The sequence below is a fragment of the Lontra canadensis genome, unplaced genomic scaffold, assembly GCF_010015895.1.
Source record: "Lontra canadensis isolate GAN:19392208 unplaced genomic scaffold, GSC_riverotter_1.0 scaffold1, whole genome shotgun sequence".
Lineage (NCBI taxonomy): Eukaryota > Metazoa > Chordata > Mammalia > Carnivora > Mustelidae > Lontra > Lontra canadensis.
Window position 1 is genome coordinate 6,441,916 of NW_022630995.1, and position 141,383 is coordinate 6,583,298.

The 141,383-nt window shown below is 43.5% G+C and overlaps 2 protein-coding genes across 3 annotated transcripts; both read left to right on the forward strand.

Annotated features, from left to right (window-relative positions):
• Positions 1–14,397: 14,397 nt before the first annotated feature.
• SCARB2 (scavenger receptor class B member 2) lies at positions 14,398–84,405 on the forward strand. Its single transcript, XM_032837136.1, has 12 exons — positions 14,398–14,620; positions 34,478–34,635; positions 47,849–47,996; positions 49,122–49,310; positions 55,140–55,231; positions 61,293–61,412; positions 64,239–64,408; positions 75,068–75,186; positions 76,698–76,771; positions 78,921–78,972; positions 81,932–82,090; positions 83,459–84,405. Exons 1-12 carry the CDS (start codon positions 14,504–14,506, stop codon positions 83,495–83,497), a joined length of 1,437 nt encoding a protein of 478 aa, XP_032693027.1. The 5' UTR covers positions 14,398–14,503; the 3' UTR covers positions 83,498–84,405.
• A 5,113-nt stretch (positions 84,406–89,518) lies between these two features.
• On the forward strand, positions 89,519–125,068 carry NUP54 (nucleoporin 54). 2 transcript variants are annotated; one of them, XM_032837244.1, is made up of 13 exons: positions 89,590–89,656; positions 90,301–90,462; positions 93,190–93,273; positions 93,366–93,512; positions 98,830–99,056; positions 101,321–101,508; positions 102,880–103,076; positions 104,395–104,449; positions 104,882–104,975; positions 117,318–117,425; positions 121,253–121,372; positions 121,847–121,957; positions 124,144–125,068. In XM_032837244.1, exons 1-13 carry the CDS (start codon positions 89,590–89,592, stop codon positions 124,270–124,272), a joined length of 1,689 nt encoding a protein of 562 aa, XP_032693135.1. In that variant the 3' UTR covers positions 124,273–125,068. The 2 variants fall into 2 exon arrangements, with proteins under 2 accessions (XP_032693209.1, XP_032693135.1); XM_032837318.1 differs by lacking the exon at positions 90,301–90,462 and having other exon boundaries at positions 89,519–89,656; positions 124,144–124,272.
• Positions 125,069–141,383: the final 16,315 nt, after the last annotated feature.

Below are 141,383 nucleotides of genomic sequence, written 5' to 3' on the forward strand. Positions count from 1 at the left end.
GTGATGACTTGGTAATAAGAGCATGAAAACCAGTTTCTTTCCTCTTGGTTGGTTGACAATCTCTCTTGAGCCCTTAACTGGGAATCCGTATCTGGCTTCGGGATCTCGGACAAGTTATTTCAAGTGTAAAATGGGGATATGATCCCTCCCTCACAAGCTTCGTGTAAAGAAAGGAAAATAGGAGGTGCCCACCGCTGTCCCTGGCATATGACAGACGCTTCCCTCGTTCTAATGTCCACCTGAAGTTTGCCAAGAACAAATAGTTTGAAATTTTATTTTAAAAAGTATTTCTGAGGCGCACCTGGGTGGCTCAGTTGGTTAAGCGACTGCCTTCGGCTCGGTCCAGATCCCAGAGTCCCGGGATCGATTCTCCGCATCCAGCTCCCTGCTCAGCAGGGAGTCGGCTCCTCCCCTGACCCTCTCCCCTCCCGTGCTCTCTCTCTCTCTCAATAAATAAATAAAATCTTAAAACAACAACAAAACAAAAAAACGATTTCTTTGACAGGTGCAGTGCCTTTAGAGAAGTCCCAGCATAGCGGGGGACGGTCACCTTCCGCTTTTGCACCAACCTCAAGATTGGCCTTCAGGCTCCGAGCGGTCCAGGCTCCCGGGTCCCCGGATCTTCACCTGCGTCCGCGCGGGCTCTTCGGTCAAGAAAGCCCAGAAGGCGGTTTTGAATGAAGGGGACTTTGTTCTTTGCTCAGGAAATCCGCCTTCCTAGAAGACACGAGGTAGCAGGCTCACAGAGATTACTGCTACTTCCACAAACGGAGAGTAAACCTGTAGGTGAAAGCGAGGGAGAGGCACGTCGATGCAAGCGCCTGAGGCCGCTTCCACACGGAGCCTTGGCCTGCTCCCGCGGAAGCCCCGGCCCAGCCTCCACAGGCCTGGGGCCGCCCGGTGCACCACCCGAGGCGGATTCTCTTGGGACTTGCCCGGGCGTCCGCAGAAGAATATTTTCCCTCATGGGAACGGCTTCTTTTAGGAAGAGCGGCATATCCTATCCGTGTGGAAAGTGAAAACAATCTTGGAGCGCTGAAAAAATAAAATTAAATTAAACGAACAAGAAAAGAAAGCAGAAAATACCATTCCAAATGCGGCACAGGGTAACTTCCTCGCATGCTCTTTCAGAAAAAAGAAACCCTGTTTAGCGCAGCTATTCAAGAATGCGCAGGTCATCTCAGGAGCTTCCGTAACAGAACACGTTCGTATTGTCCCATTACCTCGTTGTCATTGTCATTACCTCAGTGACAGTGAAGACAGGACAATCTGCTGACAAGTCTCTGAACCTGCTACTACTTCAAGGTCATGAATTAGCTTTCCACAAACCCATGGAAGTATTAAGACCTAATGCTGAAAGGTGGACTATTTAGTAAATATGCCGCTAGAAAGAGGAAGAAAGAAAGAAAGAAAGAAAGAAAGAAAGAAAGAAGCTATTTCCTTAAAATGAAATTAACTTTAATTTTACTATTTAAATCAGCCACAAGACAATTTTAAAGAAAGACTAACATCCCCCCAAATGAAATAATGATGGGATATCATTTAAAACTATTCATTTAAACAAATCCCAGTGGTCCATTGTATATAAATGAAACATACATACATATATATATACATATATGTGTATAACTACATATATATGTATATATACACATAAAGATTTTAAACTAACTGAATTTATAATTTAGTATTTTATTTTATTTTTAATATTTTATTTATTTATTTGACAGACAGAGATCACAAGTAGGCAGAGAGACAGGCAGGGAGAGAGGAGGAAGCAGGCTCCCTGCCGAGCAGAGAGCCCGATGCGGGGCTCGATCCCAGGACCCTGAGATCATGACCTGAGCCAAAGGCAGAGGCTTTAACCCACTGAGCCACCCAGGCACCCCCTATAATTTAGTATTTTAAAAGAAAGATTCTAAGCTATTTCATTTTGTACATATTAAGCATTTCTGCTTGTCAGCTTTTTAGGGAGGCATAAAAACGACTTGTCTTATCTGAGTGGGACTCCTCGCCTGTTGTAAAGTCTGTTACGAGAGCGCTAGCAAGTTTTGTCCCTCCTTGGACACCTAATTCCCGTTCCACACGGGACACTTCAGAACGGTAACGACATTTTCAGAGCATGTCCTGTGGCACATCACACACTCATTTCATCCGGAAAACAGCTCCGTGAGGTGAGTCCTGTTTATTACATCCATTCTACAGATGAACAAACTGAGGCACACAGAGGTTAAATAATTGGCCTAAGGTCGTATGGGTAATGAGTAAGGGAAGCAGGATTCGAAGAGGAGTGCACCGACAATATTGAACTTCACCTGAGCCCCCTGCTCCCAGAAAGTAGCTGAGGTACCTCCGACCTTCCTGTGCTCCAGCTAACCTCAAAGGACCCCCTGCCCAGCAGAGGGAGGACCTGTCCTCACCTTCCCTCACCTTCTCCTTTACCTGCCTTGACAAAACCCCAGACCCTCTTTTTTCCTTTGAGACATTCATTCCTCCCTGACAAGAGTGCATTTTCCCCCTTGCAGTAATTGGAATAAAATCATCTCTTTAATTGTCCTGTGCATTTTTACACCAGAAACTCACCCATATTGCCGATTCCTGAGAAAATAAAATCCAATTCAGAGATGCCTAAACCATGGTCAGGCAATGCGTCTTTTGGTGGAGTGGCCCACATACGTGTCACCCATCCTCTCATAAGCATTTCAGGAATTTGGAGCACAGGGAGAGAAGGCAGATCCCTGGGAAGATATGAGGTATGGTCAGTTCACGGAAAACTCAAGACTATTTTTTTAAAGATTTTATTTATTTATTTATTTATTTATTTGAGAGAGAGCAAAAACAAGAGAGATCTCAGAGGCAGAGAGAGAAGCAGACTCACTGCTGAGCGGAAAGTCTCAACGCTGGGCTCGATCCCAGGACCCCAAGATCTTGACCTGAGCCAAAGGCAGATGCTTCACTGACTGAGCCATATGGACACCCTGAAAACTAAGACTATTAAAATTGATGTGACAGATTTGCAGATTTGAAAATAGAACTTCTTTCCTCAAATCAATCAATTTCTTTCCCAACCTGCCCCTTGCCACTCTCTGCCTCCTTCTCTCCATCTCTTGCAATGTCATCAAATAGGAACACTCTCAGGGCACCTGGGTGGCTCAGTGGGTTAAAGCCTCTGCCTTCAGCTCAGGTCATGATCTCAGGGTCCTGGGATCGAGCCCCACATCGGGCTCTCTGCTCAGCAGGAAGCCTTCTTCCCTTTCTCTCTCTCTCTGCCTGCCTCTCTGTCTACTTGTGAGCTCTCTGTGTCAAATAAATAAATAAATAATCTGAAAAAAAAAATGTTAACTTTGAGGATCCCATGAGTTCTCTCAACTTGGCCTGATGATAGTTTACTGGGCGATAGTTTACTCTACCCAAGGGCTCTCTGTGTGGGATTGCTTATTGAAAGCACATTGGATGAGGACTGCTGGATAGAAAGTGCCCTCGAACACTGACATCAAGTACAGAGATGATCATGACAAAAAAGCTTCCTCCTCCCTTAACCAGCACCCCTAAATTCCTCCCACCTTAGTCAAAGTCTTGACATTTAGTTTTCAACAAATATTTGAACCTGGTATGTTCTGGGAACTCCTCTAAGCACTGCAGAGATAATCTCATGGTTGAGTCTCTCTGTGCCTCGGTTTCTCCATTCTTATACAGTAACAGGAGTAAGGCACAGAAGTAGAAAGTTCCCTACCTTCTTCTGCATAACACCTGCTTTCAACTTCAGGACATATAGTAAGGAGTTCCATCTTGTTCTTGTCATAAGTTCACGTGTCTGATACTGTTGGTATCCAAGTCTTCCCTTCTTTTTCTCAATTACCATAGATGGCAAATAAGACATATCACTTTTACAGTGTTCTTTGGGGCAAATTTAATAAACCTTCATTAAAATTTGAGAACTATCTAGAAGAAGGGAACAAATATTGGTAAGGTCATTCATTAGAGTTGTTACGTCATCAATGAGAATTATCTAGGTTTCTGTCATTGTCTCTCCTTTATTACAGAAATCATGGCCCACTTAAAGGACACGTGTCATTTCTTAGCAAGGGCTTTACCTTCGCCCAACATTTTTATGGTCACGATCATTGTCATATTGCTTTAAAATCCTACTGAAATTACCAATGAGTTATTTTTGTCAGAAACTGTGTCTGCTTCTTACGAGGGAGTTACTGATAGAAGAGACCTGAGCTGGAGGGCTAGTGCAGACCCCTGGGACAAGGGAGCCTCATGTGTCTGGGGCTGTGCAGACCCTGCCGACTGAGCCAGCCAGGCACCCCAAGTAAATGGAGAATTTAAGAGGCTTCCAACATTAGCCAAAAAAGCACAGGTTTATATTGTAGACACCCTAGAGAATCTGGTGATTACATAGGACCTGAGAGGCCCCAACAAGACAACATTGGGGTTAGGGGCAGGGGGAGGAAAAAACTGTGATTAGAGAGACGATCCCTGCAGGGCTGCAAGGTAGATGCTGTTCAGAAGGACAGGAGACTCCATTTTTTAAAAAAGATTTTATTTATTTGACAGAGAAAGAGCATGCATTAGCGGGGGAGGGAGGAAGCAGCAGAGGGAGAGGGAGAGCAGACTCCCCGCTGAGCAGGGAGACCAATGCCCGGGGCTGAATCCCAGGAGCCTGGGATCATGACCTGAGCCAAAGGCAGATGCTTAACCCACTGAGCCCCCCAAGCCCCCCAGGAGGCTCAATGGAAAAAGTGATATTTTGCACCATCAAATAGTAAGATTTTATTTTAGGCAGAGTATTGGGCCTGCTCAGCCTCTGGAATTTCTACGTAGAACTCTGACATTATATTTGGCTGGAGCCCTCACTTATTTAAAACCCACTTTAGGGACACCCGAGTGGTTCAGTCGGTTAAGCATCTGACTTTGGGTCAGGTCACGATTTCAGGGTCTAGAGGTTGAGCCCTGCGTCAGGCTCCACAGTCAGTGGGGAGTCTGCCCATCGCCCCGCTCATGCACATGCTCTCTCTTTCTCTCAAATAAATAAATGAAACCTTTAAAAAAAAATAAAATTAAATAAAAAATAAAATAAAATGAAAACCATTTTATTGAGGTATGATTGACACTAAAAAGCTTTATCTATATAATATATACAAGTTGATGAGTTCGGGGAGAAGCATATTCCCACAATCACCATGGTCTGTGCCGGCACCACATGCCATAAACATATCCGTATCCCCCCAAAGTCTTCTTACACCCTCTTATTATTATTATCTGGTGAGAGAGAGGGAGGAAGGGAGGGAGGGTAGAATACTTAACATGAGGGACACCAGGGTGGCTCAGTTGGTTAAGCAGCTGCCTTCAGCTCAGGTCATGATCCCAGCATCAAGGGATCAAGTTCCTCATCTGGGTCCTTGCTCAGTGGGGAGCCTGCTTTTCCCTCTGCCTCTGCCTGCCACTCTGCCTACCTGTGCTCTCTCTCTCTCTCTCTCTGACAAATAAATAATAAAATAAATAAATAAAATCTTTAAAAAAAAAGAATACTTAACATAAGATCTATGCTTGTAGCAAAATTTTAAGGATGCTGTATTGTTACCTACAGGCACTATGTTATACCCTCCATCTCTACTACTTACTCACCTTGCCTAAGTGAAACTTTGTAGCCTTTGATTGATACCTCCCCTGTTGCCTGCTGTCCACAGCTCCCAGCAACCACTATTCTACTCTTTGCTTATGTGAGTTGACGATTTTAGGCTCCTCATATAAGTGGTACCACGGAGTATTTGTCCTTCCATGACTAGTGTATTTCATTTAGCATAATACCCTCCAGGTCCACCCACGTCGTCTCAAATGTCAGGATTTTTTTTCTTTCTTTCTTAAAGCTGAATAACATAATATTCATTGTGTGAATATAACACATTTCTCTATCCATTCAAGCATTGATGGATATTTCCGTTGCTTCCGTGTCTTGGCTGTTGTGAGTAATGCTGCAATGAACATGGGAGTGCGTGTATCTCTTCGAGACCCTAATTTCAATTCTTCTGAATGGGAATCCTGGACCATACAATAAGTCTTTTTTTTTTTTTTTTTTTTTTTTTTGTAATTTTTTGAGGAGCTTCCATACTGTTTTCCACACTGGCTGCACCAATTTACATTCCACTGACAGTGCACAAGGGTTCCCTTTTCTCCACATCCTCGCCAACACTTGTTTTTCTGGGGTTTTGGTGGTTTTTTTTTTTAAATTTTGGGTTTTTTTTTTTAATACTAGCCAAGGACCCTCATTCTTTTTTTTTTTTTTTTAAGATTTTATTTATTTGTCAGAGAGAGAGAGCACAAACAGGAGGAGTGGCAGGGAGAGAGAGAAGTAGGCTCCCTGCTGAGTAGGGATCCTGACGCTCGTTTCTATCTCTATGGATTTACTTATTCTGGATGCTTCACACAAATGGAATCACACAATATATGATCTTTGTGTCTCTCTTCTTCCACTTAGCACACTATTTTCTAGACCCTAGGATCAACCCCTATAAAGAGAAAAGCCCTGGAGGGGTCCCCAGGTGAACACACATTCTTGGACAGTCCTGCTCCTTACATTAATAGAGAATGTATTTATAACTGGTTATCCCTTTTATCTTCACTCTGGAGATAAAAGATTGTAGAACTTTCTAGAATTGTTTACAATTACTGGATTTTCAAAAGATCTTCTTCTAGGAGTGAGTATCCCTCAAATCATATGGTATATGAGAAAGTAAAAGGGGAAAGAAAAAAAAAACCTGCAAGTGTTTGATATCGACACATCTTTTTCTTAACTCTCCCATCTTCTTATAAAATTCCAATGTGATTTGTATTTTTTTGCCGAAGTGCAATTCACATAACATAAAACCAACCACTTCAAAGTGCACAATTCAGTGACATCAGTATAATTACATTGTTGTACAATGACCATCTCTATCTAGTTCCAAAACTCCATCGCCCCAAAAGAAAACCCTGTGCCCACCAAGCAGTCACTTCTTTTGTCTCCCTGACAGCTCCCAGTCTCGTTTCTATCTCTATGGATTTACTTATTCTGGATGCTTCACATGAATGGAATCACACAATGTATGACCTTGGTGTCTCTCTTCTTCCACTTAGCACACTATGTTCTAGACCCTTCCATGCTGTAGCATGTATCAGTACAGTGGCTGAGTAATATTTCACTGTATTTACGTAACACATCTTGTTTATCCATTCATCGGCAAAACATTCAGATTGTTTTCCCCTTGGGCTCTTGTGAATAGTATTGCTATGAATCTTTATGTACAAATATTTGAGTACCTGTTTTCAGTCCTTTTGGTATAAATTAGGAGTGGAGTTGCTGGAATATATGGTAAGGCTATATTTAACTTTTTTAAAAAGTGTGATTAGTATCCTTATCTCCTCTGGCTTGATTAGAAATGCAGGAAAACAGTACTGCTCCCCACGGATTGCAATGCAGCTGAAGCAGTCACTAGTCATGAATATTCTAAAACATCCTTCATTAAAGCTAAAAAGAGAAAATCTGGTTATTTATCAAGGAACTGGAAATGTTTCTAAACCAGTTGTAAAGTTAACTGAATAACCATCTTTCTTGGTGTTGTATTCACACAGGAGGCTTCTGGGTGATAATTTCAAAGAGGTTCAGGGGATGTGGCTCTAGGTTACAGGTGAGGGACAGGTCCTATTTTTAGACTTTCCAGAATCTAGCACCTTAACCCCTACCCGCAGCCCTTTCCACAGCCTCTTCTCCAGTCAGCCAGACATTTCCTTTCTACCACCCAGGGCTGCCAAGGACTGTCCCGATCCTCAGGCAGAGCCCTCTTCACTCCCCATTGCTCCCCCCATTCTCTCCCCACCCAGAGACAGATATTGAGTAAAACTGACTTTTTCATCTAAAACAACTTCTACCCATGGAATAAATCATAAAACAATAACCGTAAACTCTAATATTGCTTATTTAGCCCTGATTTCATAATGTGCAGGAATCAGACCTCGTATTTCATCAGGTGCCACGTGGAGCTGAGCAGTGTCCAAACACAACCCAAGGGCCACCTGGGTGGCTCAGTCAGTTGGGCGTGTGGCTCTTGGTTTCTGCTTAGGTCATGATCTCAGGGCCCTGGGAAAGAGCTCCAAGTTGGGATCTGTGCTCATCGAGGAGTCTGCTTGAGGATTTCTCCCTCTCCCTCTGCCCACCCCCCCGCCCTTCCCCTACATGCGGGCATGCTCCCTGTCTCTCTCTCAGTCAAATAAGTAAATAGATCTTTTAAAAAAGGATTAAGAAGGGATGCCTGGGTGGCTCAGTTGGTTAAGCAGCTGCCTTCGGCTCAGGTCATGATCCCAGTGACCCGGGATCAAGTCCCACATCGGGCTCCTTTGCTCGGCAGGGAGCCTGCTTCTCCCTCTGCCTCTGCCTGCCACTCTGCCTGTGCTCGCTCTCTCTCTTTCTCTGACTAATAAATAAATAAAATCTTAAAAAAAATGATTAAGAAAAACAAATGCAACTCAACTTCATTTGCTTCTAGAAAGTACCATCAAACAACCTCAAATGAGAACAGATTGTAATACTTTTCACATCCGGGCATACGTTGGAAATTTACTTGTAGCTACCCTGAGGCTGAGGGGAACCTGCAGCGCCCTTCCTGGATTGTGTTTCTCGTCCAACACCAAGTCCAGGCAGGCAGAGATGTTCTCTGTCTCAAACAGCTAATGCCAACCCCACCGCCCCTCCTGATTGCCCACATCGCTGAGAATGTTGGTACTGTCACAGCTTTTTTTTTTTTTTTTTTTTTTTTTGTTAAATCAATCGTCACTGCTGTCTTTCTCCCTCAGAAAACCCCAGACAGGAAGTTCTACCCAGGAGTTAAGTGGCAAAGAGCCGGGCTTAATGTCTGGTAGATGTGGGTTCAGCACCAGCTGTGTTTCTCACTGGCCATGTGACTTTGAACTACTTGGTCAAACTCCCTGTGCCTCAGTGTCCTCATTTTTAAAATGGAGACACCACGTCTACTTTACAGGGTATGGCCAGTGTTCAGAGAGGTAATGCAGGTCCAGTGTCTGGCACCCCGCTTGGCCGCAGATAAAAGCTATTGACATAGTAACCATTTTTGCCCACTGTTTCTTTTCACCCCCTTGCTCCTCTGTCCCGCCAAACCCACCGCCACCTCCACCACCACCACCATCACACACATTCTCTCAGAAGAGACTATGTTTGTGGCTTCAGGGGAGGGACGAGAACAAAGCAAATAGGTTGTGGCTTTCCAGTTACCATGTTTCAAAAACTCCACATCCTTGGAGGAATAAGAAAAGAAACACAGATTTGAAGGGGGGGGGTTCCTTATTTCTCCACAACCCCAAGCAGAATAAAACCAAAGCCAAAGCCAAACAAACTAGAAAAGATTGCCCTAGCTTGGGCTGCAAAGACGGTGACGGGGAAGACACAGGGTTTCGTGGCTGGAAGAGGTAGCAGACGGGACCAAGGACAGCCTCAGATTCCATCTGCTCTGCCGTGCTCAGAGTATGACCTATAAAGGACAAAAAATCTCTAGTCCAGGAGCTGTCAGTTGTGTCATAAAGGAATTCTTTAAATATTAGGAGCTTGGGGCACCTGGGTGGCTCAGTGGGTTAAAGCTTCTGCCTTCGGCTCAGGTCATGATCCCAGGGTCCTGGGATCGAGCCTGCATCGGGCTCTCTGCTCAGCGGGGAGCCTGCTTCCCCCTCTCTCTGCCTGCCTCTCTGCCTACTTGTGATCTCTGTCTGTCAAATAAATAAATAAAATCTTTAAAAATATATATATTAGGAGTTTGCAGTGACCGGTAAGAGCAGAAGGATGGAGACAGAAATTGTTCCCTTTGTCTACCATGGCCTAGCCAACTACCCCCAAACTGAGCAGCTTAACACACAGCCATTCATGCACTCACAGTGCTGCGGTTCCAGTAGGGCTCTGCAGGGACAGCCCGTCATCTCTGTTCCCATAGCGTGTGGGGGTTTGGATGGGCTATGACATCCCTGACGGCCTCTCGTTCATTCTCCAGAGTCTCGCTCCACGTGGCCTCTCATCACCCAGGGGTCTCTCCGAGCTTCTACCATGGGAGCTGGGTCTCAACGAGGTAAAGGAAGGGGCTGCCAGGCCCTTTAAGGCCTAGACTGGGAGCTGGCACACAGTCGTCAGTTCCACCACATCTGCTGGCTGGAGCAGGTCGAGGCCAGCCCGGATTTAAGGGATGGGGAGAGGCTCCACCTCGGACTGTGGGAGCGGCAGCGGCCTACAAAGGAAGAGCTGTTCACAGTCACGTTTGGAGTTTGTCTGCCCTACCTGTAAAAATTGGGTATACTTTAAATGGTTACGCTTGGGCACCCCCTGGGTGTCTCAGTACGTTCAGCGTCGGCCTTTGGCTCAGGTCATGATCCCAGGGTTCTGGGATCAAGTCCCCATGAGGCTCCCTGCTCAGCAGAGAGTCTGCGTCTCCCTCTCCCTCTGCTTCTCCCCCTGCTCATGCTTTCTTTCTCTCTCTATCTTGAGTGCTCTCTCTCTCTCCCAAGTAAATAAATGAAATCTTAAAAAAATAAAATTTTACACTTAGCACATTAATAATTTTAACATAAAAGTACACAGTGATTACCCAATAACCTCTGTGGAAGACATAAATGGTCTAGATTTCAAGGGGGGGGGGGCCAAAGAGCCCTTCTTGCTTCTCTGGTCTCAGAGTCTGCTGTCCTGGAGCCTTTCTTAGAGTTTGTGAAGGAAGTTTTTTCTCTTTCTGAGTCTTGAATGACTGTGAGTTTTGCAGAAGGCCCCAGTATGTGATCATAAGGGCCCTTGTCCTTCTCAAATTCCTGTTCTCCTGACTTTAGGTATAGAGTCGAAAATTCCTGACTGTCTCCCAGCAGGGCGTCAGCCTCCGCATCTAACGAGTAGCGAGTAGCGGCAGTGATCTCCTCCCAGGCCCTCTCCCCCTCAAGAGAGTGGTTATCAGGGGGATAGTAGCCAGTGTACCACCCCTCCTATGTAGACATGAGTCTCACCTGTAGAGGGAAATGCTTCTAGAGCACAAAAACAGACTTAATCATGCCAATTAGCAGTGGCGGGGACATGTCCCATAGATCAGAAATAAGGAGGAAGTTCTAAGGGGCTTTGGGAAGCTTGTGGAATGTGGGAGCTTGGGGGCATCGTCTCTATCTGTAGCTGCCATGGGGTGGAGAAGAAGAGAGGACTGAGCAGAAAGCCAGCCAGGCCAGGCACTAAAAAGCTGTGTCATCTCTTTATGATATGACAGCCATTACTGTGGGATTACAGACTGCTGTTTGGGAAACATGGATTTTTTTTTTTTAAGCTGTTTATATTTTCTGTAATTAGGTCCTTTTGTTAGTGTTTAGTGCATTTTTTAGATGCTAGTCTGGTCAGCTATGCTAAGAGGAACCAAGAAAGAGGTTTTTGTCCAGTCTGGACCAGAATTTTAAAGGGGAAGCAGCTTACCAGCCGCCTGACATGATGGAAACAATGGAGTGGTGTTGCCTGAGCCAGAGAGCCTCAAAGGGAAGGTAAACTGAGGGCAGCAGAGTCGGACACCCTTGTTCAGCAGCCCTCCCCACACCAAGATGTAGTTCTCACGTCTGGGCCCACCTCTCCATCCGCATGGTCTGCTATTCCCCTACTGGCCCAGACAAGAGGCCAAAAGGAACCTCAGGGACAAGGAGAAGGAAGAGTGGCCCAGCATTGGTGGCCCGGCATTGGTGGCCGAGCCCTGGAGTGGGTGTTAGCTGTGGAGTTCGCTCTCGAGAATAGAGCTAGCAAACAGAAAATCTAGTCTGAGACATGGGGGAGGAAGGGTTCAATTTGAGCATGAGCTGCTGGGAGCCAGGAGCCAAACACTCAGGAAGGAAGGTTACCGAATCTTTTTCCTAGTTTGGGAGGGAGAGGACACACACAGACTGCAGAGCCTCCAACCACTGCCCAGGCAGGGGAGGAGCAAGGGTAGGGGTGTAACGTGGTCTCTTAAGCGAAGCGGGGGACAGGGAGAGCTGAGATGGATGGCTGGAATCTACAGCAGAGATGGGGGGCAGAATAGAGCACTACCGTGGCAGGTGTTGGGGGGGAAGGCTGCTGATTGTGGGCACATGAAGACTGGGACCACTGAGGCACTGCGGCCATGAGGCTTGGAAGGGTTGAGTCACCCCAGACCTCTCCCCTTCAGCCCCCTTGGGGCACTCACTGGAGAGCTGGGCGTGGGTACCACTGTCACTGTCAATGTCCCGGTTCAGTCCTGCCCTTACGATCTGTTCTGGGTATCCAAAACCGAGTAACACACTAGGCTAAGCCTTAGCGGATTAAAATAACAGCAATCCTTTATTTTGCATTTCAGGTAAGGCAAGGCAAGAACCACTCTGCTCCATATGTCTGGGGCCCATGACTCAAATGGTTGGGGACAGCAAGGGGCTGGGGCGCATCTCTTTTCCTGCAGGCTCAGGCCATCTCCCAACGGCTTCTCCTGTGTTCTCTCCAGCATAAAGGTCTCAGGGTGGCTAGACCTACAGGTGGCTCAGGGCCTCCGAAAGCAATCGTTTCCAGGCGCCCCAGGCAGAAAGAAACTGTGAGGCATTTATGATCTGACTTCAGAAGTTCCAGAGTATGTGACTTCTCCATATTCTATTGGTTTAAGAAATCACTAAATCCAGCCCAAATTCGAAGGTACAAGGTATAGATCCCACCTCTCAACAGAAGGAGTGTCGAAGAATCTGCCACCATTTTCAATACATCTCACTGAGTCCTTAACCAAGTCCCCCTGCTGAACGGCCTGTGTGCAGATTCTCATGGACGGCAGCTGGGAGGCAGCAATGCACAGGGCAGAAAAAGCAGGGACTTTGGAGGACACTGGCCTGCCTTCCTGTCTAGACAGGATCCACCATTCAGCAACCGGTCAAGCTTGTTAGGTTACTTACCGTTCAGAGCCACGGTTTCCTCTTGTCGAACAGGAATCATACCATTATGGCGACCAGGGAAATGTACCTTTTGGATTTTCCAATGCAGAGCATAACCGACTAGTGCATCTGTCTCTGATACTCATCCCTGGCTCGGTGCAGAGGCCACCTGGCGCTGCTCCCAGCCACGACAAAGTCCAAGAGATCTACTCCTGGGAGATGCTGGACTCCTGGGATAGGCCAGTGGGGCTTGAGGACACTATGCCCCCCACCACCCGCAGCCCCTCCGAACTTTCTTAGAGCTGTCCCACCGCATGAGACGCGTCCTTCCACATAACCCTCCTTCCTCGCTTCTCTACAGAGCTCACACCTGCATCCCGGGTCGGCTTCCTGCATGTCAGTCTCTTGCAGAGTGTTCCTGTCTGGCACTGCTCTTGGGGGGGAGTGGGACAGATAGCCACCAAGTCACAATGTGGCAGTATTAAATAAATGGCTGCGTGAAAGCACCTCACCGAAGGCTGGCACGTGGTTGACATTCATCCCACGAATTCTGAGTTCGGGCTGTGCAGGCTTTAGCCTGTCTGCCTGGGACATGATGGTGAGCAAAGCCAATAGGGACAATGTCACCCCCACCTGCTTGACGCGTCTTCCTGAGCCTCACTGCTGAGGGATAACGTCCCAGCTCTTCTACGGGACACTGAGAGCCTTTCAAAGCGCATTTCAACACCGCCCCCACCTTAGATCCTGCACACCTGAGCCTCGATGGAACTTTCTCCTTTCCTCCTTCCACCTGACATCTTTTGCCCCCGGGGTCTTCGCACACGTTTTTCCTCTCCCTGAAACGGCTCTCCCTGCTTGCACACACCCCACACGGGATCAGCCCTTCACATCCTCCAGAGCTAGTCGGGTTGCGGGGTCCTCGGTCACCGGACAGAGCGGGCTTGTGCGCCCACATCTCAGCGCGCACCCCACGAAAGCGCAACCGCTGTGAGCTGTCCCTGCAGCGCCGGTCCGGAGCCGGGCACGCTGGTGCCCCCCGAATCCCCGGCGCCCGGCCCTCGGCAGGCCCGCAGCTCACATCGCCGGGAGCACAGGCCATTTTCCCGGGCGGCCGGGGCGCACGTCGCGGAGGCGGGGGCTCGGCTGGGCCGGGCTGCGGCCGGGGAGCCCCGGAGACCGCCCGCGACGCGCGCGGCGGGCGGGGGCCGAATCGCCGCGGCCGCCGCGGGGCACATGACTGCGGGCCCGGCCTCCGCCCCGCCCGCTTCCCGGCGCAGCTGCTCGCCCGCCGCCGCCTCCCCCTGCAGCGGCGAGCCGGGCCGGCCAGCGTCACCGCCCTGCGCGCTCCCTCTCTCCCTCCCGACCGCCCCGGCCGGGGAAACCGAAAGCGAAGCGGCTCGTCCCACTCGCCGGCGGCCGGCCGGGTGCACGCGAGCCGGGAGCCCAGCCCCGGAGCCGGGGGCCGCGCGCAGCGCCGGGGCCGCGGGCGCCGCAGGGTCGCGGGTGTCGAGGCCGCCGCAGCCGCGGCCCCTCCCCGGTTCCGCGCGGTCGCGGGCGGGCGGGCCCGGGAGCGGCGCGCGGGATGGGCAGGTGCTGCTTCTACACCGTCGGGACGCTGTCCCTGCTCCTGCTGGTGAGCAGCGTCACGCTGCTGGTGGCCCGGGTCTTCCAGAAGGCCGTGGACCAGACGATCGAGAAGGTGAAGCGGGCGCGCGGGCGCGTGTGTGTGCGCGGGCGTGTGTGCGCGGGCGTGTGTGCGCGCGGGCGGGCGGCTGTGCGCGCTCCCGGGTCGGGCGGGGGACGCTTCAGCCCCCCACCGCCCCACTCCCACCGCCAGTGCTGGACCTCGTGCAGGGAACCGCCCCCCCGGCAGACCCCGGGCTGCAGCCCTCCTTTATGGCTTGTGTTCTTGGGTGGATGGGAAGGGGTTAAAGAAGGATGGGGAGGAGGAGCGGGAACTGCGCATCTAGACTTTTCCGAGAGGCTTTCCCTCACCTTCTACCGCTCGCCTCCCCTCCGCGCCCTCCCTGCCCCCGCCCGTCTCTGTTCAGCCCGAACACACTCTCCTCCCACGTCTTGGGAAAACAAAACCGAGCCCGGGCGGGTCTGTCGCCGCGCGCTGCAGCCCTCGGAGCGGCGGGGCCGGGATGCGGAGCGGCGGGGCCCTGCGGTCCGCGGCGCTCGCGCCGGCCTGGGCTGGGCGGGGCTGCTGGGCGGGAGGCCGGGCCTCGGGCCGGTGACATGTCAGTCCCGCAGAGTCTGTGCTGGTTTCCCCCGACTGAGCCTGGGGCATCTCATCACGATGGCCTGGGTTGCTTTGTCTCATCACGGATTCGTGCTTTTCTTAAATAACCGTAAGCTTCAGGCAAGGACACAGTTAGATTCTTGAAAGAATCGGAGCCTGTCTCTTACCCTAGATGAGTGGGCAGGAGAGTGGTCATTTGGAAGACTTCTGAGTCATTTGACCTTCCTGGGGCTCCTTCCTGCTGCCTTTCACCCACATCCACCAGTCTGTGTGGAAAGAGGAAAGAGGAACAAGAGAGAGTTACTGGGATCACGTTTTCTTTAAAAAAAAAAAAAAAAAAAAAAAAAAAATTCATTGGAGCAGCCTTCCTGCTTAGAACCGTGGCCCCGTGCTTCATCTGTCCCACTGGTTTGCACTTGCTGTCACCTGGACTAAAAAGCCAGTTTGATCCCTGAACTCCCGGTTAGTCAAGTTGTCTTGTTCAGGTGACAACAGACATATTCCTTTAACAGAGGTTGCCAAAAGCCATCGATGACTTGGAATCTGGCAGCCGGAGGCAAATTTTAAAAGGCAAAAGTCATGGTAAAACCTAATTTAATTTTAAAGTTCATGTTATTGTGGGAAGATGAAGCTCACTGTCTGAGCTTCCCGAAGACCGCTGTTGTCCCTGAGCACCCACGGTCAAGGGGAAACCTTCTGTATTCCTGGCTACCTGCACATCCACGGCGAGATTGTTGAAGCATATAATCTCTTGCTTGGGTGACCAGAGTGAGAAGCAATCCAATTATAGTCAGTCTGTGAATCTTCTTGTGTGGCTTTAAAAGGTGGTTTCAGGGGAGCTCCGGGAGGTGAGTGGTCTCCCCCGGGCCTCAGATGTTACCAGCCCTCGGATGCTCTGTGGGTCCCCCTTTCGTGGGCACTAGGGATGTGGCTTTGAGGCAGCTTGCCTGGGCCTTGACTTTGCACTGATATTTGGTGATCGGCTTTTGTATGTGGTTTTCTCTGTAAGGAATAGACTCTGATCAGACTAATTCAGTATAGGACAGGGGACGTGGATTTTCAGAATTCCCTCACCCCGTTGTGGAACGTGGAGCAGCGTGGCATATGAAATCGAATGACAGAGCTCGTTTCAGTGGGCAGGAATATTCCAAGTCAGCCAGATGTCACGCATTACTGTCGTTACCGTTCTCCTCTCCGGGGTCACCTGTAGTATGGAAACATGGGAGAGTGGGACAGAGGGTGGGACTCTGCCGTCCACACTCCTCCACACGGACCCTGGCTCCACCAGGAACTAGCTGGGGGCCCTTGGGCCAGGTGCTTAACCTTCCTTGATTCTGGGTCTCCCGGTCTGCAAATGGGAATAATAACAACTCAGGAGAATAGAGAGGCTATAAAAATTATCAGGGGAAAATGGATAATTTTCGTGGAATATAGTTATCGCTTTGTAAAGAAGTTTTATTTTTGTTAGAAGCTGTATGAATACAGACAAAATTCATGAGATTTGAAGTCAGACACCCTGAGTTCGAATCCTGACCTTAACCATTTGCACATGCCTTGATTCTGGGCAAGTTACCTAACTTCCCCGAGCCCCGTCTCATTACTCGGGAAGGCGAGGGTGTTTGCTGTTTCAAGCTCGCTGGTGCGTTTACTGTGGATCACACTTAGCTCCCGCCGCAGGCCCTCGCATAGGCCCTTCCAACACCCTGTATCTGATTCTGTGTCCTAAAATTTTTTTTTGCTTAGAAAGGGTTCCTCATGTTGTATAAGCTTCCCATGAACCCTGGACCTGCCTGTGTGTGCCATTGGGAGACGGAGAGAGCTAATGTGGACGGCCCCCAGACGGCCCAAGCAGGGGACAGCTGGTCAGTCATGGCCGCCGCCATCTTGGCCAGAGGGGTCATTACAGAACGATTCCTTCATAACTTGACTTTAGTAGGGTTGTAACGAAGTCCACTCTGATGCTCCCAGTTCTTAGTTTTTTTGTTTTTTGTTTTGTTTTTTTTCATGTGAAGATTATCCACGGCCTGGCTTGTCTGTATCAAAAAGAGAAGAGAGGAAAAGGGTGACGTTCAAGAAAAGGAGGTTTAGCTCATTGTGAGAAGCGTGGTAACATAATTTCTATTGGAATGATTTGCGGGGAGATGTCAAGATTAAAGGGAGATTTACATTTTGGCCGGTGAATGGAGTGGAAGGACCCGAGACTGTTTGGTTCCATTCTGGGCCTCCCTTGTTTACCGACCGCCTCTATTGGGCAAGTCCTAACAATTGGTTCTGCTTCAATTTTCTCAGTTGCAAAACAGGCCGAGTAATGTCTCCCTCTATGTTTGCCCACACCCACTTCTTGAGAGATATTCTGAGCATTATCTGGATCTTCTCTGTCAAGTGTTCTTTTGGGGTTTGGGTTTTTTGTTTTTTTTTTTGGTTTTAAGTTTTTTTTTTTTTAGATTTTATTTATTTATTTGGCAGACAGATCACAAGTTGGCAGAGAGGCAGGCAGAGAGAGAGAGAGAGAAATAGGTTCCTTGCTGAGCAGAGAGCCTAATGTGGGGCTTGATCCCAGGACCCTGAGATCATGACCTGAGCTGAAGGCAGAGGCTTAACCCACTGAGCCACCCAGGCACCCCCTGTTTTAAGATTTTATTTATTTTTTTATTTGAAAGAGAGAGAGAGTGGAAGTAGGGGGAGGAGCAGAGGAAGAGGGAGCAGCAGACACCGTGCTGAGCACGGAGCCCGACACTGACACCAGGCTTGATCCCAGGACCCTGAGATCATGACCTGAGCCGAAATCAAGAGTTGGAGGCTCAGCTAACAGAGCCACCCCAGCATCCCTGAAGCATTTTGACTTCCCTGAAGACAGAGCTCTGCAGAAACCTTTCCATCTCTGTTTCCTCCCCAGAGCCAGGAAAGGCAGAATTTTATGCTCTGTCTCCCTTGCTAAGCCCACCAGCTGTCCTGGCACCTAGCACAGTTCCTGGTCCATGGTGGGTACACAATAAATGCCTGTGGCCTCCCTTTTGGTCATTAGAGTCGAAAGAACAGTGTTCTAGGAATCAGCAGACTTTGGCTAAAATTCTTTTTCTCTGTTGCTAACAAATACTGAGATTAAGCTGAGCCAGCCAAGGAGCAAATACTGAATCCCTCAAAAGCTCGGTTTCTCATGTAGAAGATGGGAGTAATAAGGACACTGGCCTTAGGCTGGTTGTGGGAATGATTGGCATAAAGCATCCAGTGCAGCAACTTGCAAAATGCCCAAATACTCATAGTTGTTATTGTTTGTAGCTCTCATTTTGTCGTCTGTGAGCTGAAGCTTATGTAGTAGATAAGTTTCCTTCTCGTTGCAAACTTCCAGGACTCTGTGACATAGGCACGTGAGCTCTGTTCCAGAGAGGCTTTGCAGCTCAGAATATTAAATTTGCCCTTAGACAAATTTAATTCACTGATGGTTTGAACATCTCTCAGAAATGGGAATGCAGAGCCAGTCAGAGTCCAGGCTGGCTGAAAAGAAAAGTTCTGGCAAGGGAACCAGTGAGAAGGAAAGAGACTGCATGTTTCCTACTCACAGGCCAAGAAAGGATGACAGCATTGGATGTCAGGGATGAGACAAATGGGACAAATATACTTTATCCTTGGCTGGGACCTGAGACTATGGGCAAGCAGGAGCAGCTGGCCTCTTTTAGGGGCCATAGAGCTTTGGAGCTATTCTGCTGAGGCCTCAAGAAAATAAAATTTAATCGTGGGTGATTTAACCAAATAACATTAATGGTGAATATGTGGGGGTCTTCTTTTTTTAAAGTCGAATTAGTTAAACATCTTCATGTCTGTTTATGTAAAAACGATCAGCTATATGTAGTCTTAAAAGACTTCTTCTTGCCTGTCTACCTCATCCCTTGAATTACCTCTTTTCAGAGTTGTGAAGACTAGAACCTTAGAGTAAGAAAAAAACCTGAAACATCACTGAATCTGTTAATTTATAGTCAAGGAAACTGAACCCCTATCAGCTTTAAAATAGATGGCGGTAGGTACCAAATTGTCTTTATATTAATGTGCTGTAGGAAAGGTAGAGAATTGACTTACCAGAGGCCAGATGGAGAGGTAGGGGTAGGGTAAGGCGTGCAAGCTGGGTCTCCTAGATCACTTTTCCCATCCCAAGGATGACCAGAGAGCCTGTTGCCAAACAATCCTGGTTTATTTACACCTGCTGTCCTAGCATCAGCACTGGCACCTTCTTTCCTCTTGAAAGATCCCTGGTTTGGACAGTCAGTTCTATCCTCAAATACCACACTGTCCTCCTCTTCTTAGTAATTAAGAAGAGCAAGGAGCTACAGCCCGTGCATCCAGCCCAGGGATCCAGAATGACTGGGATTTTTTTGGTAAAGCTGAAAGAGGAAGCTCATGGGAGAACCACAGAACAGTAGGGCCTCGTGAGAGGACAGTAGAAACTGGAAAGTCAGCAGGACCCAGGCACACTCTGCATCTCCCACTCCTTCCTCTGGTTTCCCCTCCCAGATAGTTTCCTCTGTTGACTCGTTGCGCCCAGGCTGTTTAGTCACTGGGGGCTTCCTCGGCCCCAGCCCTATGGGATGCTTCAGCTGCTGAAGCTCCCATGGACAGGCTTTATCTCGTGGTTTCTCCTTTCCAAATGTGTAACAGACTAATGTGATTGGCTCAGCGCAAGCAGAAGTCATAGACCCTTAAGCAGAGGCAGTATCCTTGCAAGATGCCTTAGCTCCTAAGCAAAATTATCTGTCTCCTCCCTGGCTTTTAGAAACGTGATCTTGTGATAGCAAAATCATACTACGTTTCTTTCAATATCTTACTAATTCTTAGCGACCATGAGTGCATTCGTTAATGTCAAGGCAATGGAGTAAACCCGTAGGTCTCAGTGTAGTCCCTAGACTCTAGGAAAGACATCAAAATCATTTAGAGAGTTTCAAAATGCAGATGCTGCCAGACCTGCTGAGCCAGAGTCCTTAGCCCTGGCCCCCACGTTAAAAAGCTAACCCTGACTGGTTTGGATGGTCCTTATGGCAGCGCACATCTTTATTCCTCGAGATAGCGGTTCCTTTTTTTTTTAACCTTTGTATTTTATTCTTTATTTTAATTTTTCTGATAAGAAATACATGCCATTCTACAAAGTCAGATACAACAAAAAATAATAAAACAAAGATAACTACTGTTGACATAGTGTTAATCATTCCACATTTGTATTTACGCATATATAGTAACAAACACACTTTACAAAAACGGGGTGCTTCTGTCCCCACTTTTATTTATTTTTAATTTCATCTGGTATAGTGGGTATATGAAAGAGATGACAATTCCAGCTGAAGATGTTACTATTTGTGGTTACTATTGTTCTTCAAGTTTACATTAAAGGAAGGATTTGGGTGGGGGGAGGGGAAGGGTGTTGCTTGTGAGAACTGTTCTTGCTTGCTTTCTTTTTTTTTTTTTTTTCTTGCTTTCTTAGTAAAGTGCAAGATTTCATTCTGTCGGGCGCAGCAAAGGGACCATCTGTTCTGCCAGACATTTGCTTGTGTCCTGGGGAAGAATCAGCAGGTGGGATTGTAAGACCATTAATGGAAACGTAGGATGCTGGCCAAGCGACTAGGCATTTATGGCCTGTGTCATCGGGAAATATTCTGTATGTACACGGTGTACTAAATGCGGGGACCATTTTTCATCAACGCTGATAACCAGTCAGAAGCAACAGAGGAAAATAAGGACACTTTTTGGTGTTGCTGTCTATATCTAAAAGTATTTTTACGTATATACTTTGGCAGTCATTCATTTATTTAGCAAATATTTACCAAGTGTGGACCATTTGTGAGGCAATGTGCTAGCAGCTGTGGATCCAAGAGTAAAGTAGACACAATATTACCCTTGCAGAATTTGTAACCTAATTCAAATTTTGGGGGTGCAGACCCCTTTACACTTAAATTGAAGACCCAAAAGGCTTGTGTTTCTGTGAGTTGTATCTATCAATATTTACAATATCAGAAATTAAAACTGATAAATTTTTATAGCACAAGAGTATCCAAGCACGTATTAGCTGTCAGAGCAATGACATTGTTACATGTCTTATGGCCTCTGGAAAACTGCTGTCTACAGTCATGAGAGAATGAGCGTGAAAAGGGCAAATAATGTCTTAATATTATTATGAAAATTGTTTTGATCTTGTGGACCCCCCGAGAGGGTCTTGGGGACCCCCAGAGGTTCTCAGACCACACTTTGAGAGCTGCTACTCTAGTTTTCATTTAATTAATTATGCTGATTTTTAGAATAACTTAAAAAATAACATAGTATCTCTGTTACATTTCTGTAAGAACAATTCAGAAACTATGTAATTAATCAAGCCACCAGGATTTTCTTTAGTGGGTTGTTCGTGCCCTCTTTCAGCCTCCACACAAGCCCATAGGTCAAGTTTGTAGCTTTGGTCCTCGGTGCTCTAGCTTCAGTGACTCTCTTGTCTTCCCCGTGTGCTAATCGAAATAGACAAGACCATGCGCATCTCTATAATTGAATTATTTGAAAAATCGCCTCTAGCCTCAGCCCTGCCTATGACGATGTCAGTCCTTATGTCAATCCGTAGGACATACTTTAGTACTGAAAGCTGGCTTGAAAGCTCCCTTTGAAGGTGGGGCCCTGTCCTGTATAGCTGTGTGTCATCTTCCCATACCATCAAGTGCAACGTCGTGCATAACAGATGTTCGTAAGTATTACTTGGTGAATGCAAGAATGAGTAAATGAAGACGTACATCCTTGGGGATGATCTTGTTTGCTTATTATGGTTCATGTTGTTTATCTTCACAGTTTTGTTATACTCTGTAGGCCAGTGGTCATTGCCTCACTATACCTTTAAAATCTCGAAACTTTGCCCAATAGTCCCGGTTTCCAGCTTCTCCTGAAGCATGTGGATGCTGTGCGTGCTAACCTTGCCACCGTCCGGTGTGACAGCTATCTGGGCAGAATGAGGCCGCCCTTCAGAGGGGACCTTCCTCCCTGTTCCCATGTCCCTCACGTTCCTGCTGGCTCCCTACCTCGGAGGCCCAGGGAAGGTGCCCTTTGTGTTATCCTGCCTGCTCTGTTGTTGTTCTTGGAGTAGAGAAATAACCTGTTTGTATCTGAATCTCTTCACCAAAAGAAGGGAAATGGAAGGGGCTGAGAGGGTGGTGTGTTTAACAAAAATGGAAGAGGGCACGGTTCTCTGAAGAAGTGAATATTATCCCCAGGGTTTGACACCAAACAGATGGGCAAACCCGCCTGGCCCCTTCAGCATCTGCTGTTACGCTCTTTCTAGAGAAGGAGCGGCAGAATGCCATCGTTAGAGCAGGGTTACCGCTCTGGCAAGTCCCACTTCAAGGGGAGTTGCTTTTGACGCCGTCCTTCTGATGATCAGCAGTAATGGAAGGTAGAGGAGACCGTGATCGTAAGAGGCGATGAAGGCATCACTTACATCGACCGAGAGATGTAATCACAGCCCAGCAGGTTGTGAAACACTAAGAGTGGCCCTGCGGGAACCCGGGCATTGTTGTCACGGGCCACTTCTTGAGTCACGTCTTAAAAATTCTCCTTCTCATCCGCTCCTTCAGCCACTCCCTTCGCACACACATCTGCACGCACATCTGTTTCTCCCGGGGTCACCCGGCCCTTGATCCAGTTTCCATGGTGGCTGCTTCCTCTCCCTTTGGGCTGGCAGTTCTCAGCCTTGGCTTCACATTTATTATCACATGGAAGCGTTTAAAAAGAGTCACCTTGGGGGGTGGACACCTGGGTGTCTGGCTCGGGTCATGCTGGGATGGAGCCCCACATCGGGCTCTCTGCTCAGAGCCGGCCTCCCCCTCTGCCTCCGCCTGCTGCTCCCCCTGCTTGTTCTCTCCCTCCCTATCTCTCTGTCAAATTAATAAATAAAACCTAAATTTAAACAAAAGTCACCTAGCGGCTGTTTCGTAGCCAGAGCTTTTGGGGACGGCTTTTGCCCGCGTTGTCCCTTCTGTCATTTATAGGCAGTGTAGCAGCTTCCGCATGAGCTAATGTGTGAACATAAACTGTCAGACCTCATTAGCTGCAATTATTACAGTTGCAGTTAAAGCAACATGGGCTCATCAACAGTGACATTAAAAAATGCCAATGCATTTGCTCCTGAGTGAAAATAAGGTCGGAGAGTTAGGGTCGAATGCGGATGGCAGCTTCTTTCTTGTCCCGCAGCAGAATTTTAAAAAAGGTAAGCGGTACAAATGACTTACATTACTACGAGAGTCTGCATTGGGTCTGCTTCGTTTCAAGGAGAAAAAAAAAAATTATTTTTAAAGATAATTATTTGCGAGAGAGAGCATGCGCATGCGCTCACCACAAGGGATGGGGGAGGGGCAGAGGAAGGAGCAGCAGGCTCCCCGCTGAGCAGGCATCCAGAGGCGGGGCTGGATCCCTCCTGACCTGAGCCCAAGGCCGGTGCTCAACCCTCTGAGCCACCCAGGTGCCCCTCAGGGAGAAATTTTAAAAAACAAAGCACACCAGCTGGCATTTTGGTATTTGGTGAGTTTTATTAACCGGGAGTCTAGTGAGGACCATTCCCACACCATTAGGCCAGGTTGTCAGGGTTGGTCTGCGTCATCTCCGGGTGAATGTAGACCGTGTAGACAGCGACGTGGATGGTCAGGTTGTGTGTAACCATTCAGTGGCTCTCTGTTGAGTTAACAGAACAACCAGCAGCGCTCTTCAATCCTGGAAGTTGCCTTAAAAGTATTCCCTATTCCCGTCTAAGCCTAATACATTGTCTTATTCTTATCTTTTTCTTATTCTTATTCTTATCATTTGCAAGTGGCTTATACCAGGACAGCTGCTTCAGCAACTCTCCTAGTGCTGCCTTCCTGAAAGATCTCTGTCGGCGCTGGCTTGGATGTGTTGTGTCTTGTGGCTGTATCATGTCAGGGCAGCTCCCACACCAAGCCGCTGATCCAGCTTCTACCCTGGGAGCAGAGGGTGGTTGAGTGTCGCTGATGCAAAAAAGTGCCTAGGAGGGAATGACAGATGATGGCAGGTGACCTCCTGTGTCCCCTGAGTGAGGCAGGGGAAGGACCTCGGGCTTTATCCTGTGAGCACTGGCGAGAGTGTCTGCTCCCATAGACACTTTTGATAGAACTTTCTGGAGGCTGAGGTGGAGAATGGATTTGAAAGGAGCCTGGAGAAGAGACTGTCTATAGTATTGCTGCCACCCAGGCCACCTCTGGGATCAGAAGTTGAGATGGAGAAGAGGAGGACAGGGTTTAGGATTAATTAGGGGAGAAAAATCGTAGGTCCATTTTTGGTCACACTGTGGGATGTCCAGATGGGGATTTTAGGATGGGTCCATACAACTGAGAGGATCTAAATAATTATTACTTTCTTTGGGCTGAATTACTGGGCCTTGCACATCAGTGTTCACTGGCTACTTCACGCATGGCAGTTTTGTGTCCTTAGCTAAATTTCTTTGTCAGAACAGGGCCCATGTCTGTTGGGCACATAGAAATCTCTCAATCTGTACATACTGGCTGATTAGCTAAAAACAAGTTTTTCGGTTTAAATGATTAATTTGGTTGTTGACACTGCAGATTTCACCACATGACTCAATAACCTTCCTAATCTCTCTTTTGGTAGTAGTACTACAGTATTACGCCTGGAAAAATCCATCCTGTTCTACTCGGGTACAATTTATAAGCAATATCCACGTCACATTGTAAAACTGATTTAGGACCCTGCCCTGAGATTTAATTTCGTGTAACTGGAAAACTGGGTTGATGACAGGGTTTGAGTGCTAACAGTCGCCACCAACCGCAGAATCCTCCGTTAAGAAAGTTAGTTATTCCCAAGCCACATTTTCATGTTTAAATTGTGCAAAAGGCTCCCTGTGGCCAAGGGAACTGGTTTGTTGTCTTGGGCAGAATTAATGACTTCTTGTGCCAGACATTTTCCGGGCTTGAGGTTATATTACTTGTTCGTTTCTGAATCCATCCTTTGTAGAGCAAGCCCCTGGAAGTGTATAGTCGAATGCTCAGAGGATCTGGGGGTAGAAATTAGAAGTTCCTGGTCAAAATGAAGCCCTCTTCTGGACCATCCTCTGACAAGTGGTTGAGATGCTTTTTTGGGGCTCATTAGCATGACGGGGCAGAGAAGCTACCGGGCTTCTCTTCCATCCGCCCCTCACTGTCTGTCCCATCCTGGGGCCATGACTCCATGGCCATGACTCCACACAGCTGCCCTGGTTTCCTTCCCTCCAGAGGTAAGGCCTGACTCCCCAGGAAGCGCTGAGTCTATGCCGGGGTTTCTGCATAGGTTTACAGTGTCCCGGGGGTGTGGGGCTGCTGGATAAAACGCAGGATGCCTAGTCACATCTGGATTCCAGATAAGCAGGGCATAGTATTTGAGTGGGTACGTCTCTTGCAAAATTTTGATTCACTTCAGTTTATTGGTGGTTATCATCTGCCATATTTACTTCATCTCTCTCCGACAGCCTTTTTCTGGAATTATTTGAGTATAAGGTGCGGATACCCAGTTTTTGGCCCTGAATCCTGCAAGCATGCATCACCTAAGAATGAAAGTACTTTGTGACACACTCCGTGCAGCATTCAGGGAGCAGTCGGAATGCTAGATCTGGCAGCTCTTCCCCTGGGGGATTTGGTCTCGGGGCATCTGCTAGAGGGGCCAAGCATGGGGTTTATGCAAACCCACAGACCTGGACTGGGTCAGATTCGATTTGACTTCCTGGCTGTGTGACCTTGGGAACACCAGCACCACCATTTCCTTATCTGAAAAAGAGGAATTTTTAGGTCCGGGTCGGGTTTGGAGATGGCCCAATGCCCTAGCCCAACCCCTGTCGCCTAGAGACTTTGGAAGAAGGAGCTGACCCTGGTAGTAAGGGTGCCCGAGGTGAATGTCCAAGGAAGGAGATAAAAATAAGGAGGTCGGGGACGCCTGGGTGGCTCAGTTGGTTAAATCCTCTGCCTTCAGCTCAGGTCATGATCTCAGGGTCCTGGGATCGAGCCCCACATCCCGGCTCTCTGCTCAGCGGGGAGCCTGTTTCCCTCTCTCTCTCTGCCTGCCTCTCTGCCTACTTGTGATCTCTGTCAAATAAATAAATAAATAAAATAATAAATAAAAATAATAAAATCTTAAAAAAACATAAGGAGGTCACTGCATTTATGAGCTTCCCTCTGTTCTTTCATTCCCTTTCTCCATCTGCACTTGCTGTGTGTACACACCCGACATGCGGTCTGCTCTGGGACTCGACAAACACTGAGCATCGTGGCATGGAGGAGAGGAGACACATTAAAGGTGCAGGAAAGGCCAACACTCGAGAGGGCAAGACTTAGATGGAAGAAGGAGTGAGACGTGTGTGGCTGTTGACTCCACTGAGAGTGGTTGCGGGGGCGGGAGGGGGGATGGCGATGGGGGTGGAGGCCGGAGGCAGATGGCGAGGAGAGCCCCAGGTTGTACCCGAACCCGTTCCCTGCGTGGTTCTGGCGGTCTGTCAAGGATCACGTCCGTCCGGCTGTGCATTTGCTCTGTTCAGTTAAGGACGCTCCATGTTCCTTTCTATCCCCAAACTGCCCTGGTCGCCTTGAGATCCAGAGGAACAAGTTCACATCAGACTTTTGTAAAACCAGACAGCTTTACCCTCCCTTCCGGGAAGATTTAGCCCTCCTTTGTGGAAACGCTTCTCCTTGTCTTTGGATGTTCGCGGCCTAAGAGCTGGACGCAAACCAGAGGAAATCACCTCGAGCCGTTAACCCATCTGTGCACTCACACTTGCTGGCTCTTTCGAGGTTCGTAATTCTGAGGCGATTTTCTTTCATTTAATAGGTAAATGAGACCGCAGGTCCTTTCTGACTCTGAAATTCTTCGCAGACTGGGATGCTTGTCCGGAGGAGTTAGCAAGGCAGGCAGCACGCTCAGTCCGCCTTCCAGGCAGTGAGGGGGGAAGAAATACTGGGGAACCGAAACCCAGGGTGGGGGATGGCGCCTCCTGGAGCTTTTGTGGGAGAGCGACCACAGCTGGCCCGCTGGCGGGGCATCAGCCTCGCCTTTGTTTTGCAAGGACAGAGGAAAAGCCCAGATGAAGTTGGTTCTCTGTGGGTCCACTCCCTCTCCTCTCCCTCAGGCCCTATTAATGACATTTTATAGAATCCGAGTTTCTGTCTTTGATTTTCACTTAAAAAAGAAAATAAGGGCATGATTATTTTTTCCAGCTCCCAGGAGAAATTCATTTCTGCTGTAAAAAAAAAAAAAAATCCTAACTATGCAGAAAACTAAGAGGGAGAATGGAAGACTCCTCCTGGTCCTGTCCCTTAGACATGCCTGTGATGAGATGGTTAGCGTAGAGGCTTAGAGGTGTTGATGGCAACTCAAACATTGACATTTTTAAATTATCGGGATTTTACCCCCCCTCCATATTTTCATGTTTGCATTTTATCTGCCAGTCTTGTGCACATGCGTACATATTCTACACGGTCTTTCTCCATTTGACATACATCATGAGCACGTTCCTTATTTCTGTGTAGCCTTTATCATTTTAATGGTTGCTTTCTCCTCCAGCCTGTGAGTTATCATATTTACTAAATCATTCTTTTCCATTTGACATTTTGGTTATTTCTGATTTTATGCTAATTCCTCATTGTCTCAACCTAAACTGAATTACAGACGGAGCTATAAGAAATGATCATGACTAAAGACTTCCTGTGTGGTTTCTTTTATCGTTTAACATTTGCTGGACTGTCTACAGTGCAAAGGACATGATTCCTTGTTTCGTTTAAACGAGAACTTTGATCCCCGCCCTGAAGGTAGCAGTAATCAAGATCACAGTTACCATTCATTGAGCGTTTTGGGTGTGGCCTGAGATAAGCACTCTGCTGAAACCTCATTTCATCCTTCCAATCTCCTAGTCAACCCCTCCTTCCCACTTGGACCCACTTAACCTTTTAAAACACCTCTCGCCTGCCTGTGTCGACTCAAAATAGGCAACGTGGCACAAAAGTTAGGAGCTTCAAGTAAAAAAATCCAACCTAGGTGAGGAGAGACCATTTGAAAGGACTAGTGCAGTAGGAAGCAAGGAACGTACAGTAGGGAGAACACTGACAGAGTGATCTGCTGGAGCCAGTTTTGCTGGCAACGAAGGAGAGTAAACAAGGCTGGGAAGGAGAGAATCTTAACCAGAGTTTGGCTAATGAGCATTTTTTTCCCCACCTTGTTGAGGTATGATTGACAAATACAAATTATACATACTTGGTGTTGAGCTGTGTAAGTTCTTTGTGTATTTTGGATAGTAACCCCCTATCAGATACATCATTTGCAAATATTTTCTCCTCTTCAAGAGGTTGCCTTTTTTTGTTTTATTGGTGGTTTCCTTCACTGTGCAGAAGCTTTTTATTTTGGTGTTGTCCCAGTAGTTTATTTTTGCTTCTGTTCCTGTTGCCCTAGGAGACTTACCGAGAAAAATGTTGCTTTGGCTAATGTCAGAGAAATTACTGCCTGTTCTCTCTTCTAGGATTTTTATGATGTTAGGTCTCACGTTTAAGGTCTTTCATCCATTTTGAGTTCACTCTCGTGTATGGTCCTGGAAAACAAAGTCAGCGAAGGGGAGTGGGAAATACAGGCTTCCTGTTATGGAATGAATAAGTCAGGAAACAAAAGGCACAAGATAGGGAATCTAGTCAATGTTATTGTACTAATACTGGAGGGTGGCAGATGGTAGCCACATTATGTGGTAGCACAGTATTATGTACAATTTACTGAATCACTATGTTGTACACCTGAAAGTAATTGTAACGTTGTATATCAACTATACTTCAATTAAAACATGTTTTTAAACTGTATACATTTAAGGTGTACAACCTGACATTTTGAATAACATCTACACTGTGGAATGATTGTTATAATCATACTAATTAACATATCCATCTCCTCCGTAGTTGCCTGTGTGTGTGTGTGTGTGTGTGTGTGTGTGTGTGTTGGGGGTGGGGGGTGAGAACACCTAAGATCTGTTCTCTCAGCAAATTTCAGGTATACCAGAAAGTTATTAACTATAGTCACCATGTTGTACATTAACAGACATCTTGTTCCCTTCGATTAGTGGGAATATATGGTTCAACTAATTAGTTAGGAGGCAAAAAAAAAAAAAAAAAAAAATGGGAGTGTGGAGGGTCTGCATCTGGCCTGGTCAGGTAAAGGAGGGATAAACAATGGGGGGAACCTTATCTCAGTTATAGGGGGAATGTTTTTTTGCAGTAAGCCATTTCCTGGAACACAGAAGGTGGGGTTCCTGAACCATTTACCGTTTTCCAGGAACGTGGGGCTCTGGTAAAATTCGGCATTGCCAGGAGCTCAGGTTTGGAGTGAGTCCTGGGTGGGAGGCTGACTGCACCTTTTTAGGCCATTCAGGGAATTACCTGGGATAAAGGGCAGTGTAGTGCCTGGTGCTTGATAAAACTCTGCAGCTCCAAAACCTCCCATGGCTCCCCACTTCCTGTCAGATGAAACTTAGGCTCCTGTGACCCGAACCTCTCTCTGTAAGTGAATGTCCCTACTTGACATGATGCGCAGTCACACCCACTGCTGTCCCATCTCTGTATGTTTTATTGTCTCCTTCTCTACACCACTATCTTTCCAATTAAGCCGAGGGTTCCGGGAGAGATGGACATGGAACAGGCAGGCAGGAAGGGCCCACTCTGCCAGGACAGAGAGGATAGTGGAACCAACCCTGGCTGTCCGTAAGGTGTCCACCCTCGTGACCTTCCTCTGTTTGCTAAATTTTTATTCATTCTCCCTGGCCCACTGTAAGGACTGCTGTTCTCCTTCTCAGTTCTTAGAGTCTCTTCTCTTAGCACTGTCGAGACCGTTTTCTGGCATCCTCATTGACCAGCTATCACATGCTACCTTATATTGCGGAATTACTTACCTGTGTGGGTCAGTATTCCCCTAAGTAGGGGGCGTGCCTTTGGAATGGGTTATATCTGATAATGCCTAGCAAGTACGCAGTGTTTTGATGATTTGCATTCATAGTTCTATATTTTGCAAGAAAACCAAGGGTATAGCACTGCTTCAGATAGTTGTTAGGAAGAGGGGTCAGGGCATGGATTTTTTTTTTCCATCCATGAAAGGAACTGCTGCTCTTAGCTCTTTAGGGTTCTGGTTTACTGATAAGATGCACAAACCGACAGGTGCTAGATTTCCCAGGTTTATGTGGTTATAATGAAGGTATTACTTTCCCGTATCTGAACGTAACTGAAATGTCCAGGGAGCAGACACCTGCTCTGGGTACACTTTGAAGCTCCCTTGGCTTTGTGGCTTGGGATCTGCTCTTGTAAGATCTGGCACTGTGACTTCTCATGTGACCATCCATGCCTTTCTTTGGCACCTCTCTGACGGCCTCCTGTCAACTACTCCTCATGGTGCCGTAGTGGCCCAGTGGTGGGAGTGGTTGCCTCTTGATTTCAGCTCATGTCATGATCTCAGGGTGGTGGGATTGGCCCCTGTGTTGGGCTCCACGCTGGGTGTAAAGCCTGGCACTCTCATGCTTGTTCTCTCTGAAAGAAAGAAAGAAAGAAAGAAAGAAAGAAAGAAAGAAAGAAAGAAAGAAAGGAAGAAAGAAAGAAAGAAAAAAGTTCTTCTTGCCTAGCATCTTGTAAGCAAAGTCGGTGGAAGCTAGTGCTTAATTATTCTCTCTCTCTCTCTCTCTCTCTTTTAACGATTTTATTTATTTATTTGTCAGAGAGCGGGAGAGGGCACAAGCAGGAGGAGGGGCAAAGGGAGACAGAGATCCAGACTCCCCGCTGAGCAGGCAGCCTGACACGGGCTCCATCCCAGGACCCAGCGATCAGGAGCTGAGCCCCCCAGGCATCCTGTGACCAAGTATTCTAGTACTCTGTTTTGTTGATTGAATAGATATTTGTCCAAGAACTGCATCGTTCTAGACACTATAGGGAAGATCAAAGAAAAAAAAAAGACCCTTTCTTTGGGTCTTTTGGGTTAGCGCCTTCTTTTTGAAAAAGCCAATGGTTAACCTCATTCAGTTCCATACTGAGTAGATGCACTGTTCTCATTTTTGGTCGCAAATTTGGGCTGCTTCATGTTGATCCCTATTAAGTTTGATTTTTAGAAGATGTTTTTGGCCCTGACCACTTTTTCCCTAAGAAATCCCAATTTAATGTGTTATTGGGTTCAAAAGAAGGCGTGATGCATCCAGTGAAAGGGGGATACCCAAGGCATTCATGGAGGAGAGGATGTCATTGCCTTGCCCTATTCTGGAAATTTATGGACAAGAAAAAGAGCTCCTTATTTTAATGAAGCCAGACAACTTAAAAAATATCTTTGGATCTTCAAAGTCCTCTAGAAGATGAATTACAATTTATGTATTATATTTCTCATAGTTAACATATCAGTTTTAGGTAGGTTAAGTTCATGTTACTAAGGTATTTCTGGAGGCTAACATGTATATACTTTGGTGGAGAAACTACCATACAACTTGTACCACTAAGATGTATAGTATAATTTAAACCATGTACCAAGTTTTTGGTCTAAATCGTGTAGGATAAATTAAACTTAAATTGCATTCTATTATGAGTATGTATTATCAGTATGAGTGCATTTCTGCAAGCATAGTTATGTTGAAATAAAGTTTTAAAAAGTAAAAAAAAAGTGCAGTATTTTTGTACCCATTTTTTAAAGCTGTTATATGCAGAAATAGGGTCAGAGGGTAGAGAAGAGCCTCACAGGATTCCAGCCCCAGTGCCGACCTTCACCCATACCCCCTTACCCTTCTGGAGCCCCGGAGTTCCATCTTGTCAACCTCAGGACCTTTGCAGTTCTGTGGTTCTCTCGCTCTCTCAGCACGACTCTCTTTCCAGCTCCTCTTCAGATAACTGAGATAGGAGATAAAAGACCACAAGCTTCTAAAAAAAAACTGCCTCGAGTTAGTGATTCAGCTGCTCAGGGGCTGGGCAGAGGAAGACCCAGGCATGCTGGGCAGTTGGGGAGGACTTCACCTGGGAAAGGCTGAGCTGAATGCAGAAAGTTGGAGGAAAGGAGTTTCATGGTTTGTCTTTAAATTTTTCTGTCTTGTCGAGCTGATCTCATCTGAGAAATCACTACTGATAGTAAAAACCAAAATATTTCAATGATGTGTTGTTTGAAGAGAAATCTGACCATTGGACATTCTGAGCAGATGCCAAACCACAAATAATCCCAGTTCTAGGGCATGGCCAACTCAGGGATGTAAGTTTACGTCCAGCCCCCCAGACCACTGGCTTGACTTCAACGAGCTTGGGTTCTCTGCATCTGCCCATCCCAGAGACACTTTGTTCTTCCCTGCAAAGATTCTCTATTTAATAATAGAGCCGTATCATTCCTTCTAATAAGTCGGAGGCCTAGACTGTTAAAATGGGATATTCTGTCCTGTGCTGTGTCACAGTACATGGTAGCATGTGGTATCAGACATGTCTCGAGGCTGGTCCCGTTGTCTGTTGTCACTCGGAGCCTCACGACTGCAGGTGACCTCAGTGCATGCTTCTCTTACCATCTAGTCTCACTGTTTCACCACTGGCCTTGCCTTGTCTGTACCAGTCAATCCCATTTTCCTCTTTTGTTTTCTTTTTAAAATTGTTTTCCTCTTTAGATTTTCTTCTGAAAATGTTTTCAATGTCTGTTTCTTCATTGGTTGTAAAAAAGTTGGAGAATACTGAAATTCACCAAGGAGGAAATAACAATGGTCCAGATTCCCAATACTCAAGAGTTAATGACTGTTCATGCTTTGGGTTGTTTATTCTCAGTCTGTCTCTATCTTTCTTGTGCACTTCAATACCCTAAAAAATGAAGATTTTTCCCCACTAACAAGCTGAGGACGGTTGGGACTACTACATAGGAAGTTTCGGTCTCTAACCTGGAGTGCTGTGTTAGTCAGGCTTCTGTTGCAACACTGCATAACACACAATCTCCAGGTCTCGGCGTCTTATAACAGTGATGTTTGTTTCGCACTCGAGGTGTGCGGGCGGCTACACATTGAGCTTGGCTGGCTCAGCTGAGCTGGGTTGACTCCAGGCTTCATGTCTGGTCCACACATCACCATTTTAGGGCCTTGGCTGAAGGATCCACAGCCACCTGAAGTGTGCTCTTCTCTTGGCGAAGGCTGATTGGTGGAAACCAGCCAGGCTTTCTAAGGCCTGAGCCCCAGATTGGGGCATTGCCATCCCACCCACATTTCATTGGTCCGATCAAGTCACTTGACCAAGCCTGAAGTCAGTAGGGTGGAGAATACTCCTCCCATGGGGGGCCAAGATGTATGGGTTTGTTAGGGCTGCGGTAACAAATACCACAGACTTGAACGAAGGAAGTTCATTGTCTCATGGTTTTGGATACTGAAAGTCTTGAGATGAGGGTTTCATCAAGGTGGATGTCTTCTGAGGCCTCTCTCCGTGGCTCGTCAGTGCTGTCTTCTTCTCGTGTCTCCACATGGTCTTTCCTTTGTGTGTATTTAGCCCTAAGCTCTCCTTCTTATAAGGACATCAGTCATACTGGATTACAGCCCACCTGAATGACCCCACTGAACCTCAGATTTCTCTTTAAAGACTCTGCCTCCAAATACGGTCACATTCTGACATACACTAGGCATTAGGATTTCAAGATATGAGTTTGGGAGGGGACCCATAACACATAGTAAAGATGGGAATTGAAGGAAGGATTGTAGATAAAGGACCCCAGGCACTTAACATCAGTAAGGCTCAGCTTCCTCATCTTTTAAAACAGGGACAGGGATTTCTACGTTATGGTTTTATTAGGGACTGAATGAAAAAATTCCTGTGAACCCCCTGCTGGTGGAGGTGGTAGGAATGGGTGTGGTTCTACCCCTCAAGGAAGGACCAAATCCAGCCATCTTGGGCCCATCACCTTGTTGTTCTACCATGCGGGCAAGCTAGGAGTATGCAGTGCTTCTCCGAATGGCCTGCTTTCCTCTGCAGCTGTACCATCCGTGGAATCTTCATGACAAAGTCAATAGGGCCTTTTGGGTGTTCAATCTATGACCTTGGTTTTGGTAACACCATTTGTACCTATGAGCTATGGCTACCATCTTTCCTTTACTACAAGTAGTTATTGAAGACCTTTTATGGCTTAATAGGGCTGTGGGCTCCCTGTTGACCTGAGGCACGGCCTTCCTCCCAAAGGACCGCAGTTGAATGCCTGTGGGAACAATAAGTGAGCCAGGAGGTCAGAGCAGGGAGTGTCCCTCTCTCTGACTCTTTGTTCAAAGCCAACTGCCTCACACAATCTCCTTTTGGTTTTCTCCCCTAGAATATTGTGTTAAGGAATGGTTCTGAGACTTTTGACTCCTGGAAGAAGCCCCCTCTGCCTGTGTATGCCCAGTTCTATTTCTTCAACGTCACCAATCCAGAGGAGATCCTCAGAGGGGAGATCCCTCGGTTAGAAGAAGTGGGTCCGTATACCTACAGGTGAGTCCTGACCACATCCCTGCCGCACCAGCCGGAAATACGGAGTGACCCCACTGGGGGTGGAGTCCACTTCTCTTCCCACGAGCGTCCTTTGTTTGCTGCATGGGGAGCACAGGTTTGGTGACATCTGTCTGAAATGTTGCTGGTGTTGGGCACATGCCTGTGACACCTTGAAAGAGAAAGGCTTTGTGAACTAGGGCCAGTCTCAACCTGTTAGATTTAGGAATGCAGCTGCCTCCTCCCGAGTTCGCTGAGAAAGTGGTTATTGAGCCATGAGGAGCTATTCCCTGCCCGCAGCCCTTTTAAGGTTACCCCTTGATTCTCTTTGATGACTTTTAAGGCCTTCCTCTCTTTCCGTCCCCCACATACCATTTTAGACCAGGTCCTGGAATTTGTTGTCTACAGACAGGCCTTTCTGTCTCCTACTCACTCCTTTCCCCACCCCTCCTGGGCATGAGAGATAACCAAGTGGCAGGGTAGATTAGAGCCTCTGGCAGGGATGACCAATCCTGAACACGGGGGAGGTAGGAGAATCACTTTAATCATTTTCTAGAAGATTAGTAGAGGGAAGTGCTGGGGGAATCTTCTGGTCAGAGAACTTTCCCGATGGTTGCCGTACCCAGCCCCCCACCCCCACCCCCAGTAACCTTTCCAACAAAATTTCTCCTTACCAAGTTTAAGAAAAATTAGAGGCAGGGAGCCTGGCTGGCTCCGTTGGAGGAAAGTGCAACTGCTGATATCAGGGTTATGAGTTCAAGCTCCAAGTTGGGTGTAGTGATTAGTTAAAAATAAATAAATAAATAAACTAAAAAAAAACAAAAACAAAAAGCCCAACAACGTTAGAAGAAGAACACAGCAAGAATTTTTTTTTGGGGGGGGGTACAGAACTGCTAAATGGCAAAAACACCTCAGAATTCTGTTATAATTTATTGCTTAATAAACAGTTGCTAACTAATGCACATTATAAATTAGCATTGTTCCCTTGCAAGAATTCAGAGATAAAAATCTTGGTCCCATGGGGCACCTGGGTGGCTCAGTCAGTTAAGCAGCCCAACTCTTGGTTTCAGCTCAGGTCATGGGCTCAGGGTGGTGAGATTTGAGCCCCGGGTCAGGGTCAGTGCTCAGCGGGAAGATCCTTTCCCTCCCCCTCTGCCTCTTCCTGCCATATATGTGTGTGCGCCCACACTCTCTCACGAATAAATACATACATAAAAAAAGGAAAGAGAATCCCTGTCCCTGCCTCAGGTGTTCACGGTCTAGCTCTGTAGTTGAATTACCTGTTTTGAATCTTACTTCAACCACGAACTATTTTTTGTGCCTCTGTTTCCTTACCTGGAGATAATAATAGGACAGGCTTGTTATAGGGATTAAATGAGCCAAAGAGTCAGTATTTAAAAAGTGCTTAGATTAATGCCTAGCACATGCTTAGTGCTAATTAAGTGTTTGGTATTATTACTCATCTTAGCGGACCGTTTTAGTCTGTATAAACCAATATCCAGATTTGTAAAGATGAACCCTGCTGCCATATAAGGGAATTTTAAATAAATACTTGGGTCTTCACTCCTAAAAGCAAAGTTCTGTATGGGTTTAATGCCTCCAGAAACTATGCACTAGGTAGACCTGGTCTGTGTTTGTGGCTGCCCTGCTGAGGGATAATTAGAAGTTGAACTAGAATTTAGGATCTGAATGTCCTGTTTATCTGTTTTCTCATTTTGCAATTTTAACCATTTTCTAGTGCAATTAAAAGAAAACAATATAAAATGCGTAACCATTTTTAAGTGTACAGGTCCGTAGTGTTAAGTATGTTTTTACATTGTTGTGCAAGAAATCTCTAGAACTTTTTTTGTCCTGCAACCTCTGAAACTGTAACCATTAAGCGACTCCCCTCCCCCGTCCCCTAGCTCCCCGTAGCCACTACTCTACTCTGTTTCTGTGCGTTGGACTGCCTTAGGTACCTTGCATGAATGGAACCGTACAATATTTGTCTTTTTGGTGTTTTTGTTTTTTCACTAAATTTTTTTGGGCAGAGGGAGACTGCCTCCATGTAATAATGAAGTCACCTGAGAACTAAGGAAAACATTTGCCCTCAGGGGCTCCTGGACCTGTTCCTATGGTCCATATCTTCATCTGAGAAAAAGAGATGTGCTTCAATCATAACCCAGAAAAATACCAATATTCCATTAAAATGTCTTCCAGGCCATTGTGTCTGCTGATTTAATGTGCTGTTGTAGATGTGGTCACGGGGAGAGATAAGTCCTAGAAGTAAAGCAGTGTCTGTTACTCAACTCCCACCATTTCCCCTTTTAGACGGGCCAAGACTTACTCCTAACAAAAGCCCGGGAACATCTTGCTAGGGGTTGTTAACTCGGGATCCACAGGTCCCTAAGGGGTCCATGGTTAGAACTGAAAGTGGTCTGTGGGGTGCGTGGGTTAAAGCCTCTGCCTTCGGCTCAGGTCATGATCTCAGGGTCCTGGGATGGAGCCTCGCATCAGGCTCTCTGCTCAGCTTCCTGCCCCCTCTCTCTGACTGCCTCTCTGCCTACTTGTGATCTCTGTCAAATAAATAAATAAAAATCTTTAAAAAAAAGGAAAGTGGTCTGTGACTTAGGTGGGGAAAAAATTATGATTTATCTTCAATAACCACTCACTAAAATTTAGAATGTCCTTTGAGTATAAATGTAGGCAGCAAACCACAATGATGTGAGCCGGACCCGTGGCTTCATCACCAGTGGAAACAGATACTGTGTGTCTCGTGATAGCTATTGCTCAAGATACTGTACATTCTCAGAAATACTTCAAAATTACAGTAATATTTAGACTTATGACTATATCTAATTTAAAGTGTCAGTACGGAAGCATGTATATCATCATATCACAGATTTTTGTAAATGATACCTGTATTTTGGTAATCGGTTTTCTTTGTAGTCCTGAGTGTTTTAGTCTCTGTATGTTAAAACTTTATCTGAGAAAGGGGACTGCCCCGGGGGTGGGGGGGGGGGGGGGGGGGGGGGGGGGCAATGGCCAGTGGCACAGATTAAAGACCTGAGAGCAGATCCAGTCCTTTGGAAAGCAGGTCAGTCCCTCAGTGATTGCCTGGTATTTCCTTCCTCTGGTTTTTCTCCCTGCCTTGGTTTCTCTTCTGTTCCGCTGCCAAAATGATTTCCCAAAGGGAGATCTGACATTTCCTTCCCTTCCCTGCTCAGGGCTCTAGTGACTCCTCCTCTGTGATATTCCAAGCCTGAGCAATCTGGCTCCTTTCCTATGTCTAGCTTCTTTGTTTTATTTTAATTTCAATTTATTTTTTTGGCACTCTCAACCTAGGCTTTTATACTCTGACCAGAGCTATCCAACAGAAATTTACTATAAGCCACATATGTAGTTGAAAATGTTCTAGGTGTCCCATTTTAAAAAGGTGAAATTAATTTTAATATTTTATTTACCCCAATACCATCCCAAAGAATGCCCTTTTGACATGTAATCAATATCCAGAATTATTAATGAAGTACTTTACATCCTTTTATTTTTTTAATACTAAGTCTTTGAAATCCATAACACATCTCGTTTTGGACCAGCCAGGTTTCAAGTGTGTGATGCAGCCACGTGGGGCGGGTGGCTGCTGTGTCGGACAGCGTAGTTCAGCTGTGTTCCCGTGGGTTGTTGGTCCTCAGACGCAGGACTCTGCCCTTACGCGCTGGTCCCTCAGTCAAGAATGAATTCACCAGGACGCCTGGGTGGCTCAGTCTGTTGTGTCTGCCTTCAGCCAGGTCTTGATGCCAGGGTTCTGGGATCGAGTCCCGCTGGCATCCGGCTCCCTGCTCAGAGGGAAGCCTACTTCCCCCTCTGCCTGCTGCTGCCCACCTTGGGCGTGCACCTGTGCTCTCTCTGACAAATAAATAAATAAAATCTTAAAAAAAAGAAAAAAAGAATGAACTCACCACTGCCTTTCTCAGCTCAAATGGTGCCTCTTCCTGAAACTTTCCCTGACTTTGGACGAGCTCTCCCTGCTATGTGTGTCTGTTACAAACAGACTAGAGGCATTTTAACCGTTGGTTATGTATCTTTCTTCCCCATCCGTGGAAAGCTCCAGGAGGGGCAGAAGTCAAGTCTTTCATCCTGGGATATCCAGTGGCTGGTAAATACTTTGAAACAAGTGAATGAAACATCCTCAGCGGTGGCTTAAATGCACAGGGACACAGGAGAAGGAGTGGTTGAAATCCACAGAATGCAGGTAGCACGGCTGGAACTACAGGACTTAGGGAAGCCCGGGGCCAAGCATGGGTTCAGGAGAGAACAGGGTCTTGGAAAATGAATGCCTTTGTTCAGAGCAGCCGCTCACATGCACGGTGTGGACCGCCCAGCGTTCCTGGCAGGGGCGAGTGGGTAGTGAGCTGGAGTTTGTAGAAAAACCTGCCTTTTTAGCAACACTTGCAGCCCTTCTAGTGAGCCCTCTGCAGTCATCTAGTGGATCTGATCTAGTGGATCACTTGTGTTTTAATTGTGCTATTGTTTCCACAATCAGAACATTCCAGTACCTCCTGCCCCGGTACTTGGGCGTTCCATGTGCTCCCTCCCAGCTGAGTCAGCCGACTTGATTGGGTCCGCAGGGGCCTGGGGCAAGGGAAGGGGAGGGCCTGCGGGCCTCCCGCTGGTCGGTGTGGGTTGGTCTTGGTGGTGGGAAATCTCTGAGAAGGGGAAAAGGCCACCCCACGCTGAGCTGCAGGGGGCCTGATTAATTTGACAAACGCTTTATCGTGGCACATTTCCTCAAACTTTCACATACTGGTAAGTTCAGGATAGTCCTGTTTTTGGAAAAAGATGATGGCAGTTCCACCCTAAAAACCAGTCAGTCCGGTTTAAGGAATGTAGGGCATTATTTACACGCGTATGGAGCTGTGGGTTGAGCAGCCCTGGACGGGCCTGTTAGCCCAAACCAAACTGGCCTCATGGTCCGGTCGCTTACTGATACATTTGCCTAAAACGTATATCCAATTTATGATATCTTCATTGTCTTCTGCGAGCTTCTTGAGATTTTTTTCATTTTGTCAGATTTTTTTTTTTCTTTTTGGGCAACTATTAGCATATCAAGAATTAAAGAGAAAAATCCATTTGTCCAAGGACTCTTTCAACTAACTGACGGTCATATTTCTAAGACATATTTGCTAAATTTACAATACCCCGTTGGAATATCTCCCATTTGAGTTTCCTAGTTTTGTGGTTTGGATTAATTTCTTTTTTAGGCTCATGTTACTGCTTTGATAGGAAAGGGAAAGACGTGAGGGACAAATATCTCATATGTGTATTTTTATTTTTCATTATTATTCATTCATTTATTATTTCATTATTCATTGACCATTAAGCAGTACTGGATTATGAAGTAACCAACATATATAATATCATGTGTAGCATTACCTTTAAAAGGTACAAACTGTATTTTATATTGTTGACCGTAAAAGTAGAACAGTCAGTTATTTTACCACAAAATGGTTTTACTCAGGAATAGCAGAGGAATTACAGTTCAGGACCTGCTAGCCGTAGGGAACCTTAGGCGAGTCTGGAGATCAGAAGAGAAGAACGTTACTTTACAGAGAAAAGGAGGAAGTTGGGAGGGGCTTTGGGAAAAATGAGAATTCAGGGTTTCTTGTTGGCTGAGTTGTGGTCCTCTAGTCATCTATCTGAGCTTGTTCCCAGGCAAGGAGAAAATGTTCTCTTTCTTACTAGCTGAGCTTGTCCCAGGGCAAGGAGAAACTGTTTGGGTTGTGGTCTGCACCTGAGGACAAGTTGGTAAGGTGTGAGAGCTCCCCCTTCTGGCCTCCTGGCTTTATTTTAAATGAGGGTTCTTTCATTGGGCTTCACATTACTCTAAAAATAACATATATAAGCAGTAAAGATAAACTTGAAAATGGAATAAAGGAAGATAAGACAAATTGCTCCTATCCATGGTTTCACTGTCTCAGAGATAACCAATGCTAACATTTTAGTGGGTATCTTCTCAGTCATTTTTCCGTGGGTGAGTTCGACTTCCATGTGGTTATCCAACTATATATCTATATATGATATGCACGTACATACACATAATATGTATATTCTGTTCACTTAGTATTACATTATAGGTGTTTCTCCATGTTACGTCTTTGTCGTGTAACTGAACCCAAGTTCATATGCCCAGCAAGCAGGAAAGCCAGTCACCCAGACAAGGAATGTGCAAGGAAAGCATTTATCGGAGAGGCATCCAAACGAAGAGACAAGGAGAGGCCCGGCCTCAAATCTGCCCCCCGAAAGGGCTTGGGTTGCACGTACTTAAGGATAAGGGGTCAGAATGTCGTGAGGTGTATACATTGAGTGGAATATGCTGATTGGATATGGGGAGAAGAGAGGTGTCCTCCTTTCTCAGCATGTGTGTGCATTCAGGAATCATGTCTCTTCTTGGGCTACATGTTCATTAAATGACAGCAGAAGCATGATAAGTGGGGCAGGGAGAGGGATCTCAGGGTGTGTCATCCCAGAGTTTACTTCGTTCACTCCCGGTCCTTTCTGCCCAGCTACAAGAATTCTTCCCCATTTGTTCCAGTCAGTCTTCACTATTCTCACTGGTAACGATTCAGCTTCTGCAAAACAACCTCCTAAATCAGTCTGGTTGACTGGCGTTTCCTTGGGGTAGAACAGTCAAGCGCGTGTTAACTCAACATGTTGGGTTCAGTCTTTATACTGATACATTTTCATGCGGATGATCTTCCGGAGCTACGGGGGATATATTATTGCACTTCACTTAACCTTTCCCTTCTTGGTCATGTAGATCAACTGTCATTTCATTGTTTGGTTACGACACAAAATGACCATTCTCCCCATTTCTGAGCTTTAAAAGTCCTATTCCCTTCAAAGATTTGAGATTCAAGTGCATTTTCTTGTAGTTCTGTTGTTTTACATTTAAGTTCTTAGGGATCTAATTATCTCCTTACAATTTAGCAAAGGTAGGAACTTTGTTTAAACTTGTGAATTCTGTCCTGTTAGCCCTTTGGTCCTTTACTCATCTCCAAGGCCAGCTGTATACACTTTTTTTTTTTTTTAATGCCAAAGAGATGATAGAAAATTTAGAAATGACATAGTTATTGCTCATTATAAGAGAATACTTATCTCTTTCTCTAAACCTGACTCAGACTCTTCTCTGATATCATATTCCCCCCTCCTCAGGATGGAAACAGAAGTGGCTTTAGATAAATTAGTTTTTGGTTTTTTTTTTTTTTAATTTTTAACTGCTTGAAAGTAAGCAAAATAGGAAGTGATGCCTCCTGCGCCCCTCCTCTTTCTTATCATGTACAAAAGGTGGTGGCCGGGTACTTGTCAGTTTTTTGAAGGCACATGGCAGTCCTGGCTGGCTTAACCTGTAGGAGACAGTTGGGTCAGGGGAACACTTCAAGGATGGGGGACCACTTCCATCTTCAGGAGTGAAGCTGTTTCTTGCACACCCCCAACAAATGCAGGCGGTGTTCTCCCTGCTGACTGCCCCCCTCCCCAGGTTTTCCTCAGCATTCTGCTTTGGGCTCTATGTTTTTCAGTCTTTCCCTTGGTTGACTGGGCAGTGATAACAGAAAGTTAAATACAGGTGCTACTCCACGTTGTTGGGGATAGGCAATATTCTTCTACCCTTCAAGGTTCTTCTAGCTGGTCTAAGAATTAAATTGACATGAGACAAAGATTAACAGGAGAAAATCAAATTTAATTATATGCCCATGAGAAATCCATGTAAGCATGAGATTCCAAAGACAGTGAGGCAAAGTGAGGTACGTATGTCTTCCTGAACTAAGAAGAGGGTGGGAGTCTGGGCCTTCCAAAGGAGGAAAACAATTCGCAGAAAGATGAAGAAGAGTGAATTTTTGGTGGAAGGTTTACACGGCCACTCAGAAAAAACGGGATATAGAAGACTTTGATCAAACAGGCCTTGCTCGATTTCTCCATGTCTGCCCTGCCTAGTTCATATTCTAGTGTGAATTTGTGGTGATGGCTGTCTTCTGGGGCAGGTCCTCTCTCTAAATTCGTTTAGGCAGTTAGCGGGAGGTCAGAGTTTCTTCCTGAGTGGGTTGGGCCTTGGTTGTTTTCAGCGCAAATAATCGATATGCCCAAGTGGCACGTCTGGAGGCAGTTCGTTCTGAACCCCTACAGCACCCCGCCTTGCCTTCGGGCCGTTTCCCTGGCTCTGCCCTCTCTTCCTTGGCATCCCGTCTACTCTGTGACTTGACTTCTTCTCTGAGGTGGCTGGTCAGCCCGGCTGGCCCGGAGCTGCAGGCTCTTCTTAAAGCTTCTCTTAAAGCGTCCTCCTCCTTAGGACCACAGTTTTCTCCCAGCTGCATGGAGGAAACACATCCTCCTTCACGCTGTGCTGCCCGCCCTCGCCCTCTCTCTGCCTCGAATTGGGAGCCCCCTCCTCTCGCACCTGGGAGAAGCCTCCCCCTTCCAGAACCTGCTCCTGCAGGATGCTGACCTCAGGACTCCCATGCCAGCGGCCATCCCTCCCTCCTCTGGGTAGCTGCCTAGCACCTGGAGTCAGCATCAGAGCACTTTCCACAGGCAAAATGGTGTTGGAATGGCTGTCCTCGCATGCTATGCTGTGGGGTTCTTGCAAACAGGAGCAAGATCTTTGCATCTCTCCATCTCGAGAGCTCTGCTCAAGCCTGCTTGCACGTGATATTGGTAACTAGCGCATCCTAGACACTTAGGATGTGCCAGACACATTCGAACTGGATTACGAACTTCCGTGGATTTCATGCTCACAGCAGCCGTCCAAGGAAGGCATGTTATCGTCTCCATTTTACAGATGAGGAAACTGAGGCACAGAATCAAGAAGTAATTTCTGAGTCACAGAGCTCGTAACTGAGGGAGCCAGGGTCAAATGCAGGCCTGGCAGGCAGCTCCCCACCCACGCCGCACCCAGCGAGCTCGTGACTTTCCACTAATTCTCAGCAGAGCGCAGACGAGTGGAGAACCTAATGGCGAAAGATGAGGGTTACGTAGTCCCGCCTGGAGCTGATTTATCCAGCACCTCAGAGGAATTAGAGATTGCTCTGATGTTCATTTTCTAGCTACTTAAAGTTATTCCTTCTGGTTTCCTTATCTCGGCTATTGTTCACCTTCCATGATGGTGATTTTGTTTAATCATTCAGGAGTTTAAAAACCTTTTTGTTTTAAAAGTTGGACTCTGTTTTGTTTTGTTTGTTTGTTTTTAAGATTTTATTTATTTACTTGGCAGAGATAGACACAGTGAGAGAGGGAACATAAGCAGGGGGAATGGGAGAGGGAGGAGCAGGCTTCCTGCTGAGCAGGGAGGCTGACGTGGGGCTTGATCCCAGGACTCTGGGATCACTACCCGAGCCAAAGGCAGACTCTTAACAACTGAGCCACCCAGGCACCCCATAAAGTAAGAACTCTGTTTTAACCAAAAATGATTTTAAATTAACTATCTCTGAAATCAGTCTCGTATCTACCTGAAGTAGTTCATGGTGTATAACTCCCTTTTATTAATGTCCAGGGCCATCACTGTGACTAAAAAACAGTAAGCCAGGGGCGCCTGAGTGGCTCAGTCCCTTAATAGTCTACCTTCCACTCAGGTCATGATCCCAGGGTCCTGGGATCGAGCCCCGCCCCACATCGGGCTCCCTGCTCATTGAGGAACCTTCTTCTCTTTCTCCCTCTGCCGCTCCTCCCTTCTTGTGCGCGCGCTCTCTCTCTCTCTCTGTCAAATAAAGAAATAAATAAAATCTTTAAAAAACAAAACAGTGAGACATAATCTGAGCCTGTGATGTCCTGGACATCAGTAAGAGATTTATTAGCATCTACTAAGTATGAGGCACTTCAAGTACAGTTCCTTAATTAATTGTGTAAGCATAAGATTTGCTTTGCCTTTTTTTTTTTTAACTCTTGTCTCTATTTCTGGAAGTTTCTTTAGTGTTCTTGGATCTGTAGAGCGGTAATCTCTCCCTTCTTGCTCTCGGTCTGCTGTTCCCCAGGAGACCACCCTGCTGGTGGCGGACTGTTGTGGAGGAGCTGTGGGCGAGAACGGGTAACCAGACTTGTTGCTAATATTGTCAAAATTCCCCTCCTTCCACGGGGGCCTCCCAAGGTGCCAGATAAGAGGCTTGGGAGGGGAAACATTTTGGATTTCCTCCACCAGTTGCTGTTCTAAGAGAGCGAGGCCCCTCACCATCCCTCGCCCGGCCTCTGCAGAGTGTGAGGCCCCTTCTGACCGCTAATGAGCACTGTCCTCTTCCAGTTACAACACAGGCCATATGTCAGTCATGCCTCAGGGAGGCTGGTGGCTGGGGAAGTCATGTGGTTCACTATGAGTGACCTGACATGGTCCCTCCATGCCTGCCAAGGGAATTAAGTATCTCTGTGGTCTGGGAACCCTTGGCTTTGACCTTTTGAAATGTATTGAGAAACCGTCAAGTTACCGAGGGCCTAAAGTGATTGGAACCTCTATGTTCAATTCCCCTTTAAAATGTTAGGTTCTGGGGTGCCTGGGTAGCTCAGTGGGTTAAGGCCTCTGCCTTCAGCTCAGGTCATGATCCCTGGGTCCTGGGATCGAGCCCCGCATCGGGCTCTCTGCTCAGCAGGGAGCCTGCTTCCCCCTCTCCCTCTGCCTGCCTCTCTGCCTACTTGTGATCTCTGTCTGTCAAATAAATAAATAAATAAAATCGTTAAAATGTTAGGTTCTTACAGAGTAAACAATAAAGAAAACATTCAAAAAGCCATCTTCAGAGTCAGTGAACATAAACAAACATCCACGAAGCAGGCTCCAGGCTTGGAATTATTCTGGCCTCTAATTTCGTGACATCTGGGTTCAGTGAAAAAAATGTTAAAAGCTTTTGCGAGATTATCAGTTTTCATCATTCATCCGAAAACTTGGCAGAGTTCGTCCCTGGGCTTCTGCGCCTCCGGGGGTCGGCTCCCGGCCCGGCTTTCTCGGAGGGCAAGCTGGTGTTCATCCTAGGGTTACTTTTCCTGTTTTCCTTAGCGGTCAGCGAGGCCACCGTGGAGTCCGGGCCGCAAGTACAAAGAACTGTCCCTAGAGAAGGCTGTCCCCCCGTCACCTCCCTGAAGGAGGCTCTGGGCCACTGGGGTTTCCATCTCGAGGCTCTGTGCTCAGAGTCGGAGGCCGAGGGAGTGGAACTGGTCGAGCTCGGGTCCCTCACCACGGCCAAGGGCAGGAGAGGAAGGAGAGCAGGGCTCTGAGCGGAAGGGAAGGAAATGAGCAGGCGTCAGCCGGCGGGTCTGCGGCTCACTGCTGACCGAGCGCACGAGGCTGGCTGCCACGTACGGCCTCTGTCAGGGTCTCTACTCTTTCCTCATACCTGCAAGGGCGTGTCATTTCTCCCGTTTGGCATTTGTTGGAGGCATTCGTGGGTTTCAGCCGGCAGACACTTACAAAGCGCCTGTTAAGGGAGGCCACATGATGTGGCAGGAAGAACCCCGCGTGTGAGTTAGAAGACTTGGGTTCAAGGTCAGACTCCCCTAATGCCTGTCTGTGCCCTGTGTCCCCGTCTGTAACAGTGGGACAAAGCCGCTTAGCTCTGTCTGGGCCACAGCCTTGTCATAAGGGCTGAATAAAATCAGATGAAATCGTGTGGTTAAACCCTTGGAGAAGCCGTGCAGGGTCCGATATTTATTTATTGTGCATAGCTTGGTGCTTTATGATAAAGAGCAAAGACATCTATTTTAATGCATATCTGTATTTACGTTGGTTATTCGCTTCTTGTCTATTTTTATCTTAAATTCTAGGAACTGAGATATACAAGGTTTGTTAGTCTACCTGAGGCATCAAGATGAGTCCCGCCACAATCTAGAGGAAGTCACTAAGCAGTTTAGTGCCAAAGGCATGGTCCCAACAGCCCCCTCCGCTCCGCAGCGTTCAGGGGTGTGGCCATGGTCAGGAAAGGCCTGGGAGGAGGTGGGGGGTAGCCTTTGTACCTTTGTCAGAATTATAAACTCTTACTGATTAGCTGTGTCCAATAGAAATATAATGTGAGCCATATACTTAATTTAAGATTTTTCCCATAGCTACATCTGAAAACAAAGCAAAAAGAAACAGGTGCAATTAATATGAATAATATATTTTTATTTTACCCACTGTGTTTAAAGGAGTATCATTTCAAAGCAGGTAATCAATATAAAACAATTCGGGAGAAATTTTACTCTCCTATTTTGGTGATGTTTTTGAAATCTGGTGTGTCTTTTACCCTCACAACACGTCTCAGTTCCGATTTGCCACAGTTCAACAGCTTAGGAGACCCGTGGCTATGGGGTCAGACAGCTCAGCCCTGATGGAACCAGAATAAGACGAGGCAAGCAGCAGAGGGAGAGAAGCAGCAGAGACTGGAATTCAGTGAGCACCGGCTGTGACCAAGCAGGGCCAGGACTAGCATTCATTCACTGGACGAACAAATTTATAGGATCCTGTTTTTATTTGGAATTTTGATATTTTGCTCATCATGAATGTTTTTGCATTAATTTGGATTTTTTAAAAAATGCATTACAATATGATTTACCTTCATATTGTAGTGTTGTGTTCTGGTGACTGTTATATTTTTCATGCAAAGCAAGTGCCACACACACACACACACACACACACATACACATATACACACCCAGCCTTAGTGAGGTGCTGGCTCCAGGCCCTTCCTGTGAACTTCCTAATACTCCATCCGGGGCATGAACTTGAACCAAACTGAGCTATTTACCAAAAGCAGGAGCCATCTCCTCTAATTTAAGTAAGCCTTGGGCATTTATTTTGTTCAATGAATTTTCAACTGAATTCAAGTTAGGAATAAAAAAATCTTTGGAAAATAATTTGAAATTCAGACTGAATCTGTGAACTGAAAATTTTGAAAATTTTTCGAGCGCAAACTATAACACAGGAGAGAGTTCATCGGCCTTGATTTCCTGGTCAAGGGGACCCTGGACCATCGCGCCCCGGCCTCCCCTCTTGTAGGGGAAAAGAATGAAAAGGACAGTGTTTTGAGAAGACTGTCAGAGGCCTCATTTCCTTCCCACATTTCCCACATTCCACTTATTCTCCAGCCTTTACGGGGTACTTATCTGCAGGCTCTCTCCGTAATGATTATAGTGGGAATGTTGTGTTGGAAAAAACTTTGATATTAAAAGAAAGGTCAAAAATTGCTTTTTACAGTGGTACCGATTTCAAACAGAATCCTCTTTCTTTTAGGGAACTTAGAAACAAAGCAGATATTCAATTTGGAGAAAATGGAACAACGATTTCTGCCGTTAGCAACAAGGCCTACGTTTTTGAACGAAATCAATCTGTTGGAGACCCTAAAGTTGACTTAATTAGAACGTTAAATATTCCCGCGGTGGTAAGTAGGCATTTTCGGTATCGTTATTGTGGCTTTGAGAAGCAAGGAAAAAGCTCAGTTAAGGCTGTTACGTTTTTACATTTAAGAGTTATGAAGTTATGTTAAAAATAAACATCTATAAAAATATAAATACATTTTTACACTTCCCTTCCTTAGAGTTCATCTGAGACTTTTTCCAGACTTTTTCAAATGGTGACATAATCTCAAAGATGTTTTCAATGCTCCAAAGACAAGATCTTTTCAAATGGTGACATAGTGCAAATTTTAGGCCTCCCCACGCCCAGTTTCTTGCTGTGTGTTCAGGATCAGCTCTTGTGCAGATGAATATGGATTTTTTAAATAGGGATTTTGGGGGGGGGCGCGGAGAGTGAATAATTTTTTAAAGATTTATGTGCCCCTTGTTTTGGTTCGGAAGGTCCAGCAACAGAATTGGCATGCCACTTCTTAGTTTAGGTTTCGATCTTAGATTTTTTAAATTCCCAAAATATATACTGACTCCCCCCCGCCCCCCGCGCGCCTTAATAAACAGCAGAGACGGGGCTGAGTGCAGCCCAGCAGGATTTCCCTGGGCTCAGTTACAAGGACCAGCCCATCTGAGAAAGATGCAGGAGACCCAGGGGACAACTTCCCCGTTCGCCTACAGCAGCCCCCTCCGAGGCTCCCACTCTGAGTCCTGGGCGGCAGCGACCCATGCCGCTGGACACTCAGGCGGACCCAGGACCCAGACAGGACCAGAGCCTGGATTTGACCTCGTCCCGCTGCCTCGGCGGCGGGGTCCGGCTCAGAGGGGCGGCGGCGCCACCTCGTGGCCGGAGATGCCAGCGCGGTTACAAGCGTCTCTCCGTCCCCGGGCGTGGGGAGGGGACCCGAGCCGCCTGCGGCCGGGCGTGCCGAGCTCACACTTACAATCCACAGGGCCCAGAAGGGCCAGGACCTGAAGGGTTTTGTTTTTGCACACGCAGCCAGGGAGGCTCTTTCTGCCTGGCTTTGCGGCTGTTGGGTCTCAGCATCGACTGTTGCGCTTCCAGCCCGCTCTGCCGGAGGGAGGGGCCGTAGCAGCGCGGGGGGAGGGGTGGAGGGGAGGGCGGGGGGGCTCTGCCCCCTGAACCTGCCTGTGCCCCTCAGACTGCGATGGAGTGGGCGCAGCTCCGCTTCCTCCGGGAGCTCATCGAGGCCCTGCTGAAGGCCTACCAGCAGACGCTCTTCGTGACCCACACCGTGCACGAGCTGCTCTGGGGCTACAAAGACGAGATCTTGTCCCTCATCAACGTCTTCAAGCCCGAGATCTCGCCCTATTTTGGCCTGTACTATGGGGTAAGTTGATGTTTCTTTTCAGAACCTCTTTATTGAGCTGGTGTGGGGGGGAGGGGCACTGCGCGCCAGATTCCGTCTTCGCTTTGGGCTTCTTCCAGAAGACCTGGCATTCTGGACGTCTTGTAGAGTTCGTGAAAAATAAGAAAGTATTTAATTTTTAGGGGGAAAAAAGTGCTTCTCCCACAATTCCAACATGCTACCAGCACCGACTCTGAACGAGAGCAGTTATGAAAAATACATAGAGTGACTGTGCCACTCATCAGGTGGGATCTTTCCAAGTGTCATAAATTTTAGTGATCAAGGCCAAGTCTCCACCGAGCCCGTGCGTCACCTGACAGGGACAAATAAACGAAACAGGCACATGTAATCCATAAGGGGTGGTGGCTCCATGCTACATTTTCAGATGTGCCATTCACCAAAGAGTCTGGATGATCTGAAACTGTGTCGCTCATCTGTGATTTCTTATGCTCGTAAGTAGAATTTTGTGTGGTTCCTGGCAGATTTTATTCACTTTGACTTGAAATAAAAAAAAAAAAAATTTCAGGTTTCAGGTAATTACTGTTCAAAGCATATGTTATTGCTGCCTGAGTTTCAAATGCATTTTAGTTCAAAGGAATTTTGAAAATCCGTCTTCCCTCCACCAAAAATAAATAAATAAATAAATAAAAATCAAAAATAAAAACCTGTGTTTTTGAAATGGATAGTGAGAGGTTGGTAATGACAAACTTAAGAAGAAAGTGTTAGATGAAGGGTGAGGTCTGAGACTGTGATGCATTTCCTCATCTTTAAGTTTGTGGTTATTCCCTGGTTCTCACTACTCAAGAACCTCACTCTTATCCTGTCATCTTCTAGCATGTTCCTCCATATCTGTGGCAAAGGCTGATAATACTGCCCCTGTGCCGTCAAGGGTATACAAACCTTGGACACCATCCAAACAAAATAGTAAAAAAGTTTTTAACATGATTTATGTAAGAGTTGGAGGTCCTGGGACTAGCGCTGGGCTGAGCCTGAATCCTTCACTCTGGGTGAGCTTGATAAATGCTCCCTAGAAGATCCCATCTGATAGGAGCCCAGCTTCCGTAAGGCCAGAGGAAGCACCAATTTCTTCTTAAACTGTGGCTGGACCTCCCTTCTTGAAAATACTTGAGGAGAACTTCCAAGGAGAGAGAAACGCAAGCAGTCTCCATGCCCAGCACAGAGCCCGACTCAGGGCTCAGAGCTCACAACCTGATATCACGACCTGACCCCAAATCAAGAGACAGGTGCTTAGCTGACTGAGCCACCCACGTGGCCCAACAAAGCTTTCCTTAAGGCCCTTCGGGTCCCAGTGACTTCTCTCCACCTGCCAGGTAGATCCTGTCCCTAAGACCTCAGTATTTTTTTTGGCAACTTTCCATTGTATAGCCGCCTTTTTTTTTGTTTTTATATCATTGACTTCATCAGACTTATAACTAAGATCCTTCTGTATCTCTTTAAAATGTAATCCATGTTTATGGACTCGTTAAGAAATTGGCATTTTTTGCTTTCCCGAGGCAAGGATGTGTTGTTTTATGTATTTCTTTCTTTCTTCCTTTCTCTGGCCTTGCCCTTTGCCACTCCTTGCAGACACCACCATATCCTCACAGGGCCCCGCTAGAGAAAAGCCCTGTCCCATTGCTCAGTAGATCATATGTGGTGTGGGTCTCCCACAGCCAGGAACAGAGCATAAGACCTGCAAACAGAGGGCCTGGATGGACGTTCTGACTTTTTCACTTCATAACTGTGGGGCTATTTCTGAATCTTGGTTTCATCATGTGTGACTTAAGGCTAAAAGTGTCCACGGTTCCAAAGCTGTTTTGCGAGGCTAAGTGAGAAGTCCATAAAAATTCTTCCAAAACTACAGATCACAGTATGCATTTCAGGAGTCGCAATCCTTTCCCCCCATGCCTGGCTCCAGAGAGGACCCTGAGTTCGTATGAGTGACTCGTGAATCTTTCCATTTGGGTTCCAGACACACTACCTGAGGTTGTGTTGGGGAAAAGGCAGTTTCTCTTACCGGTTTGTCATCTGCTCTGGTCAAATACTGATTCTTCAGCCAATAGCACAGGAGTTCACACCTGCGCCGCCATCCATCCGAAGACCGGGACAGGCTGCGTGGGGGGAGGCACACCACCCTTGGCACCCACTCTTTTGCCCCTGCCTGAGCCTGGCCGAAATCTTTTCTGACTCCTGGTGGGCTTGTGGGAGCCTTCCCCTTGGAGGTACCAGGCCATTGAGCGCTCTTCCTCCAAAGACTCTAGTGACAAGGTAGCCAGACGATTACTGGGGAGGGACCAGGTGCGAGCACAAGCAGGATAAGTGATGCAGACATTGGCACAGAGCTTCTGAGAAGGAGGACCAGGTTGAATGCCAGATGCTCACATTGCATTTTGCAGGGCCAATCAGCGTGGTTTTACCCATTGATTTTAGGGCATCTCTGGTCTTGGCATTAGAGCACACGCGCACCTCCCACTGGAGGTGGGTTCTGGGGTATATAAAATTCTAGTTGTCAGAAAGTGCCTTTGAGAGGTCAGCCCATCCTTCGGGGGTAGGGGTGGGGGTCAAGCTTCCGTTACGGTCGTGGTAGGACTGTGGTGGTCCTAGCTCAGGGCCCCCCTCCATCTCCCACAGTAATATGTTCCTTGCACCCAGTGCACATCCGTGCCAGGACAACATAAAACCTCTTTATTCCTGCTTGTCCTCAAAGAACAAACGTTCCAGCAAGAGACAAGCATTCTCATGCAGTGTCTGACTCTCGGGCAGAAAACAGCTGGGGAAAACCCTTTCTGAATTTCTGTGAAATATTTAAATGCTTTTCTACTTTGCTTAGCCCCTATCTGAGTTAAGTGGAGGACTTTAGGAATCAGCATCCGTTCAATTTTTTATAAAATTGGTGGTTTGGCATTTTTTTAAGTGAAGTATTTGAATTTTCTCTAAGTTGGTATAATGTTCACAGTGCTCTCCCTAAAATGTCATTTTTCTCGTATCTTAAAGTCATTTGAAGCTTCAGGTGGGGAATACGATGTGACCATTATGGAGGTGGACTGAGTTGATATATTGACATAGTTGGTGCGATTATGTTAAGTGATGGAAACAAGAACCAAAGTAGGCAAAACACATGAGAAGAGAATTCACAAAGAGTCTGAATTTTTTTAAGGCAGAGCTGAATGATGTGAGAAAAGGGTTCAACCTCAGGGAATAGAGAAATGCAAAAAGAGATAAGAAATCTTGTTCATTTTGGCTTCATCTAATTAGCAGAGCTTAACGAAAGCAACTTGGGGAATGTAAACTGATTGACTCTGCTATTTCCACCACCTTCTAGCCGGCTGACCTTGAGCAACTTGATAAAATGTATCAAAAGGCTTAAACATGTTGGTGTTCTTTTCTCTAGTGATTTTATTTCTATGGGTCTTTGTAGAAAACAAAAGTACTGACAGTGCTTTTAAGCATAAAGATATTCATACAATATTATTTGTAGTAGCAAAAAAATTCAAAATTAAATGTCCAATAATAAGAGAATAATTAATTATTTCTACATAATGTTGTGGAGTCATTAAATTATACCTCTGAAGAACTTCTGGTAACAGGGGAAATATGTTAAGTAAAAAAGTGTGTGTGGGGGGGGGGCGCCTGGGTGGCTCAGTGGGTTGAGCCGCTGCCTTCGGCTCAGGTCATGTTCCCAGGGTCCTGGGATCGAGCCCCCACATCAGCCTCTCTGCTCAGCAGGGAGCCTGCTTCCTCCTCTCTCTCTTTGCCTGCCTCTCCATCTACTTGTGATCTCTATTTGTCAAATAAATAAATGAAATATTTAAAAAAAAAAGATATAATTCACTTATCATAAATTCACTATTTTAGAGTGGACAATTTAGCAGTTTTTAGTATAGTCACAAGATCATGCAACCACCACCACTAGGTAATTTTAGAGTATTTTTGTCATCCTCCCCCCCCAAAACCCCATAATCAGTAGTCATCTCCATTTCTCCCGTTCCACTGATCTACTTTCTGTCTCTATGGATTTGCCTGCAAATCTATAGACATTTTTTAATAGTTAAAAGGTTTGTGTCTTTTCTGGTTTTCTTTCTGCTTCTGCAAAGAAAAGTAAGATCATGCTTTTTGTTTGAGACAGAACACAAGAAATCCCCCCACACATGTGCGCAACCTCTCTCCTGCCCCTTTGGGGGTGCTGGGACCGCTGGTGCTAGACAGGAGTGGCCAGGCTGGCCCCAGCTGAGAGAGGAGAAGAGTCAGGGCTCTGTGTGGGAGCTTCTTCAGAGCCAGAGAGGAAGGGAGTTTGGGAATGGAGCTTGGCTTTGTTGCGCAAAAAATAATATTAAAAACCTCAACATACATGCCCGCTCTCCAGATGGGGCCAAGAGGCACTGCCTCTGATGGACCCATCTCTGGCAGTTGGACATTCATATGCAAGTTGGACATTCCTGTAAATGGAATCATACAATATCCCACCTTTGTGTCTGACATTTTTTATTTAGCATCGTGTTTACCAGGTTCATCCACGTTGTAGCAGGTATCAGCCCTTAATTCCTTTTATGGCTGAGTTCTATTCTGTTTTACGCATAGACCATACTTTGCTTATCTGCTCATCAGTTGTTGGGTGTTTGGGTTCTTTCTACATTTTGGCTCTTAAGAATAATGCTGCTCTGAACATTTGTGCACAAGCTTTGTAGGGACGTTGACTATCTACCTGGGAATGGAGTTGGATTTGGGGTCCTATGGTAATTCTGTTCGACTTTTTGAGGAACCACCAAATTGTTTTCCGCAGCAGCTACACCATTTTCCATTCCCACCAGCAGTGTGTGAAGGCTCCCATTTCTCCAGATCCTCACCAATGTTTGTTATTTTCCTTAAGATTTATTTATTTTAGAGAGAGAGAGCATGAATGGGAGAGGCAGAGAGAGAGGGAGAGAGGATCTCAAGCAGACTCCACAATGAGAGCGGAGCCTGACACGGGGCTCAATCTCATGACCCCGAGATCATGGCCTGAGCTGAAACCGAGAGTTGGACGCTTTACTGACTGCACCACTCAGGCGCCCCATTTTCCTTTTTTTCTTTTATCGCCATCCTGGTGGGTGTGAAATAGTGTTGTGGCTCTGATTTGCATTTCCCTGAAGACTGATGGTGTTGAGCATCTTTTCATGTACTTGTTGGCCATTCAAATATTTTGGAGAAATGTCTCTTCAAATCCTTTGTCCATTATTTAATTGGGCTCCTACTTTTTAAAACCATATGTAATAATATGATTCATATGGCATTTAGTCAAATAGTCACCGTATTCCTGGTTCAGTCTTATGTAACAATTACACCCAGATAGGATGGTTTTGTGAAGCTTAAGTTTCTCAGTTACTGTATCGTCAGGGTTCTCCAGAAAAACAGAATCAGTAGGAGATCTAGATCTACTACCTGTATCTGTAGTATCTATCTAAGAGATTTATATGTATTAAGGAATTGGCTTATGCAATGGTGGGGGCAGCAGGTGGCCGGTCTGAAATCCATAAGACAGGCTGGCAGACTAGAAACTCAGGCAGGATTTCTAAATTGCATAATTGGGAATTCCTTTTGTCCAGCAAACTTCAGATTTTGTTTTTAAGACCTTCAACTGATTGGATGAGTCCACCCACATTATCAGTGGTAATTTACTTGAAGTCAACTGATTTTAATATTAATCATATCTACAAAATACAACACTATCTAGACTAGTGTCTGACCAGGCAACTGGGCACCATATTCTACCAAGTTGACACATAAAATTAACAATCATGGTTTCTTAAAATGATCCTATTCACTCATTTTCAGAAAAATGGGACTAATGATGGAGACTATGTTTTTCTAACCGGAGAAGACAATTACCTTAACTTTACAAAGATTGTGGAATGGAATGGAAAAACGTAAGTGTACCAGTTTACTAGTGTAATTATTTTTTAAATTTCTGTTTAAATTGAATGTCCATTTATATATTATTTCAAAAAATACTAACGCTGTCATTTTTTTGCATGAAAACTCTATAAATATGTAAAATATCTTTGTAATTACTATTGTATAAATCAAGATTTGGGCAACACACTTTATAAATTAAATATCAGTGTTTTGTAGACTGCTCATGGCGAGGCATGCGTTACAAGCAGGGAAAACTTTCACTTTCCACGTGGTCATTGAATGATTTATAGCTACAGCACAAATACTTTAAAACCACTTGTTTTGGGGGGAGAGGGAAGAGTTTCTCTTTTTAATTTAGTGATTGTGGATTGTTCACATGTTTTTCTTTAAGGATAAAAATACATGTGAGTTCACCATCGTGGTATTCCAGAAATCTATTTTAACATTTATAACTTAAACTACTTCCAAAAAGTTGCTGAGACAACTTGCAATAAAGCTACGTATAAGCCAAGATACTTTAAATCAGAGGAATTAGAAACCTTGGAGAGAAAAGGAGGGTAATTCTTCAGGGACAGAAGTAAGAGGAACTCTGTTCTTGAACATTAAATTTACATATAAGCTTCACAGAAATATGGGCCAAAAAAACTGGTGTGGAATATAAGGGAACCTCTCTGTACTACCTTTGCAACTTTTCTGTAAATCTGAAACTATTTTTAAATAAAAAGTTTATTTAAATTTTAAAAAGCACCCATGTCTGTGTACATAAACATACATTTGTGTATACACACTTCAGAATAGGTCAGATCCCTTAAAGAATATGTGAGAAGCTGGTAATAGTGTTGCCCCTGGAGGGGGAAACGTGGATGGCCAGGGCACTGGCCCCAGGGAGATTTACTAAAAGTGGATTTTGTTTTAGACTCAATCTGTTATTTTCTTTCTAATCTTTTAATAGCACAGTATTATCCTTTTAAATGTGTATCACAATTACTGATACAGTTATAATATAATGATACAGTGTTTGGTATATTGGACTTTTTTTCTGATTTCTGTGTGTTCTACCCTCAGATTTTTATGGTTCATATTTAATAATATTTTTCTGACAAAATTGAAAGCTGTCTATTTGTCTCTTCTCCCAAACAGAACACTAACTACCAATTTTGTAACATATTACACCCATCTTCCGTGCTATTTCACATTCTTTGTAAGCCAAATATAAGTAAAATGTTTATTATGTTTATAGTAAATAATTAATAAACCTGTTTTATTAAATTTCCTTTTTTAGTTTTCTGGGCAATTTTACTGAAATTCTAGTTAGTTAACCTACTGTGCAACATTAGTTTCAGGTGTACAATATAATGATTCAGCACTTCAACATACGACACCCAGTGCTCATCACAGGTGCCCTCCTTAATCCCCATCCCCCATCTAGCCCATCCCTCCGGCAGCCCTGTTTGTTCTCCGTAGTTAAGAGTCTCCTCTGGTCTGCCTCCCTCTGCTTTATTTTTCCCTTCATCTATATTCACTGTTTTGTTTTCTTAAATTCCACAGACAAGTGAAATCATATGGTATCTGTCTTTCTCTGACTTATTTTGCTTAGCCTAATGCACGCTAGCTCCATCCACATAATTGCAAATGGCAAGATTTCATTCCCTTTATGGCTGAGTCATATTGCATTTTGTATATACATGTACCACCTCTTCTTTATCCATTCATCAGTTGGTGGACATTTGGACTCTTTCCTTAACTTGGCTCTTCTTGGTAATGCTGCTATAAATACTGGGGGGCCTGTGTCCTTTTGAATCTGTATTTTTGTATCCTTTGGGTAAATACCTGGTAGTGCAGTTTCTGGGTGGTAGAGTAGTTCTATTTTCAACTTTTAGAGGAACCTCCGTACCGTTTTCCAAAGTGGTTGTACCAGTTTGCATTCCCACTAACAGTGGAAGAAGGTTTCCCTTTCTTCACATCCTCACCAATATCTGCTGTTTCCTGTGTGGTTAATTTTAGCCATTCTGACAGGTGTGAGGTGGTAGCTCTTCGTGGTTTTGATTTGTATTTCCCCAATGATGAATGATGTTGACCATCTTTTCATCTGTCTCTTAGCCATCTGCATGTCTTCTTTGGAAAAACTCATGTCTTCTGCCCATTTCTTAACTACACTAAAAATATATATATATTCTGCTGCTTTAGGGTGAAAAAATATATTCATACTATATAAAAAAACATTTATATGTTTTTATATAATAATATATAATATATATTAGACATGTTATATAATATATTAGATATTATTTATCTATATAGATATATAGATAGATGATATCTAATAGATATTGTATATCTAATATATATCTAATGTATAATATATAATATAGTATTATAATATATTCTCTATATATCCCCTATTCTTTTCTCTCTATATATATTAAGTCCATCTGGTCCAGTGTGTCATTCAAAGCCATTGTTTCCTTGTTGATTTTCTGCTTAGTTGATCTGTCCATTGCTGTAAATGAGGTGTTAAAGTCCCCTACTATTACTGTATTGTTATCAATGAGTTTATGTTGGTTATTAATTGATTTGTTTAATTGGGTGCTCCCACATAGGGGGCATAGATTTTATAATTGTTATGTCTTGTTGGATAGACCCCTTTTATTATGATATAGTGCCCTTACTCATCTCTTGCTACACTCTTTGGTTTAAAATCTAGTTTGTCTCATATAAGTATGGCCACTCCAGCTTTCTTTTGATATCCATTGGCATGACAAATGGTTCTCTATCCCCTCACTTTCAATCTGCACGTGTCTTTAGGTCTAAAATGAGTCTCTTACTCTTAATCATAGGAAACAAATTGACGGTTGCTGGAGGGGAAGAGGGTGGAGGGATGGGGTAACTGGGTGATGGAAATTAAGCGGGGGGCACATGATGTGATGAGCACTATTACATGAGACAGATGAATCACTGGCCTCTACCTCTGAAACCAACAATACATTATATGTTAATTTTTAAAAATAATAATAAATAAATAAATATAAATAAACAACTACAGAGGAAATAAATAGATAAATAAACATCACATGCACAGAAAAAAGAAAAGAAAATAAAGAGTCTCTTGCAGGCAGCTTATTGATGGGTCTTATTTTTTCATCCATTCTGATACCCTGTGTCTTTCGATTGGCACATTTAGTCCATTTACATTCAGAGTGATTGTTGGTGATACAAATTTAGTGCTGTTGTGTTACCTGTAAAGTCAGTGTTTCTGGAGATTTTCTCTGTTCTTTTCTAATCTTTGTTGCTTTTGGGCTTTCTTTCCCACTCAAAGAGTCCCCTTTAATCTTTCTTGCAGGGCTGGTTTAGTGGTCCTGAACTCCTTTAGTTTTGTATGTCCGGGAAACTCTTTATCTCTCCTTCTATTCTGAATGACAGCCCTGTGGGATAAGGTATTCTTGGCTGCATATTTTTCCTTTTTAGCACATTGAATATATCATGCCACTCTCTCTGGCCTTTCAAGTTTCTGTGGACAGACCTTCAGGGAACTTCATGTGTCTACCTTTGTAGGTTAGGGTTTTTTTTTTTTCCTTACTGCTTTCAGGATTTTTTTCCCTTATCTCTGCATTTTGCAAATTTTACTATGACATGTCTTGGTGTTGGACAACTTTTGTTGATTTTGGTGGGAGTTCTCTCTGCCCTCTTGATTTAGATGTCTCTTTCCTCCCCCAGATTAGGGAAGTTTTTAGCTATAATTTGCTCAAATAAACCTTCTACCCCTTTTTCCCTCTCTTCTTCTGGAACTCCTAAGATATACGTGTTATTACACTTTATGGAGTCATTGAGTTCCCTAAGTCTGTGTTCATAATCCAACATTTTTCTTTACAGCTTCATTGTTTTCCGTAATTTTATCTTCTACATCACGTGTTTGCCCCTCTGATTCTTCCGTTCTTGTGATCATTAAATCCAGCTGGTTTTGCATCTTGGTTATGGCATTTTTAATTTTGCCCTGACTAGTTTTAGGTCTTTTATGTCTGAGCTAAGGGACTCCCTGATGTCTTCTATGCTTTTCTCTAGCCCAGCTAGTATCCTTATGATTATTGTTTTAAATTCTGGCTCAGGCATATTATTTATATCTGTGTTGATTAGCTCCCTGACTGTGAACTCTTCTCACTCTTTTATTGAGGATAAATTCTTCCATCTTGGCATTTTGTCTAGGTCTCTGTCTTCTGTGTTATGAAAGCCTGTTATGTTTCTTGCTTCTGAGATAATGACTATATTAAGAGGAGGTCCTATACTGTCCAGGGACTGGAGCTTCAGGAGGTGTCTCTGTTACGTGCTGTGCACATTCTGCTGTTGTGTTTTGGCTGCTCTTTTTGTCAGGTCAGGCCTCTGTAGGGTGTCTCCTTGCTTGCAGTGGGGACTGTTTGGACCCTGTCCAGTGTGCGGTGAGCTTTAACTAGGTGTGTTTTGTTCTGCCTGTTAGGAGAGATTAGATCCTGTTTTCCCTAGAGCTGAAGCTTTGCAGTGCTCTGTGGTCAGTAGACTTGGTGAGCATGGAGGGTTTGTGCTGGTCCTCTGGGGGGCCGACATCCTGCTGCTCTGATTCTCAGGCACCCCTGCCCTGGTTCAGAAGCACTTGTAGAGAGTAGGGGGACTTGGTGTAAGCAGCTCAAGCCTTCACTGTGGGTGTGGTGCTGCTCACTGAAGTCTGTCTGTGCTGATGTACAGGGGAGAAAACTGGTGGCAGCCTGCTCTCTCATCCCCAAAGAGGGGCATGCACGCCCGCCATTGTTCAGGAAGCCTCCAAGAAGAGCAAACACTCTCCCCTCTTTTGTCTCAGATTTCCCTCATGTCCCTGCCTTCACCTTGTCAGTGTCTGAGCCATCTGCCCACCCAGTGGCATTGTGGCTTTTGTCTCAGGACCGCCAGCTGGGTTTCAAAACTCCAAATTTTAGGGACCCAGCATGGCACAGATGGGCACTGATCCTCTCGGGGAGAGTCTTGCCATACTGCAGCTGGTGCCAGTATGTCCCAGAAGGGCAGTCACACGCACGCCCAGGGGCTTCGAGTTTACAGTAAAGCACAGTAAAAAGCCCGCAGCTGGGTTAGTGGCCCGCAGCAGGTGTCTCTGCTCCTGTGCTGATGAACGGGACAGCACATTAGCACCTGCTGGCTCCTTTGTCTCTAGAGAGGCAATGCCACTTCTCCCAAGTGCACTCCAAGAAGGGGAACCATCTCTCCTCGTGCCACCCAGGGGATCCTCCGACCACACTGTCTGCTCCTGGGCCTCCGCCCTCCTTCCCCACAGGAGCACCGCTAAGCCCGCGAGGCTTCACCCCAGCAGTGGTGCAGAATTCTAAAACGTTAGATGTAAAAACTTGTGATTATCAGCCCCTCTCGTTTTCCCCGTCAGTGGTTTTGGGAAAGTGTTTTTCTTGTGTGATAACCTGCAGCCTGTGCCCCTTTTCTGTCTCTCTTTCTCTCTCTGTGATCAGGGGCCCCCCTCCCCTCAGCACTGGCGATTCTTTTTTCCCCAAATCACGTCCCCACATCTCCTACCTTCCATGATGTGGCCCCTTTTCTCCCTCTAGTTGTGCAGTTTGTTCTGTCAGTCCTCAGATTGGTTTCCTGGTGTTCTGAGTGATTTGCTGTTTAGCTAACTGTGTTTGAGAGACGGGGCAAGCACGAGGTCCTCTTCCTACTCTGCCATCTTAAGTCCATCCTCAAGAGCCGATCATACCTATCTCGAACTCTGCTGTGAGTGGACTAGCTCTGAACAAGGCTATGGTGCATGCTAAACTGAATCACTATTTTAAGCAAATGAGTATTTCTAAACCGCTACATAGGATATTCTTTTTTGCAGGAAGGAAAGGGGGATTTTTAGACGTTGCCTCTATCAGAATTGATTTGGGGATCAGGTGCCTACCCTCCTGATCCAATCCCTAACCAGAGTCCCCCTTGTGTCTGCGTATAAATAAGCTTCTGTGGGTAGTTGGCTCCCAATTAAGGCTTGAAAAGTCCCGACCATCTGTAAAGATCTAAAATAGAATGTGATAGTCTCCTCTTCCTTGTGCTCTTCAATCACAGGTCCCTTGACTGGTGGACAACAGACAGATGTAATATGATCAATGGAACGGATGGAGATTCTTTTCACCCCTTGATAGACAAAGAGGAAATTCTTTATATCTTCCCATCTGAATTTTGCAGGTAAGAACTTTCCAGATAAGTTATTTGATTGTAGGACCACCAAAAGGGTGAGGAATATAGGCAGCTACCCTCCGTAGGCCTGGACATTTCTGCTTAATCAGTGACAAATGCTGGGGTGCCTGGGTGGCTCAGTGGGTTAAGCCTCTGCCTTCAGCTCAGGTCATGATCTCAGGGTCCTGGGATCGAGCCCCGCGTCGGGCTCCCCGCTCAGCGGGAAGCCTGTTTCTCCCTCTCCCTCTGCTGCTCCCCCTCATGTCTCTCTCTCTGTGTCAAATAAACAAAATCTTAAAAAAAAAAAATTCCTGACAAATGCTGGCGGCGTGTTGAGAGATGGTTGGCGTTGCGGTTCACGGTACAGGCTCCAGAGCCCGGCTGTGCCGGTGGATTTGAACGCCAGCTCCAACTCCTACAGCTGTGTGACCTTGGGAAGGTCGTCCAGCCACCCTGTGCCTCACTTTCCTCATTTGTAAAACAAAGATAGAAGCAGCTGCCTGCCTCGGGAGTTGTCCTCGGCACAGATGCGTCACTGTCAGTGAAGCGCTTCTCCCGGGGCCCGCCGGACCGTGTCCGTGTCCAGAGGCGGCTCTTAGTGACTACGACAGGCGCTGTCCAGTGTGATAACGGTCAGCAGTCAGCTGACCAGGGGCTACGCAGGAGATCACTCAGACCGTTGTGTCTAGTTCAAGTTTGCAGGCATTTGCTGAGCTGTCACTTCCCTTAGATCATACCTGCTCCCACTTGCCCTGTAAGCTCTCCCTCTCTCCCCCCTGCTCCTTCATGATTCTGGCTCCTCTCTGGGAGGAAGGCATCCTGCTCTCCATCCAGATTCCTGTCCCCCCATCAGCCCCTGCCCTTTCTTCCCCCGTCACCCCAAACTGCCTGAACAAATGGCTGACTCGCCCCGCCTCCACATCCTCCCCACTTACCCCGAAAGCCCTTTCATGGAGCTCCTCAAAATCCCAAGGGGTTTAGTCTCATTTGACACTGTCGGTCCAGTGCTCTGAAGAATGGCTGTTCTGGGGTTCCGTGGCTCACACGATTGCAGCGCCTGGCCGGCCAGTCCTGCTGGGGACAGCGGTGGCATCATAAATCTACCCCCTCCTGCGTCCACTGTGATGTCTCCCCAGAAAGAGCTCTGGCATCAGCCCCCACCGTTCCGTCCCTGCTGCCCGTACCTCGTTCCTGGCCTTTCCAGCTCCCCCACAGGACACCACAGTCCGCCTCTGGCTGCTTGCCCTTGATCGTACGTGTCTGTGGAAGGACAGAAGGGTCAGAAATGCCGTGGAACGCAGTGAGTGCAATGAGGCAACCTAGAAGTGCCATAAGGAGGCTTTTTTTTTTTTTTTTAGATTTTATTCATTTATTTGACAGAGACCACAAGCAGGCAGAGAGGCAGGCAGAGAGAGAGGAGGAAGCAGGCTCCCCGCGGAGCAGAGAGCCCGATGCAGGGCTTGATCCCAGGACCCTGAGATCATGACCTGAGCCAAAGGTAGAGGCTTAACCACTGAGCCACCCAGGCACCCCCGTAGGAGGCTTTTTAAAAGACTTAGTGCAGAGGAAACATGTTCTTATCTGACACGACCACTTTTTTTTTTAAGATTTTTAAAAATTTATTTATGATAGAGTGAGAGCGGGAACACAAGCAGGGGGAGCTGGAGAGAGAGAAGCAGGCTCCCCTCTGAGCAGAAAGCCTGATGTGGGACTCGATCCCAGGACCCTGAGACCATGACCTGAGCCGAAGGCAGACACTGAACAACTGAGCCACCCAGGCGCCCCCGACATGACCACTTTTGATGGGCCATTTGACAATGTTCGTAAAGCTGAGGACACACAGACGCCATGGTGCCCCACTGCTCTGTGTCAGCTCCTTGGCCTGGACAACGCCTGTGTGGACCTGTAAGGAGACGTGCACGGAAAAGTTCATCTCAGTGTGGTTTTAGGAGTGCAAAATCGGAAGCAACCTAAGGCACTCTAAAAAGGAGAACATAAAATTGTGGTGTAGCCATATGATGGGATACCAGAAAGATTTAAAATACAATATATCTTATATTTAAAATATAAATCTTAATAACATAATATTGAACGAAGAAGCAAATTACAGGAAGAGAATGCGGCGTGCTGTTTATATAACACTTCAGTAGAGCAGACCGTGCCGCACATTGTTTATGAATGTGCACGTTTGTGAAAGGATTAAGACCTGCAAAGGGGAGGATAGACCCCAAGTTCAGGACAGCAGTTACCTCTGAGGACGCAGGGAGGCATTGGAATCAGGAGTGTTACGCTGGGGTCGGGACTGTTACACTGGAGTCGCTGTTACGCTGGGGTCGGGACTGTTACACTGGGGTCGGGACTGTTACACTGGGGTCGGGACTATTACACTGGGGTCGCTGTTACACAGGGGCGCCTGCCTGGCTTGGTCGGTTCAGCGCCTGCCTTCGGCTCTGGCCATGGTCCCAGGGCCCTTTGCTACCTTTTCATCTGTCACTTTGTCCCTGCCTCCCGCTTGCTTCTGCTTCGTCCACACTGACTCGTGTCTGTGCTGGTCTGGACGACGCTTCGATTTCTTTCCGTGTGAGACTCCGTCCTGAATGTCCTCTTCATTTTCTACCGCTCCTTCTTCCCCCCTTGGCCTGGTGTGGCTGTTACTACAGTTGCTGCCTCTTAAACTTTTTTCCTGATAATTCCTCTTCTGTACCAAGTGGCTTGAGTTCCTTTCAAGCTTTCCTTTGCATCTTCACTGCCCGCCTGTACCCCGTGGACTTGAGCCACGTTGTGCCTGAGAACAGTTGTGAACTCACTGGCTCTTTCCCCCTTCCCTCCTACCAGATCAGTGTACATAACTTTCAGTGACTTCGAGAGTGTGCGGGGACTGCCTGCCTTCCGCTATAAGGTGCCTGGAGAGATACTAGCCAACAGCTCGGACAATGCCGGCTTCTGTGTGCCCAAAGGAAACTGCCTGGGCTCGGGAGTTCTGAACATCAGCATCTGCAAGAACGGTAAGGGCCCGGGGGAGGGACGTGATCCTATGCGCCTCGGACACAGGATTAGAGTTCCTCAGCAAAGAATGTGGTCAGCCCACGTGAAAGAGTGATTCCGACTTTTCCAGAATAATATTTCATAATATGGCTGTAGAATGGTAAACTACTGGCTTTTCTGCATTGCTTGCTTTTAAAAAAATGTAAGTTATAACTGACATATAACATTGCATTAGTTTCTGGTATACAATCTAACAATGCATGATTTGTATATATTGTAAAATGATCACTGCAATGAGTACGGTTAACATCCATCACTACACATAGTTACAAAGACAGATGTTTTTCTTGTGACAAAGACTCGTGAGACCTATCCTCTTAGCAAGCTGTAAACATGCAGTACAATTAACTGTAGTCACTATGTCGTGTACTACATCCCCGAGACCTTTATTTTGTAACTGGGAATTTGCATCTGTTGACCCCTTTTCCCCCAACCCCACCGTCTCTGACAACCTCTGATCTGTTTTCTGTTTCTATGAGCTTGGTTTGTTGTTGCTGCTGTTTTTAAGTTCCACATGGAAGTGAGATCGTAGATACTTGTCCTTCTCTGATTCATTTCACTTAGCATCATGCCCCCAAGTTCCATCCACGTTGTTCCACATGGCAAGATTTCATTCCTTTTGTGGCTGAATAGTATTCCACTGTGTGTGTGTGTGTGTGTGTGTGTGTGTGTGTGTACACCACAACGTATTTATTCATTCACCCATTGATGGACAGTTAGTTTATTTCCATATCTTGGCTATTGAAAATAATTCTGCAATGAACATAGGGTGCATATATCTTTTCAAATTAGTTTTTATTTTCTTTGGGTAAATACCCAGAAATGGAATTGCTGGATTGTATGGTAGTTCTGTTTTTAATTCTTTTAAGATTTTATTTTTATTTATTTATTAGACAGAGAGAGGGAGCGTGTACATGCAAGCAGGAGGAGGGCAGAGGGGGAAGGAGAGGGAGAATCTCAAGCAGACTCTGCCCTGAGCGTGGTACCTCACACGGAGCTTGATCTCATGACTCTGAGATCATGACCTTAGCTGAAATTGAGAGTCTGACTCTTAACCAACTAAGCCACTCAGGTGCCCCTATTTTTAATTTTTTGAGGACCCTTATATCATTTTCTGTATATATTTTCTATATATTGTGGCCACACCAATTTACATTGCCACCAGCCGTGCACAAGGATCCCCTTTTCTCTGCATCCTCACCAACACCAGTGGTTTCTTGTGTTGTTGATTTTAGCCATTCTGACAGCTGAGAGGTGATACCTCGTTGTGGTTTTGGTTTGCATTTCCCTGATGATTAATGATGTTGAGCACCTTTTCATGCCATTTGTGTATCTTCTTCGGGAAAAAAGTCTATTCGGATCTTCTGCCCATTTTTAAAATTGGATTGTTTGGATTTTCTTGCTCTTGAATTGCATGAGTTCTTTATATATTTTGGATGGATGTTAACCCTTTACAGGTACATGATTTGCAAGTATTTTCTCCCATTCAGTAGGTTGCCTTTTCATTTTATTGGTGGTTTCCTTTGCTGTGTAAAAGTTTTTTTTAGCTTTATGTAGTCCCATTTGTTTATTTTTGCTTTTGTTGCCTTTGCTTTTGGAGTCAGACCCAAAAAGCCATCACCAAGTCTTATGTCATGGAGCTTACTGCCTATGTTTCCTTCTAGGAGTTTTATGGTTTTGGTCTCACATTCAAGACCTTAATCTGTTTTGAGTGAATTTTTGTGTGTGGTGTAAGATAGTGGTCCAGTGTCATTCTTCTGCATGTGGTTGTCCAGTTTTCCTGACATTTATTGAAGACTCTGTTTTTTCCCCATCATATGTTCTTGGCTTCTTTGTGATAAATTAATTGGCCACATGTGCATGGGTTGTATTTTTGGGTTCTCTATTCTGTTCTAATGATGTACGTTTCTATTTTATGCCAATACTGTACTCTTTTGATTACTATAGCTTTGTAATATAGTTTGAAATCAGAGAGTGTGATATTTCCAGCTTTGTTCTTCTTTGTTAAGATTGCTTTGGCTACTTGGGGGTCTTTTGTGTTTCCACACAGTTTTTAGGATTGTTTATTCTATTTCTGTGAAAAATGCCTTTGGAATTTTTATAACAATTGCATTGAATTTGTAAATTGCTTTTGGATAGTATGGGCATTTTAACAATATTAGTTTTTCCAATCCATGAACATGGAATATCTTTTCCATTTATTTGTGTCTTCTTAAATTTCTCTCCTGTTACAATTTTCAGTGTATAGGTCTTTTACCTCCTTGCTTAGATTTATTCCAAGGTATTTAATTCCTTTTGATGTTATTGTGACTGGGATTGTTTTCTCTTTCTTTATTTTTTCTGATATTTTATTTGTCAGAGAGGAGGGGAGAGAGAGAGAGGAGAGGGAGAGAGAGAGAGAGAGAGAGAACCTAAGTAGGGGGAGGGGTAGAGGAAGAAGCAGGCTCCCAGCTGAGCAGAGAGCCCAATGCGGGGCTCAATCCCAGGACTCTGGGATCGTGATCTGAGCCGAAGGCAGATACTTAACCGACTGAGCCACCCAGGCATCCCTGGGATTATTTTCTTAATTTCTCTTACTGAGAATTCATTATTAGTGTTATAGTAACACAACTGATTTTTATATATTGATTTTTTTTTTTAATCTTGCAACTTTACTGAGTTTGTTTTTTAGTTCCAGCAGTTTTTTGATAAGAGTCTTTGGGGTTTTCTTTTTCTTTTTCTTTTTCCTTTTTTTTTTTTAAGATTTTATTTATTTATTGACAGATCACGAGTAGGCAGAGAGGCAGGCAGAGAGAAGGGGAAGCAGGCTCCCCACTGAGCAGAGAGCCTGATGTTGGGCTCAATCCCAGGACCCTGAGATCATGACCCAAGCTGAAGGCAGAGGCTTAACCCACTGAGCCACCCACGTGCCACCAGTCTTTGGGGTTTTCTACATATGATATTATGTCATCTGCTAATAGTGACAGCTTTACTTCTTTACCAATTTGGATGCCTTTTATTTCTTTATCTTGCCAGAGTAATTACTCTGGCTAGGACTTCCAATACTATGTTGAATAACAGTGGCAAAGATAGGTAACCATCCCTTGTTCCTGATTCTAGAGGAATAGCTTTAAGCTTTTCACTGTTGAGTATGATGTTAGCTGCGGGCTTGTTGTATATGACCTTTATTAGGTTGAGAGATGTTCCCTCTATACCTGCTTTATCATGAGTTTTTATCATAATGGATATTGAATTTTGTCATATTCTTTTTTCTGCATCTGTTGAAATGATCACTGATTTTTATCCTTCACTTTGTTAATGTGGTATACCCTGTTGTTTGCTTTGCAAATATTGCATCATCCTTGCATCCCTGAAGTAAATCCCACTTCATTATGGTGTACAATCCTTGTAAAGTATTGTTGAATTCAGTTTGCTAATATTTTGTTGAGGATTGTTGCATTTATGTTCCTAAGGGATATTGGCCTATAATTTTCTTTTCTTGTGGTATCCTTGTCTGGTTTTGGTATCAGGGTAATGCAGGCCTTGTGAAAATGAGCTTGGAAATGTTCCCTGCCCTTCTATGTTTTAGAATACTTTGAAGGATTGGTATTAATTCTTCTTTGAGTATTTGGTAGAATTCACCACTGAAGCCATCTGATCCTGGACTTTTGTTTGGTAAGAAGCTTTTGATTACTAACTCAATCTCCTTACTAATAATTGATCAATTCAGATTTTCTGTTTCTTCAAGATTCAGTCTTGGAAGGTTATGTTTCTGGGAATTTATACATTTCGTTTAGGTGGTTTGTTGGCATATAATTGTTCATAGTAGTCTCCCATGATCCTTTGTATTTCTGTGGTATTAGTTGTACCATCACTTCTTTCATTTCTGATGTATTAATTTGAGCTCTCTTTTTACTTGAGGAGTCTTAGCAAGAGTTTGTCAATTTTATCTTTTCAAAGAACCAGTTCCTTGCTTCATCGATCTTTCCTATTATCTTTTTAGTCTCTATTTAATTTATTTCCACTCTGATCTTTGTTATTCCCTGCTTCTTCTAACTTTGGGCTTCATTTTTTCTTCTTTTTCAAATAACTTAGCTTATTTGACAATTTCATGTTTCTTGAGATGGGTTACTTACCACTGTGAATTTCTGCCTTAGAATTCCTTTTGCTACATTCCATAAATTTTGATATGTTGTATTTTCACATTCATTCATCTCAAGGCATTCTTTGATTTCTGCTTTGACTTCTTTTTTGACTCATTGGTTACTCGAGATCATGTTTTATAGTTTCCTCATGTGTGAATTTTCCAGCTTTCTTACTATAATTGATTTCTAGTTTTATGCCATTGTGGATAGAAAAAAATGCTTGATGTGATGTCAGTCTTTTTAAATTTTTAAGACTTGTCCTAACATATAATCTGTCCTGGAAAATGTTTCACGTGCACTTGAGAAGAATGTGTATTCTGGTGCTTTTATATAGAATGTTTTTTATGTATCTAAGTTCATCTGGTCTCATGTGTCATTTAAGGCCAATGTTTCCTTTTTGATTTTCTGTCTGGATGACCTGTCTGTTGAGGTGAGTGGAGTGTTACAATCTCCTGCCATTATTGTTTGGCTATCTATTTCTCCTTTTAGGTCTGTTAATATTTATATATTTAGGTGCCCCCTATGTTGGGTGCATAAATATGTACAAATGTTATATCCTGGATGCCTGGGTGGCTCAGTCGTTAAGCATCTGCCTTCAGCTCAGGTCATGATCCCAGGGTCCTGGGATTGAGACTCACATGGGCTCCCTGATCAGCGGAAGGCCTGCTTCTCCTCCCACTCCCCCTGTTTGTGTTCCCTCTCTTGTTATGTCTCTCTCTGTCAAATAAATAAATAAAATCTTTTTTTAAAAATGTTATATCCGGGGCGCCCGGGTGGCTCAGTTGTTGAGCGTCTGCCTTCAGCTTGGGTCATGATCCCAGGGTCCTGGGATTGAGCCCCACATCGGGCTCTCTACTTGGTGCATAGCCTGCTTCTCCCTCTCTCACTCCCCCTGTTTGTGTTCCCTCTCTCGATGTCTCTCTGTCAAATAAATTTTTAAAAAAATCTTTAAAAAAATTTAAAAAAAAATGTTATATCCTTGGGACACCTGGATGGCTCAGTTGGTAAGGCGTCTGCCTTCAGCTCGGGTCATGATCTCAGGGTCCTGGGATCGAGCCCCACATCGGGCTCTCTGCTCTGCAGGGAGCCTGCTTCCTCCTCTCTCTCTCTCTGCCTGCTGCTCTGCCTACTTGTGATCTCTCTCTGTCAAATAAATAAACAAAATCTTTTTAAAAATGTTATATCCTCTTTTTGGACTGATTGTTTTATCATTATATAATGCTCTCCTTTGTCTCTTTTTATAGTGTTTGTTTTAAAGTCTTTTTTGTCTGATGTAACTAAAGCTACCCCAGCTTTCTTTTGATTTCCAATGACATGGAACATTTTTCCTTCCATGTACTTTCAGTCTCTATGTGTCTTTACGTCTGAAGTGAATCTCTTTAGGCAGCATATGGATGGGTCTTGTATTTTTATCCATTTGACCACTCTGCATTTGATTGGATAATTTAGTCCATTTACATTTAAAGTCATTATTGAAGGGCACTTGGGTGGTACAGTCAGGTTAGCATCCAATTCTTGGTTTCGGCTTGGGTCATGATCTCAAGAATGTGAGATTGGTCCCCTTGTCAGGCTCTGGGCACAGTACAGAGTCTCCTTGAGGTTTTGCTCTTCTTCTGCCTCACCTCTGCACACACACGCTCACTGTCTCTAGAATAAGTAAATCTTTAAAAAATAAATAAAGTAATTATTGATAACTATAAACTTATTGCCATTGTGTTCATTGTTTTCTGGCAGTTTTGTAATTCCTCTGCTCCTTTCTTCCTTCTCTTCTGTAATGCTTCTTATTCCTAGAATGTCATGTTGTGTTCTTTCTGGGTGGTAGTTTAGAAGTCTTAATAGTAATGATAGTTCATGTTTACCAAGCACTTATAGTAGTCATTATTCTAAATGGTTTATGTATATACATGTAGTTAATATGTGGAAATTAACTGATTTCATGTTCATAACAATGCTAAACGAGAAAGTGGAGAACTTGGTAATGAGAAAGTACATATCTTGTTAAAAATTTATGATGATTTCAGCATTGGGGAGGGTATGTGATATGGTGAGTGCTGTGAAGTGTGTAAGACTGACGAATCACAGACCTGTACTCCTGAAGCAAATAATACATTATATGTTAATTAAAATAATAAATTAAAAATTTTATGATGATTTCAAAACAGAGGGTTTTTATTAACATATAATGTATTATTTGTTTCAGGGGTACAGGTCTGTGAATCATGAGTCTAACACATTTCACAGCACTCACCATGGCACATACCTTCCCCAATGTCCATAACCCAACCACCCTAACCCTCCCCACCAATCCCCAGCAACCCTCAGTTTGTTTCCTGAGATTAAGAGTCTCTTATGATTTGTCCCCCTCCCCGGTCCCATCCTGTTTGATTTTTCCCTCCCTTCCCCACAAAACCCCCCGCCCTGCCTCTCAAATTCCTCATATCAGAGAGATCATATGGTAATTGTCTTTCTCTGATTGACTTATTTTGCTTAGCATACCTGACTACAAATTTCTCAGTGTCTCTGAATGTCTGAGCTATTCTGCTCCTTTCCATGAATGAGGCAAAATTATTGCTTGTACAACTGACAAAGCATTTTCTTCATCTTGAGAACTAGCTTTAACAATCATATGTTGCATAATTAGTCACAGTGTTCTTACTAGATAGGCATCCAGAGGCCTCTTTTTATAATCATGGAAAGCAAGGCTCAGAGAGGTAAAATGGTTTTTATAAAATTTTTGTCTCTGAGCAAATCCCTGCTAGAACGTAGGGTCTTCTCCTGTCCATGCTGTGGTACGTCTTAGGCCACAATTCCTCTTTAAAGTTTCTTTTGAGAAATTTTGTAACCCCTCTTTCCTAAATAAAGTAATGTGCTAACTTTTGCCCTCTTATCTAATTTGCTTGAAAAAAAAAATCTCCTTTTGGGGTAAGTCTCAAGTCAGCAGTATACCTCCCTATTCCTTCCCTCATGGCACTGGCTCCTAAACCTGGCCTTGCATGGGAATTATCTGAAGAGTCATTAAAAATAGATGTCCCAGAGCCCCCAGAACCTGTATTTTTAACATGAGCTCCAGGTGATTCTCATGAAGGTGGTGCGTACTATTTGGAAACCACTGTGCCCGGGGACATGGCACCCTTCCCTGGAGATAAGACCAAAGTAGATGGGAACAAGTGCCTGCTTCTGACCTCTCCTGCTTCCTTACTAGGTGGATGGTCCTGAAATAGTGCCTTGCCCACTCAGTCCATGTGCTTCTGGCTCAAGGCACAAATGTGGACATATTTTTTTCTCATTGTTTTGCTAACATTCTACTTCCTCAAAAAGTTGATGTCAAGATCAACAAAGATTCTCTCTGGCAAATCACTGTCTTGCTACAGTCCTTTTCCTCATGCCTCTTATGTACTCCCAGTTGTGGACCAAAAAGTTGGTGTCTCTGGAATTATCCTCAGGTGTTTCGAATTTCCCTGGAGAACATTTTGGATAGTGGGATGAGAGAGTGTTCTAGAGTCAGGCAGATCTGGATTTGATTCATATTCTGTCTGTTAGCACATTAGCCAAGTTGATGAAGGAGGTAAAAACCTCAGGGGTGCCTGGGTGGCTCAGTCATTAAGTGTCTGCCTTCAGCTCAGGTCATGATCCCAAGGTCCTGGGATCGAGCCCCGCATTGAGGTCCCTGCTCAGTGGGGAGTCTGCTTCTCCCTCTCCCTGTCCCACTGCTTGTGTTCCCGCTCTCGCTGTGTTTCTTGGTGTTGAATAAAAAAAATCTTAAAAAACGAAAAGAAAAGAAATGGAGGTAGACCTCAGTTTTCTCATCTGTAATATGGGAATTGATGATAACTTCCTTGAAATATTGTGTGAAGGTGAGAGATTATGTATATAAAACACTCAAGACAATATCTGGCCCTTATTAAGTTCCCAATAAATCTTTAAAAATACATTTTAAAGATCACTGTAGATCTCAAATAAGGAAATTATGGCTTTGTGAAACTGTTTAGTGAGTAGTTTCTTCCTAAACAAAACACACGGGCATGACAGATGATACGTGTCTTGAGCATGGCTGGTAGATATTAAGCAAATCTAAATTATTTGGCAATCAGCAAATTTCTCCAGCAATTTCTGGATCCCTCTATCCTCTTCAATAGCACGATCTAGAATAGGTTTCTTTTAATAACTTGTTTCCCTATTTGTTCCTTTCCTAAAAAAATCTTACTAAAGTATATTTGACAATACAGTGTTCTTTAAGCCTCACAGCATAGTGATTTGACAGTTCTGTATATTAACATTCACCATAATAAGTGCAGTCACATCTGTCACCATAAAACATTATTACAATTATTGACTGTCTTCGCTATGCTATGCTATTCATGTCTGTGTGACTTTCTTATTTTATAACTGGAAGTTTGTACCTCTTAATCCCCTCCATTTATTTCACCCAACTCCCCCAGTCACCTACTTTCTAGCAACCACCACATTGATTTCTGTATTTATAGGTCTGTTTCTGTTTTGTTTGTTTTGATTTTAGTTACTACAAGTAACATGTTATTTGTCTTTGTCTGAGGTCTTTCACTTAGCATAATACCCTTTAGGTCCATCTATGTTGTCACAAATGGCAAGACCTCACTCTTTTTTTATGCTTCAGTAATATTCTGTTGTACATAGATGCCACATCTTCTTTATCCATTCAGCTGTCGATGACACTATTGTAAGTAATGCTTCAGTGAATATAGGGCTGTGTGTTTCTTTTCAAATTAGTATTTTCATTATCTTTGGGCAAATACTCAGTGATAGAATTATCAGATCATATGGTATTTCTATTTTTTAATTTTTGGAAGAAACTCTACACTATTTTCCACTGTGGTGGTACTAGTTTACCCACCAACAGTACATGAGGGTTACTTTTTCTCCACGTTCTCATCAACACTTGTTATTCTAATCTCTTTTGATACTAGCCTGAACAACAGGTGTAAAGTGCTAGCTCCTTGTTATTTCAGTTTGCATTTCTCTGATGATGTGTGATGTTGAGTATTTTTTCTTGTGTCTGTCAGCTAACTGGATGTCTTCTTTGGAGAAATGTCTATTCAGGTCCTCTGCCCACTTTATAACAAATTATTTGTTTTTTCAGTGTTGAGTTGTATAAGTTCTTTATATATATTGGATATGAACCCCTTATCTTTTCCCATTCAGTAGGTTGCCTTTTTCTTTTGTTGATGGTTTTCTTTGCTGTGCCAAAGGATTTTATTTTGGTGTGGTCCTGATAGTTTACTTTTGCTTTTGTTTCCCTTGCCAGAGGAGACATATCTATAAATATGTTGTTAAGGCCAATGTCCAAGAGATTATTGCCGTTTTTTTTTTTTCTTTTCCTAGGAGTCTTATGGTTTCAAGGCTCATACTTGGGTCTTTAATCTGTTTTGAGTTTACTTTTGTATATGGTGTAAGAAAGTGGTCCCGTTTCATTTTTTTACATGTAACTGGCCAGTTTCCCCAACACGATTTATTGAAGAGATTGCCTTTCCCTCGTTGTATGTTCTTGCCTCCTTTGTCAGAGATTAATTGACCATACACTTGATTAATAAAGCTTTGTAGCATATCTTGAAATCTGAAACTGCGATGCCTTCAGCTTTGTTCTAATTTCTCAAGATTGCTTTGGCCTATTCGGGGTCTTTGTAGGTTCTTACAAATTTTAGGATTATTTGTACCAGTGCTGTGAAAAATGCTACAGGTATTTCGATGGGTTTGCATTGATTGCAATGTGGATTGTCTTGGCTATTATGGACAGTCTCTATTTGAGTTTTAAAATGAATAGGGAAGAAAATAAAAGAAAAAACAGCAGATCATGTGGGCAAACCTTGAGCTAGTCAAATGCTGGGCAGATAGCATGACCAGGCAAAGTCTTAAAAAATTCTGTATCAACATATTCAGGAGAAGAAAGCCTGTCTTAGGTAAACCAGGAAAAGCAGAAAAACAGAAAAGCAGGCCAAAAAAAAAAAAAAAAGTCCTTTTACTGGTAGAGATTTGCTGTTGAAACAAGTGCTTTCAGATGAGATGTCTTTCATTCAGTTAGAATTCTGCCTTCATCACCTGACAGCTGGATGCCCCGGGATCTGTTTTGTTCTAACTCGTCTGAACTTCACTGTCCTCAAATGCAAAATGAAGTTAATAGGTTTAACTTAATAGGGCTCCTGGGAATGTTAATTAAAATAATGTGTGTAAACCTTTATATTTCATAGATGCAAGAAATACTGAAGAATATGTAATTTAGCTATGACTTCAGTATATATGGTAGAATAAAATAATGTTAGGATCAATGAGATGTCAGCAAATGAGTATAAATCCCAAACTAGAAGGTGTCGGATGGAATTTAACCTGCCCCCTCCCCCACCCGAGGCTACTTATGGATAGAACTTCCCCCTCCATAGGAACCAGGTTTGTGGGCAGGAACTTCCCATTCGTCTTGGACATTCAAGAATCACATCATTCATTTCTGTTTTCCTTAAAACGCAGGTGCACCTATTATTATATCTTTCCCACACTTCTACGAAGCGGACCAGCAGTTCGTTTCCGCCATAGACGGCATGCATCCCAATAAGGACGATCATGAGACATTTGTGGACATAAATCCTGTGAGTGCACATGTCTTCCTGGTAAAAGCTTGCATTTTATTCTGTCCAACACAGTGTTTATTGGCTTAGTCCAGAGCCCGTTAACATTACCGTCGCCTCGCATATACGTATTCAAGGGGAAAAGACTCAGCTCTGTGCACTCGATACCTAGTCTCATGGCCTAACAGGATGAACTGTGTGGCCCTGACAGGCAGAAATAGCGGCAAACCTAACGAAAAAGCACCTGTAAACATTGCATCGCTGGAATAACCGAGATTGGACCCGTAAAACCTGGCCAGTGCTCCGCTGCCAGCCTAGGACTTGAACGTGTACACATTCTCCCACTGGCAGACAGATCAGCAGGGTCGAAGACACATTCTTTTTTTGCTCACTGCCGGGAATATTTTGATTGAAATTTAAATATATGGTTTTTTTTTTTTTTAAAGATTTTATTTATTTACTTGACAGAGACTCAGCGAGAGAGGGAACACAAACGGGGAGAGTGGGAGAGGGAGAAACAAGCTTCCCGCGGATCAGGGAGCCCAATGCAGGGCTCGATCCCAGGACTCTGGGATCAGGACCTGAGCGGAAGGCAGACACTCAATGACTGAGCCACTCAGGCGCCCCGAGCCTCAGTTACTTCTAGCCAGCCTGGTCTGCAGGCACTGTTGAGAGTTTATTGTATGATATTAATTTAAAAGGCATTAGATATACATGTACTTTGATCCTATTTTCAAAGAGGAGATAATCTAAAAACCACGTTAAAAGGAAAGGAATATCGTTTGATGACGTGAGAGCCTCTCAGTGTTGGAACTGAGTTAGAGGTCAGGTATCTTCATTTGGGGGATTTTGAGCACAGGGAACAGTAAAGAAAAAGTAAGAACAGTCTTTCAGCTCCGCAATTTATAGGCACTTTGCTCTTGTGTCTGAGAAATCAATGGTTTTATCTTTTTGTGAAAAATATCCAGTGTTTTTCCCCCTTGCCCCCCTCCCCTGCCTTTTCTCTTCACCTTCAATCAGTTCCTCTTCCTCAGCAGAAAGGTGGGCAGGTGCTTGTCCCCGAGGGCCAGGGCAGTCCCTTAACCCCAGTTCAGAGGCGAAGCGGCCAGGGGCAGACGGCCTTCCCGGCTTTGTGGGCGCCCCGACCATCCCGGGACCGCTCTCTGGCTAGAGCCCCCTCCTGGCAGGGTTGCCCAGGGCTTCGCCATCCAGAGGGGAGCGTCCTGGGTGCTCGCCAGCAGCACCCATGTCAGGCTTCGCCCTAGCCCTGCTGCATCACGGTCTGCACGGCCACCAGGCCCCAGAGCTCGCACGCGCCGTAAAGTTTGGGAGGCACCGGTCCACCAGGCGCCGACCACAGCCTCAGATCTGCCTCTGCCCTGGGGTCCGTGTTCCCTTGTCCCTCCCGTCCTCGCGGACGTGGCAGCGGCCACGCTGCTTGTGAGCTTCGCGTGGAGCTGGTGCTCGGCCGAGAGAAGCTGTTCGTGGTTTTAACAGCCCTCATATTTTCTTCCCACTCCTCTGATCTGCAGTTGACTGGAATTATTCTAAGAGCCGCGAAGAGGTTCCAGATCAACGTTTACGTCAAGAAGCTAGAAGACTTTGCGTAAGTTTCACCCTTTCGTCGAGGCAGTGGGTCGTTTTGCTGCCCTGACTCTCCGGTGGGTCGGTGTCAGCAGACGGATCCCTTTCTAAGTCCGCTCCCTCCTGCCCTTCAGGGATGAGGCATCATCGGCACCCGCAGAGGCTGTCTTGGTTTTGGAATTTACTTACTTTATTTAACCAAACACGTACAGCCTGCTCTCTGTGGATCACACATTGTTCCAAGTATTTTACACACAGGAACTCATGTATTCCTCACGGTTACGCTGTGTTAGCCCCATTTTACAGGTGAAGAAACCAAGGCACAGAGAGGGGACTCAAGGCCACAGAGTCCAGGCCTCCCCACGCCATGCGGCATTACCCTTGCCATGACTCTGGTCACCTCCCTTCCTGTCTTCCCACTGCTCCCACCCAGGGCCACAGGCTCCCAGTTAACAGGCAGTTAACATAGGCTCCTGAGTCCAGCCTCTCCTCCCCACACTCCATCTAAAAGCCACCACTTAACTAGGATTAGTAAGCACAATTTCCTGCTGAGACTTTTCAATGGGAATTTTAGGGGTATGAGAAGATGCTTATGACTTAATGAAAAAACAAATTGTAAAACTGTGCATAATAGTATGTATCTATTCTTTGTTTCTGTCTGTCTACCATCTGTCTATTACAGCACTTGGCTCCCCCATCAGATTTGCAGATTTAACCCCACATGTCATGGATCTCTCTAGAAAATAAATGTGGTTTGCAAGAATGCATTTTGCCACCCCTGTGTATTTTCCTGAGGCAGTGTAAATTAGTAGTTAAGACCTAGAGCCTTAGAATCAAAGTGAAATTACAGTCCTATTGGTCCTGGGCAAATGAATCTGAGCCATAATCCCTGGGACAGTGGTACCTACCACAGGAGACTAGTGAGAGAATTAAATGAGATCAGGTCCCGAAAACAGCAGGTGCAGAGATGGTTCTTGGTAACGGGCTTGAGCAAAGATAATACGTAGGGGCCTGGTCATAAAACATTCTGAGGAGGGGCGCCTGGTGGCTCAGTTGATTAAGCATCCGACTTTTGATCTCGGCTAGGGTCTTGATCTTAGGGTTGTGGAATGCAGCCATACACTGGGCTCTGCACTCAGTGGGGAGCCCTGCTCCCACAGCTTATCCCACAGCTTACCTCTCCAGGCCAGTGTGCTATCATAATGAGGATGTCTATAAAATAATCTCAGACATTGTCTTTTTTTTATTGAGGCACGATTGACAGCCATTATATTAGCTTCAGGTTTACAATATAATGAATCGACATTTATATGTATTACAGAAGGATCAGCAGTCAGTCTAATTACCCATCACCACACTAGGTACAGATTTCTCTTCTTGTGATGACACTTTTCAGATCTTCTCTCTTAGCAGCTCTCCCTGTGGTTACAATATTATTCACTATAGTTGCCGTGTTGTATGTTACATCCCCAGGACTGACTTATTTTAGAACTGGAAATTTTTACCCTTTGACTCCCTCCACCCATTTTGCCCACCCCCAACCCCCAACTCTGGCAGCCACCCATCCGTTCTCTGTGTCCATGGGCTCGGTTTGTTTGCTTTGTTTGTTTTAGATTCCACGTATAAGGGAGAATATATAATATTTGTCCCTCTCTGTCTGATTCGCTTAGTGTAGCGCCCCCAGGGGCCATTCAGGTTGTCACAAATGGCAAGATTGCGTTCTTTTTTATGGCTCAGTAGTATTCCAGTGTGAATATATATCAAGTTTCCTTTATTGATTCATCCGTTGATGGACACTTTGGTGGTTTCCATATCTTGGTTATTAGATAAAAATACTGCAATGAACCTAGGGGTGCATGTGTCTTTTTGAGTTAGTGTTTTCATTTTCTTTGGCTAAATATCCAGAAGTGGAAACGCTGTATGGTACTTCTGTACATTATATGGTACCATATGCCATTATACGGTAGTTCTGTTTTTAATTTTTCGAGGAACCTGCATGCTCTTTTCCAGACTGGCTGCACCAATTTACCTTCCCACCAGCAGGGTAAGGATTCCCTTCATCCACATCCTCACCAACACTCACTACTTTTTGCCTTTTGACGCTAGCCCCTCTAACAGGTATGAGGTGATATCTCATGGTGGTCTTGATTTGTCACCTTTTCTCTTTATAGTGAAACGGGAAACATTAGAACCCTGGTTTTCCCAGTGATGTATATCAATGAGGTAAGTCGTGGGAGGCAGCCACGGGTATGTTTCACTTGTGAAAGTGTGGGAGACTTCCCTTATGACGTCTGCTATTGTAACTGCGTGATGTAAGATGTGAGAAAGGGGGAAAGTGATTTTTAAAAACTTGTTTGTCTTCAGAAAATTTTCTGTTTATATGTTTACATGAGGCTGACTGTGTTTGAGATTTGAAAATATGTTTGAGATTTGAAAAAATTTCCTTTCTCAAGAACATATTTTGGCGGAGACTCTCTTTCTGGGCAGCTGGTTATGTCAGAAACAAAATGCAGAGCTAAATGAAGCAATGTCAAACACTGTGGACATTTTAGTGATACGTGGTTGCCTTATCTTTTATCATAGCCTATAGGGTTTTTTTTAACTTCCTGATAAACAAACATATATCATGAATTATAGGACAAAGACCTGTCATAATTCAAACAAAAAGTATTTCCCTAATGAAATATTTCTTTCTTTCACACTATACTCATAGAAATTTTATCCTAAAATATTAGGTATAAATTAAAGTTTTGCAAGTAAAAACATTTTCAGAAAGCTCAGAAAACACCTGCTATCTCAGACACCTGTGATAAATTCTTTTCTGAATCACATGCATTTACTGTACAAATCTCCTCAATTTCCCTCTTTCTCCCACCCAGTTTGGAGGGGGAACATGTAGGGGTTTTTCCTCTCTAATAAATTCTTGATTGGCTTGCTTCTGTTGTTAACAGCACCATTTTTAAAAGTTTTTGTTATTTTTCTCTGTTCCCTAAAAAATCAATCAATCAATCAATCAATCAATCATAACCTTGCTCTGTATAGAAAATTCAGTAACAGTGATTGGCAAGAAAAAGGAAAGCTAAAATAACTTTCACAAAACCTGGGCAAGATTGATATTATTCTTAACTTGCTTATTTTACTCAACAGCGTGTTGTTAAAGTGTTTCCAATAATAACTTTGTAAAAAATAATTTAATGTCTTACACTTTGTCAAACTAACATGAGCTGTTTATAAAGCTCTTGGAAAATTATAAAATTTATACTTTAGAAGTGAATCACCAAACAAATATTGAATCATTGTATTGTATACCCAAAACTAATCTGTTTATGTCAGTTATACCTCAATTAAAATCTTTAAAAAATATTTGAAAGGCAAATCACTGATAACCTGCCCTTCAGAAACAAGTGCAGCTGACATGGCTCATGTTGCCTCTTAGCATTTTTCTGGTTGTGATATTAGATAGTTGAGACCATTCCATAAATACAGTTTTATAACCTCCTTTTTTCATCTGGCATTACTTTGGTAGCCACATTTATAAACTTTTGAAGGGTTTGTGATTGCAATTCTAAGACAAGACTTTCATTGTTTCCTAAGAAAATGTGGGCAATATTCACCAATTTCTAGGATCTGTTTGCAGTTGCTCCTGAGTTGTCATTGTTACTATTTGCAGAGAAGGACCCAGAAGCAGGGCTTTTTGAAAATGGGGAAGGACCCTGCTCTGCCGGCTTGTGTTCCTAGTTGTGTTCATGTTTGAAGTCCCCTCCAACTCAACGATCGCTTTGCTTTTTTGTTGAAGACTATATTAAGTCCAGGGAATTGTACCTCCTAGAAAGGACTTGACTTTACTCTCGAAAAAGGAAACATTAGACCTTGATATGACCTTGGATACTGCTCTCCCACCTCCTTTTTGGATATTGGCCAGTTACTGGAAGCTCCAGTCCTAGAAACCCATCCTCTGCCTCAGTCTAGTGTAGGTTCAGCCTAAATTAAGCCCAAAGTTCCATTTGTTGCTCATAATTTTTATGAAATTAAGCTCTCCAGACACCTCACCCATTACAATTTAAAGAGATAAGATGTGTGCTCTGCATCCAGAAAGTGTTATTCTAGAACATTTCCTTGGTTATCAATACCCTCTGGAATTCTAGTGAGCCTCAAGACATCTTTAGACAACCTGTTGAGACCTCTGGTCTTTTTAGGAAACTTATTTTTAAGAAACTTTTTTTTAAAAGATTTTATGTTTAAGTAATCTCTACACCTAACATGGGGCTCGAATTCACCACCCAGAGACCAAAAGTTGTACACTCTACCAACGGAGCCAGGCAGGGTCCCAAGACCCCTGGTCTCCATTACTAGAGATTTAACCAAGACAGTAATTATACTTTCCACATATTATTTTTGGAATATTTCATTCAGTCAGTCAACTGGCATTAATTCAGCACCTACTGTTTGTAGAGTACTATTTCTGACATTGAGGTGATTAAGATATAAGTCTTGCCTTTGGAAACCTCACAGTCACAAGGAGACCTACAGATCAACAGACAGTTACTGCACAGAGTGCGCAGTGATGGGGGGTTTTAGGGACTGGTACAGAAGCTTAGTAAAGGGACTTTTAACAGGCCTGAGTTGGCCAGAGAAAACTTCTGGTTGGAAGTTATGCTGAATTAGATATTAGAGGATGAGTTGGAGTTGTCTGATACAAATGATGGTATTATTTTGTTATTTTTTATTACTCTTTCCCTCCTACTTCCAACTTAATTTGAAAGAAAGACATATTTTCGGGGTGCCTGGGTGGCTCAGTGGGTTAAGCCTCTGCCTTTGGCTCAGGTCATGATCTCAGGGTCCTGGGATCGAGCCCCGCATCGGGCTCTCTGCTCGGCAGGGAGCCTGCTTCCTCCTCTCTCTCTGCCTGCCTCTCTGCCTACTTGTGATCTCTCTCTGTCAAATAAATAAATAAAAATCTTAAAAAAAAAAAAGAAAGACATATTTTCAGGAAAAAAAAAAGATGTTAATGAATAAATGCCCCTCTGGTTACTCTAATTTATAAATGAATTTTTAGTCTCTTCAGTTTGCTAATGGGAAGACTTACCCAAATTATGGTTAATGATTTGGAGGAAAGATAGAGCAGAAAACTCTACACCCTGCGTATTTAGTAATCAGGGGATACTATTTTCTTGCCTTCCAGAGTGTTCTCATTGATAAAGAGACTGCAAGTCGACTGAAGTCTGTGATTAACACCACTTTGATCATCACCAACATACCCTACATCGTCATGGCGCTGGGCGTGTTCTTTGGTTTGGTCTTCACCTGGCTTGCGTGCAGAGGACAGGGGTCCATGGATGAGGTGAGCAGTGGCTGGAGGAACGTCTCCCTCACTGGGTAACTTTACCCGACGAGGTCCGCTGTGCTCCACTGCAGGGCTGTCAACGGCTCCATCACCGGAACCCCCAGGTGGATTCTGGGGGTTTGTGCAGGGCGCGGTGATTTCCTGGCCACGTTACTACTGAACCAAAGGAGGCAAAGCAAGTGTGTCAGAGAGGGAGGAGGAATGCAGTGATGCTGTCTAGGATTGGGGGCTGTCTTGGTAGGCCTGGAATCCCTGGGAGTGATCTTCATATTTAGGAAAATAGCCCGAAAGGAGAGGGAGAATATTTAACAGCTAAACGTCTGGACTTTGGTGTCAGATTGGTTCAAATCCCAGTTCTGCCTCTTAATGGTGGCGTGGCACTAAAATGGGCCTCAATTCTTCATCTGTAAAGTGGGATCATGAGAGAACCTGCTTGAAGAGGTTTTTCATGAGGATTAGAGGGTATAGTGAACAGAAAGCACTTGGCCCTGGTGTTAGCATTTCATAGGAGCTCGATAAGCATGAGTTGTGGGATGAAGCAATTCAAAGATTATAAAGTCAAGACAAGCAGAGACCTGCTTGGAAGGAATCAGAGGATGCCGGAAGATGCCTCCCACTGAGTCATCACTGCGTATGAAATGACTGGCGCAGGGGACCAGTAACGTTCCTGCAGAGAAGGGACCCCACCCCCAAAAATGGTTGGGATAAACAGGGTTCTGTTGGCCTAAGTGACCAGCTGGCCCACCCATGACCATGAATGAGCCTTCCCTGTGGGAGCCCTTCTTAAATTCTCAGCAGTGTCCCTTTCTGCACCAAAGGCTTTTCCCTTTCCCTTTTCTCTTCTGCTGTGCCCATCAGGGCAGTGTGACTTAGGTGTGAGGTGATTATCTTGCCATTCCTGTGTCTGAGGTAATTATCTTGCCATTCCTGTGTCTGGGCCTCCCTTCCGGTCTGACGTCGCACAGTCACTGAGATTTTCATGAGCGCAGGTGAAGGCCCAGGTAAATGCTCTCACTACTCCTGCCATTAACCATCTGCGTGTAGTCAACAAGCAAGCGACAACTGGGCACCCACCGCCTCTGAGACATAGTTCCCTGGTAGGTTTTGAACCAGGAAGGAGCAAGTCCATGGAGTGTGCCCATGAGGGTTTTGGGCCCCAGGGGTGCAGGGGAGGGCGTTGCTGCAGAATCAGGAGCCAGGCTGAGGGCCCAAGGGCAAGGCAGCAGCAAGCTGAGTGACAGCCACCCTCCTGTCAGTCTCTCCTCCCATCTTCCCCCACCGCCCTGTCCCCCAGCGTTTCCCCTCCTGGGAGAACTTTCTGAAGGGACCACCTGACGCCGCTGTCCCCTCTCTTCTGAGTCTCAGGGAACCGCAGACGAAAGGGCACCCCTCATACGAACCTAACCGTGGCCCGAGCTGGGCGGAGGAGCCATGTGAGCTGTCCTGACCCGGACCATCCGCGTCTACACGGGCATGTGGCCTGTCCCAGAGAGGAGGGAGGAGACCCCGCGCTGGCGAGTGAGGAGAGCATCCCGGCGGGAGGTTAAACGACTGACTGACTCGGTTGGCCGTCAGGCTTTATAAAATTGTTTGTTTTCCATGTGTCTGGCAGGTATTTAATAAACTCTTGTGTAGTGATTTTTTTTTTTTTAATTGGGTGCTGGTAGCTCCAGAACTGTGTGACCACTGTCGTGGTTAAAATGTGTCCGCGTGGCTTGTTAACGTCCCTCCGTCTAACCTTCTTCAGTGTGTTTCAGTCACCAACTTTGTGCTTGAAATATATAAAGACGATTTTCTGTTGTATTTCACCCCAAAACAGAAGGAAGGAAGAGTTCGGAACCCAGGGTAAAATGGTAGCCTCATAAGTACATCCTTAAAAGGCATCTAATTTCCTCTTTTTAAGAAGTGATATATTGTATTTCATGCTAATCTTCGGTTCATAATTCCTCCAGGAAAATAATTAGATCTTTTGACTCCTTGCAAGCCCAGTGGGGAAGGGATGTGGGGGGTGTGCAGTGGGGGTGAGCCCTGTGAGTTGATTGTGATTAAGCACCTGAGGCATTTTTGCTCGTACTTTTGTGAATTGAAAGGATGTACAGATAATGTTGGTGTGGACAGGTACAGATGTTTCATGTGGAGTAGAAGTAAATGCTAGTTATGACATTTGTGGGTAGTTTGGGAGGTTTTTTTGTTTTTTGTTTTGCTTTTAGTCAAAATAATCTTGGTGTGGAAAGGTGCTTCGGAGAGGTGTCACCAGTAAGTGATTTTTCCCCCAGTCATCCGCGCCAAATATGATACTCTATTAATTACAATATTATTGAGTGATTCTTTGTAAAATTATTTACGAATATGGGAAATCCATCCATTCACAGCCCGAGTTACACACACACTTCAGGAAGTCTGACGGCGCTCACAGGATATTTCTTCCGGGGCAGTCTTCATGGGAACTTTGAAATTGTTTTTGTAAGTTGGCTTTCTGTCTCCAGATTTGGCCCCTTCCAGTGTTCTGTGGTTCACTGTCACTCATGAAGAGAGAAAAATGTGCCCTACACATCCTGTGACAATCATCTTGCTGACAGAATGAATGATGGTGTTTTAAAATATTGCACAGAAAAGGCTTTAAAGAAAGGTCCCTAGGGACCCAGGAGGCAGGGCCACCTCTTTTCAGAAGACCCCTTGGCTTTCAGTGCAATCTAAATCAGAAGATTAGGAACCACCACCTGACACAAATTCAAGCATATTTAAGGGCATTTTCTTGGTTCTCAAAGTTCACTATTCATTTTTGATCGAGAAAACTGTATAGTTATCCAGCAAAGTGCACAGAGAATTTCTTAACAGCTGAATCATCTTACGGGATTTTCTGTCTGAAGCTGGATTTCAGTGTAGCAAATGAAGAGAGAAGGCCATTAAAGTCACAAATACAGCTTCTGATCCCTGTGTGGAGGTGATAATCCCATTGTTTGCCCTAATTTCTTTCTCTCTACACTAACAACACAATATATGACATGCTCCGTTCTTGGAGGGGCTAATTCGTTAAACTCTCAACTTCTCCGTGAATGAAGATAGAACTTAGATATCCCAAATCACCAAAAGGGAAAAAACTAAATTGAAAATATTTTGTCTTCAATAATGCCAGATATCTAGATTTTTTAATTTATCGATATTTAACTATAATCTTTTGTTTATCCACTTATCCACACGAATAAAACTGATGAACCAGTGCATGTTTATTGGTTCATTCTGTTATCAGGGTATAGTCATCTGTGAGGAGGAAATTTCTAAATACTATGAATGATAACAGCCCATGTACGCTTTCAGACTGACTCCCACACAGGCAGGGAGACCAAAACACATTACCGCCTTGCAATTCTTAATAGTTACTTGGCTTAACATCCCATCTGATATTATGTCTCCGAAAAATCTGTGGCAAGCCCATACACTGCAGTCAGAGTTATCAGTTAAGAAGAACAAACGTGCCTATCGGGCTTTAGGTTGAATATAACAGACTTCCTAGCACTGATTCTCTCGGAGCCCTTGTCCTGGAAAAGCCTCCAAAGTCTTTGTGATTGTTGTTATCACAAAATATGTTTGTCTTGTACTATGATACTCAGTTTAGGGAGAAACCAAACAGAGGGAGGTGACTTTGCCTCTCAGGGAAATCTGAGAGTTGAACACAGGACAGGGAATGGGCTTTGCCACTGGTAGCTCAAGGCTTTTCCTAATGGATTTAATTTCTTTATGTTCTGGAAAGATCACTAATGGTCAAGTGCAGTGAGTACTATAGGACTAGCCCCTATTGGGGTTTTTACTGAAGGGAGGTTGGTTTTTGTTTTTTTTATTTAAATTGCTTGAGACACGCGTTCTGCAAAGAGTGACCTTCACGCTTGCCGTCTGGGCATTATTTCTGGAAGTAATTGCTCGTGGCCATCAAACAGAATACTGACCAGAATGCTCTTTGTGTAGCTGAAATAATTGGTTCATTTCATGTGATTCTAGACTTGTTTATTTCTACCCGTAACGCAATGAAGTATTTCACTAATAAAACTGTTTCTATGAAATTGCACTGGAAATTGTATGTGATGTCATCAGATGACTGTTGTCTCTGGAGTTTCATTTGAAAGATGTTCTTTGTCCTCATGACAGATGCAGGCCTGAGTCTCACCTGTTGGGCCACCTTGAGTTCTGCTCAGCTCTGGTGGACGGTTTCAGAGAGCCTGACCCGTTTGAAGCGGGTGCACACCGAGTTTCTCTGCCCACGGCTTTCTCTAGAGGCCGGAAGCCCCTTAGCAGCACTGGGGGTCAGTAGGCCGACATACTGGCCCTTAACCAAAGGGGGCAGGAGCAGGAAGGAACATGTTTACAAGTGACAGAAAATAGGACATGGCAGGTTTGTTTAGCGAGGCCTGCTCTGGCTACGAGGTGAGTAAACTGGAAGAGTCTACGTGGATACAGGGAGGTCAGTGAGGAGGCTGCCATGTTGGGTGGGTCCCTTTGGGGTCTGCGTTGGCATGTGAGATGGATGTCATGCATCAGACCCCAAGGAGAACTCCACAGAGCTGCGTAGCAGGGGTTAAGTAATTGGTTTTATTGGGGAAAATAAAAATGTATAGGGCCGGAACAGCAAGATAAAAGGCACAGACCCTCCAACCTCCTGTCATCCCACGGAGAGGCCAGCCAAGGGCCAGAGTACTGTTTGGTCTCACTAAAGAGCACAAATCTGCCTTCTGGTCCCCCTTTTGAAGGGACAAGCGTGAAGAAGCGGTCTTGTCCATAAAGGAATGTACAAGCCGTTGAGCAACAAACAGGCAGTTTGGATTGGGGTGAATGCTGTATAGAAATCGGGAGTGCCAGCTGCCAGTGGAGTGTTACAGTCTCCATCACTGGGGAAAAGAAGCCCCTGGTTCCTTGGGACCTGAGCTTGGCTGCAGCCCCTTCTCCCAGCAGAGGGGGGAACTCCCAGCCACAGTTAGCTGGTTCTCTGGGCAACCCAGAATGAGGTCACCAGCTGACTGTCCTGCTCTCCGCACTACAAGGGCTCCTGCAATGTCATGGTCAGGGTTGGCAAACCTTTTCTGTAAAGGGCCTGATGAAAAAGTTTTGGCTTTGCAGACCTCTCCTGTCACAACTATTCAATCTGCTCTTAGATCATAAAAGCAGTCCTAGGCAGCAGGTAAACAAACGGGCGTGTCTGTGTGCCAGTAAAACTGGCCACATTTGGCCATCATTTGCTAATCCCTGGTCTAGGCGAAAGATAATGGTAATTGGAATTGGGGAGATGGCAGGGGAGATGAAGTATTTTAGAAATGTTTAAAAGATAAAATATTTGGGACTTGGAGATGAATATGGGAAAGGCAAGGGAGAGGGACATGTCACAGGACTCATTCATCATTCCACAGTATTGAATAAGGTCTGTTACAGGGGTAAGCCCTCTGCTCGCAGCAGGGATAAAACCAGTAAAAAAAAAAAAAAGTTCCTGCCCTGGTGGAGCTTATATTAAATGCAGGAAGCAATAAACAGGTGGTGATGGTGAGTACTAGGAATATTTAAGAAGCCACAGTGACAGGACTGGAATGGGCTATTTTAGAAAGGGTAGTCAGGGAAGGCTTCCTATGGGAGATAGACTCACCCGTTCTTTTTCATCCCCAATCCTTCTCTCATTCCCTCCATCATTTCTGTGATTGTACTCTGTGGGCTCTCCTAGCTCTCTGACCATGCTCTCTCTCTGGCTCCCTTGGGGGCCGTTTCCTTTCTTCTCAATACCTGCGATCAGCTGCAACATCTTCTGGCTTGATAACTCTTCCTGACCATTCCACTGACTCCCTGACTTCCATTACAACCTGAACAGTTACAGCCGACATGCGGGTTGTTCAACCTCAGCCGCACCTGCCAACACCTGCTGGATATCCTCCGCTAGATCGTCCTCAAATCCAGAAAGCAAAAAAAAAAAAAAAAAAAAAAAAAAAAAAAAAAAAAAAGGAATTCATTTTTCTTGTCTTCATTCCAAATTCCCATGACTGGGGAATGGCACCGCAGTCCACCCAGTCCTACAAGCCAGAAAACAGGGACTCTTGCTACACTCCTCTTTCCCCTTCCCTCCACATCCTGTCAATCAAGTCCATCTGCTCCTGTCTCCCTTCCTGCTGTCCTCTTCCCTTCGTCAGCACTCTCACTGGGACTCCTGCGATTACCACTGTCGGCATGATTTAATTTTTTGAGTAGGTAAACCATTTACATTTTCAAAAAGCCTAAAAGGGGTTTATGGTGAAAAGTCTTCCACCATCTCCCAGACACGCAGTTCATCTTCCCAGGGGTTAACTAATGTCACTCACTTTTTTATATCTATCTTTCCAAGAATATTTTATACAAGAATGTGTATTTGCATATTCTAACCCCCTTTCCCATCACCAAAATCGTAGCATACCAGAGAAGGTTTTCTAATTGTCTTTTATGTAATACTTTTTTTTTAAGATTATTTATTTATTTGACACAGAGAGAGAGATCACAAGTAGGCAGAGAGGCAGGTAGAGAGAGGGGGGTGGGGGGAAGCAGGCTCCCCTCCTAGCAGAGAGACCTATGCGGGGCTCGTTCCCAGGACCCTAAGATCATGACTTGAGATGAAGGCAGAGGCTTTAACCCACAGTGCCACCCAGGCACCCCTTTAATACATCTTTGAGATCTTTTTCTTTTAAGCACATAAAGAGCTTTACTGTTCCCATTCCATGTCTGAATAGTACTCCTTTGTATGAATACAACTGTTTAAGCAAACCCGTGTTTCCAGTCACTCATTATATGCAATGCTCTAACCAACAAACTTGTCGTACAAAATTTTGCCCATTTGTAAAATGAATTCCTAAAAGTAGATGGGTCCAAGGATTTGTCATTTTGATAAACACAATGTGGGTTTTTTTGTTGTTATTTTTATTTTTACAAAAGTATACGAGCACATAGATTTAAGAATCAAATAATTCTATAAGGTTTGTTATATTAAAAAAAAAAAAAGGAACCTAAAGATACCATCCTCAAAGGCATCTCTATTAACCCTTTTTTCCCCCATTTACCCCCCTGACTGGGTAACAGGCTGCTCCGTGAACTTCCGCGAGTTTTAGCATCCTCCATCTACTCTCCGCCACCGAGATGAGGCCGCGGCCTTCCTCTCGGGTCCTCATCACACTCCTACTCAACCTCCCGCACATCCTTCCCACGGGGCCTCCCTACAGCAGCATTTAGGGGCTTTCGCACCGCGCGCCCCGCCGACTCCCAGCACTTGCGGGCGGCTGAGACACCCCCGGCCACGTGGAGCCCCAAAGACCCCGGAAGCCGACGGGGCGTTCCCGCCCCCACCCCCGCCGAGTGCGCCCTTCCGGCGTTCCGGCCTCGTAGGCTGGGCCCGGAAAGAGGCGGAACTCCCTAGTCCAAAGGCGGTTTCCTCGCGGGACTGAAAAGCGGAGTGCACCGGGTGTCGCGGGAGCAGAGTCTCGGTCCCCTGCTCCCGCGACATGGCTTTCAACTTTGGGGCTCCTGCGGGCACCTCCGGCACCGCTGCAGCCACTGCGGCGCCCGCGGGTGAGTGCTCCTCTCGGACCTTCTCCGGGAGAGGAAGGGAGGCCTCCGGTCCACCCTCTCGGTCCGAGATTCTCCGGGTGGCGGATCGAGGGGGAGGGGGATGGAGAGTCTTCGGCCGCTCGGGGGGTTTCGTGCTTCGGGAAAGGGCGGGCGGCGGCAGAGCGGGCCCAGGCGACTCCTGAGGGGGCCGCGGGCGGCTTCGAGGCGTAGCCTGGGGCTCTGGCGCTGCGCGTGGGCCCCCGCAGGGCTCTGTCCTCCCACGGCTCGCTTCCGGCCGCCGGGGAGCCCTCCTGGGAGACCCTGGGGGCGGCTCCTCTCTCCCGCCGCGGGAGACCCGCCCTGTCCTCCTCCCCTCAGCCGCGGGGCCCCCGCTCGGCCCCCGCTGCCGGGCTCGGGGAGATGCGGGCCGGGGGGCCGCGCGCTGTGCGGCGCTGGGGTCCCTGCGGCGGGACGTCGCGCTCCCGCTCCTCTGTCCGGTCCCCGCCTCCGCCTTCCTCACCCGCCCGGAGCCCGGGCCGGGTTTGTCTTCGTCCCCCGGAGCGCCTGCTGACTCCGCTAACCCTGATCTCGCTTTCTCTTCTTTCTCTTCCTTCTCCCTCCCCGGTCTACGTTTCTGTTCGTTTCTCTGCCTCCGCGCCTGTCAGGATTTGGTGGGCTTGAGACTGCCAGCTCCACCGCCAGTGGGTTTAATTTTGGGGGTTTCGGATTAACTGCTAATCCCGCAGTGAACTTTAATATTGGGAACTTCGGTGTTCCGACGACCTCGGCGACTCCGTTCAATTTTGGTAACAGCCTGGCAAGCGCAGGTAGATACTGCGGGTCGTCTGTGTGACGAGCGTCGGGCGCCGGAGTCCAAGAATATTCTGCGATTCCTGGTTTGGGAAGGAACACGACGTGTCTGACGAGGGAGGGAAATTCGTGTCCAGGGGTCGAATCCAAAGCATTTGTATCCAGCTTTGACGGTCTTAAAAGATTGGGGTTTGAGAAGTCTCTCAAGGTATAATGTTCCTTTGTTAAACTTCCATTCGATGGAACAGAACGTACCTTCCAAGTGATAAGGATTTGGAATGGGTGATTCTGAGCAGAAAGTGTTTTCCAAATTGTTAGGATCTCTTCCAAAACAGAAGCCCGGCGGTCAGGCCCACTTCTCTGGGATTCTTGGACTCCTGCAGTCACTCTTTTCCATTTTTCTTGCATCTTTCATTGGAATTTCATTTGAGTGTCCTTGTGTTTCCCGAGAGAAACAAGTCTTATACGAACAGCAGTACCCCGTCTTGTTGTTTTAAGGTGTGTAGCAACCGTAAGGCGTTCCTTGATTCACTCAGCGGATTAGGATACGTTTCTATAAGATACGTAATTATAGAAAGAGCCCCCAGGTTTTCACTGGATTTTTTGAGAAATGAGCAGAGCGATTTAATTTATTGTCACAGAGCGTTGAGTTCTAGTAGGTAGGCTAGACATCTTCGCATAAAAAAAATAATAATGAAGATTTTAGTATCTGTATGGATTGAAGCTCATTGGAAGTTTGCAAAACAAACTATAATGTGTATATATGTGTATATAAATTTACAATACGTCTGTGTACTTTACATACAGTATCCTATGGAAAAGTCTTGTTCCTCTGCTGCTCGTATATGAATTTATTGTCCGTATTCTCTTACATTATGCCACTTACGCCCATGCCAATTATATGCATTTTGTAAACAGTATTCCCTAAGATTTATTTGGGTGTTTGTGCAGTGTTTGTTACTGCAGTGCGAATATCACCTTGGCATTTGATTTGACACGTTTTGAAGAATACTTGAAACCTTGGATTCCAAGGATAAAACTGTCCATTATTGTTAAGGTATATTTAAAGTGATCATGTACCACTGTCATTGGTATCTTTATTTTTCCCTGTTTGCTTAAAATTGGCACTGGGTGAAACGACATTATTTTGAAATTTGTGTTTCCAAACAAAGCCACCCAGCTTGTAATTCAGCAACAATAAATAAGCTTATGGTATTTGCTTGATTTCATGTTCATTTGGAGTTATCACTGTTAATTATTGAGTTGTGATAATATAACTGTATTTTAACCACTTTTATAGATGTTCATTAACTGAGCCTTCAGCAAAGGGATGATAGAAATTCTGGTTTATTTTGTGTCTTTGCAGATCCACTATTACTAATAAACATTTTTAGTATTAGGAAGCATGATAAGATACTAATATTGTGTAGTCAATTCAGAATATAGTATAGTTTTTCTATAGAAGGGAGGAATAATGAAAAAGATTGAGAACACTGTTCTATACAACATACACTGTATTTTTAAGTAATTTTCCAAATCAAAATTATATGATGAATATCAGAGGGTTGGGGTTTTTTCCCTCCTTATACGTTTTATGTAACATGAGTCTGTCTCTTACACTAGAGATGTATGAGATTAAAAGTTAGAATTGCAAAAAACTGTGGCATAACTCCGCACTAATGGTTCAAACCTTTCTCTTAAGATTTTTTGGCACCATATTGGTAATCAGGTAAAAACTGACAGTAAGAAAAAAACAAAACAATATTAGATTGTTTGTATTCCATCCCATTCATACGTCAAGTTACATATGGTTAAGATGAGTTTCATTTCTAAACTTACCTAAAAACGAAATTTGTGTATCTGTCAGTTGCCAGTCCGGGGCAGAGGGCTGTGCTAGTTCCTCTCTTCCCGCTGCCTTCCACTTGCGGGCGTTTTTCCCCCTTATCTCTTCCTTCAAGAAACATGTTCTTGTAAGGAGGTGAGTAGGTTTCCTTTGGGAAGTTGCTAAGTTTTCATGAAGACTAAGTGGACACATAAGCTAAGTGAGCATAGGAGTTCATTCACCAAAGCCAAAGTTGCAAAGTGGCACCACCGTCTGCCAGTATGATGTGTTGGATACACTATTTTAAAAATATTTGAATTTCTTGCCAGAAAAAAAACTAAATTAGGGTTTTAAATTCTGTAAATTTCACATAGAAAATCTAGATCTTGTGTTTCTCTTGGGAAAAATGGGAGTACACAACACTACTAAACTACCATTCTCCCACAGCAGTAATCTGCTGGAATTTAGAAACTGCTGCCACTTTAAAAAATTGTTCACATGGAACAGTTCTACCAGTCAGTAAACACCCAGTCTTTCTCACTCATTACTATTCTCAGCCCAAATCTTGTAGGCATTTGAATTTGCAACACCTGCCCTGAAAGTACATGCATAGTCATTTTCGAGTTTGTTAAGCGTGGTCATAGGCCTAACATGTTTTCTCAGCTGTAAGTGTTCAATCAGCCCTTTTGTCGAAGGGTACGTATTGCATTGTGGTATTTCTGTTTGAAATATTTACTTATTTGTTGCAACATTCTGACTTGATTAGTAGTACAGGTTTTAAAAAATTGAAGTTGAAAGTAGAGAAAGGAAAAATTAGATCAAAATATTTTCTTTTTACGTGGCAATGATGTAAAATAATTTGGAAAAAATTACGTATGCAAAAGATTTTTCCTCTCTGTTTCATTTATCCTTTTTAAATTAGGTGGGTTTGGAGGATTTGGGACAACAACTACAACAGCAGGCTCTGCCTTCAGCTTTTCTGCTCCAGCTAACACAGGCACTACTGGTAAGAGGATATCTGAAGGCATTTGTAGATGTAAATGAGCTAGAGATCAGATTTTTTTTTTAACTTATGCAATTTAAATTTTTCCTTCAAAGGACTCTTTGGTGGTACTCAGAACAAAGGTTTTGGCTTTGGTACTGGTTTTGGCACAACAACTGGAAGTAGTACTGGTTTAGGTACTGGTTTGGGAACTGGACTGGGATTTGGAGGATTTAATACACAGCAGCAGCCACAGCAGACCAGTAAGTATGAGAGGTCTTCATCTTTCTTCAAATATAAAACTGTAACATATAGCCAACATTGAGTGCACTGTTGAGAACACTTTAACAGATATCTTTTTGTGAAGATTTATCAGTATTATGTTCCACAAGACTCCGAAAGCGACTTCTCATGTTTATATGTGATGATAGCAGTTGCGGAGACAGACTGGCATGGTCAGGATTATGAAGCCTCTGTGTGTGATAGCATTCCGTTTATGTTGTTGCTAAAAGTAACCCAAAAAAGAGAACTGCACAGGAGTACAGCTTAATGAGTTGTGTATAAGGTGAGCACCCTTGTAACCACTGCCTGTGTCAGCAGGCGGCCTCTGGCCAGTCACTTGAGCAGCCCCCACATTGCCCGTGCAGTCCCCTCCCTACAGTCAGAGAAACTGTAGTCCTGTCTGTCGTGGTCACCTTTTCTTTACTGTATAGTTTTGTCATTAAGTTTGTAAGCATTATTGTTTAGTTTTATGTGTCTTAAACCTTTGTAAGCTAACCTGTTAGCCCTCCTTTTTTGTTTGTCCAGTTTGTTAAAGAAATGCGATACTTATCCTGTAGGATTTTTCAAGTCAGGACTTACTGTATTGCATTCCTGCGGTGTAGTTTAACATACTTTGTTGTCTTCTGTGTTTCTTGTGAATTGGGCTGGATCTAGGCACTTACTTAACGTGGATAGTTCAGTTTTTGTGGGGTTGCAAGACTGCAGGTGGTACCGCATCCTTTATCAGGAGGTATATATGAGGTCGGTTATGTCTGTTTTCGGTTGTGCTGGCAGCAGCCATGGGCTATGATTACTTAGATCCATCAATTTCTCAGGGGTTGCAAAGTGGTACTCAAACCTCGTGACTTCCTTTTCCGTGTATTGCAATACTTTATAATATTTTTTAATTCACTATTTGGTTGATTCTTTCCATATTTATAATTAGTTTTCAAAAATAAAGAGTTGGTTCCCTGTGATTCTCCAAAGGAGACCAGTTAATTTTTACTTAATATTAGCAACTTAAGTATTTCAACTCTTTGGTATTTTTAATCTGTTGCAGTTATTGATACTTAAATTGTTCCATCTTTGGCCCGAGATACAAGCCTCTTCAGGTTGGCCTCGAGTCCTTTGGTACAAGCTTAGAATTAGTCTTTGATAGCTTCCCTTCCCAGCTGGTACGGCATATGTTCCAGGGCTATCTTTATGGATTAATTCATGTAATTCTCACAAGAATCCTGTGAAATATTACTCTTGTTATCTCCATTTCATAGGTGAAGAGAGAAAACAGAGATTGTGACTCTTCCATAGACCTCCCAAGATGTAGGATAGAAACATAAATTCAAGTTCTTTGACTTCCTGTGTAATGCTGTTTTCACTATTCCAGTCTGCTACCTCTTAAATCACTTTCATTTCATTGTTCTTAGGTAACTTGGTTGATTGGCTAAAATTCATCCTACTCAATCATTGAAGATTATTAGTTTATTAAACATGAATTTCAAGAACTATCTAGCCAGTAGGACAAAGAAAATAGAATAGTAGTCTCAGTTCTTCTTTCTAGTATTTTAGTCATTTCTTTTTTCTGTTATCCTGCAAAAATACAAAATTTGTTGGAAATCTGAGTACTTTAGGAGAAGGAGAAAGTGAATTTTTTTCTTTGTTTCTTGAAAGTCTCCCCAACTCTCAGTTATTATAATTACACTTTCATTAGGAAAAATGGGACTTTGAATTTGGTTTTATTCGTTTGCAGAATAAAGGGACTTACTCAATTGTGTAGCAGCCACTCTGACTGTATATCATATGTCAGGGATTAGGTATCTAAGATTGAAAGCCACAGTTCCTGCTTATAGCCTACAAGGAGACAATAATGAATATCTAATTAGAATAGTAAGCATCCACTTATACAAAATACATATATAATGTGAAAGCACTCAAATGTGTCCCTAGAAGGTGCTGTGGAATACGGAAGAGTTGAATCTTGAAAGAATTAGTTGGATAGAGTCAGAAAGGGGAATTCCAAGTGGAGGGAGGAACTGTCAGACGCATCCTTGCATGGCATAGCATGATGAATTTGGGAGCTGCTGCTGTAAGGAGTTTTGACTTTAATCTGCAAAGACGATGGGGCTGTTGGATTATTCTTAAAACCCCTGCTTGAATGAGATGCATGTTCTCTGGCTGTACCTTCTGTGTGATGTCTAATCTCAGTTAGCTGCTGACTTCTGGATGGTACCTCTTATCCATTGAAAACTTTGGCAACTGGCTGTTAGTCCTCCTTTTCTTTTCAGCTTCTCTCTTTCTGGGTTACTTAAACATCACATGGCTGTATATTCAAACAGCCCTGCCATCTGCCTGTTATTCCAAAGACCTCTTCCATTTCTCTTAAACAATTCTTACCCCGGACCTTGGCAACATCTGAAAATGTTCTAATTTCAAAATCACTAATGTGAACATCCCATAATCTATTGTTTTTTTAGCCTGCCTTTTTAAATACTTCAAATATAGCTGTTCCTAGACCTCATTAGGTCTTTAACCGGTGACATTTTCATTTAGACCGTTAGACCATTAGACCATTTAGACCATTTTCTGTTCTTCCATCAGCTCCTCCTTATCTTCACTGCCCTCCCTAATTAGCTAATTAGTCACTGGTTGCCCATACCCTAAACTTGTCATTGTATCCTGTGCCTGAGGGTTTAAAAAAATCCCAAGCTCGGGAAAGCCCAATTGTCTCTCTAGGTGCACTTGAGAAAATCACACAGTACAAAAGATTGAATAGTACCTCTAAATTCTTAATCACTGACGTAAGTTGGGGCCTCAGCATTGCCTGGTAATCCTTGGAAGTTTATTTAATTTATTCTCCCACCTTCTGTAACAGACTTTTATTCTCTTCAGATCTCAGATTTCTCTGCTCTTTCTTTCAGCAGATGGCCTTGACCTCCACTTCAAAGAAAAGATAAAATCCCTTATTGCACTGCAGTTCCTCAGTCTCCCACTGCCAGATCTGCTCATCTGCCTCCCTCCATACTCCTCCTTTAACCTTCCCTTGTGCTGTGGATCTCTTTCTTCCCAGGGGCACTCGGACTGTGGATTCTTCTAGCAACACTCCTCTCCCCAACACGGTCTTCAGCTTCTTTCCCCAAGGATCCTTCTTACCCATATTTAAACAACCTGAAGTTTCTTTTTTTCTTAAAACAGTGGCCACAAAACAAAACAACTTTAATCTCACAGTCACATTTCAGTTGCTCTTCTCTTCTCTTCATAAACGTGAAACAGGAAAAGGGAGATCTCTATCTCTTGTCTTCTCTTACCTCTCAGCCCGCACTGATCCAGATTCTGTTTTCTGTATTCACATAGTTAAGATCATTAGTCCTCTCAGATCCAATGAATACTTACTGTTCTTTACTTAAATGAGAAATTTAACACAAAAATAGAGTAAAATGACCCCGATTCTACTGAACAGATTCAGCAAAAGTCAGAATTTGCCACACTAATCATCTCCTTCTCTTTGCCCCCCTTTTTTTTGATTGCTGAAGTATTTTTTTTTTAAGATTTTATTTATTTATTTGACAGAGAGAGAAATCACAAGTAGGCAGAGAGGCAGGCAGAGAGAGAGGGGGGAGCAGGCTTCCTGTGGGGCTGGATTCGAGGACCCTGAGATCATGACCTGAGCCGCGAAGGCAGAGGCTTAACCCACTGAGCCACCCAGGCGCCCCTACAGTAAATAGCTTATAGAGCTTACAATAACCAGGATTCAAGTCTTCTGGCTTCTAGTCCAATTCTTTACAATTTTTACATATGCCCATTTGGAAATTAATATTATCTCTCTGGAGGGTAACAAGAGACCCCCGCTAGCCCTGTAGCAGCCCCAGTGACCCTATGGTACTTAGAACCTGTAGACCTGAAAGAACACTTAAATAGCGGCTCATATAGCGGCCCTTAACTCAGAGCATTGTGGTATTCATGGTTTTTCTGTTCTCTCTGTACCATTTGTATTACTAAGAACTTTAAGTCACTTTACTTTTTAACTTTACATATTTATTTTAAGAGGAAGATTTGTACTCCTGCTATAAATGGAAAACCAGTATCATTTGCTATAAAGACAGGATAACTGAAATCAAGTACACAGAAAATGTCATAGTGTTAGTAGATTCCAGCTAATACTTTTGCCTCAAGCTCTGAGCCTTATTCTTTCCCTTGGTAAAATGTGAAATAAGCAGGTGCGAGTCATTAAAGGCAGACTAGCACCAAACTGAGACTTTTAAAATATATTATCAGATCATGAAAAGATAACTGTTGGTCATGTGCATTAGTCCCTTTAGTGACCCAGCTGTTGCCGGACAGCTGTAAGTTCTTGTACTGGGGTTACTTGCCTCCCGCTTTGGAGAATCTGATCTGATCTAGAGTCTTTCTATTGGAGAAATTGTAGCACAGAGAAGTTAAGTGACTTGCCCAAAGCTACGCGGTCTGCTCAAGCTTTTAGCTTAGAATCCTGATGATTAGTTCATTTGTTGTTCTTTTTACTACATGTAAGGAGAAGTGATCACTTTGGTACTGATGAAACACTGGTATAATGATTCTTTTTGCTTATTTCGGGTCCTCCAGTTTGTATTTATTATACACATATAATAGCAATAAAGGCTTAAAAACCCATTCTGCAGCTTCACACACTTTACTTCTCCATATCATATCCGTATGTGCTTTTTTTGATGTGGGTCTGATATGAACCCAGCTGATGTACTGGTGGTGGAATTGCTTGTATTAAGAAGATAATCATTATAAGGATTGTCCTAGTATATTAGTTTCCTAGTGTTGCCATAACCAAGTATCACAGACTTAGTGTATGTATTAAGACAATACAGATTTATTATCTTACAGTTCTGGAGATCAGAAATTCAGAAATGGGTTTCCCTGGGTTGACATCAAGATGTTGGCAGGGCTGTTACTTCTTGAGGCTCTAAGGGAGAATCCGTTCCCTGGCCTTACCCAGCTTTTAGTCTCTCTTCGCATTTTCTGGCTTGTAGCCCCTTCCTTCATCGTCACGTTTCACTTTGACCTCCCTCTTCCCTCTTCAGGACCTTTATGATTGTGTTGAGCCCACTAAGTGCTAATCCAGGATAGTCTGAACTCAGTGTCCTAATTTCATCATATCTACAGAGTTTCTTCTGCTGTGTAAAGTAACATATTTACAGGTTCCGGGGTTTAGGATGTGGACATTGGGGGGAAGGGGCATTATTCTGCCTACTATACCTAGGGTCTGAATTGATTGATTGGTTTTTTGTTTTTGTTTTTGTTTTTTTAAATACTAATTATGGGGTACATTTCTAGCATTAGGTGGTCTCTTCAGTCAGCCCACACAAGCTCCTACACAGTCCAACCAACTGATAAATACTGCAAGTGCTCTTTCTGCTCCAACGCTCTTAGGAGATGAGAGAGATGCTATTTTAGCAAAATGGAATCAACTGCAGGCCTTTTGGGGAACAGGAAAAGGATATTTCAACAATAACATTCCACCAGTGGAGTTCACACAAGAAAATCCCTTTTGCCGATTTAAGGTATTAGTACTCCTTTTGATCCTCACTTGAAGAGTGTGTGTAAGAGAGAATGTGATATTTGGATTAAAATAATATGAAGAAAACAGTTGCTTTGTCTTTAGTACTTTTTGAATATGGTACAATTACACTTTTGTCTTAAGGATACGGAAGTTATTAAGGTGAAGTGCTTTCTTACGTACATGTGATTGAAGGTGACCGAGTATGAATGAAGGGGAAGGGATGATCAGAATGTAATTTAAAATTAAGGAAAACATGTTAGAAGCAGGGTGGTCTGCTTGGCATAGGTGAAGTAGAGACCCCAAACTAGAATTTAGTGAGAATCATCTAACATTCTCCAAGAATGTGTACTCTAGCCAGCAGAGTACTGGCTAGACAGGTTGTATGTTCTATTTGGCAGGTATCATTCTGTTGTCACGATTATAGCTGGATGCTAAAGCCATTAAAACAGTATAATCTTTTTCTTCCTGATTCCATGCCTACCCGACAACCTTCTCCTTTGAATTCGACTTCTCAGAGATTGTTTCGTCAGCCAGTGAGAGTATTTAGGTCAACTTGATGGCATATTTTTCATAAATAATGTATTGCAATCCAGTTTGTACTCCAGCCACTTTTTTAGAAAGACGCGTTTACAGGTTTTTGTGGAGAGCGCGCATGTGTGTGGGGTAAGGGGTAGACAGAGAGAGAGAATCCCGAGGGGATTTCAAGAGACTGAATCTTGAATTCTTCAAGAGAATCCCAAGCAGATTCAGAGGACTGTGGAGCCTGACTTGGGGCTTGATCCCATGACCCTAAGATCCTGACCTGAGCCTAAACCAAGAGTCAGGCGCTCAATCGACTAAGCCACCTGGGCACCCCATCCACTTTTCAGTGGCACAAAAAGAAAACAAAACCAAACCAGTTTTTATTGCCGGTGTCTGTCTCTAATCAGTTCCTATGTAAGCCTCTGTGTGGGGCCGCGAGGCTGAGGGTCGGACCCTTCTCAGTGTGGGTGAACGGCAGAAAGTGACCAGCTTCTCTTACTAAAACATCTGTTATCACTCTAACAAAAGGAAGTTTTCAGTGTAGATAATTGGAATTTTAATACTTTTGTGTAGTGACTAAGAGCTATATAGTGGACATAGATTGGCTATAACTTTTTTTAAAGTTGATACATAACGTACATATGGTAAAATGAGAACTAGTCTAGAATGAATTTCAATTCTTTTTTTAGAAGTTGGATTATGGGGCTCTTGGGTAGCTCAGTTAGTTAAGTATCTGCCTCTTGATTTTGGCTCAGGTCATGGTCTTAGAGTCATGGGATATAGCCCTACAGAGGGCTCTTCCCGCAGCAGGGAGTCTGGTGGAGAGTCTCTGTCCCTCTCTCCTTACCCCTCCCCCACAAATAAATAAATCTTTTTTAAAAAGTTGCATTATAAGTGGTGACAAAAGAAAAGGCTTCTATCTAAAAGGGTAATTCCTTAGGTATAATTTATCATATTTTATATGTTAAAAAGTAACATGCTTCATATAGTTTTGTATTACATGAACCCATAAAATGACGTAGATATTCTTTATAGTGTTATACGTTTGACGGTGTTACTCTACTTTAAAAGTATTTCTATTTAGAAAAAACTATAGTAATCATATCTTCGCTATATCTAAAACTTAGTTTAGGATTCCGTAAGTCAATATAGTAAAATAAAATTAGGTCTCGGTCCATGACTTTTGTGGTCCTTTTTTTTTTTTTTAAGATTTTATTTATTTATTTCACAGAGAGAGATCACAAGTAGGCAGAGAGGCAGGCAGAGAGAGAGATAGAGGAGGAAGCAGGTTCTCCGCTGAGCAGAGAGCCCAGTGTGGGACTCGATCCCAGGACCCTGAGATCATGACCTGAGCCGAAGGCAGAGGCTTAACCCACTGAGCCACCCAGGCGCCCCATTTTGTGGTCCTTTTTATAATGACATGCAGAATTGTTTCATCAGAGTTCAGAAACACCCAACAGTAATGACTATCAAACTTTTTTAGAAGGGAAGGCTATTTGGTAACTCTACTGAAGAGGAAATTCTAATTTCACTCTAAGTTTATATTATTCTTGGGTAAAATAGTTTCTCTTTATCCTTGTGTGATGACCTAGGGCACAGAGTGGTGGCAAGTATAATTATTTCCTTCATTAGCAGGCATTAAACCATTTTCCCTGTTTTAGCAGATACTTAATGTATTAATATTAAACATCTGATGTAAAATCTGTACATAGTTTTGATATTGTTTGTTTTGTCATTCTACAGGCAGTAGGATATAGTTGTATGCCCAATAATAAAGATGAAGATGGGCTGGTGGTTTTAGTTTTCAACAAAAAAGAAACAGATATTCGAAGCCAACAACAGCAGTTGGTAGAATCATTGCATAAAGTTTTGGGAGGAAACCAGACCCTTACTGTAAATGTAGAGGGTATTAAAACATTGCCAGATGATCAGTAAGTATACATTAAATGTACTACTTATTTCTGTGCGCCTTGGTCCAAAGAGAGCGAGCCAACAGCGTTTTTGTTGATAAAGCACAAATTAAATCTTTGAGCAGAATATTATTACTCAGCTAGTTATTATTCAGTATTTATAACAACATTTGTTTAAAAGCTTTTTTGCTTAATCTTGGGAGTTACTTTTTTTTTTTTTTTAAGATTTTATTTACTTATTAGAGAGGTAGAGACCAAAAGTAGGCAGAGCAGCAGGCAGAGGAAGAGGGAGAAGCAGGCTGTCTGCTGAGCAGGGAGCCTGATGTGGGGCTCGATCCCAAGACTCTGGGACCATGACCTGAGCCGAAGGCAGGCGCTTAACCAGCTGAGCCACCCAGGTGCCCCGGGAGTTACTTTTATTTTATATATATTTATGTATCTATCTGTCTATCAGAGGTGGGAGGAGCAGGGTGGGGGAGGTGGGGAGAATCTTGTAGGCTTTACACCCAGTGCAGAGGCCAAGTGATGTCACGACCCTGAGATCATGACCTGAACTGAAATCAGGAGTTGGACATTTAAACCAACTGAGCCACCCGGTGCCCCTTAATCTTGGAGTTCTTAACTTACTGGATACTAATGATTCCTTAGATTTTTCGTTCAGAAACAGGAAGAAACGTTAATCATGGCTGTGTGTGCAAATCAAAGGCCACAAAGATGTTATTAGAAAGTTTTAACTGATAACTGTGCATACTCATTCATGGAGAAATAGGACTCATTTACTTCTTATGTCTTCTGTATAATTTTCATACTTAGTGGTAAAAACATTTACTTTGGGATATGTTGGGTTAGAAGAATTACTATTTTTTTAAAAAGATTTTATTTATTTATTTGACAAAAATCACAAGTAGGCAGGCAGGCAGAGAGAGAGGGGGACGCAGGCTCCCCGCTGAGCAGAGAGCTCCATGCGGGGCTTGATCCCAGGACCCTGAGATCATGACCTGAGCTTAAGGCAGAGGCTTAACCCACTGGGCCACCCAGGCGCCCCTAGAAGAATTAGTGAAATATAATACCTGAGATCAGATAACTTCAACATAATCTCCAAAGTACTTTTCAATTCTGGAAAAGATAGTAACATTTACATAGGACTTTGCAGTGAAGCAAACCTTTTATAAGTATCCTATGTCTCATTTTAACTATCATTTAAGTTGATATACAAGTGAACATAACATTAAGTAAGGGTTCCTTATTTTCCAAGATTTAAGAAAATACTGTTTTCTCTTCTAAAACGTTTTCTGAATTCAGCTAGCGCCTTTCGAAAATCACAAGCTACATTGATGCTGAGCTGTAGCTGTGAGTTTGTGCTGTTTTGTAACTTGGTTATCTGTCTCCCAGGACAGAAGTTGTCATGTACGTTGTTGAACGTTCTCCGAATGGTACTTCAAGAAGAGTTCCAGCCACAACGCTGTACGCCCATTTCGAACAAACGAATATAAAAACCCAGTTGCAGCAACTTGGAGTAACCCTTTCTATGACGAGAACCGAACTTTCTCCTGCGCAAATCAAACAACTCTTACAGAATCCTCCTGCTGGTACGTTTGTAGTCACAGATTTGAGGAAATGAAAGATTTAGAGATAAAAATGCTTCCCCTATTTTGGTAGGTATTAGTTGGTGATTAATAAAACCAGTGTCTATCATATCTTCTAATTCGGGACAAAGTTTTAAATGTTTTCATTGTATTAATTCATTTAGCTTTTATATTTTATAGTTAATATGCTTGTTAGAAATGTTGGGAAATGACAAACTAGAGAAATAATCCATAATCCATCTACCCCAAGGTAATTTACTTTTAATATTTTTATTTTCTTCTAACTTGTGCTGAGAATTCGAGTAAAACCCAAATAAGTGTTCTCACCAAAAAATATGATGTAGACGGCATAACTAGATTGACTGAATTACAGATCCAGTTAATCTCCTTCCCACAGAAATAGCTACTACTAATAATTTATTAGTCCTTTACCTGTGATTTTAATATAGCATATGTACATGTAAATCCTTTAAAAAAAAAAAAAAGGATTCTGCACTGTACATCTACTGCGACTTGCCTTTTTAGTTGTAGTATTTTGTAGCCCTTCCATCCCATACCAGTACACACTGGTAAATATTCTTTTTAAAAATCTACATGGAATACCACGGATGTACCTTACATCACTTCACTTCTATGGCATTTCCACCTTTTCATCATTATAAACTATGCAACAATTAAACAGCCTTGTAAATTCTTTTAGAATAGCTCTCTGGTAATGAAATTTGAGTCGAGATTATGTATATTTTATGTATTGTTAGATACTGCCAGGTTGCTCTCCAAAGAAAGTCGTATACACACTGTGACAGGAATGTGTTCTTTTTCTTGTATTTTTCTTTTTTAATATTTTCTCATATTGATCTGTTTTTGCCAGCAATGAGATTATCACTCTTTTTTAATTTTGCCATTCTGATTGCAAAAATCACTTACTTTCATTAGCATTTCCTGATTTCTAATCATTTGAGCATCTTTAAATATGTTTATTAGCTGTGGTTCTATCTTTTATGAATTAACATTTCATGTCCTTTGCCCATTTTCTATTAGATATTTTTGTTTTCCTTTCTGATTTATAGGAGCTTTTTCTGTTTTTCTGAAGGTTAATCTATTATCCTATAGGTTGTAGATACTTCCTTTCAGTCTACAATTTTTTTCAAAGCTTTATCCTAACAAAAATTTCATTTTTGTCATGGTCATATTGAATAGTCATTTTTCATTACAGCTTCTGGATTTTTAAAAAATCTTATTTTAGGAAGGCCTTTCCCATACAAATACTATAAAAACAGAGAATAGTTTCTTTCAGAAAAAGTATTTCTTCTTTTTGTAGGTGTTGATCCTATTATCTGGGAACAAGCCAAGGTGGACAACCCTGATTCAGAAAAGTGAGTATGCCTTCATCGTATTTCCATATAAGGACTAATATTTGCTGAAGAATGTTGACGCCTGGCTGGTTCAGTTGGTAGAGCAAGGAACTCGTGGTCTCGGGATTGTAAGTTCAAGTCCCACGTTGGTCTGGGAGCCTACTTGTTGACTGACAAGGCTGTACAGTGTGGTGAAATCTGAGTATCATTCCCCTAATTTTGCCTTTAAAAGTATAAATTTTGACTGAACTTTATTTCTTTATTCGTAAAATAAGAAGGTTGAAAAAAATCTGTGATTTAACATTGTTGATTTCATATCATTGATCTGTCTTTGAACCCTAGAAATTTATTGTGAAATTACATGAATGTTATTACAAAAACCCCAATTTCTGGTACTTTGTAATAATAGTGAAAGGCTTAAGATCTGAAAATTGACCACTTGGATTTCTTCAGGTTAATTCCTGTACCCATGGTGGGTTTCAAAGAACTTCTTCGAAGACTGAAGGTTCAAGACCAGATGACTAAGCAGCATCAGACCAGATTAGATGTAAGCATTTAGCTTCATTCTCTGCCTCTGGCAATAGTAAAAGAGATTATAGACACTTTTTACTGTGTGGATTACTATTATGTCTTAGAGTTAAATAATATGGAGTATGCTGTAAAATTAACAACTATAGTTTTGTGCAATTGCTTAGTAGAGAGCCTCCAAAATCATGTAAATCTGATTTGGTATATTTTAACAAAGAATTTAGAATTGTTGGCTTACCATTGCTGTTAGGCTGTTATATCCTTTTGCAGCCAGGGAATGCATATTATTATTATTTTGGGGTGGGGGGACTTTTAAAATTTAAATTCAATTAGTTAACATATAGTATATTATTAATTTCAGAGGTAGAGTTCAGCGATTCATCAGTTGCATGTAACATCATGTGCCCTTCTTAATGCTCATCACCCAGTTACCCATCCCCCCATGCACCACCCTTCCAGAAACAGTTTGTTCCCTGTAGTTAAGAGTCTCTTATGGTTTGTCTCCCTCTCTGTTTTCATCTTACTTTATTTTTCCTGGGTTTGTTTCTTTCACTAACCAGAATCATGCTGTATGTATTGTCCTTTGATGTGCTTGTTGGAGATGTTCTTAGCCTATGACACTCCTTTATCCCATATATATTCAACAGAGTTAGTGTCACTATTTGGGTTGCTTTATTCTATTGCTAAAATTTTGCCCACTTTTGTGCACAGACTTGAGCACAGGGGCTGGAATTTGAGGAGAACAGTGTCAGTTTGAGTCCCTGGCAGTCTGAGGTGAAGGTATGTTAACTTGGCATTGAGCAGGTGGCAGGCTGTGCATGCTGACTTAGGCAGGAGGGCAGCTGGACTATGGATTTGGGGCTCACAGGCCAATGGCATCCGTGTGTGATGGGGACGTGGCTGGTTTGCCGTTAACTTTTGTTTTTCTGGGAAACTCTGTCTCTCTTTCTATTCTGTATAAAAGCCTTGCTGGATAGAGAGTTCTTGGCTCTAGATTTTTTCCTTTTAGCACTTGGAATTTATCATGCTGCTCTCCTATGGCCTGCAAAGTTTCTGCTGAAAAACCCACTGATAGCCATATGGGGTTTCCCTTGTATGTAACTGCTTTCCTTTCTCTTGCTGCTTTTAAAATTCTCTATTACTACTTTTGGCCATCTTATTTACTTTGTGTCTGGGTGCAGCCCTCTTTGTGTTGGTTTTGTGGGGGGCTCTCTGTGCCTCCTGGATCTGGGTTTCTCTTTACTTCCCTAGATTCAGGATTTTTTCAGCTCTTATTCCTTCAGACAAATCTGCCCCCTTTTCTTGCTCTTCTCCTTCTGGGATCCCTATCATGCAACTGTCATGCTTGATAGTGTTGCTGAGTTCCCTGGGTCTGTTCCCATTTTGGGTATTTCCGCCCCCCCCTCATCTGCTCAGCTTGATTACTTTTCATTACTCTGTCTTCCAGGTGGCTGATGTGTTCTTGTGCTTCCTCTTGCTTGCTGTTTATTCCAGGTTGTCTTTTTTTAACTTCATCTAGTGAGTTCATTATCAGTAATTGGTTCTTTTTTATGTCTCATGTCTTGGTGGAAGGTCTCAGGGAAGTCGTGCACTCTTTTCTCAATTTTAGCACATGTCTTTATGAGCATTACTTTAAACTTGCTATCAGATTACTTATCTGCATTTCGTTTAGGTCTCTTGCTCTGACTTTGTTCTGCTCTTTGATTTGGGACATATTCCTCTGTCTCCTCATTTTGTCTATTATTGTGTCTGTTTCTATGTTAGGAAAGTCAGCTATGTCTCCTGCACTTGAAGGTAGTGACTTTATGAAGAGGTCCTGCAGTGCAGTGTCTCCACCAGAAAATGGTGCATCAAGTGTGTCTCCTACGTGTTTTGCTACGGGGGTGTCCTAACGTGACGAGCTGTGTTTGCCTTTGGTACAGCTTGCAATGGCTCTGTGCCTGTTGTGGGCAGAGTCTGGTGCCTGTGGTGTTGGTGGGCCAGTCCAGGGTTGCCTTGGGCTTGAGTTGAGTCAGAGCAGGTGTTTGCCAGAGATGAAGTAGCACCAAACTGCAGACACTTTCCCTGTGTTGTCCCCTGAGAAGCTTTTGTTGGTGGCTGGGGTCTGCAGTCAGACCAGCTGTCTGCCCTAGCCCACTGCTGGACTCATAGCCAGACTGGTATGTGGTTATCTTCCCCTCTCCCTGGAGCAGGACTCACTCTGGAGTGATGCCGGCCCTTGTCTGGGCTGTGTTCACACTGCCAGGCTTGTGACACTGTGTGGTGGATCTCCTTCGCCTGGCCTTTTGTCTGTGTTGGGCTGTGGAGTCTGTCCTGCCAGTTTTCAGGTTGCTTTCAGGGTTATTTATGCCAATGTGGGTGTTCTCTAGGCAGCCACGCGGCAAGAGGTGAGCCCTGGGTCCTCCTACTCTGCCATCTTCCCAGCAGCCTCTTGCGTATTATTTTCTTAATTAAACACTTATTTATAAGGTCTTACCAAAACAAAGGCTAAAGTTGTGATCTTTTTTTTTTATTGTGTTAGTCACCATACAATACATCATTAGTTTTTGATACAGGGTTCAAGATTCATTGTTTACGCATAACACCCAGTGCTCGATGGAATACATGCCCTCCTTAATATCCGCTACCACACTTACCCATCCCCCCACCCCCCTCCCCTCTAAAACCCTCAGTTTCTCAGAGTCCACTCTCTCTTGTGGTTCGTCTCCCCCTCTGATTTCCCCCCCTTCACTTTTCCTTTCCTTCTAATGTCTTCCATGTTATTCCTTATGTTCCACAAGTGAAACCATATGATAATTGACTCTCTCTGCTTGACTTATTTCATTCAGCATCATCTCCTCCAGTCCTATCCATGTTGATGACTGCTGAGTAATATTCCATTGTATATATGGACTATATCTTCTTTATCCATTCGTCTGTTGAAGGGCATCTTGGCTTTCCACAGTTTGGTGATTGTGGACATTGCTGCTATGAACATTGGGGTACATATAGCCCTTCTTTTCACTACATCTGTATATTTGGGGTAAATATCCAGTAGTGCAATTGCTGGGTCATAGAGTAGCTCTATATTTAATTTTTTGTGGACACTCTACACTGTTTTCCAAAGTGGCTGCACCAGCTTGATTCCCACCAACAGTGTAAGAGGGTTGGTTCCCTTTTCTCCACATCGTCTCCAGCATTTATTGTTTCTTGCCTTGTTAATTTTTGCCGTTTTAACTGGTGTAAGGTGGTATCTCAGTATGGTTTTTAATTGTATTTCCCTGATGGCTAATGATGAAGAACATTTTTTCATGTGTCTGCAGGCCATCTGTATATCTTCATTGGAGAAGTGTCTGTTCATGTCTTCTGCCCATTTTTTGACTTGATTATCTGTTTTTTGGGTGTTGAGTTTGAGAAGTTCTTGGGTATCAGCCCTTTGTCTGTAATGTCATTTGTGAATATCTTCTCCCATTCCGTGGGTTTTCTCTTTGTTTTTCTTGTTTGTTTGTTTTTTAAAGATTTTATTTATTTATTTGACAGGCAGAGATCACAAGTAGGCAGAGAGAGAGGAGGAAGCAGGCTCCCCGCGGAGCGGAGAGCCCGATGTGGGGCTCGATCCCAGGACCCTGGGATCATGACCTGAGCTGAAGGCAGAGGCTTAACCCACTGAGCCACCCAGGCGCCCCTCCTCTTTGTTTTATTGACTGTTTCCTTTGCTGTGCAGAAGCTTTTTATCTTGATGAAGTCCCAAAAGTTCATTTTCGCTTGTTTCCTTTGTCTTTGGAGATGTGTCTTTTTAAGAAGTTGCTGTGGCCGATGTCAAAGAGGTTACTGCCTATGTTCCCCTCTAGAATTTTGATGGATTCCTATCTCATATTGAGGTCTTTCATCCATTTTGAGTTTATCTTTGTGTGTGGTGTAAGAGAATAGTCGAGTTTCATTCTTCTACACATAGCTGTCCAGTTTTCCCAGCATCAGTTATTGAAGAAACTTTTTTCCACTGGATATTTTTACCTGCTTTGTCAAAGATTATTTGACCATAGAGTTGCGGGTCCATATCTGGACTCTACTCGGTTCCACTGGTCTATGTGTCTGTTTTTGTGCCAATACCATGCTGTCTTGGTGATCATAACTTTGTAATAAAGGTTGAAATCAGGCTAAGTCCTAACTTTGTTTTTCTTTTTCAACATTTCCTTGGCTATTCGGGGTGTTTTCTGGATTTAGGATTGTTTGTTCCGGCACTCTGAAAAATGCCAATGGTATTTGGGTTGGGATGGCGTTGCACGTATAGGTGGCTCTGGGCAGTGCAGACATTTAACAGTGTTTATTCTTCCATGAGCATGGACTGTTTTCCCATCTCTTTTTGTCTTCTTCAGTTTCTTTCATGAATGTTCTGCAGTTCCTCGAGTATAGATCCTTTACCTCTTCAGTTAGGTTTTTGGTGCTATTGTAACCAGAATCAATTCTCTAATTTCCCTTTCTACAGTTTCATTGTTAGTGTATAAGCAGCTGATTTCTGTGCCTTGATTTTTGTATGCTGCCACGTTACTGAATTGCTGTGTGAGTTCTAGTAATTTGGGGGTGGAGACTTATGGGTTTTCCACATAAAGTGTCATGTCATCTGCAAAGAGAGAGAGAGTTTGACTTACCTTTTGTTTCTTTTTGTTGTCTGATTGCTGTTGCTAGGACTTCCAGTACTGTGTTGAACAAGAGTGGCGAGAGTGGGTATCCTTGTCGTGTTCCTGATCTCAGTGGAAAGACTGTCAGCTTTTCCCCATTGATAATGACATTCACTGTCGGTTTTTCATAGATGAATTTGGTGAAGTTGAAGAATGTTCCCTATACCCTGAAGAGTTTTAATCAGGAAAAGATGCTGTACTTTGTCACATGCCTTTTCTGCATCAGTTGAGAGGACCATGTGGTTCTTCTTTCTTCTCTTAGTGATTTGTTCTGTCACCTTGATTGATTTGCGAATGTTGAACTAACCTTGCATCCCAGGGATAAATCCCACCTGGTCATGGTGGATAATCTTTTTAATGTACTGTTGGATCCTATTAGCTAGGATCTTGTTGAGAATCTTGCCATCCATATTCCTCAGGGATCTTGGTCTGAAATTCTTTTTGATGGGGTCTCTGCCTGGTTTGGAGATTAAGGTAATGCTGGCTTCATAGAAAGAGTTTGGAAGTTTTCCTTCTCTTTCTATTTTTTGAAACGGCTACAGGAGAATAGGTACTCTCCTTTCAATGTTTGGTAGAATTCCCCAGGGAATCCATCAGGTCCTGGGCTCTTGTTTTTTGGGAGGTTTTTGATCACTGCTTCAGTCTCATTACTAGATATTGGTCTATTCAGGTTGTTAGTTTCTTCTGTTTCAGTTTTGGAAGTTTATAGGTTTCCAGGAATGTATCCATTTCTTCTAGGTTGCTTAACTTATTAGCATATAACTGTTGATAATAATTGCTGATGACTGTTTCTATTTCCTTGGTGTTAGTCATGATCTCTCCCCTTTCATTCATAATTTTATTGGTTTGGGTCTTTTCTCTCTTCTTTTGGATTAGTCTGGCCGGTGGTTTATCGATCTTATTCTTTCAAAAAACCAGCTTCTAGTTTTGTTGATGTGTTCTACTATATCTCTGGTTTCTAATTCATTGATCTCTGCTTTAATCTTTATTATTTCCCTTCTTGTGCGTGGGGTAGGCTTAATTTGTTGTTGATTCTCTTGTTCTTTAAGGTGTAAAGAGAGTTTGTGTATTCGGGATTTTTCTTTTTTCTTTTTCTTTCTTTTTTGAGTGAGCCTTGGATGGCTATGTATTTCCCCCCTTAGGACCACCTTTGCCACATCCCATAGGTTTTGGACCAATGTGTCCTCATTCCCATTGGTTTCCATGCATTGTTTAAGTTCTTCTTTGATTTCCTGGTTAAGCCAAACATTCTTGAGCAGGATGGTCTTTAGCTTCTAAGTTTTTGAATTTCTTGCAAACATTTTCTTGAGATTAAGTTCCAGTTTCAAAGCATTGTGGTCTGAGAATATGCAGGGAATAATCTCAGTCTTTTGGTGTCGGTTGAGACCTGATTTGTGACCCAGTATGTGGTCTCTTCTGGAGAAAGTTCTATGTGTGCTCGAGAAAAATGAGTATTCTGTTGTTTTAGGGTGGAATATTCTCTCTATATATGAGGTCCATCTGATCCAATGTGTCCTTCAAAGCTCATTTCTTTGTTGATTTTTCTGCTTAGATGGTCTGTCTATTGCTGAGAGTGGTGTGTTAAGATCACCTACATTTAACGTCTTCTTATCAGTATGTCTTTTTACTTAACAGTTGGCTTATGTAATTGGCTGCTCCCATGTTGGGGCATAAATAATTACAATTGTTAGATCTTGGTGGATCTTGGTGGATTTAAGAATGATGTGTCCTTCTGTATCTCTGTTTACAGTCTTTAGCTTAAAATCTAATTTGTCTGATATGAGGATTGCTACCCCAGCTTTCTTTTCAGGCCCGTTGGCATGAAAGATGCTTCTCCACCCCTTCACTTTAGTCTGGATGTATGCTTAGGTCCAGAATGCTTCTCTTGTAGACAGCATATGGACGGGTCCTGTTTCATTATCCACAACCTGTGCCGTTTTATGGGCCCATTTAGGCCATTCATGTTGGGAATGATTATTGAAAGATATGTTTTATTGTCATCCTGGATCTTGTTTCTATAGATTGTCTCTGTAAATTTCTGTTCTATATCACTCTTGGGGTCTTTGTTCTTTTATAGACCCCCCCGCCTTAGTATTTCTGGTAGTGCCGGCTTGGTGGTCACATAATCTTTTAGTCTTTGCTGGTCTTGGAAGCTCTTTCTCTCTTCTTCCATCCTGAACGTCAGCCTTGCCGGATAAAGTATTCTAGGCTGCATGTTCTTCTCATGTAGTGTCCTGAGTATGTCTTGCCGGCCCTTCCTGACTTGCCAGGTCTCTGTGGACAGGTCTGATGTTATTCTGATGTTCCTTCCACTGTACATAAAGAATCTCTTCCCCTAGCTGCCCTTAAGACAGTTTCTCTAAATTTATGATTCACGAACTTCATGATCACATGTCTGGAGGTCTTTCTGTCCTGTTGATCTTGGGGGTGTCTTCTCTGCCTCTAGGCCAGGAGCAGTGCCTGGTGTGTTGTTTTTCAGTCAGTCCTGCTTGGGTGGAGTTGCCCTGCCCATCAAGGGGCCGGGCTCTGTGGAAACCGGTTTTTCGGGCTTTTGCTCTCTGGGGGTTTTTGTTCTCTGGCAGTTTTTCTGCCTTTTCAGAGGGTGAGAGCAAAGTAAAAACTGTCTGCACCCAGACCTCCACCTCAGAGAGAAGCCACAGTTTGCTCCTCTCTGAATGGTCCAGAACACAGATGCCCCCTCTCTGCAAACTCCATTCAACACCGCAGCCTCCCACAGGCGGCGCACACCCCCAGCCACCGTCTCAGCGGTCGCCCGAGGACCCCCTTGTCTCTGTACTCCCATGCCACCAAAACCGCGAGCGGTACTGGTCCGGGTGAGCCTGGTCCCGGTGGCTGCCAGTTCCCAGGACCGCTGACTCGAGCCCATGCCAAGTGCGCTCAGCCCTGGCAATGGTGGAGGTAGCGGAGGTGGCTGTGGTGGTCGTGGCAGCCGCCAGCCCCAGGGACCATCGACTGGAGCCTGGGCCAGCTCGCTCCGGTGCGGGCAGACGCGGCTGCGGCCGTCCTGTGACCTTGGGCTTCGGTCTGTGCGTGCGGCTGCCCCGTCTCAACAGTTGTCCCTGAAATCCCTGACGTTCTCTTTGAGCGCTGTTATCAGGCCCTTCCCACTTGGGGCCACCAGTCTCCCAAGTTATTGCTGGTCCCCAAGCGCAGGCATTTCCGCGCTGGGGTCTTCCCAGTGGCTCGCTTCTCTGGCGGCTCCCTCCCCCTTCCCTGTACCCTCCCGTAGCTGTCTGCGCACTCCCAGCTCCTCTGTCGCTCTCGCCGATAGTCCTCTGGCCTGTAGAGATCTGGAAGTGTGTGATCTTCGTGTCAGGCTGATGTCACGGTGTTCCGAGCGCGCTGGTAGGCACCTAGCTCCTTTCGGGGAACCGGCTGAAATAGGTCTCCTGCTTCTCTGCCATCTGGCCTCTCCTCCCAGTTCTGATTCTTTTGGTTGGCAGAGAATGGTAGATTAAAGAAGCACTTGAATTACTGAGTGCTGAAATCTAGTTAATATCTTACTAAGTAGACTTTCTAATCAGATACTTACAGGTTCTTAGCGGTTACCTCCAACTCGCTTATGTGGAATTCCTGATAACATACTCAGACAGAAGAGTGAAAAGCGCACTGCTTTACGAAGCAGCGCGTTTCCCGGTCAGCTGATAGAGGTTCTCTTGCGGGGGCACAGCAGGTTCAGCCTCTGCCTTCGGCTCAGGTCATGATCTCAGGGTCCTGGGATCGAGCCCTGCATTGGGCTGTCTGCTCAGCAGGGAGCCCGCTTCCCTCTCCGCCTCTGCCTGCTTCTCTGCCTACTTGTGATCTTTCTCTGTGTCAAATAAATAAAATCTTAAAAAAAAAAAAAAGTTCTCTTGCTTACATGGACCCAGTGTCTGCTTTGGTATAATTTACACCCGTTCTCTCTGGCACTGATTTGTAGGCAATCACTGTGCTTCCTGTGGTAGCCCTACACATATTTGAACGTTGTGATCATTTCTTCCTTTTTATTATTCTCTTCTCTGGCTATAAACTTAAGCATGGCTTTTTATGTGACATGATTTCCAGAGCCTTCATTATCTTTGGGCTGGACACATTGGGTTTATCGGCATCATTTTTTAAATGAGTTGCCACGGTACTATAAATTGGCATGACCACAGTCCTTTAAATGAAGACCAAAGAAGCTGGTCCCTCTGGTTTTTCGTCTTAGTAGAGGTTTGTCAATTTTGTTGATCTCATCAGAGAACCAAGTTTTTGGTTTCGTTAATTTTTCTCTAGTATTCTCTTTATTATTTCATTTCTCTTTTTAACCATTTTCTTCTGCTTGGTTTGGGTTTATTTTTCTCTTTTTCTGGTTCCTGTAGGTAGCAGTTTAGGTTATTAATTTGAGACTTTTTTCCTAGTGTAGCATTTAATGCTAATAATTTCCTTCTCAGCACTGCTTTAAATCCCACAAAATCTGATAATGTCATATTTTCATCTCTGATACATTAAAAATATTTCCTAATTTCACTTGAGAGTGCTATCTTAGTTTTTTTGACTAATAGATTGTCTCATTTCCACATGTTCGGAGATTTTCTGTTTACTTTTGTTGATTTCTAGTCTAGTTCTTTTATGGTCAGAGAATTTTGTAGGATTTCAGTTGTTTTAAGGTTTTTAACCCACATCCCTTTGAAAAGAATGTAGATAATGATGTTCTTGGCTGGAGTTTTCTGTTAGAACTGGTTGGTAGATTGTTCAAGGTCTTGATTTTTGTTGATTTTTCTGTTTACTAGTTCTATTTTGAGAGAATTGGGAGTCTCCAGCTACAGTTGTGGATTTTTTTCTTCTTTCAATTCTGTCAGTTTTTGCTTCATGAATTCTGAAAATACGCTGTTTCCTCTTTTCTGCCTTCATTTGGGTTTTTTGGACACTTTTTAGCATCTGTTTTAATTCTGTAGTCCTTTCAACAATTTTGTTTTGATGGCCAGAGGGCATCTCTCAGCAGGTGTCGGGGTGGTGTTTCGTCCCCAGGGCTCATTTGGCACCGTCTAGGGACTTGTTTGGTTGTTAGAGCCGGGGGAGTGCTACAGGTGTCTGTTGAGTAGAGGCAAGGATGCTGATACACATCCTGGTGTGTACGGAACTGTGCCTCTGCAACAGTTGTCTGGCCCAGATTAATGCAGTAGTTCCCCCTGATGCACGGTTTCACTCTCCGTGGTTTCAGTTACTTGCGGTCAACCACGCTCTGGAAGCAGATGATCCTTCTGATGAATCATCAGAAGGACAACAGTAGCCTAATGCTGTGTCACAATGTCTCCGTCACTCACTTCATCTTACCGGGTAGGCATTTTATCACCTCACATCATCATAAGAACAGCGGTGAGTACAGCACAATAAGTATTTTGAGAGACCACATTCATGTAACTTTTACTACAGTATAATTGTTCTAGTTTATTAATTTCTTAATGTGCCTAATTTATAAATGAGGCTCTATCATATGTATGTCTGTATGTGTAGGAAAAAAACATAGTAAATATATAGGGCTTGGTACTCTCCATGGTTTCAGGCACCCACTGGGGGGTTGTAAAAACATAACCCTCAGGGATGAGGAAGGGCTGCCACAGTACTGGAGTTGAGGGAACCTTCTCAGGTAATACAGTGTATTGCCCGCATCAGTGCTAATATAGGCTTTTCTTGGAGCTGTCAGCATGATGCTCGCTTCTCAGTTTTGGGCTTTGTTGTAACCAGAGTGGGGTATGCCAGAGGTGGGGGCCCGTGGTAACTCACTACCAGGTCAGTGGTACCTTAGATCCATGTCTTCTTCCCCAGGCCTCTTGCCATTCTTTCTTTCTCAGAGTCCTCTCATCGTCGCCCGTGCATTCTGTTCAAGTTTTAAAACCATGTTCCATAGGAGAGACAGAGTGCCATATACTTGAGTCCATCTTGTCCAAAATCAAAATTAATTCCTATCTTTTGCTAGTTTTTCTGTTGCATTTAACTTTTCTTTACTGAATTTCAGGAGTTCACCATTACTCTGGATTTTAATCTCTAGTCTGATTCTATTCAGATATCTCCTACTTTCTCAACTCTTCCAACTGTGCAGTGTCCTGAGTTGAACAGGAAACTTTAGTGCAATAATACTCATAGTATCTTGCCCTGTTTTCTTGGGAATCTGCTCAAGGAATCATTCTTTACCCCAAGAGCTAGAGTCTCCTACATTTTTTTTCGTAATATTTTAGAGTTTAACCTTCCACATTTGGGTCTTTTGTCCTCATGGGTTTCAAGTTTACACAATAAGTAGTGTGAACCCAAGTTTATTTTTCTCAAATGGGTCAGATGTTCCAGTGTCCTCTGTAAAGAACATCCAGTGTTATTTTCCCCCAGTGATTTATCAAAGCATTTAACCAGTCAGGTCACTATATGTAAATATGTAAGTGTGTGTGTGTGTGATGTATTCTGTTCTTTAATTAGTTTCACTTTTATTTTTTTTTTTTACTCTGGCTTTAGTAGTGTATTTCAGTGTGTTGTAGAGTGAACCTCTGATTTTTTCTTTGTTTCAGAGTTGTTGCATCTTTATGGATCTTTACTGTTCTATAATAGTCTTGGAATCAGTTTGTCAAAATGCTAGCGTTTTGGTTGGAATTGCATTAAACATGTTGTTTGTAGAGAATTGAATCTTAATAAATTATTACATCATGAACATGTTCCGTTTCTTTACTCACTGAGGTACCGTCCATTGAAACAGTTTTAAGTACTTTCTTTAAAAACCTTGTACATTCTTTCTAGGGTTAATTCCTAGATTGTTTTAGTGTTTGTGAATAAATACTGAATGGTAACATTTCTATTTTTTCTTAGTTACTGCTGGTTGAGAAAACCACTATATTCTTTTGTGTCTGGAAGCCGCCAACTTTTCAAAACTGGGGTGGGGGAAGTGCCTAAAATACATAGTATAAAACGTGGCTACGTACTTTTGTTCCTTCGGCATGACCTATCACTGGAAAGTTTCCTTAAAAGGTGACCTGTCCAGGTGTACATACTAAAATATGTCTTGCACAATCTTCTTACCTCTTTCTTAAAACCTCTTAATATAAGCCAATGCCATAGAATGATTGATTGTGGTAGGAACAGTTATGGATTAATTCAGGTTGGGTAGCTTTAATGAAATCAGGTTTAGCTCCCATCTGTAAGGTTAAGACTTCGTAAGGCAGAACGCTATGATTTCAAGCCAGGCAAAGAGCAAATCCAAGACACAGAGGCATAAAAGTGTATTTGGTTGTGTGATTAAGATCTTTCCTTTTCCCTTACGCTTGATCACTCCCTCTTAAGTATTTTGTAACAGCTAAGACTGGACTATACTATACCTTCCAGAGTTAGTGGAAATTTAATGGTCTATTAAAGCCACTCCTGGATGTCACTTTATAGCTGTTAACTTTTTCCATTCATGGGCTGGTTGTTAATATTACTACACATTCCTTATTTCTGAAGTATATGTTTTATTTTTCTGTAGGCTTTGTCTCATGACTAAATTTCCTAGAGTTCTTAAGAAACCTTTGAATGGTACTTTTTAATTTTCAGATGCACAAAGGTGAAGAAATATAAAGCAGATTTAAAGATTTTATATTTTGAGAGATGACTCTGTCTCATTTTAGAATTAGGTTTTGCATATAGATAACCCTGATATTTGTGATGTCTCTACTTACCTTCAAAACTTTTTTTAAAAATAGATCATATCTGAAGATATCAGTGAATTACAGAAGAATCAAACTACAACTATGGCCAAAATTGCACAATATAAGAGGAAACTCATGGACCTTTCCCACAGAACCTTACAGGTAGTACTTTGCAAATTTTTTTTTAACATTTTTAAGACTGTATGTGAGACCGTGCTTAATAGAGAATTTTTTTGGAATAGAGAATAAAACATAGTGAAAGGAAGTAATAGTAATTTGAAAATGAAAGTACTGATCTTTTCTCAGTAAAACTTAGGCAATGGAAGAGAGGTCTCAGAGGAGTGGGTGAAGGAAGTAAATCTATTCTAAAATTCACATTTTATTGAGAGGGTAGAACCAGTGAAGAAATAAGTCATCTTGGTGCAAAGAAAGCCTGTATCAGATCACTAATGTTTTCATAAAAGTAGTAGGAAAAATAACACTCGATTTTCAGTGCTAGAAAGGGGAGTATAACCATTAATGAAAAAACAGGATGAAAACAGTAGAACTTCACAATTAACAAAAGGGAATAAAAGCATGAACAACAACAAAAATTGAAATTGTAAACTATCATGAAGACAGAAACATTACCTACCAGAATCAATGGAATACAGGAAGAACTGTAGGCAGAATAAAATTTATAGCCTTTAATAAAGCCTTCGTTTTAAAATTCAAACGCAAAAATAAGGAACCTAGTACTCACAAAGTTAGTCCATCAAGAGAGGTCAGTAAGAGAGAAACAAAAATGTGAAATGAGTGAAACCAGAAAATTAATCATAGTACAGAAAATAAATTGAAAGCTGTATCTTTGAAAAGATCTTTTAAAATAGCTAAATATTTTATGAGTCTGAAGAAGGAAAAGAAGAATTAGCAGTGAGAAAAGAAACATTACTATAGATAGAACAGAATGAGAAGATACTACATGTAATTCATGGCAACAAATTTAGGAGCTAGAGAAAATCGCTAAATTTTGCTGATTTCAATTTTGCTAAAAACTCATCAACGGAGACGCAAACATCTTAAATAGCCTGTAGAAACAATTGAGAAACTTACTAAATATCAACCATGGAAAAATACCAAGGCCAGATAGTTTGATTGCTGAACTCTAACCACTAAAGCGCTAATTCCGAAGTTGTAGGAAAAATATATAGACCATGTCCTCATTTTTTAAAATAACTTTGAGATAAAATTCACCAGCCATACAATACACCCTTTTAAAGTATACAATTTGGTGGGTTTTAGTATATTTAGTCTGTGCAACATTGCTACAATCGATTTTTGAAATTTTCATCGCCCTAAGAAGAAACTCTATCCCTGCTCGCAGTCACTCCCCATTTCATCCAGACCTCCCAGCCCTAGGCAGCCACTTCCTGTCTCTATGGATTTGCCTGTTCTGGACACTTCATATGAATGGAACATGAGATGTGCGATCTTTTGTGACTGACTTCTTTCATGTAGCATAATGTTTTTTCAAGGTTCATCTGTGTTGTAGTATGTAATACTTCTTTTTATTGCTGAATGATACTCCATTTTATAAATATACCATATTTTTAATCTATTCATCAATTGATGAACATTTTGGTTGATTCCCGTTTGGTTATTATGAATGTTGCTGTTAAAATTTGTGTACAAATGTTTGTGTGAATGTATGCTTTCATTTTTCTTGGGTCCATAAGCCTACCATTGGAATTACTTGATCACGTGGTAACTCTGTTTAATGTTTTGAAGAACTGCTAAAAACTGTTTTCCAGAGCAGCCGGGCTATTTTACATCTGTTTTTGGTACCCCAAAATAAAAATCTAGTAACAGATATGTCTAATAAATAGAGATGTAAATTTTGCTAAGTGAAAGCAGCCAGATTTAAAGGCTACATATGACACGATTCTGTTTTTATGGTATTATGCAAAAAGCAAAAGTAGAGATGGATAACCGATCCATCGTTGCTAGGGGCGGGTAGTTAGGGGAGAGGAGTAACTACAAGGAGGTAATGGAAATGTTCTGTGTCTTGATTGTGGCGATGGTAACATGACTTTATCAAGATTCATAGTAACTGTACACCTCAAGTGGGTGGATTTTGTTCTATGTGGATTAGACCCCAGTAAATCTAATCTAAAACAACAGAAGTGCAGTAGTTTTAAATGAAATATAAGCAGAACGATTCCAACTACTTAATCAAATCCTGTAAGAATATACTGTGACTGAGTGAGGTTTATTTCAGGGATGTGGGGTTGGTTTTATAACAGGAAATCTATCAGCATATAATTATCTATCAGCATATAATTTATCACGATCAACACATTTACTACGAAGAAAATATGAAAAAGATTGTTAGCAACAATTCTAAGAAAGCACTAAGATCACATTTCAGAAAGTATTATTGTGTTATCTTGGAGGTTTTCATAAATATATAAAGGTAAGTAACTAACAGACATTGGAAAAGATTTTCTTTTTGCTAATGATGTGATTGTGTATCTAGAAAACTCAAGGAAAAAGACAGTATGGTAAGATGGCTAGATAAAAGGTAAAGGTACAAAAACCAAAATTTCTTTATACTGCTAGTGGAAATAGGAAAATACTCCATTTACTATGATGAAAAAATTATATTTAGGAATAAATTTATGAAGGAAGTAAAAAATGTGAACTAAAGTCTTTACAAGTAGACATATAAACCTCTTAGGTGCGACTTACTATTCATTTTATAAGATTAAAAAATACAACTTTTAAAGCCCTAATTAAAATCTTTGAGTTAATAAAGAATAGGTTTTGGCAGTAGCTTTTGGGGAAACAAAATCGTGAAGGGGACTTGTCAGATTTTAGAACCTGTTTTAAAGCTTCTGTAACAAATCAGTGTGGGATTGGCTTAGGATTGGACAAAAAAGATCAATGGAACAGAACAGAGAATCCAGAAATAGACGGCAGTGTAACTTAAAATTTAGTATGACGAGTGGTAGTATTTCAGTTCCGCAGGTTTATGTAATAAATACTGCTAGAGTAACTGGCCCTCCAGGGGGAAAAATGAACTGCTGTGCTTTACCACAGACAAAAACGAGTGGATGAAAGAGGTTTAACTCGAAGAAATTCATGAAGCTACATGTACAGCCCTAGGGACTGGAGAGATTTTTGGCCAGAAAGCCAGGAACTATAAAACAAAATTGGCTACATAATTAGAAAATTTTCTATAGCAAAAGGTGCCAGAGCCATTTTCAGTGGTCGTGTGACAGATACCAGAAAAAATTAAACTTGCAAATGGCACTAATTATTCATACTGTACAAAGAGATCCTTCAGTTTTGGCCAAAAAACCCAACTGAAATACGGGCAAAGAATGTGTAAAGGCAGTTCACAGAAGAGCAAATGCAACGTAGTTCTTCACTGTTAAAAGATGTCTCTTTAATTTTCGGGCAAGGGCAGATTAAAGAAAAAATGTGGGCTCCATTTATACTCATTTGGGGAAAATTTAAACAACTTATTGCTGATTGGAATGTAGGAAAAGGGCTACTTTCATGTGGCCTATGAATCTGAATTGTTTGTGAAACAGTTTAGCTTCCGTTGGACTATAAACATGCTTTTAAACCCAGCAGTTTCATTCTTGGGGGTGGGGGGACCTATATAAGCGAATCTATAGATACAAAAATATTTATTACAGTATTTATAATATGAAAACTAGAGACAACATATATACCTCTCAGTAAGAGGAATAACTAAATAAATTATTGGTCACTAATGCATGAAACATTATGCAGGCACTGACAACCAGTTAGAGGCATGTGTCCGCATACTAATGCAGACCGCCAAGTAAAAGCGCAAACCTGATTCAAATCTTGAACTTTAAGATTCCCACTATATTGTGAGTGTATTGTTGAGCTGGTTTCTTTCAGCAACTGGCTGCAGTAAAATTACTTGCATGACTAAAGAGAACTGTTGGTATTGCTGGTGGCTTTTCCTCACCCAGGTCCTGATCAAACAGGAAATCCAGAGGAAGAGTGGGTACGCCATCCAGGCGGACGAGGAGCAGCTGCGAGTTCAGCTGGACACAATCCAGTGCGAACTGAGCGCCCCCACCCAGTTTAAGGTAGGCACGTGCGAGCCCGTGAAGCTAGAACTTCGTCTTCAAAAAGAGGAATTTTATATACTGGTGATTACTAAAATATTCTGTCCTCTTTAGTCAAAACTTCCTTACTAAAGTACGTTCTTAAACGTTGTGGCCTGTGTCAGTGCTCACGTAAGCGTGTTAGTGACGGGGAGAAGGAGACCGCTTACCAGAGGAGCGCCGTCCTTTTCAGAAAAGAAGATTCTCTTGGGCTGCCTGGGCGGCTCAGCCAGTCAGATGTCCGCCTCCGGATCTTCCGCTCCTGATCTCAGGGTCGTGAGATTGAGCCCCGCGGCAGGCTCCCTGCTGCGGGCCGGGGGGTCTCCTTGACGTTCTCTCCCTCTCCTGCAACCTCCCCCCAACACGGGCACACGCACACTCTCAAATAGAGAGATCTTGAAACCAACACCAAAACCTGTTGTGAGCAGTTGTAATGGGACTTGGTCTCCCGTTTAGGGCCGACTAAATGAACTGATGTCCCAAATCAGGATGCAGAATCATTTTGGAGCCGTCAAATCTGAGGAGAGATACTACATAGATGCAGATCTGTTACGAGAAATCAAGCAGGTAAGTGCACCAGCGCCTTTTAGAAAGGGGAGTCGCTTCACATCCATTAGGCTTGCTGCTGCCCAAAAGAGAAACAGGTGTTGACAACGATGTGATTAAAACACAATCCCTGCGCATCGCTGCTGGTGATGTGAAATGGTGTGGCTGCTGTGGCAGTTTTTCAAAAATTAAGCCTCTGTGGACCGTATCATCCCGCAGTTCTGCTTCCGGATGTCCCCCTGGAAGGAACCGAGAGCCAGGACTGCGATGCTGCGCTCCTGTGTTCCTGGCAGTACTCCCAGTAGCCACAGTGTGGAAGGGACCAGGTGTCCATAGACCGATGAATAAACCAGATACGGCGTACGTACCTTATAGGATTATCGTTCAGCCTTAAAAGCAAAGGAAATTCTCACACCCCTGCAACATGGATGAATCCTGAAAATGTGAGGGCAAGTGAAATAAGCCAGTTTAAAAGGACACATTGCGGGGCGCCTGGGTGGCTCAGTGGGTTAAAGCCTCTGCCTTCGGCTCAGGTCATGATCCCAGCGTCCTGGGATCGAGCCCCGCATCGGGATCTCTGCTCAGCGGGGAGCCGGCTTCCTCCTCTCTCTACCTGCCTCTCTGCCTACTTGTGATCTCTGTCTGTCAGATAAATAAATAAAATCTTAAAAAAAAAAAGGACACATTGCAGGATACCTAGTGCAGCTCACGGTAGAATGGCGGTCGCCAGGGGCCGCAGGGGAGGGGAGTGAGGAACGTATGTTTATGAGGTACAGATTTACTTGGGAAGATGAAAGTCGTAAAGGTAGAGTTTTATATAACGTGCATATACTTAGTGCTGCTGAACTGTACACTTTGAAGAATGGTTAAAATGGGTATTTCCATGTTTCTTATATTTTATAATAAAAGATGGACTCAGTTAGTAGAGGCAGAAAGTCCCTAGAGCCTGGTATCTCAGCGGTAGGCGGTAGTGGCTGCGGCCCCAGCACTTGAGAAGACATTAGCGCTGCTTCATGTCAGTCCTTACTCTGTACCTGCCTCATCCACACTTCATTTACGGTCGGTGATCTGGATGTACATGGAAGTCTGAGAAGGAAGTGCTCTGTGTCCTGTATTCCCAGCTTGTACGCCACAGAAATTGTGAATAGGTCCAGTCACGGATCCCCTCAGCCCTCAGGGGACCTAGGTGGAGGCTGGGGTGGCCACAGCCGCTCCAATTTTAGGCTCATCTGGTTTGAAAATTGTGGGGAAGTACTGCTCTAGCTTTATTTTCTCCAGTATAAATACAGTCCGTGGTTATTTTTCATTAAATCAAATTATATCTAAAGATAGAAAAACGGTAAATTTTATAGAATGTAGTGGGTGGGACTGTTGGCAGGGCCCTGAGGATTTTAGATGGTTAAAATTGTCATCCACAAGTCCAGTTTTATTATGTGCTTTGGAATGGATATTGTCATTTTACACAGCTAAAGGCCAGCATCGCAGTCCTGGGTTCTTGGGAACTTGGGTACATACACACTTGATTATATCCCATGGTAAGTATCTACAGTAAAATTAGCTGAGAATGACTTCCGGCTGTTGAGGTGAAGAACTGTATTAGAGTTGATGCGGTAATCTGGAGTAGCAGAAGCACCTACCGGAACCAGCAAAAAGCAGTGTTTGTTTTGGGATCGAATCACATCGCATCACCTAGTTTAGGAAGTTGACCAGGTTTCGTACCTGCATCTCTGTTGTTTTCGCTGCAGCACCACAGGGTGCCTAAAGAATGTTAAGCAACTTATTTAGTAACCTTGAGGCTCTAAAAACTGCCTTAACACCTGGATACTTGAAATGTCAGCAGCTGTGGTTACCACCACTACCGTCATGTACTTGTACTCAAAACCGGAAAACTCCCGTTTACAGAGCGAGGATTGTGCTGGTCATCAGTATTCGGGTACCTACTTGCATTCTATTATAATAGAAAATCTGCGTCTTCTGTAAAATTTCTGTTGCAGAGAGTCATGTGAGCTTGTTTTTCATGGCGCGTTATTCTGGGTCATAGAAGTGTGGTCGCAAAAGACGGAGTGCGGCTGTGTGGTGCGCGTGTGCCCTGGAGAGCGGCAGTTTTAGGGCTGTATTGCCAGTAAAAGAGTGAAAAAAAGTCCTTATTCCTGTGGGCAGTTTGCAGCTTGATAGATTACTATAATCTATTTTTAAATTTCTTCTAGCATTTGAAACAACAACAGGAGGGCCTCAGCCACCTGATCAGCATCATAAAGGATGACTTGGAAGACATCAAGTTGGTAGAACACGGACTGAACGAAACCATCCACGTCAGAGGTGGGGGCTTTAGCTGACACTGCACCGACCTCCGCTAGCGGCTTGTCAAACTGTCCTCTGTACATCAGACCTTCCTTAGGAAGGAGACTGACCACACGGAGGGGAAAAAAGGGAAACCGTCCTCTCCGGGCTTTTGAGGAGGTTACTGACGATTTACTTTTCATCAGATCTGAAATGACATCCGCTTCACAGCCTTTCAGAGAGAGCCTCTGGCAGATTTACGCCTGAAAGCTGTTCTCCACTATAAAAGAGAAGTACGTGATTACTAAAAATATGTACTATTGTACATTTTGACAACAGCATTGTTCTTAAAACTAATCAGTGTTTAATGATTATTTTCCATTGAGCCTTTACTCTGCTTTCCATAGCAAGTAGATACGAAACACCTGCTTTGCACATAACAACATAAACTACATGGCCACTTGGCTGTTGGAGCTTTGTACCTCACAATGTCAGTGTACATCAGCTTTTATATTTGTGAATTCATCTGTGGGAGGAGTAAAGGAAATCGAAGAGTATTTAATGATTAATGTGGTTTTCTTTTCATTCTATAAAAATTTGAAAATATATTTTTATATTATTTTACTTATTTGAAATTTACAGAACACATTTAAGTGATGAGGATATAGCAAAATTACATTTTATCATTTTTGCAACATTTTTTTTGTTTTTTTAGGCCTTTTTATTTCTAAAGATGAAAACGGAAATAAATTCTTGATTGTAATTCCTTTTATGTAATTCTGTCTGATGCTTTATTTGGCTATGGGACAGTAACCATGTCTTCACAAGTATTAAATCATCCTCACAATTCAAGAATTTCAGTCTTTCCTTGAGTCTGATTTTTCCCACCTAAGGAAAATGTATGTATCAATGCTGACATATTTTGACAAGGTTATGGCAGATAAAACTTATTTCAAGTGTCACCTATGGTAAAGAATTCCCTATCGTTAGTATTTGAAAACACTGGAAAATCTGAATTAGACATCATGTGAAAGTGATTTTTTAAGTCTGGTAATTTTGAACACTTTCTGACTACAGACTTCAACCTGGCCTGTTGACCAGGTTGTAATGCTCTGCCTTTTGTTGCAATGCTCTTGTAATGCTCCAACTGCACTGGCTTGTACCGAGAAGTGTTTTGAGAAGCAGGCCCGTGAACCTTGGCACTGTGTTGACAGGGAAGGTGAGGAGCGCTAAATAGCCAGAGGTCATCCTTTCAGATCCCACTGAACAAATTTGTCCAGTTGCAGAGCAGGAGACTGGTAATTATTAAAAATGATTCTAAGTTAGCTGCTAAAAGTTTGCAGCCACTTTTGCCAGACTTGTCATACCCCCTTCCGTCATACCTTCCTGATCGATTCGTTGCCATTCCAATTGTGCTGGAAGAGGAATTTCTCTTCCCTTGTGTTTTCTCCTTGGCCCAGAAAACAGCCAATCTCACTCTTCTCTTCCATGTAGCAGAGTATAGGAGGAATTTCTGTCCTAGACACCCTCGTATTAGGACTTGATCCAACCAACGAGCAGTTTTATTCATTGAGCCGTAAATGCTAGTGCACAGACTGCTAATCACGCATGCCATGTTCACTTCTCTAGCCTTTCATTTTTCATGCTCTGATGTTCTTGGGCTGATATTTTCACAAGATAAATACTCCTAGGCAGGGCCCAGGATCTGCCTTTTAAAGACCGGCCCAGCCGGCCTCGTAAGTTTCAAGCCCACGGCTGCATGTGTGCAGGTGGGTCTGTCCTCTGCTCCCGTGGCCTTTCGGAGAATGGGACTCGGTAGAGGTGCTGTCAGAGCAAGTACAGGACAGATTCTTGTGTGCTGCGTAGGAGGGGCAAGGACCCATTTTGGCCTGAGGACTAAGTTGTGTTCTCCAGCATAGTTTCTAGAAGTTCTAATAGTCCACTCAAGATTGTGAACGCGAGGAGAGGTGAGCAGCACTGCATCGCACCGAGTCTGCAGGGAACATGGTGGCATGGGAGGGTGCTGGGCTCTCCTCCCGCCACAGAGACACTGAAGATGCAGCCAACTCTGAAAATGACCTCAGCACTAACAGCCCAGCTCTTCCACAGCTACAGACACAAACACTCAGAAAGGCAGGGGCCGCAAAAACGCAGCTGAGAATTAGCCAGCGTGCCGGTCACCCCGGAGGCAGAGGGATGCACAGGCATGGAGGGCTTCCCGGAGGAGGGGGTCAGATTCCAAGTAGGGCACTCCCGACCCTGGAGGTCACTGAGGAGAAGAGCCACAATAACCTCTGGCTTGCGAATCAACTGGCACTTTTCACTGGGAGACTTGGAGGGCAACAGAGAAGAGACTCCACTCTTAAAGGGCCAGAACCCTATATAACTGGGTTCACGAACCAGCACCGAGGCAGCAGTTCAGTGTCTGGCCTAGATGGGAAGATGTATTGACTCATTGTAAGGGTGAGTGCTGGAGGAGTAAGATCTGTCGATGCTCCACAGAAAGACCTGCCGGTGTACACAGTTGTTCTTGACCTCCGTCCTCGAGCTTCACTGGCCAGAGCTGGCGGGAAGCCACGGACACTCCGTCTACCTTGCTGTCACCCCTCACCCAGCCCTGGTGTTCCCCTGTGGACCTGTCCCCAGCGGGCTCCCCTCCAGAGCAGCTCCCGGCACGCCAGGCCCAGCAGGCAGCCTCTCCCTTGCACCTCGCCCCGCCCCGCCCCGCCCTCCCAGAACAAATCCTGCCCCAGCGAGCGGGGGAGAGGGACCAGCCCTGCCCTCCAGCACACACCACAGTGGCCGCAGGCCTCCCAGCACCGGCAGAGGAACTGACCGCGCCCCCGTCAGCACACCCAGAGCAGCTACAGCCACGCCTGGCAGCCGGCCGAGCAGGGGCCGAGCCGCGCACTCCGGGGTGCCCACAGCAGTCGCGACCGTCACTGCAGCCAGCCCTGCCCACCAGTGTGCGTGCAGCCGCGGCAGCCAAGTCTCACACCTGTGCCGGGGGCCGGCTCTACCCTCCAGCGCATCCTTAGCAGTCATGGCCCAGTCTCAACAGGAGGGTGCGTGCAGCCCGCACGTGACCCCCCTCCCCGGAGTGCTGGGTCTTGGTGACCAAAGGGGCTACGCTACTGGGCCCCACAGGATGACTTCCACATAAGGCCACTACTTTCAAGACTAGGAGATGTAACTGACCTACCCAATACATAGAAACAGACAAAACGAGACAACGAAAGAAGACAAACCTCAGGGAAAGAGCTAAGCGAAACAGACAAGCAATTTACTTAATAAAAGTTCCAAGTAATGGTCCTAAAGATGCTCAGACTTGCGACCAGAGTGGATACACTGAGAACTCTGGCGGACAAGTAGCAAACAGAGCAAAGAGCCAGTGAGAGCGGAAAAATAACCGAAATGAAAGCTACGCTAGAGAACCAAGAGCATGTCAGATGGCGCAGAACAGCTCACCAAACCAGAAGACGGGGTAGTGGAAACCTCAACTGGAGCAAAAAAGAATTTTAAAAAGAAGGCTAGGGAACTCTGCAATATCAACTGTACCAACATTTGTTTTAGAGGGATCCCAAGAGAAGAGAGAGAGAGGCAGAAAACTCTGCGGAAGGAAATGGGCATCCAGGTCCGGGAAGCCCCAAACAAATGAATCCAAGAAGGTCTACACGGAGACACATACTAATTAAAATATCAAATCAAAGATAAAATCTTAAAAGCATCAAGAGAAAAGCAGCTAGTTCCATACAAGGGGAAACCCCATAAGACTATGAGCTGACTGTGCACCAGAAACTGCGGCCAGATGCGAGTGGCATGATATATTAAAAGTGCTGAAAGGAAAAGACCTAAAACCAAGAATATTCTACCCAGCAAAGTTATTCAGAATTGAAAGATACAGAGTTTCCCAGCAAAATTTTAAAAAGTTCCACTACTAAACCAGCCTTATAAGAAATGTTAAAGAGGGGCACCTGGGTGGCTCAGTGGGTTAAAGCCTCTGCCTTTGGCTCAGGTCATGATCCCAGGGTCCTGGGATCGAGCCCCGCTGCCTACTTGTGATCTCTCTCTGTCAAATAAATAAATAAAATCTTAAAAAAAAAAAAAAAAAAAAGAAATGTTAAAGAGACTTAAGCAGAAAAGGCCGTGACTAGAATAAAACCATGAAAGAAAAATTTCACTGGTGAAAGCAAAATATAGTAAAAGTACAAGATCACTTATAAAGCTAGTATGTAGGTTCAGACACAAAAGTAGTAAAATCAATTATATCTACAATAACTAAAGGATACACAACCATGTAAAATATGACATCATATACATAAAACATAGACAAGGCACATAGAAAATGTGGTTTTAGAATGTGTTTGAACTTAAATGACCATCATCTTACTACAGACTAACATATCATCTACACATTACACACACACACACACACACACACACACACACACACAGGATGTTATATAGGAACATCATGGTAACCACAAACCGAAAACCTGTAAGTGATAAACAATAAAGAAGAATTCAAGCAAAACACTAAAGGATGTCATCAAATCACAAGGAAGGAAAGCAAGATAAGAAACAAGGATGGGTGGCTCAGTCACTTGGGCATACGACTCTTAATTTCGGCTTAGGTCATGATCTCAGGGTTGTGAGATTGAGCCCCACATCAGGCTCCACACCTAGTGGAGTACAGAAAACAACAGCCAAACCAGGAAACTACATTAAACAACCAGGAAACAATAAAATGGCATAAGGACATGCCTATCAACAATTACTTTAAAGAGACTAAATGTTCCAATCAAAAGACAAAAGGTGACTGAATGGATTAAAAAAAAAAAAACCAAGACCCATCTGTATGTTGCCTACCAGATACTCCCTTCAAACCTAAAGACAACACAGACTGAAAGTGAAAGGAAAAAGATGCTCCACGCAAAATGAGGCCAGGGGAAAAAAAAAAAAAAAAAGCCAAGGTAGCGATACAGATGTCAGATGCAGCAGACTTCTAAACGAAAACTGTGTGGCTGGGAAGATCGGGGAGTAAGAGGAGCCTAAGCTCACCCAGTCCCATGGCTACAACTAGACAACACCCAGGTCAGTGTAAATAGCCTGGAAAACAATGCGAGGACTGGCAGGACACACTTCACAACTAAAGGCTAGAAAAGGCCACGGGGAAGAAGGCAGGAAGGGCGAAGGTGCAGCTGCGGGGCCAATCAGACCACGGCGTCCACGGTGGGGAGGGGCTGCTGTGCAGAGAAGGGCGGAAAACGGACTTTCACAGGAGGGAGTCAGTCCACAAACGGGGAAGGCAAATCCCCGTAACACTTGCCTTTGAAAGTGAGAGGCGCTGAATACTTTCTTAAAACCAGCAGGACTTAAAGCCCAGAATTTTAAAAAATTAGCGGGTTCGGCTCAGCCTGGACAGCATTTGAAGTGGGGTCTCCGCCATAAAGAGAAAGCACAACGCACAACCCACAAATACAGCTTAGAACGAGCACTTTGAAAGCCCCAGGGGCAGATGGGAGGGATGATGATTTCCTGGGCTCAGAACGCAGCCCACAGACGGGCATCACAGGGAAACCCTCCAGGAACAAAGGAGCTGGTAGGCACCATTTTTCTCCCCCAAGCCGCAGCATAAACCACGGCCACCTATGAAAAGTAATGTGGTGCTGAAACTCCTTCCCTAACTGGCCGGCACCAAGCCCTTGCTTCAGCGGATCCGCCCTTCCCAGTCATACCGGCCTGAGTCCTGGCTCCGTGGGCCCCTCCCCGAGAAGACCTCTGCAAACCCTGCCGGCACCACCTCCCCTGACCCACCCACTTTACAGGACCTCGGTTCCTCTGGCGGGGGTAGGTCTCATTTTGCAGGCAGACCACTGCACACCGTGCTGCCTACAACAGGCAAAGAGCCTCTGCAGAAACTGGACCAAAGGAAAAAAGAGACAAAGACTCAACAGCAGAGCACACGTGACACACACAGGAGACCCATCCCTGAAGCACTAGGCACTGGGGCCCAGGGGTCGCTGCACTGCAGGGCACTACAGGACCGCTCCTTCGCAACGTTATTATTGTCAAGAGCAAAAGAAGTAGCTGAGTTTCCTAACCTAAAACAGGTACAGAAAGTCAGACAAAATGAGACAGAGAAACATCTCCCAAATGAAAGAACAAGGACCAAAGCCCCGCAAGAGACCAAGTGAAAAGGATATAAATAACATGCCCAGAAGAGAATTAAAGTAATGATCATAAGATACTCACTGGTCTGGAGAAAAGAGTGGAGGACATCAGTGAGACCCTTAACACAGAGATAAAAAAGAACCAATCAGGCAGGAACACAATCAATGACACTAGAATACACCTGACAGAATAAACAGCAGGCTAGGTAAAGTGGAGGAACAAATTAATGACCTGGAAAGCGCAGTAATGAAGAGTAACTAAGCTGAGAAAAAGACAAAATTAGGCAAGCAGTGACTCCATCAAGTGTAATAACATCCACACTACAGGGATCTCAGAAGAAGAGAGAGAAAGGGGAAGAAAATTTATTTGGAAGAAATAATAGCTCCAAACTTTCCTGATCTGGGGAAGGAAAGAGATACCCAGATCCAGGAGGCACAGAGACTCCCCCCCACCCCAAATTTAATCAAAGGAGGTCCAAACCAAGACAGAGGAATTACAATGTCAAAAAGTAGCGATAAAGACAAAATTTTAAAAGCAAGAGAAAAGACAGTTATATGCAAGGGGAAACCCCCGAAGACTATCGGAGGCTTTTCAGCAGAAACTTCGCAGGACAGACGAGAGTGAAATGACACATTCAAAGTGCCGAAAAGGGAAAAATCTGCAACCAAGACTACTCTGTCCAGCAGGACTGTCGTCCAAACTAGGAGAGAGAAACAGTTTCCCCAACAAAAACTAAGGAGCTCACAAGCACTTAACCAGCCCTACAAGAAATACTAAAGGGGAATTTTGAGTAGAAAAACCATTAAGTCAGAGTATGAAAAGTAAAAAACACAAAAGCAGTAAAAATAAATATTTCTGTAAAAATTAGTCAAGGGATTTGTAAGGTAAAAGGAGGTAACCACAGGGAGGGGAGGAGTAGAGAATGGGTTTAAACTTTAGTGACCATCAACTTAATATAGACTGCTCTGTGCAAAAGACATTATATACAAACCTAATAGAAACCACACATTAAAAACCAGTATGCAAAGAATAAAGAGAATAAAGATATGCAAAGAATAAAGAGAAAGGAATCCAAGTATTTCACTAAAGAAAACCAAAAACCATAAAAGCTAGAAAATAATTAGAGGAAATCTATAGAAACCACCACAAAGCAAGTAATAAAATGGCAATAAATACGTATCTATCAGTAACTATTGTGAATGTAAATGGACTAAACATTTCCATCGAAAGACAGGGTGTAGGGCACCTGGGTGGCTCGGTTGGGCGTCTGTTTCGGTTTCAACTTGGGTCATGATCTCAGGGTCGTAGGACTGAGCCCCAAGTTGGGCTCCACACTCAGTGGGGAGTCTCCTCTCCCTCTCCTTCTGCCCCTCCCCGTGCATGCACGTGCTGTCTAAAATGGGTAAATAAATCTTAAAAAAAAGACACAACGTGACAGAGTAGATAAAAAAAGACCCATCTATACGCTGCCTACAAGAGACTCATTTCAGACCAAAAGACACCCGCAGACTGAAAGTGAGGGGATGGTGGGGCGTCTGGGTGGCGCAGTTAAGCCTCTGCCTTTTGGCTCAGGTCACAATCCCAGGATCCCGGGATTGAGCCCCAAGTCAGGCTCTCTGCTCAGCGGGGAGTGCCTCTTCCCCCACCCTTCCCCCCACTCATGTTCCCTCTCTCTCTCAAATAAAAATAAATTTCAAAAAAATAAAGTGAGGAGGCGCCTGGGTGGCTCAGTTGGTTAAGCATCTGCCTTGGGCTTAGCTCAGGTCATGATCTCAGGGTCCTGGGATCGAGCCTTGCATTGGGCTCCCTGCTCAGTAGGGAGTCTGCTTCTCCCTCTAGCCCTCACCCCACTCATGCTCACTCTCTCTGTCTCAAATAATTAAATAAAATCTTTTTTAAAAAAAAGTGAAGAGATAGAGAAACATCATGCAAAGGGACGCTGCGAGAAAGGCAGAGTAACAATACTTACACTGGACAAAATAGACTTTAAAACAAAGACTGTAACAGAAGACAAGTATACTATACAATAATAGAAGGGACAACCCAGTAAAAGGATATAACAAATATTTATGCAACCAACATGGGAGCACCCCAATATATAAAACAGTAACATAAAAGAAATACTGAGTAGTAGTATAGTAGGGGACACCAACACACCCCACTTACATGGGTGGACAAATCATCCAAACAGAAAATCATCAAGGAAACAATCGCTTTGAATGACACACTGGACCAGATGGACTTAACATCCATATTCAGAACATTCCATCTTAAAACAGGAGAATACACATTCTTTGCAAGTGCACATGGAATATTCTCCAGAAAAGATTACATTTTAGGCCACAAAGCAAGCTTCAACCATTTAAAAAAAAAAAAAAGCCACACCATACATCTTCTCTGACCATACCACTACGAAACTAGAAATTAACTACAAGAAAAAAATCTGGGACCACAAATACATGGAGGTTAAATAACATGTTATTAAACAATGAATGAGTCAACTAAGAATACAAAGCAGAAGTTAAAAATTACATGAAAACAAACAGATATGAGAACACAACAGTCCAAAAATCTTTGGGATGCAACAGAAGTGGTTCTCAGAGGGAAGTTTATAGCAATAGAAACCTACATCAAGAACCAGAAAAATCTGAAGTAAACAACCTCATCTTATACCTAAAGGAGCTAGAAAAACAATAAACAAAACCCCGACTCAGCAAAAGGAAGTAAATAATAAAGGGCAGAAATGAATTACACAAAAACTAAAAACACAAAACAAAAACAAAAAAACACCAGATCAATGAAAACAGGAAGCTTATTCTTTGAAAGGATCAACAAAATGGATAAACCTCTAACAAGACTCAAAAAAAAAAAAAAAAAGAAAAAAGAAAAGAAAAGAGAGAGAGAGAGAGAACCCAAAGAAACGAATTCACTAATGAAAAAGGAGAAATAACAACCAGGACTATAGAAATACAAACATTTATAAGAGAATATTATGAAAACATACATCCCAAGAGATTGGATAATTCAGAAGAAATGGATAAATTCCTAGAAATATATAACCTATCAAAACTAAAGCAGAAAGAAATAGAGAATTTGAACAGACCAATTACCAGCAGTGAAACTGAATCAGTCATCAAAAAACTCCCCCAGAATAAAAGTCCGGGACAGATGGCTTCACAGGTGAAGCCTAGCAAACATTTAAAGAAGAGTTAGTACCCATTTTTCTCAAACTATTCCAAAAAACAGAAGAAGGAGGAAAACTTCCAAATTCATCCTATAAGGCTGGTAGCACCCTGATACCAAAACCAGACAGAGACACTACAAAAAAAGAGAACTACAGGGCAATACCTTTCATAAATACAGATGCAAAAATCCTCAACAAAACATTAGCAAACTGAATCCAACGATACATTAAAAAGTCATACAGCACAATGAGATCAGATTTAGCCCTGAGATGTAAGAGTGGTTCAGTGTTCACAAAACAATCAACATGACACATTGTATCAACAGGAGAAAGGATAAAAAATGTACAATCATTCCAATAGCTGCAGAAACAGCAAGTGACAAAGTACAACATCCACTCACGATAAAAACCCTCAACAGAGTAGGTATAGAGGGAATGGTCTAGAGGCAACATGCCTCAACATAATGAAGGCCTGATATGAAAAACCCAACATCATATCCAACAGTGAAAATAGGAGAGCTTTTCCCCTATGGTTAGGAACAAAACAAGGACATATACTCTCCCCAATTTTATTCATTGTAGTACTGGAAGTCCTAGTGGCAACAACCACACAACAAAAAAGAAATAAAAGGCATCCAAACTGGCAAGAAGAAGCCAAACTCTATTTGCAAATGACAAGATACTATAGACAGAAAACCCTAAAGATTCCATCAAAAAACTACTAGAACTGATAAATGAATTAAGTAATGTTGCAGGATACAAAATCAATGTACAGAAATCTGTTGTTGCCTTCTTATACACTAATAATGAAGCATCAGAAAGTGAAATTAAGAAAACTGAGCCTGGGTGGGTCAGTCAGTTAAGCATCTGCCTTCTGCTCAGGTCATGATCCCAGGGCCCTGGGATTAAGCCCCGAATTGGGCTCCACACTTGGTGGGGAGTCTGCTGTCCCTCCCCTTCTGCTCCTTCTCCTGCTTGTGCTCTCTGTCTCTCTCTCTCTCAAATAAATAAATCTTTTAAAAGTAAAAGAAAACAATCCCATTTGCATTTGCACCAAAAACAAAATATCTAGGAAAAAACCAAAGAGATAAGAGATCTGTACTCTAAAAACTATAAAACACTGATGAAAAAAATTCAAGATGATGCAAAGAAATGAAAAACATTCCATGCTCATGGGTTGGAAAAAAACAAATACTGCTAAAATGCCTATAAGTACCCAAAGCAATCTACAGATTTAATTGTAATTCCTGTCAAAACACCAACAGCATTTTTCACAGAGCTAGAACAGTCCTAAAATTTGCATGGAACTACAAAAGATCCTGAATAGCCAAAGAAATCCTGAAAAAGAAAAACAAACCTGGAGGTATCATACTTCCCGATTTCAAGTTATGTTACAAAGCAGTAGTAACTAAAATGGTATGGCATAAAAACAGACACACAGATCAATGGAAAAGAACAGAAACTCCAGAAATCCACAATTATATAGTCAATCGTCATCAAAGAAGGAATGAATACAGGAAAGAGACAGTCTCCTCAGCAAATGGTGCTGAGAAGACTGGACAGCAACAAGCAAAACAATGAAACTAGACCACTTTCTTTCCCCACACACAAAATAAACTCAAAATGGATTAAAGACCTAAATGTGAGACCTGAAATAAAACCCCCTGTAGGGGAGCACAGACAGTAATTTCTCTGGTATCAGCCCTAGCAACATTCCTCTAGGCATGTCTCCCGAGGCAAGGGAAATAAAAGCAAATATAAACTACTGGAAATTCATCAAAATAAAAAACTTCCACACAGCAAAGGAAATGATCAAAACGGAAAGCCAACTTACTGAATGGGAGAAGATACTTGCAAATGACATAACCGATAAATGGTATCCAAAACATATAAACAACTGATCCAACTCAATACCCAAAAACCAAATAATCTGATTTAAAAATGGGCAGAAGAATATGAACAGACATTTCTCCAAAGAACATCCAGATCATCAACAGACACAGGAAAGGATGTTCAACATCACTCAACATCAGAGACATGCAAACCAAAACCACAACGTGGTATCGCCTCACTCCTCAGAAGGGCTAAAATAAAAAACACAAGAAACAAGAGTCAGTTAGGATGTGGAGAAAAAGGAACCCTCTTGTACTGTTGGTGGAAACGCAAATTGGCACAGCCACTGTAATAGTATGGAGATTTCTCAAAAAATTAAAAATAGAACTACCCTATGACCTAGGAATCGCACTACTGGGTATTTACCTAAAGAATACAAAAACACCAATTCAAAGGGATATGTCCACCCCTATGTTTATTGCAGCATTATTTACAATGGCCAAATTATGGAACAGCCTAAGCGTCCATCGATACAGGACCAGATAATGAGGGGGTGTACAGAACAGTGGAGTATCATTCAGACGTAAGAACTAAATCTTGTCATTTGCAACAACATGGATGCATCTAGAGAGTATAATGCTAAGGAAAATAAGTCACTCAGAGAAAGACAAATGCCTTATGACCTCACTCATATGTGGAATTTAAGAAACAAAACAAACGAGCAAAGGAAAATTAAAAAAAAAAAAGAGAGAGAGCACTTGGGTGGCTCAGTTGGTTAAGCATGTGCCTTCTTCAGCTCAGGTCATGATCCTAGCATCCTGAGATCAAGTCCTGCACTGGGCTCCCTGTTCAGCGAGGAGTCTGCTTCTCCCTCTGCCTGACCCCTCTCTGCTCATGCTCTTTCTCTGTCATAAATAAATAAAATCTTAAAAAGAGAGAGAGAGAGACAAACCAAGAAACAGACTCAACTACAGAGAACAAACTGATGGTTACCAGAGAGGAGGTGGGTGAGGGGAGGGAGAAATAAGGGATTGGGATTAAAGAGTGCACTTATCATAATGAAAAAAAAAAAAGAGTAAAAATAAGTAAGTAGATAAAATGAAGACTATAACAGGGGATAAGGGTATTAAAAAATGATAAAGGGATCATTCCAACAAGAGGATATAACGATTACAAATAATTACCCAACATATGAGCACCTAATATATGAAGTAAATATTAACTGATCTAAAGGGAGAAACTAGCCCTGATACAATTAATAGTAGACTTTAAGACCCCACTTACATCAACAGATAATCTAGACAGAAAATGAGTAAGGAAATTGTGACCAGATAGTTTTAACAGATATATACAGAATATTCCATCCCACAACAGAATATACATTCTTTTCAAGTGTACAGGGAACATTTTCCATAAAATATCATGTTAGGTCACAAAACAAATCTCAATAAATTTAAGGTGACTGAAATCATATTAAGGATCTTTTCCAACCATAACATTATGAAACCAGAGCTCTATTACAAGAAAAAACTTGAAAAAACACAACCACATGAAGACTAAACAACATACTATTCAATAAACAATGGGTCAAGAAAGAAATAAAAAAGACAAATGAAAAAAAAACCCTCAAGACAAATGAAAATGGCAACAAAATGGTTCAAAATCTTTGGGGTGTAGCAAAAGAAGTCCTAAGAGGAATGTCAGTAGCACTAAACCTATTTATCAAGAAACAAAAACTTTACACAATCTAATCTTACACCTAAAGGAACCGGAAAAACAACAAAGCCCAAGGTTAGTAGGAGGAAGGAAAATTATAATAAAGTTCAGAGCAGATGGGGCGCCTGGGTGGCTCAGTGAGTTAAGCCTCCGCCTTCGGCTCAGGTCATGGTCTCAGGGTCCTGGGATCGAGCCCTGCGTCGGGCTCTCTGCTCAGCATGAAGCCTGCTTCCCCCTCTCTGCCTGCCTCTCTGCCTAATTGTGATCTCTTTCTCTGTCAAATAAATAAATAAAATCTTAAAAAAAAAGATCAGAGCAGAAATAAATAACATACAGACTAAAAAATATATATAAAAATGATTAATGAAACTATGCTGTTTCTTGAAAAGACAAACAAAACTGATAAACCTTAAACCAAACTCATCAAGACAAAAGAGGACCCAAACAAATCAGAAATAAAAGAAAAGTTACAACGGACACCAAAGGATTATAAGAGACAAGAGACGACTATGAAAAATGCATGTCAACAAATTAGACAATGTAGAAGAAATATATACATTTCCAGAAACATACAATCTTCCAAGATTGCATCAGGAAGAAAGAGAAAAACTGAACAGACCAATTACTGGTAACAAAATTGAATCAGTAATCAAAAAACTCCTAACATCAAAAGTCTAGGACCAGATAGCTTCACAGGTGATTTCTACCCAATATTTATTTTTTTTAAAGATTCTATCCATTCATTTGTCAGAGTGAGAGAAAGCTCACAGCAGAGGGAACAGTAGGCAGAGGGAGAAGCAGGCTCCCCGCTTAGCAAGGAGTCCGATGCAGGACTCTATCTCAGGACCCTGGGGACCATGACCCAAGCTGAAGACACCTGCACTGTCTGAGCCACCTGGGTGTCCTCTAGCCAACATTTAAAGAAGAGTTAATATCTATCCTTCTCAAGCTATTCCAAAAAGTAGAATAGGAAAGAATGCTTCTAAATTCATTCTACCAAGAACATTACTATTCTGATACCAAACCCAGAGAGAAAAAAAAAAAAATTACAGATCAATATCCCGATGAACATAGATGCAAAAATTCTCCAAAAAATATTCACAAACTAAATTCAACAATACATTAATAAAAGGATCATTCACCACAATCCAGTGGAATTTATGTCAGGGATGCAAGGACAGTTCAATATCTACAAATAAATCAACATGATGTATCACATTAACAAAATTAAGCATAAAAATTATATGATCATTTCAATAGATGCAGGAAAAAACACATGACAGAATTCAACATCCATTTATGATAAAAATTCTCAACAGGGTTGGTAGAGAGGAACCGTACCTCAATGTAATAACAGGCCATATATGACAAGCCTACAGCTAACATACTCAGTGGTGAAAAGCTGGAAGCTTTTCTTCTAAGATCAGGAACAAATCAAGGATGTCCACCCTCACCACGTTTACTCAACACAGTACTGGACATCCTAGCCTTGGCAATCAGACAAGAAAAGGAAATAAAAGGCATTCAAATTGGTAAAGAAGAAATGAAACTGTCACTATTTGCAGGTGACATGACACTATATATAGAAAACCCTAAAGACTCCACCAAAAAACTGCCAGAACTAATAAATGATTTAGTAAAGATGCAGGATAAAAAATTAATATACAGAATCTGTTGTGTTTCTATATACTAGTAACTACCAGAAAGATAAATTAACAATCCCATGTACAATGACCTCATAAAGAACAAAATACCTAGGAATAAATGTAAAAGGAGGCAGAAGACCCGTATTCTGGAATGATTAAGATTACAGATGAAAGAACCTAAAGATGACACAGATGAATGGAAAGACATTCTGTGCTAATGAACTGGAAGAAGAATGTTAAAATGTCCAACCAACCAAAGCAATCCACAGAGCCAGTACAATCCCTACAAAATGCTGATAGTATTTTTCATAGAACTAGAATGAATAATGCTATAATTTGTATGGAACCACAAAAGACACCAAATTGACAGCAGTCTTGAGAAAGAACAAAGCTGGAGGTATCATGCTGTTTTATTCAAACTATACTATAAACCTGTCGTGTTCTAAACAATATGGTACCAACACAGAAAAAGACACACGGATCAACTGAACAGACTGGAGAGGCCAGAAATAAACCCATATTTATATGGTGAATTAATCTATGATAAAGAAGGAAGAATATACAACATGGAAAAGGCAGTCTCTTTGATAAATGGTGCCGGGAAAACTGGATAGCTACATTCAAAAGAATGAAATTTGATCACTTTCTTATACCACACACAAGAAAATAAACTCAAAATGAATTAAAGACCTAAATGAGACCTGAAACCATAAAACTCCTAAAAGAAAACATAGAGGTAATAAACTTACGGATATTGGCCCCAGAAATATTTTCCTGGATCTGTCCCCTCAGACAGGGAAAAAAAGCAAAAATAAATACCTGGGAATCTATTAAATAAAAGGCTTTTTGCACAGCAGAGGACCATCAACAAAACAAAAAGGCAACCCTATGGAAACAGGAGAACATATTTGCAAATTATGTATCTCATAAAGGGATGAGGTCTAAAAAATATAAAGAATTCATACAACTAATCAAAAAAATAAACATGGGCAGAAGATCCAAATATGAATTTTTACAAAGAAGACCTACAGATGACCAACAGACACATGAAGAGCTGCTCACCATTACTAATCATTAGGGAAATGCAAACCAAAACAACAGTGAGGTATCACCTCACACCAGTCAGAATGTCTAGTACCAAAGAGACAAGAACTAACAAGTGTTGGTGAGAATGCAGAGAAAAGGGAACACTGGGGCATTGCTGATGGGAATGTAAATTGGTGCAGCCCATACGGAAAATGGAATGGAGGTTCCTCAAAAAATTAAAAATAGAAATATTACATAATCCAGTATTTCCACTACTAGATATTTAGCCAAAGAAAACCAAAACATTAACTCAAAAAAAAATGTATCCCAAGTTCACTGAAGCATAATTTATAATAGCCAAGATATGGAGCAACCCAGTGTCCACTGAAACGAATGGACAAAGAATTTGTGGTATATATCCAGTGGAATATCACTCAGCCATAAAGAGAAGGAAATCTTGTCCTCTGTGATGACACGAACTAGAGGGCATTCTGCTAATTAATTCAGACAGGGAAAGACAAATACCATATGATTTCATTTATAGGTCCTATCTTAAAGAAATAATGAACAAACAAAACACAGAAACAGACCCATAAATACAGAGAATTGGAGCTTGCCAGAGAGGTACAGGGATGGGCAAATGGATGAAGGGGATTAAGAGGTGCGAACAGTTATAAAACAGTAAGCCACAGGGATGAAAAATAAAGCATAGGCAATATCATCAATTCTACTGTAATAACTTTGTATAATGACAGCTGGTAACTGCACTTACTGTGGTCAACATTTCATAACATACAGAATTCTTTAATCACTTTGTATATCGGAAACTAGTATTATATTGCGTGTCAACTATACTTCAATTAAAAAATTTTAAAATAAATATAAGTAGGAACTCCTGGGCGGCTCAGTCCGTTAAGCGTCCACCTTCAGCTCAGGTCATGGTGCCAGGACCCCGTGACTGAGTCCCACATTGGGCTCCTTGCTCAGCAGGGAGCCTGCTTCACCCTCTCCCACTCCCCCTGCTTGTGATCTCTCTCCCTCTCTCTCTGACAAATAAATAAAACCTTCCAAATAAATAAATAAATATAAATAAACCAGATTGGTGGAGGGGGGGGGGAGCGTGCAGACAACGTTTCTAAAAAAGCACATTGAGCCCATAACACCTAAGTCTAGATTTTAAGTAATTTTTCTCTTATCTTTCAAGGTAGACTCACATCCTTTTTTAAAAAATTTTTTTTAAATATTTTATTTATTTATTTATTTATTTGACAGAGAGATGCACAGCGAGAGAGGGAACACAAGCAGGGGGAGTGGGAGAGGGAGAAGCAGGCTTCCTGCCCAGCAGAGAGCCCGATGCAGGGCTCGATCCCAGGACACTGGGATCATGACCTGAGCCAAAGGCAGCCTAATGACTGAGCCCCCCAGGCACCCCAGACTTAAATCCTTTTTGAAACACTGCAAAATTTAAACAAGTGCCAGTTACCAAAGCCCATGCCTAAACCAGTCACTATTCAACTACCACAATACCCTGGGGAAAAGAGTAATATAGTGTATAATCTCATTTTTCCCTTGCTTACTTAGCATATAC

Coding starts and splice junctions, on each gene's coding strand:
- SCARB2 (XM_032837136.1), top strand. CDS start 14,504: ATGGGCAGGTGCTGCTTCTACACCGTCGGGACGCTGTCCCTGCTCCTG. Junction 14,621..34,477: donor TGGACCAGACGATCGAGAAG/GTGAAGCGGGCG, acceptor TTTCTCCCCTAG/AATATTGTGTTAAGGAATGG. Junction 61,413..64,238: donor TTCCCATCTGAATTTTGCAG/GTAAGAACTTTC, acceptor CCCTCCTACCAG/ATCAGTGTACATAACTTTCA.
- NUP54 (XM_032837244.1), top strand. CDS start 89,590: ATGGCTTTCAACTTTGGGGCTCCTGCGGGCACCTCCGGCACCGCTGCA. Junction 90,463..93,189: donor TAACAGCCTGGCAAGCGCAG/GTAGATACTGCG, acceptor TTTTTAAATTAG/GTGGGTTTGGAGGATTTGGG. Junction 104,976..117,317: donor AGCATCAGACCAGATTAGAT/GTAAGCATTTAG, acceptor TTTTAAAAATAG/ATCATATCTGAAGATATCAG.